Source organism: Myxocyprinus asiaticus, chromosome 33, assembly GCF_019703515.2.
Source record: "Myxocyprinus asiaticus isolate MX2 ecotype Aquarium Trade chromosome 33, UBuf_Myxa_2, whole genome shotgun sequence".
NCBI classification, from domain to species: Eukaryota; Metazoa; Chordata; class Actinopteri; order Cypriniformes; family Catostomidae; genus Myxocyprinus; species Myxocyprinus asiaticus.
The window spans coordinates 17859531-18003709 of record NC_059376.1 but is presented as its reverse complement, the minus strand read 5'-3'; the positions used below and the strand labels follow the sequence as shown (position 1 = coordinate 18003709).

The 144179-nt window shown below is 39.3% G+C and overlaps 2 protein-coding genes and 1 pseudogene across 9 annotated transcripts; 1 reads left to right on the top strand and 2 right to left on the bottom strand.

The window, feature by feature from the left end:
* Positions 1–89594: 89594 nt before the first annotated feature.
* LOC127424147 (coiled-coil domain-containing protein 92-like) lies at positions 89595–111700 on the top strand. Of its 5 annotated transcripts, XM_051669086.1 has the most exons (6): positions 89595–89739; positions 91014–91229; positions 96897–97039; positions 97409–97614; positions 101640–101681; positions 109991–111700. In XM_051669086.1, exons 4-6 carry the CDS (start codon positions 97479–97481, stop codon positions 110863–110865), a joined length of 1053 nt encoding a protein of 350 aa, XP_051525046.1. In that variant the 5' UTR covers positions 89595–89739; positions 91014–91229; positions 96897–97039; positions 97409–97478; the 3' UTR covers positions 110866–111700. The 5 variants fall into 5 exon arrangements, with proteins under 5 accessions (XP_051525046.1, XP_051525044.1, XP_051525048.1 ...); XM_051669084.1 differs by lacking the exon at positions 96897–97039 and having other exon boundaries at positions 109991–111699; XM_051669085.1 differs by lacking the exon at positions 96897–97039 and having other exon boundaries at positions 89621–89739; positions 91011–91229; positions 109991–111699.
* Positions 111701–113108: 1408 nt separating this feature from the next.
* LOC127424160 (uncharacterized) lies at positions 113109–116809 on the bottom strand (annotated as a pseudogene).
* Positions 116810–117137: 328 nt separating this feature from the next.
* LOC127424151 (ras association domain-containing protein 2-like) lies at positions 117138–140566 on the bottom strand. Of its 4 annotated transcripts, none has more exons than XM_051669095.1 (10): positions 140381–140566; positions 130870–130953; positions 128437–128512; positions 127501–127652; positions 122853–122950; positions 122614–122756; positions 122364–122517; positions 121679–121800; positions 121441–121538; positions 117138–118026 (listed from the first exon to the last, which is right to left on the bottom strand). In XM_051669095.1, the coding sequence occupies exons 2-10, from the start codon at positions 130920–130922 to the stop codon at positions 117957–117959; spliced, it is 966 nt and encodes a 321-aa protein (XP_051525055.1). In that variant the 5' UTR covers positions 130923–130953; positions 140381–140566; the 3' UTR covers positions 117138–117956. The 4 variants fall into 4 exon arrangements, with proteins under 4 accessions (XP_051525055.1, XP_051525056.1, XP_051525053.1 ...); XM_051669096.1 differs by lacking the exon at positions 140381–140566 and adding an exon at positions 138381–138432; XM_051669093.1 differs by lacking the exon at positions 140381–140566 and adding an exon at positions 134424–134561.
* Between the last annotated feature and the right edge of the window lie 3613 nt (positions 140567–144179).

Here is a 144179-nt window from a genome sequence, read left to right as displayed (position 1 = left end):
CAGAACACAACACAGCTGCACACAAACCAGAGAACCAAACTTACAAAACATGTATGAAGAGTTTAAAGTTGAAGGGGAGATGCATTTCTATGCCAAACCTTATTTGTTTGAACCGGAGTACTCAGAAATCAAACTGAGAGCGATTGAAGAGCGGAACATACACAAAGAAGCCACAGTCATAAAGGGGTACAGGAGCGTGTGGTTTACGAGAACATGTTTTTAGTTATACACTAGTCCTTACGAGGGTATTATGCTATAAAGGTGGTAAATAATTAATAATAAACAATGTTTTCTTGAAAATGTAAAAATGTCAAAAGGTTTCAGTGATGTTTAGGTTTAGAATCAGAATCAGAATCAGCTTTATTGCCAAGTATGCTTACACATACAAGGAAATGGTCTTGGTGACAGGAGCTTCCAGTGTACAAGAATAGACAGCAGCAAGACATAGATAATAATAAAAAATAAAAAATAATTATACACATATGTACAGACACACACATACATACACATGGGTAGTGCAAATCTAATACAATCTGTTATGTACAGTGCAAAGTGTTTTTTTGTTTTTTTTTTTCAGAGGAATGAAATGGCAGAAGAGGTTGGATGTGTTGGATAAATATAAAAAAGACTAAACTGTGTATTGCACATAGTTATTGCTCAATGGGGCAATTTAACTGTTCATGAGATGGATAGCCTAAGGGAAAAAACTGTTCCTGTGCCTGACGGTTCTGGTGCTCAGATCTCTGAAGTGTCGGCCAGAAGGCAACAGTTCAAAAAGGTAGTGGGCAGGGTGAGTGGGGTCCAAAGTGATTTTTCCAGCCTTTTTTCTCACTCTGGAAGTGTATAGTTCTTGAAGGGGGGGCAGGGGGCAACCAATAATCCTCTCAGCAGTCCGAACTGTACTTTGTAGTCTTCTGATGTCTGATTTTGTAGCTGAACCAAACCAGACCAGATTGTTATTGCAGAGGACAGACTCAGTGACTGCTGAGTAAAACTGTATCAGCAGCGCCTGTGGCAGGTTGAATTTCCTCAGCTGGCGAAGGAAGTACAATCTCTGCTAGGCCTTTTTCACAATTGAGTCAATGTGGGTCTCCCACTTCAGGTCCTGTGAGATGGTAGTGCCCAGGAACCTGAATGACTCCACTGCTCCCACAGTGCTGTTTAGAACGGTGAGGGGGTCAGTGTTGGGGTGTTCCTCCTAAAGTCCACAGTGATCTCCACCGTTTTGAGCGTGTTCAGCTCAAGGTTGTTTTGACTGCACCAGACAGCCAGCTGTTCAACCCCCCTTCTGTAAGCAGACTCATCGTCATCTCGGATGAGGCCGATGACAGTGGTGTCATCTGCAAACTTCAGGAGCTTGACAGAGGGGTCCTTGGTGATGCAGTCATTGGTGTAGAGGGAGAAGAGTAGTGGGGAGAGCACACACATCCCTGGGGGGCACCAGTGCTGATTGTACAGGTGCTAGAAGTGAGTTTCCCCTGTCTCACAAGCTGCTGCCTGTCCATCAGAAAGCTGGTAATCCACTGACAGATAGACATGAGAACAGAGAGTTGATGTAATTTATTCTGGAGTATAGCTGGGATGATGATTTTGAAAGCCGAACTGAAGTCCACAAAAAGGATCCTTGCATATGTCCCTGGTCGGTCCAGATGTTGCAGGATATGATGCAATCCTATGTTGACTGCATCATCCACAGACCTGTTTGCTCGATAAGTAAATTGAAGTGGATCTAGAAAGGGTCCAGTGATGTTCTTCAGGTGGGCCAACACCAGTCTCTCAAATGATTTCATGACCACAGACGTCAGGGCAACAGGTATGTAGTCATTAAGTCCTGTGTATTTTGGTTTCTTTGGGACAGGAATAATGATTGAGCGTTTGAAGCAGCATGGGACTTCACACTGCTCCAGTGATCTATTGAAGATCTGTGTGAAGATGGGGGCCAGCTGGTTAGCACAGGATCGAAGACACGCTGGTGAGACGCCATCTGGGCCTGAAGCTTTCCTCGTCTTTTGTTTCCGAAAGCCACGGCTCACATCATCTTCACAGATCTTAAGTGCAGGTTGAGTAGCAGGAGGGGGGAGGAGGGGGGTTGCAGGAGGTGTTGGTGTTTGTGAGAATTGAAGGTCAGAGTGGGTGTGGGGTGTGAGATTGGGCCTTTCAAATCTGCAGTAGAACACATTCAGGTTGTCAGCCAGTTGTTGGTTCCCTACAGGGTTGGAGGTAGGAGTCCTGTTTTTTGTGAGTTGTTTCATGCCACTCCACACTGATGCAGGGTCGTTAGCTGAAAACTTGTTTTTCAGCTTCTCAGAGTATCTTCTTTTAGCCACTCTGATTTCCTTGTTCAGTGTGTTCCTGGCCTGATTGTACAAGACTTTATCCCCACCCCTGTAAGCATCCTCTTTGGCCTGACGAAGCTGCCTGAGCTCTGTTGTAAACCACGGTTTGTCATTGTTAAACTTTAAATAAGTCCTAGTAGGAATGCACATATCCTCACAGAAACTGACATATGATGTAACAGTATCTGTGAGCTCATCCAGGTCTGTGGCTGCATCCTCAAAAACACTCCAATCCGTGCAATCGAAGCAGGCTTGTAGTTCACGCTCTGCTTCATTTGTTCAAACCTTTACAGTCCTTACTACTGGCTTGGCTGATTTTAATTTCTGCCTGTAGGTTGGAAGAAGATGAACCAGACAGTGATCAGAGAGTCCCAAAGCTGCTCTAGGGACAGAGTGATATGCATTGTTTATTGTTGTGTAACAATGATCCAGTATGTTCCTGTCTCTGGTGAGGCATGTGATGTGCTGTTTGTATTTGGGCAGTTCACGTGTGAGATTTGCTTTGTTAAAATCCTCAAGAATAATAATAACTGAGTCCGGGTATTGTTGTTCTGTGTCTGTGATTTGATCAGTCAGCTGTTGCAGCACTGTGTTCACACATGAGTTTGACGCGATATACACACTCACCAGAATAAACGAGGAAGACTCCCACGGCGAGTAGAAGGGCTTACAATTAATAAAGAGCGCTTCCAAATTAGGACAGCACATCCTCTTTAATGTTGTTACATCTGTACACCAACTTTCATTGATATAAAAGCATGTTCCACCGCCTCTCGTTTTCCCTGTCAGCTCCGCGATGCAATCCGCTCTGAACAGATGGAAGCCCGGCAGATGTAACACGCTGTCTGGAATGGCTTCACTCAGCCAGGTTTCTGTGAAGCACAAAGCAGCAGAGGTTGAAAAGTCCTTGTTTGTGCGGGTGAGGAGATGTAGTTCGTCTGTTTTGTTAGGAAGAGAGCGGAGATTCGCTAAGTGAATTGTCGGCAGCACTGTTCAAAATCCGTGCAGACGGAGTTTGACCAGTGCACCGGCTCGTCTCCCTCGCCTGCGTCTCTTGAACAGCAGAGCTGTGCCTCCAACTTTGTCCAAGATTGTCTGGTATATGCTGTCGAATGTTCAGCAGTTCGTCTCTGTTAAAACTGACTGGAAAAAGATTACTAAATGCAGGACAAACAAACAAAAACAACAAAAGAACTGAGGAGCTCCACACCGAGGTTACGGTTGAGGGATAGAATAGTAAATTTGTACAGGGTAAAAATGATTATGTCTATGGAGAGTCCTCGTAAACCACCAATACCAATATGTGTGTGAGTGTGTGTGTGTGTGTGTGTGTGTGTCTGTGTGTGTGAGAGAGAGAGAAAGAGATGCAGGGAGAGCGCTAAAGATGATAATGAGTGAGAGTGCAAGTGCATGCCTGTGAAAGAGTTACAAGGGAAGTGTGGGAGAGAACAATATATATGTGGGTGTGGAGAGAGAGTGTTTACAAATCCCAGAGCTCTTATCATTAGGCATGGGTGGGGGATACAGAAACGTTATCTCACCTTAACCTTGACTGTGCATGGGAGGGCATGCCCTGCTCCACAGACATACACAACCCACTGCTCCAAGACAGATATCCACACCCGGTCCCCAATCAGCCTGATGGGGCGCGAGGGATAAAGGCGGCCGGGGACGACAGTTCGAGAGAGAGAGAATTGCAGGCAGCTGTACTGTGTGGTTTTGGTTGTGTGTTTAAGTTGTTCATTAAGTTATTATTTAAGTTGTCAAGCCGGTTCTCGCCGCCTCCTTTCCACTGAACCCCCTTACACATACGTACCCCAATCTACACATGCCCAACATATACAGTAAATGCCTCAATCCATACATTTCCCAATCCAAACATACCCATCTTCATCCATTTACTGTGCTATATCACCCACCACATCCTTCCTTTACTCTTTTGTCTCTCTCAACCCGCCCACTGTTTTCATCTCTGATCTCTCTGCATTATATGAACTCTTTTCTTTGATAGGCCTCCCCAGATATCACAATAGAGAAGGATTACATTTAGTAGTATTTTGCAAAATACCGCTTTTCCCTCCCCAGCTCCATTTTGAGGTGTTATATTGTCTTTCTTTGCTACACCTATTATTTTAAGATGGAGCCACAGATGCTGGCACTTCAAATCATTGTATGCATCAACTGAGGTGAGATTTATGAGGTAGTGGTGTCTGTTTTTACAGCACAGTGACATTTGTTGTCCGACCTGTATCTGTGTTGTGATGTCGGCGGCTGCAGTGAATGCTAAGCTTGCTGCTATAGAGAGCAGCTGTCCCGTGGAGAGATTGAGCCAGTGTAGACATGTATAGTCTATGGGTGTGCTGAGAGAAAAATGAATGACAAAACCTCTTCACAGGTCAGCAGGGTCAAGAATAGCATGTATACACATGGCATTTGGATACCTGCCCATATGTGAAAGAGTTCATTTGAGGCCAGTAGGTATGAATTAGCTCTTAAACAGATTTATGCTTTGCATAAATGCAGCTGTTTGAATGCTAACTGAGGTTGAGGGAGGCCAGTATTTCAGCTTTAAAGAGAGAAAGTGAGAGAGAATGACACAGGTGGTTGGTTAAGTGCATGTTTGCATATGTATGCTAGTTAGCATGGAGTTAAATGAGTGTCAGGTGTATTTTTGCTTGAAAGTATTCTCATTCAAAGTGACTTACAGTTCTCCTTATTTGTAACTTGCTTTGAATTAAATGGGTAGTTCACCCCAAATGAAAAATCAGTCATTATTTACCCTTTTGTTGTTCCAAACTGGTATGACCTCTCCCTTCCATGGTGCCCAAAAGGAGATGTTAGGTAGAATGCTAGCCCCAGTGACCATATACTTTCATTGAATTAAATTTTTTTAAAAACATGCAATAAAAGTGAATGTTAACTAAGGCAAACATTCTACCTATACAATTCCTTTAGTGCACCTTGCAAGAGGAAAAGTCATATTGGTTTGGGACAATATGAGGGTGAGTTATCAATGACAGAATTTTATTTTGGGAGGGAATTTATCACTTTATTATATATTTAAGATTAATATAAGGGTGCTTAAATAAAGTATTTACTGCATTCATCAGGAAGCATCCCACGAGCAAAAGACAGCAATAATATTACACATTAAGGACTTCTCCAAATGTGTGTCTGTGTTCCACATATGAGAGTTCTTTACTTAGAAGCTCATTGAACATGCATCAATACACTGTGCATAACGTAAATATAGCTTTGTCGTTACCATTCAGTGCTAGAGCCCATGTTCAGCAGCACTGAAACCAGCAATAAAGGGTCTTGACACAAGTGCTCAAACTTTGCTCAGACAGTGTAACAGTTTGCCTATGACATATGTTTTAAGTGCATTTTTGAGTCTCTATTAGGGTCTGGTCAGTTACGATCAGAATATAGACTCTGATGTTACTTTAAATGCTGCTAAGAACATGTTATTATTTTCATAATCTTATTTTGAAAGGTTATCCAGCATTAATGCTTTCATTCAAACAGATCAGAAGAGTGCTTAAGTCAGGAGCTGCCCAGAGATTGAATGCTGAGGCTGTAGATGGGAATGGGATGGAGAGGATTAGTTTAGAGTCTTTCTCTCTAATTAGGCTTGTGTGATAAGAAACAGATGTCTATTGATGGGTTAATGGTGTTTTGTGTTCCCTCAAATGTCTGCGTTCCAGGACTGGAGAAGGAACATGAAAGCATTCCTGCTAGTTCCTCTGTGGATCTATGAGCTCTGACACACATATGCACACACAGGGATCCCTAGTTCATCTGTATTTAGCTGAACAGCTCTTATAGAGCAATATGATTACACAGGAAATCGACATGTTGCTTCCGAATGTTCGTGTACTGTGAAATCAACCCCGTTCTGCTGGATTACTGACAAACGCCGTACCCCATCAGATATTTTTGCTTCAAATTCAAATGTGATCACCTTTTCCTGTGATTATAAGGTATAATACAAGGCCTTTTTAAATACATTATAATGCACTAATAAGAGCTTTATAATCTAATATATATACAAGCTTCAGTGAAAGAGTTACCAATTATTAGAGCTGTTTTCAAATGGCACTATAAAGGTAGATGTATCACTGATACAAAACCACTTGTTTAAGGCCCAGGTATTACTTTGTTTATGCATGTTCTGGATGACCACGTTGCCTTTGTGAGTATATTTTTCTGACCGTGAACGGATAGGAACGCGTTCGACGCATGCGCACTACAACTGCTTTGTGACACTCTTTTAGTACAGTCAATGGCCAGCGCACAGCCGAGGACTGTGTCACACATATCATCTCCAGGCCACGAGCGGGGACCGAGTTTTACTTTCTTCCAACTTGTCTCCTCTACTTATAGTGTCCTGACACGCACCTGATACACACACTCATCCTTTCACATACTTTATTCAGTTTGAATAAAGTTTTTGAATTTTCCTTCTACAAAATAAACAGTTTGAGTTGGAAAGGCAAAAGCATTGTTTGAAGGCTGCAAAATTGAGGTAACCAGTGAGGAATGGATCATTCCGAGCCTTGAAACTTCCAGATGTCTCCTGTCTTTTGTGTGGGCTTGTTTACATGTCATAAGTATTTGGTGTCTCTCCAATCACAAGCTAATTAAATTGCACTTCCTTTTAATGTATCTCACAATGATCCAGTCAGTTGTGTAGAACAGAACAGTCTCTGCACACTGGCTGCTTATTTTCCCTTAGAGAAAAAGTTCATTGACTCCTTCAATCTGATTTTATTTTTTCTTTCAGTTGTTGCTCCACATGCCTGGAAAAGTTTAATTTTCTATCTTTTATTTACCTCTACTTTCTTTCATGTTTCTCCCATTTGCACTTCTTTGCTTTTTGTTTATTTGTTTGTTTCTTTGTAATGTAATGAGCTCTACATGAGCATTCCCGCAAACTAATTAATTTTTTGTTGATTTATAGGGTGAATGTGTGAAAAAGCCAGTTGAAATAATATTCTATCTTTTTTTTTTTTTTTATGTATTCTTGTCAGAGTTTTACATTTGAGTTTTACATTTGAGTGACATCATTGCCAGTTACCGTCTCTTGACTCTTGATCCTGCCATGCTCTCTCTCAGAATGTAATGAGACTTGTGCTGCGTCCAAATATCCATACTTCCTACAGGTAAAGTAGACAGTATGTCAAAAACAGTATGCCAATGGAGTAGTATGTCCGAACTCTCAGTATTCATGAAACAGTAAATGAGAAATACCCAAATTATACTATTTTCATTGAAATTCTAAAGTGTGGATTGACTGGACACTTTACTATCCCGTTATGCCTCGGGAGCTAAGAAGATGCCAAATTTCAAAACGTTGGATTTAAAAGAATGACGGTAAACCGTGAGCTGGGTGGCTCTTTTCACTGCAAGTTAGTGTATATACATATGTACTAAGAAAGCTGTTCCTTGTGCTTAAATGGTAGGTTGTTGTTATTACTTCATATATTCGGGTCGTGCAACAATACCCATGTTTCCAGATGAAATATGTCTGGAATCAGTTTATACTACTCACATGCATACCTAAAACATACTGTTTTATGTGTATTCCGAGTTTTGTGTTAATGAGCTGTGTTAATGTGTTGCTGTCCACGAACTGTTTTAAACAGTTTTTTCCAATTCATATGTTTTTAAAAAGGTAAAAATTGGTGGATTAAGTTTAAGAAAACATTGTGCTGGTAATTGAACACAAGTGTATTTAATTTTTTTACTCTAGAAATATGTGTTTGTAGCCTTGTGTATTTTAAATGCTTGATAAACTTGCAGTTACTGTGTTAATGGAGGCAGGAATTAGTTAGCATCTCTCTCATACATGCTGCAATGTATAAGCCACTTCCAGTTATTTTAGTGTTATAAAAAGCCTCAATTATGCTACTTTATATTGCATGTTAGCAATATACAGTATGTCATCATATTATAAGCAACACAGTGGTTTGGAGTGCATTTAGTTTTACCGTTTACTTCACTTTACGGCTGTAAAGTGCATCAGCTTCATCGCACATCAGTACTGTCGGAACAATGAAGGAATGAACGAGAGAGAGCAAAGCGCTGAAACAGACAGTCAAGCAGCTGGAATTTTTGCAGAAATAATAAACCGACTATTCTTTTCTTTCCCTGATAGCACACATACGTCACCCAGAAATCTATCTGATGTATGCGTTTATACCTGGAAGATGTTTATTTTACTTTTTATTGCTCATCTGCAATATGTCTGTAAGACATATGTCAATAAGTATGTCTTGGATGTCAGTAAGACATTCAGCAGATGTGTTTGATATGTTTATGCGTAAATCAGATCATTTTAAGATGTTTAGCAGATGTTAATTACATTGTGATGCTTTCCAGATAAAAAGATCTAAAACAGACATCTCGGAGATGTACGTGTGCTGTCTGGGTTCTTGTCAGAGAACATCCTCTTTCTTTGAATGTGTATAAAGCATTGACACTTGCATTCAGCATGACTTATGAAACACAGCCTTTGGAAATAAATTTAAGCATCGCCAAAAGTTTCGCAGATATATTTGAAGTGGGGTTTAGATACTGCACCGTCGCACTCTCTTCTATTTTGTAAAGTAAGAAGCAGGTTTTACTATTGACTCTATTGTCTCTTGCTTGAACACTTCAGAGCCTTGTAAGATTCTGCATAGTCAACAAAGGGCAACAAGTGAAAGAGCCAATGACTTTATTACTATAAATGTTGTCCTTAGAAAAGCATCATGTATAAAAAAAAATTCTGCTTACCATCTTGTGCTTTTTTGACCATTTATAACACCATACCTCTACAATCTGGTATTATTCTCTTTGTAGTTATTTATTTGGAAATTTGACCATTTGCTTACTTCTGCATTGCAAAATCAAGTAGAGACCACTGTACGATCCAGACTGATCTCACAGTGAAATCGTAAACAGTAGCTTGACATTTCTTTAGCAAAAATCGGTCTTTCAAAAATGCGAAATACTGCCCCCAGTGACCAAAGCGGTAAGTGTTGTTGGGCGGATCGGCATGTGCGAGCTCCATTTTCCAAGTGTATTTTCAGCGGTGAGGCACCAAAAGCGAGTTGTAAAACAAGTTGTTTTCAGCTGTACAGGCTGTAATACAGAGAAGAGGAATGCATATTTTATAAACTGTACCCCCCAACCCAAACCCCAAACCTAAACCTAACCATCAGTGGACTAAATATGTACTGTTAGAGGGAAAAATGCAACCTCCAAATCATGTTTATCACTGATTATACGAACATGATTACTTTCTGGTTTCAATGTAGGATCTGAACCCAGGTCTCCCACACTGCTGATGCAACATGCTTCTGGTTGCACCACAGGGATAGGTAAACACCCTGGATCTGGTGCAAACATGTCTGATAGGAGATGCCGCTTATCAGTGAGTTGGCACAATGTGGCCAATCCTAGGGTACTGGAACTCTCAGAATCAACATGCCGACTTCATGTGATAATGTTTGTATGATCACTTGGTTCTGGAAATATATTCAAATGTACTTTTCTGGGGCCTGGGTAGCTCAGCGAGTACTGACGCAGACTACCACCCCTGGAGTCGCGAGTTCGAATCCAGGGTGTGCTGAGTGACTCCAGCCAGGTCTCCTAAGCAACCAATTTGGCCCGGTTGCAAGGGAGGGTAGAGTCACATGGGGTAACCTCCTCGTGGTCGCAATTAGGGGTTCTTGCTCTCAACGGGGCATGTGGTAAGCTGTGCGTGGATTGCGGAAAGTAGCATGAGCCTCCCATGCTGTGAGTCTCCGCGGTATCATGCACAGCGAACCACGTGATAAGATGTGTGGAATGACAGTCTTAGAAGCGGAGGCAACTGAGATTTGTCCTCCACCACCCTGATTGAGGTGAGTAACCGCGCCACCACGAGGACCTGCTAAGTAGTGGGAATTGGGCATTCCAAATTGGGAAAAAAGGGGATAAAATAAAAAATAAAATAATTTTTTTTTTTTTACTTTTCCTCATTCTCCTTCAGTATAATAATATTACTGAACTGCAGGCATGGTTCACCAAAGAGAGTGGTGTTGGTGGTATATTTGTGGTGGTGAGATGAAGTCCGCTACATCTTTCTTTCTGGCCCCCACAATGTACATTAAGCTGGTACTTAATGCTAAGAAAACCAAATTTATAATCTTTTCTAGAGCCCATTCCCAGACCTCAGATATTGTTGGCATTTATACTTCAGGATGGGACTCAACTGAAAAAGTATCATCTTATAAGAACTTGGGTATCTGGGTGGATGATAGACTCTCTTTTAGAGTACATATTGAACACCTAATGAAGAAGCTGAAGGTTAGGCTGGGTTTTTATTATCGAAATAGGGCCTGCCTTAATTTAGCAGCTAGGAAAAAGCTTGTACAGGCTACATTATTAAGTGTTCTAGATTATGGAGATATTATTTACATGCATGCTGCTTCCTCTATACTTCGCCGTCTAGACTCTGTGTATCATTGTTCTCTTCGTTTTATAAGCAATTCATTGTCTAGTCCACATCATTGTGTTCTTTATAATTTGGTCACTTGGCCTTCATTAAGCTTAAAGAGACAGCATCACTGGTACTTTTTTTTATTTATAAAGCCATACTGGGAAAACAACCTCCTTATTTGTGTAATCTTTTGTCACCCATCAATAGCTGTTATGATTCTCGCTCCTCTAGATGGCTACACTACAGGGTACTCAGGATTTGCTCTGATCTTGGTAAAATAGCTTTTTCCTATTTTGCGCCTTGGTCATGGAATTCCCTCCAGAACACATTACATATAAATCACTTTGTTATTTTGAGTGAATTCAAATCTTTGATAAAACATTGTATGACTGAAAAGTGCAATTGCTATGCATAAGCTGGATTCTGTAATTGTAGTCCATTGTTTTCATTAATGTGTCTTATTTTTGTCTTATGTCGGTTTTTGTAGTGTTGATCTTATAACTTTTTTACCTTGTTTGGTGTGCTTTCTTGGCCAGGTCTCCCTCGAAAAAGAGAGTTAATCTCAAGGGACTTCTTGGTTAAATAAAGCTTAATAATAAAATGTAGGCAAAACCCAACCCACACACAAACACTTTAAAATCACCAGTACCCATTGTGTTCAGCTCTAATTCACTCATCTAAACTTTGTTGGAATAGAAACATAAAGATAAAATGGTATTTCCCATCATTCTTTTCACTATAGAGAGAATGATTAAGCTATTCAAGCCTCTCTGAATTTAGGGGTTAAAAGTTTATTTGACAACCTGTACACAATGGGAGGAAGTGCCGTTTGTTTTTGCACTTTCCCTTAGGCCAGAATCAAACTATAAAAATATACAGGGCCCTCTGAAGGCTCTCTCTCTCTTTCTTTTTGGTCTCTTTCTTTCCTCCTGTGTGTGTGTTACTGGCCTCCTGGGCCCCTTTTGGTTGCCCCCAATGCCTGCTGGCAAATTGACAGAGGTCAGAATAATAAACAGCACGCTGATGGACCTTGACCTGAGAAAGATCACACTTCTCTAGAGAGAGAGAGAAAGAGAGTATGAAGGACAAACAGAGTAGATATGGAACAGGTTAGCCTAGTGAGAACAAAATCAAAGGAGAATTGAAAAAGACGACACTAAACGAGAGAGGAAGAAAAGGGCCAAGGAGGCAAAAATCCATGTAACATTCCACCAGAAAAGCCTAAAGCTTGAAAAATGGAGAGAGTGAAAGGAAGAGAATGAAAGGGAGCTCAATTCCAAGCCCACATATAATTGGCCAGCAGAGAGAGAAAGGGGTGGAAAGAAAAGAGTGAGTGTGAGAGTGAATGAGAAAGGCAGGGGAATGTCATGCATGAGCTATCTGCCAAGCTTTAGGGGGAATGAATGGTTTAAGTGGCAAATGAGTCCAGCCTGACTGACTTATGTATTGTTGTATGCTTTCAGTCTCTACTACCGCAAGAAGGATTTGAGACAGTCCTGTTGACTTTCCACCATTTAAAGTTGCAGTGGAATACTATATCTTAAATATTATTTGCAAATACCAGAATACACAAAAATGCTATAAATATGGTGGAGCGGTTAATGCACATGGTTGAGCCATGGTGCTCATGCAGATGACATGAGTTCTTGCCACTCTGTATGGACTAGCTATTAAAAAGTGGCAAAAGCTGTTGTTTCACTACTTTCCTATATAATTAAGGCAATAAAAAACATCCATAATTGCACTTTTTAATATTTAGGTCAATGGTGTGACACATTTGTTTTGTTTTTTTGTCTGTATCTGTTAAAAATCTACCATGTTTTTTAAAAAATACATTAAAGATACAATTTATGTTAAACAATTACTTGAAAACATGTACATATGATGAACATGTTTATTTCCTGTGTTCAAAGACATTTTTATCTTTTTTTCTGGGGCTTAAACTTAAAAAATAACCGTGTGGAGGTAGTAAAAAAAAAAAAAAAAGAAAGTAAAATACAAGCACACAGGCTTGTTTCACTATATAAGTGAGGACATCTCATAGACTTCCACTGATTTCATAGCAGGCTAATTATATTTTCTATTCCCTAAACCTAACCCTCACAGAAACCTGCGCACATCAGTAGATTTAAAGCTAAAGAAGATTTGGTCGATTTATGTGCCTTTATTTTACTAGTGAGGACCACCTAAAATGTCCTCACTAGTGGGTTTTCAACAAGTTTCACTATATTATTGAGGACATCTTAAAAAATGTGGCATTCACAAATAAAGTGAAACCCATGCATGCAACCTGAACCACACAAAGAACCCCTGTAGACCCTCATGACTGTGTGTGATGTTTAAAAAAAATCTTAGATATTTGGACATTTTTATGAAAAGGCTCATCTTATAAAATTATATGTCAGTATTTTTAAAGCTCTTTTTTTTTATTGTGGTGAGCATGAATTGATTGTAATGGTGATTGAGAGATATACAGTTGAAGTCAGAAGTTTACATACACCTTAGCCAAATACATTTAAAGTAAGTTTTTCACAATTCCTGACATTTAATCGTAGAACAAATTCCCTGTCTTAGGTCAGTTAAGATCACTACTTTATTTTAAGAATGTGAAATGTCAGAATAATAGTAAAGAGAATGATTTATTTCAGCTTTTATTTCTTTCATCACATTCCCAGTGGGTCAGAAGTTTACATACAATTTGTTAGTATTTGGTAGCATTGCCTTTAAATTGTTTAACTTGTTTCAAATGTTTTGGGTAGCCTTCCACAAGCTTCTCACATTAAGTTGCTGGAATTTTGGCCCATTCCTCCAGACAGAACTGGTGTAACTGAGTCAGGTTTGTTGGCCTCCTTGCTCACACTCCCTTTTTCTGTTCTGCCCACAAATTTTCTCTCGGATTGAGGTCAGGGCTTTGTGATGGCCACTCCAATGCTTTGACTTTGTTGTCCTTAAGCCATTTTGCCACAATTATGGAGGTATTCTTGGGGTCATTGTCCATTTGGAAGACCCATTTGTGACCGAGCTTTAACTTCATGGCTGATGTCTTGAGATGTTGCTTCAAAATATCCACATCATTTTCCTTCCTCATGATGCCATCTATTTCATGAAGTGCACCAGTCCCTCCTGCGGCAAAACACCCCCACAACATGATGCTGTCACCCCCATGCTTCACGGTTGGGATGGTGTTCTTCGGCTTGCAAGCCTCACCCTTTTTCCTCCAAACATAACGATGGTCATTATGGCCAAAAAGTTCAATTTTTGTTTCATAAGACCAGAGGAAATTTCTCCAAAAAGTAAGACCTTTGTCCCCATGTGCACTTTCAAACTGTAGTCTGGCTTTTTAATGGCAGTTTTGGAGCAGTGGCTTCTTCCTTGCTGAGAAGCCTTTCAGGTTATGTTGATATAGGACTCATTTTACGGTGGATATAGATATTTGTCTACCTGTTTTCTCCAGCATCTTCACAAGGTCCTTTGCTGTTGTTCTGGGATTGATTTGCACTTTTTGCACCAAACTACGTTCATCTCAATGAGACAGAATGTGTCTCCTTCCTGAGCGGTATGATGGCTGCGTGGTCCCATGGTGTTTTGTGTTCAACACAATGGGTACTGGTGATTTAGACTTGTGGAGGTTCACAATTTTTTTTTCTGAGGTCTTGGCTGATTTCTTTTGATTTTCCCATGATGTCAAGCAAAGAGGCACTGAATTTGAAGGTAGGCCTTAAAATACATCCACAGGTACACCTCCAGTTCAGTACACCTCCTATCAGAAGCGAATTGGCTAAAGGCTTGACATAATTTTCTGGAATTTTCCAAGCTGTTTAAAGGTACAGTTAACTTAGTGTGTAATCTTCTGACACACAGGAATTGTGAGATAGTCAATTAAAAGTGAAACAATCTGTCTGTAAACAATTGTTGGAAAAATTACTCGTGTCATGTACAAAAAGTAGATGTCCTAAATGACTTGCCAAAACTATAGTTTGCTAATATTAAATCTGTGGATTGGTTAAAAAATGAGTTTTAATGACTTCAACCTAAGTGTATGTAAACTTCTGACTTCAACTGTACCTCAAAAGCCTGCTGTATCATATTTGATACATGCATTTAAATGTGATTTGTCTATAAAATAATGTAAGAAATTTTAACCAAGAACAATTTCAGTTGCTTCAATTCAGAAAATACTCATTTTGAAATATCAGTGACAAAATTGACCTTATTGTTATTACCAGATTTTCAATGTGGTCTCAAAATTTTGAATCCCACTGTTTACTATAAAAATATACTATTATAAATTACACATACTAAAAGGATCTTAGTTTTTGCTGTCAATAACTGCTGTATTTGGCCTGCTGTGTAATCTGCTTCCTTCTATTTTCTGCATTCAAATGTTTAATTTTGGCAAGAGACCTGAGGCCATTTCATCATTTGTGACTCGTTCTGGCTCAGGGCTCTGCAAAAGATCTGTGGTGTATACTTGTGTAAAAACAGATTTAGAGAGGAGTTCAAAATAATAGATTAATATGGCTTGCTCTACTGGTTGACACTTTTGGCTGGAGTGTGTGGCTTTATGGGAGTCCCTATTTATGGCTGGCTTAACACCCTTCAATCACATTTGACCAAGATCACTGGCATACTGAAAACACTGAGTTTAACTGGAGCTGCTATTATTGCCATAGAACAGTGGTTCCCTATCTGTCACACGCTCGACGTTGTGTCGATATAGTGACACTAGGGGTCACTCTTGGGAGCCCGAGACACCTCTGGACTTTGATAAAAGGCCAATGAAAATTGGCGAGTGGTATTTGCATACCACTCCCCCGGACATACGGGTATAAAAGGAGCTGGTATGCAACCACTCATTCAGATTTTCTCTTCGGAGCCAAACGGTCGATGCTCACTGAGCTGAATTCCCACGGCTGTTTATTCTCCTCTGCTGGATTAGACGGCGCATTTCAGCGGCTTCTCCCCCCCTGCACTGGTGCACTGCAGAGAACGCCTCTGGGCTCTTTGGCAGAAATAAAAGAGTATATTCTAAAAAAGAGTACAGGTGCATCTCAATAAATTAGAATGTCGTGGAAAAGTTCATTTATTTCAGTAATTCAACTCAAATTGTGAAACTCGTGTATTAAATAAATTCAATGCACACAGACTGAACTAGTTTAAGTCTTTGGTTCTTTTAACTGTGATGATTTTGGCTCACATTTAACAAAAACCCACCAATTCACTATCTCAAAAAATTAGAATATGGTGACATGCCAATCAGCTAATCAACTCAAAACACCTGCAAAGGTTTCCTGAGCCTTCAAAATGGTCTCTCAGTTTGGTTCACTAGGCTACACAATCATGGGGAAGACTGCTGATCTGACAGTTGTCCAGAAGACAATCATTGACACCCTTCACAAGGAGGGTAAGCCACAAACATTCATTGCCAAAGAAGCTGGCTGTTCACAGAGTGCTGTATCCAAGCATGTTAACAGAAAGTTGAATGGAAGGAAAAAGTGTGGAAGAAAAAGATGCACAACCAACCGAGAGAACCGCAGCCTTATGAGGATTGTCAAGCAAAATCGATTCAAGAATTTGGGTGAACTTCACAAGGAATGGACAGAGGCTGGGGTCAAGGCATCAAGAGCCACCACACACAGACGTGTCAAGGAATTTGGCTACAGTTGTCGTATTCCTCTTGTTAAGCCACTCCTGAACCACAGACAACGTCAGAGGCGTCTTACCTGGGCTGAGAAGAAGAACTGGACTGTTGCCCAGTGGTCCAAAGTCCTCTTTTCAGATGAGAGCAAGTTTTGTATTTCATTTGGAAACCAAGGTCCTAGAGTCTGGAGGAAGGGTGGAGAAGCTCATAGCCCAAGTTGCTTGAAGTCCAGTGTTAAGTTTCCACAGTCTGTGATGATTTGGGTTGCAATGTCATCTGCTGGTGTTGGTCCATTGTGTTTTTTGAAAACCAAAGTCACTGCACCCGTTTACCAAGACATTTTGGACCACTTCATGCTTCCTTCTGCTGACCAGCTTTTTAAAGATGCTGATTTCATTTTCCAGCAGGATTTGGCACCTGCCCACACTGCCAAAAGCACCAAAAGTTGGTTAAATGACCATGGTGTTGGTGTGCTTGACTGGCCAGCAAACTCACCAGACCTGAACCCCATAGAGAATCTATGGGGTATTGTCAAGAGGAAAATGAGAAACAAGAAACCAAAAAATGCAGATGAGCTGAAGGCCACTGTCAAAGAAACCTGGGCTTCCATACCACCTCAGCAGTGCCACAAACTGATCACCTCCATGCCACGCCGAATTGAGGCAGTAATTAAAGCAAAAGGAGCCCCTACCAAGTATTGAGTACATATACAGTAAATGAACATACTTTCCAGAAGGCCAACAATTCACTAAAAATATTTTTTTTATTGGTCTTATGATGTATTCTAATTTTTTGAGATAGTGAATTGGTGGGTTTTTGTTAAATGTGAGCCAAAATCATCACAATTAAAAGAACCAAAGACTTAAACTACTTCAGTCTGTGTGCATTGAATTTATTTAATACACGAGTTTCACAATTTGAGTTGAATTACTGAAATAAATGAACTTTTCCACAACATTCTAATTTATTGAGATGCACCTGTATATTTCTCTAAAAGAGCGTCACACATGGAACGTCTTTTTAAAGATGCCGTTCCGTTTGTGTGTTATTCCTGGTTGCGCTCATTATCTCTTGCCCTCTGATGGCCACGATCACTGTCTTTCGTGTCTGGGCGCTGCTCACACAGAGACAGCGTTCATGGATGGGTCATGTACTCATTGCGAGAACATGTCCATGGCAACGATGTGGTCACGGCTTGCCTTCTTAAGAAAGCAAGCCACCCCAGAGGCTCCCCGCCTCGGTCCTTCTACCCATGGGTATGAGGCCAGCGCGGCTAGCACTGGGGGCGATTTGAGGACCCCAATGGGACCACCTCCACTGGGTATCCCCCCACGGACCTCCCATTCCCCAGCACGCTCGTCTGCCCCAATCGGACGCGAAGGTGATGAGCTCTCGAGCGCAGCCGGCTCGATGATTGGTTCCTGGGCTCGCGGCGCTGCTCACAGCCACGCCTCGCCCCCGTTCCTTTCTTCCCGGAAGTGCATGAGGAGCTGACAAGGTCGTGGGTGGCACCTTTTACTGCCTGGTCCCGATCTTTCAGCTCCCCCACCCTCACTACCCTCGATGGTGGGGCGGCCAAGGGCTATTCGGCAATCCCCCCCGGTGGATAAGGTGCTCACAGTGCACCTATGCCTGCAGAGCGCCGCCACCTGGCGCGGGCACCCAAAGCTCCCGTCCAAGGCCTGTAGGTTTATGTTGTCCCTGACGGCCAAAGCCTATGGTGCCACTGGACAAGCCGCCTCTGCCCTGCACGCCATGGCTCTCCTGCAAGTCCACCAAGCCAAGGCGCTAAAGGAACTGCACGAGGGTAGTTCCGCCCCGAGATTGATGCAGGAGCTGCGCTCGGCGACCGACCTCGCTCTCCGGGTGACGAAGGTCACCGCGCGGTCTCTCGAGTGGGCGATGTCCACCTTGGTGGTCCAGGAGTGCCACCTTTGGCTCAACCTGGTCGAGATGGGAGAGGCCGACAAGGCACGGTTCCTTGGTGCCCCCATTTCCCAGGTTGGCCAGTCCGGCGACACCGTTGAGGACTTTGCCCAGCAGTTCTCAGCGGTGAAGCAGCAGACGGAGGTTATCCAGCTTATTATTTTCATTGGCCTTTAATCAAAGACCAGAGGTGTCACGGGCTCCCAAGAGTGACCCCTAGTGTCACTACATCGACACAACATCTCGTTCCCTCCATCAGGGAACGGAGGTTACGCAAATAACCAGGACGTTCTCAACTGATTTTGCTTCAGGATGCAGATTTTACATTGGACATCAAGTGGCGACCCACCATAGTAAAAAAACATAACCTGTATTTAATCTGTCCTGGGTATAAATGCATGCATCAAGTGCATTATTTTTGTTTTTGATGTCAACAACAAAAGATAAAAATTTTCTTCCCCCCTTTTTAAAAGTTGATGAGCAAATTTAGATGAATGGTATGAGCAGATTATATTTATTATCCAGTTTATTTCCAAATTTCAAACATCATTCAATTAGAACATATATTACACAGGAGGAAAACTTTGCAAATAATTTGTCCACAAGTCTTAGAGGTCCAGACTTTAAAGCCCTTTATGTAGGCCTACTTGCCCTTATATTTACTGTGCAATGACATATAAGCATAGGTAAGACAGGTAAGGTAGCTTGTCTGTCTAATACTACTACATACTACTAATAATAGTAATAATAATAATAATAATAATAACAAAAATAAATTATAGTGTTTATGAAAAATAGTATAGATTCTACCTAATAAATTATTTAATATAAAACTAAAAAATATTTGGTCAGAATATCACAGTTACTGTTACTACTGAAAAATCGTGAAACAGTTTAGTAAGGGTGATAATGTGTAATAATAATAATACAAACTTTATTTTGGCGCACAGCACAGTGTTGCTCTGTTCCACCTCACTGCTGTTTATAATGTCGGGGCTGCCTGTTTGAGAGGTTTGATTTCCTCCATAGTGATTTAAACTAGAAAATTCTCGCTAGAATTCAAATGGCCGTTGATGTGCGCATGAGCGCCAGAGATTCAGTAGAGCAGTGCAGATCATTGATGCGAGTTGTTCTGTTACACTCGCGGGAAAATCAAGCTTTAATCACACCACAAAAATACCGCATTGCAGATGAGAAGCCTTTAGCACGTATAAAGCACTGAACTAGAGATTATCATTAAATTGGCCTCAGCAGTCCTAAATTTCACTTGGGTGCCAGCAAATAATTTTCAGTGGGAGAACCATGGCATTGTTCTTTCCCTGCTGTCCGTGATCCACCTTCAATAAACCTGCGATGCACCAACTGAGAAACACTGCCATAGAGAACCGCTGAGAGAGTGCTGATAGCTAAACTGAACAGTGGCAACCAATCTCTAAGGCTATGTTCAGACTGCCACTAAAAATCCGATTTTTTGCATATCCAGATTGTATCCAGATGAGTTTTGATATTCTGGACAGCAAAAAACCACATGAAATCTGATTTTTCCAAATCTGATTCAAACTACATCGGGAGGTGGTTTCAAATGCGATTTAAATCTGATTTTTTCAGATGAGTCTCAGTCCGGACACTCTGGCTGCTCAAATCGGATTTCAGATGGTCTTTTGCATCACTCTTAACGCAACACACAACGATGACGTCAAAAGTCAGTGACTGCAGCACGGAACATCACAATATTTACCTGTCTCCTCCATCGCTGAGTTTTTCTTGTGCGACGGAGGAGTTCTGCACCGCAACTGGACAGGGCGCTTATTTGGAGAGCGAGATGATGCACCTCCATTTTTCCCGCATCTGTTTTGAAAGTATCGTCACGTGGGTACGCCTACATCATTACCAAAACAATCCATGCAGATAGGTTAGTTATGTCTGAACGCGCAAATCTGATTTGATCACTTGCAATTAATAGTGCGGACAGTCTGCCTGAAAAGATCTGATTTGAGAAAAAATACGATTTGCCTGCAGTCTGAACATAGCCTAACTGAGAGTGAGGGAACAGTGTAATTTAAGGGAGAAGTGAAAGAGTGAGTGTGTGTGTTAATGGGGTTGTGGCTCCAGCTGGTGTGTTTTATCTGAGTAATTAGCTGTAATCAGTCCTCTTAGCTCTATGGGTGTTCCACAACCCTACTTTCACACGCTCACAGTTAGTTTAAGCCCAAAGTATACTTTGGTTTTGACACGAAAGCTTAGTCTCTACATTCTGTTGAACTCTAGCCTTTCAAAGTATACTTCTTTGCCCTGTTGCATGAAGCTAGTTCAATAAACTCAGAGTTTCTGAGTAAGTTTCTGGTTGACAAAACCAGATAGAGCCAAACTGGTTTAGATCCCAAGATGCTCTCTAAGGGGAATGACTTTAATGCATCAGAGATGTCACTTTACTCACAGCTGATTGGTTCAGTATCAGTTTGTGATCTGTAATAAAACCAGAATCATGCTTGCCACTGAAATAAAACCTGCTCTCAGAGCAGGTTAGCTATGTAGTGTGAGTTGCAATGCGATGAACACCGACGTGCCTTCTTGAGACCGAAAAAACAAAGTTTGCTCAAACTAAACTCAAACCTACCTGGCTAGCCACGGAAACAGGCTTTGTGCAACAGGCCTCATATGACTGTGCGAACATACAACTTTATGAGATACTGGACTATTTCTTCAGGAGTTTAGACCCATAAAGATGTCTTTATAGTCCTTCAGGTATCTGAATATAAGGTTTCCACCTTCATCTCCTGTTGTTTACCGCCGATTACATCTTCTTCTAGCGCTTCTTCGTTACAACAAAGGCTCAATTGTGTGTTACCACTAGTGCTGTCGCAATACCAAAATTTCAGTAGTCGATACCGATACTAGTGAAATTTCACGGTTCTCGATACCAATTTTGGTACCACAGCATAAAATATGCTAAAATGACAATGTGCTACTGAACACACCTGTTTAGCCTATTCAATGTAAATAATAAATTAAAAGAAATGCATGTTTCCTTCAAGTGTTTCTCAATCAAGGATGCATTGCTTAAGTGTTTTTAAGTAGCGCCCTACTGAAATCTGTTTTATTCTTTACCAAATCCTGTTTTCCTTTTTGTTATTATTATTATTTTACAGAACTCCATGTTTTAGTTTAATTTCATCATCAAAATGGTGTCTAATCAATTCATTCTTAAAACTGTTATTCATTGCATTGCATTTTTTGCGTACGTTCCCGGATGTTAGTACTGTATGTCCAAATTCTATTCATACTGCCTCTCGCATACTTAAAGAGCGTACTGTTCCCTATCTGTCACTCACTCGATGTTGTGTCAATGTAGTGACACTAGGGGTCGCCCTTGGGAGCCCAAAACACCTCTGATCTCAAAGGCCAGTGGGAATTGGCGAGTGGAAATTGCATGCCACTCCCCTGGACATACGGGTATAAAAGGAGCTGGCTCGCAACCACTCATTCAGATTTTTCTTTGGAGCCAAGCGGTTGTGTTCAGAGAGCCTCTGCCGTTCCATTCATCTCTAAAAAACTGTTGGATTTATGGTGCATTACAGCGGCTTCTCCCCCTCGTGCACCGGTGGAGTGCAGAGAACGCCCCTGGGCGCTTCGACAGTCTAAAAGAGTATATATTCTTGCGATAAAAGAGTATATTTTCCCTACTAAAAGAGTGGCACTGACGGAGAGCGTCTTTTTAAAGATGCCTTTCCGCCTGTGTTTATTTCCTGGTTGCGGTCATTAGCTCTCCGCTTACGTGCTTGGGCGCTGCCCACGCGGAGAGAGCGTTTGTGGACGGGTCATGTTCTCACTGCAAGAGCATGACCATGGCAACATTGTGGTCGCGGCTTTCCGTCGTTAGAGGGAAAGCCACCCCAGCGGCTCCCTGCCTCGGTCCTTCTACCTACGGGTTTGAGGCCGCGTTGGTTAGCACTGTGAGCAATTTGGGGGGGAGATGTGCACTTGTTACCCCCCAGACTTGTTCACGAGGTCGTGGACCCTGGATGTCCTTCCTCCTTAGCCTGTGGCAGGTAAGTTCACGGAGAAACTCGATGCCGGCCTAGTACGTGTGCTATTAGGCCCTGTATTGGGGTAGGTGCTCCACATGCCCTGGTTGCCTGTTTGTAACCCCGTGTGATGTATTTTTCACGAGACGGTTTCCCTGTTGGTAAACCTGTATCTTCCTTGGGCAAAGTTTCCCTCTGCCACCGGTCGCCGTGTTTGTAGAGCTCCGTCCCCTCTCGGTAGGACCTACCACGGGGACTTCTCCACATGCGACACGGCTGACAAGACTCGGCAAGACCATGTGACATATTTCCACACAATTGCCTCCCCTTCGGGCAGGATGTGGTCTCTGCGGTGTCTTCCCCTTGGGAATGGACACCCCCCCGACATGGACATTTATGGCCCCAGCTGAACGATTTCCATTCTTTTTTTGGGGAGAAAAAAAGAAGAGAATAGAAGAGGCCATGGCTGGGGCGGCCTGTCCCCATTTTGGGCAGTCAACTTGTCCCCGAGGTGCGGGGGACCATATGACGCTCATAGGAACGTTGGGGGAGGTTACATGATGGCCAGGTGCGCTGGCTACGAGGCACGCAATGGTTTGCCCGTCTCACACCGCCAGTCCACATACAACAGTTCAGCTATTTGTGGCATTTCATATAGGGACCCCTAGTGTCACTACACTTTCAGAACCTCCGTTCCCTGATGGAGGGAATGAGACGTTTTGTCCCTCCTGCCACAACTCTGAACTACCCGCTGAAATGGCCAGGACCCTGTCTCAGCTCCTCAGCACAAAACCTGAATGAGTGGTTGCATACCAGCTCCTTTTATACCCGTATGTCCAGGGGAGTGGCATGCAAATTCCATTCGCCAATTCCCATTGGCTTTTTCTCAAAGATCAGAGGTGTTTGGGGCTCCCAAGGGCGACCCCTAGTGACACTACATCAACACAATGGATAGTTCCCCATCAGGGAACGGAGGTTACAAAAGTAACCAGGACGTTTTACTGGCCGAGAATTGCGTTTCTCATCAAAGACAGTACATACTGTGACAGTACGTGGTTTTGGATGCAGAGACATTTAAATCACATCTGAAATCTCATCTCTTTACACTGACCTTTGAGTCTGACAAATGAAATGTAGGACACAGTTTTGTAGTGTTTGTATTTTGTGTTTTAGATTTCTGGTGTTTGTGTATGTGGTCATTTTTAAATGTTATGTTTTAAATTGTATTACTGTGAAGCACTTTGGTCAACTCTGTTGTTTTAAATACTATATAAATAAAGTTGAGTTGAGATTTAAGCACAAATGCTGTGGTTCAATTATATAAATATATAGTTTACATGTGCTGCGTGGTTCAGAGTAGATTAGTGCTCTGCTCTGTCGTCTGATACAACATGTCGTGAATGATTCTCAATATGTATGAGCGGTCGGATATATACATTCATTCAGAGTACGCTGCTCCTCTACACTAAGATTGTAGCCTTTAGCAGTTTCATAAATCACACTAAGACATGTCACTATTTTAATTTTATCAGTTGTCCATTTCAGTGTAAGGAGTAACAGCACATGCTCACAATGAGTATTTTAATGCTGTCGTGTGTCAGTCATACTGCACACTGGTACCGGATTGAGTCGGTGCTCTGTACTACCGGTACTGCAGAAACACTGGTATTGTTACATCTTTTTTTATTTAGTATTGACTTGGTACTAAAGTAACGGTTCTTTTGACAACACTAGTTACCAACTTTTTCTATTGCACAGCTTCTTTTAACAAAACAACACTTAAATGATACACGTGACAGGTGGTGACAACCCAAAATACAAATAAAATAACTCTGCAAACTCTTTTGTAGTTAGTGATGACCATGTTCATACAGTATATCTGTAACCATAACAAAGATAAGAGCAAACAGAATATGGAGTTAATAAATTATAGTTTTTAGTTTGTTTAAAATGAGAATTTTAGTGTTGAAAGTTGCTGAATCAGCTCTGTTAAAAAGTGCCACCCCACCTCGCTTACATTCACAGCTATCACAGCTGATAAAGTCCTCCTCTGTAAGAGGCTGCTTGTTTGTGTGTTCCATTCCTACTAGACAATTATACTGAGTTGGTTCTCTCTCTCTCTCTCTCTCTCTCTCTCTCCATAAAGTGATTTGAGTGTGTGTTTGTGTGTGTGTCTGTTCGCTCATATGTTTGGCACATGTTGGCTCAGTTCTCCTTCTGTCTGAATGTAATGGATGGTATCCCTCACAGCGGTTACTGTGCCTCCCCTATTGACCTACACACACACACACACACACACACACACACACACACACACACACACACACACACACACACAGTTTCTGCGAAATCATCTACCCAATTCCACAGTTGCAAAAAAAGGAAATTATAGAGATACCATGGTATTCCATCTATTTGTGGTTAATGGGAAATGCAATGCCATATTTAATCTAAACAAACACTTTTCCCGCAACATTTACTAAGTGTTTCCCAGCAAATGACTCCACTTTAAATAAACCTGTTGCGCTGCTGGACACTTGGCTGTCTGTCTCGGGTTTCTCAGAAGCCTGGGTGATGTCAGGACAGGTAATGTACAGTATGTTTGTGTACTGTATGTCCATCTGCTCTAGCACATTATAAGCTATAAATCTGTGCTGACTTTCCACACAGAGCGGCGTTTTTACCATTTATTTTTCATTACTGAGGTTATATTTAGGTAGTATTTAAAAAAATATGATATAATGTTCCCAATATTTTTGCAACAAACTGCACTAGTCAAAGTGGAAAACATTGCGCATTAATTGATGATCTGTTTTAGCATGATCAGAATTAATAATCACAATCAAGCATTTTAGATAGCCATTTAATAATGTTTATTTATTTTTAAAAATAAATAATTTAAATCGTTAATGCTATTATTTCAAGTTAAAGTGTTACCGATACATACAATTTGCAAAATGGTATCTTAACTACATGCATTAATTCACAAGTTAAAAGCATATCGCTTTAAGAATGATATAGACTTAGTCATGTGATGTAGTGATACTATGAGAGTTAAACATGTTACATTTGCATGTTTATTTGCTGTGTGCTGCTTAACAGAGCGCTGGGATCAGGGTCAGAAATTAAGTGGGGCTCATTGCAAAATGCCACTGAAAGTGACAAAAATGCTCCCGAAATTCTAAATATAGGGGCAATAAAATGCCCCAGAATGTATTCCTTTATTTAGACCTAATTATACACATTATAAACAGTATAAGTTGATGTTGATTGAATTTTATGTGTAAGAGGTAATAAATTCTCAATCTAGTTATCCATATTTGTGTTAATCGATGATTACAGTTTAGTATTTGACTTAAAAGGATAACACCATAATTGTTGTTTGGTTAGGGGGAAAAAACAAAACAATAAAAGGTGCAGAATGCCCTGTAAAATATTGCCCCTTAATGAGAAAATGAATGTCTGACCCTGGCTGGGATACTGTCTGCATGTATCTTCTGTTTAATGTGAGAATTCTTGCATGTCCCCTCACTCCCCCAAACCTCTGTGAATCTTTGTGTGTGTGTGTGTGTGTGTGTGTGTGTGTATGTTTGTGAATGGGCCATGACTCACATGTCAGGGGCCCAGTGTCTGTCTGCTGCCAGCTGAAAATGTCTCAGAGCCCACCCCTGTGTGTATGAGACTGATGGGCTTTGCCGAGTATGATTTAAATAGACACAAGTCTATGGCCAAAACAGACAGCTGAACAATAACTGAATAGGAAAGGCACGGTGGCAAATGGCAGAGAGTGGTTTTGAATTTATAACATATAATAAATGCATATAATAAGATACTCACTGCAAATGTATGTTTTCATCATTATAACATCTTGGTCCAGCCATTTAACTTGCCAAAATAATTTGATTTTCTTAATCAGTAATTAAAGGGTTTGTTTACAAAAAAAAAAAAAAAAAGTTTAATTTACTCACCATCATAATGTTCCAAACCCGTCTGATTTTGAATGGGGAAAAAATGCAATAAAAGTAAATGGCAACTGAGGTTAGCAATCTGCCTAACTTCTCTTTTTTCCTATGGCAGAAAAAAGTAATCAGGGTTTGGAACAACATGAGGGTATTTGCATTACCACTGTCATTAAACAATCATTTTCATTTTCTCCATCAATTCCACCAAGAACAGTTATGTTTCTGTGATGAGTAAAACCATGTGAGGTTCTTACAGGTGAATCATGGGAAATAATCTGAACCATTTTATTTGTTACAGAGTTGCACTGTGAAGATTTTAGTAATCATCTTTGCACTTTATGTCTGTCTAAATATTCTTTTCAGTGACTGCCGGCACAAAAAAAAAAGAAAAAAAAGAAAAGAACATTAACATAAATTGTGTAAATTAAGTGCAGGTGCAGAATTCGCTCCAAAAATGCATCCTGCAAAGCACTGTTTCTGTTTTGACGTTCTGAGGTAAGTTTCATTTAATCTCACAACAGATTCCCCCACAGTGTGCATATGGGCTGCCTGTCCGTTTACTTCGGCTGGCACAATTACCTCTCAAATTCTGTTTTGATGGAAAACCGGTGCTCTCTCTCTCTCTCTCTCTCTCTCTCTCTCTAGCCTCAGTTACTACTTATTCACCCTCTTCCTTCTCTTCTTGCCCTCTTCCCCCCCTCACCACTTCCTCTGGTTTGATGTTGGCCGCCCAACATTCCAGTATTCAGACAGGATACCCCACATCCTGCTTAAAGAAAGAGAGAAGGGCGTGATAGTTCGTCTCTGCTCCTTGTGTTGAACTAGAAAAAAAAACTCATGGTGTCGTGGTGTTTTTTTGCATCATATCCATCAAAAGCACAATGCATGTAAATGTTTTGTTTGAATGAGATATATCCACCTGCAGAGCCATTCAGGGCAGCAGTCTCAAAGCGGAAGTTTGGGAGGAGCTATGACATGCTATTTTCACGTTAATATTTAGTTAAATTGCAATCTAAAATACATTTTTACTCAGATGTTTTATGCTTCATTTATGATCGACAATACTTTTATGTATATCTTTGAATATATTAAGTGTTTTATCCACCACATATTAATGTTTATATTATTTTGACAGGTAGGTTCTTAGGTTCTTCTCCTGTTTGGGATACTTTCAAAAGCAGTCTCCGGATGGGTATAATATGGCTGAAATGAGTGTAATGGAAGACCTGTAATTAGGTAAACGCTGTTAAGATTAAAATAGTGTGCTTACAATAAAACTGTAAAAATAAAAATACAAAGAATGGGGATTAAATAATGAGGGGGGATACAATACATTTTTAATAAACACAAAATTAATATGCAGTAATAACAAATGCTATAAGGCAGAGGTTATTTGCCCTAAGTGTAAATAGCAACCAAAAGCATCTTCTTTGCACTAAGTGCAAATTATGTTAGATGCTATTTCCACCTTGGTGCCAAAAAGTGGCAGGTACTATTTAAACCCCTAATTAAATGCTAACATACAGTATAGGGGCGTCACTACAGTATTTAGTGTTTATTTAGAGTCCCTACACCCTACACCAACCCCTACCCCTAAACCTAACCCTAACCTTCCCTTACAAAAATTATCCATGGTTTTACAGGGTTACCACACGTCCTGAAAAACCTGGAATTTTGCAGTGCAGTTTTCCAGTCATGGAAAAGTCATGGAAAATTTGATAAATACCTAAATGTCCTGGAAAATAATTATTTGTCCTGGAAAATATTTTAGTATAATAAAATGTTGACTGTGTTGTTAGCAAGGTTTTTGTTACATGTACAAATACATGGTAATGATCAGGACTTGGAATAGAAGACAAATACTCAAATTTGTATCATTTTGTCACTGCTGGCTGCTGCGCATTGTGAAACAGCATTAACGGTTAAGCGGAGAGGGTCCTCACTGCAGACTGTAGCGTGATGACATAGTGGATCTAATCCTCTGCGTAGTGGATATTGGTTATGTAGTGGATGTTTTGGTTTTTATCCATTACACTGAGTACCTTATTACTTAGTATTAAAGTATTACACTGAGACATTTGTTAAATATAGCTTAGCTTTTAAAAATGGTCATAACCATGGATTTCGTAAATTACTTTTCCTTGTTTTTCCTCTTCACCCACAGAAAACAAATATTTAAATTAAGCAATATACTCCTCACTATAATGTGCTCCTCATGTTAACATCTCTGCTGTACATGAATGCCATGGGGTGAAGTATTTGTATTTGTAAATTAACATGTAGTGGTCAAACATACTTGGAAGTATGCAAAAGTGAAATAAAAGTGAATCTGGAGTGCTTTAAAAATAACGCGCTCAGCACATGGAACCGAATGGAGCATATCTGTTACAATGAGCACGGGATGGAGTTGTGGAGCACAGAACCGCTCTGAATACACTGTAATAAATCTTATACACAATACAGACAGGACAGAGCTGCATGCATATATAGGAGCCCATATGTGACACGCAGTAATCAATTGCTAAATAAATAAATCAACTGAGAAATCGATAAATCAATTGAGAAATCAATAATATACATGTGGATAAATAGATAATCAACAATTTGATAATCAAAAAATAACCAATTGTAACGGGGTAAGATGGAAAGGAAGAGGCGAGAACCGGATGAAGCATCAAAGTAATATTTAATTAAACAAAAAGACACAAACATAAACACATACAGGGCAGCTGCCTGTAGCTCTCTCTCTCTCGAACTGCCATCGCCGGCAACCTTTATCCCTCTTGTCGGCTTGATTAGTCTGATTCGGGGCCGGGCGTGCGTCATCATGGCCTGGCTCGGACCCGCCCTCCTTCTTGCCACAACAATTAATAAAAACACAAATACATAAAAAAAAAAATTAAAAAAAATGTAATATTCAATTTAGCCATTTTTAATATAGAAATTATGATGAAATTGATTTTTTATTATTAATATGTGATTACAAAGTGATTGATAATTGTATTTTTAATATGCCTATCGCTTTGTTTCATGCCGTTCTCACATTATACATGTTTAAGCTGTCAAAGATGTCTGGCTTGTCTCAGCTTCTAAGAGAAGCAGAACATTTACAGCTCTATTACTACCTCATGTCGTGGGGCCGTGGGAGACGGGCAATGAGTGGGGTGCGCGAAAGGGCATAGATGAAGCCAGTGATGTAGTAGTGTCTGAAGAGGTGGGCATACTGTGAATTTATGAAGGACTCCCCCACCAAATATACAGTACATATGTTAAATGTGTAAGAAATATATTTTTTCCATAAAACAAATTGGGTGTTGTAATTATAGACCCACATGAACTTACAAAATGTATGTCTATCAGGGTAAGTTTCTTGCTGCATGATGTACAGTACACTACTAAGAACTATGGTATGGTAACTATGGTATGGTAAATACATGTTAAATATGTATTTAAATTAATAGGTTTCATTAATGTTCCTTTCATTAAGCTACTATGAAAATTGTTAATACTTTATAATTACTCTAATTAATAAACTAATACATACATACATAATAGTTATGTAACCATTATGGCTGGCAATCAATGACAGGCAGACGATGACGATGAAGTGTAGAACCCAAGTGCAGTTTATTACTTAAAGAGTGGTATATCCAGAAATATGAATCCAAACAAACAGACTTGACTTGACTTGAATAACATAACACTAAACATAAACATGAACATGGACTTGGCTTGGCTGTGAACTACGTAGCAAAAAGCAATCCAACACAAACAATCACTGGAACATTCAATACCTCACCCAGACACAATAGAAACATGAGACTTAAATACATGGAAATGGGAAACATAAACCTATGAACAAACAGAACTCTAAACAAGATAACAAGACAATGAGCATAAACCAATGACATGACAGAACCAATAACAAGACTATGAACCAATGGGAAACAGACACAAAGAACATGAGGGAAACAGGATGATCACATGACTTTACATGGAAACAGGGAATCACATGACATGGCAGGGAAACAGGAAATAATATGACATGGAACTACTTTTCAAAATAAAAGACATAAACACAAAACATGAACACATATAGACATGACATATCCCCCCCACTAGGGGCAGCTCCTGATGCCCCAAAACATAAACACCAAGTTCAATAGGGGGGAAGGTGGCCGTGGCAACTTGACGTGGCTACATGGCATGACATGGTAACATGGTAAGACAGGGTCACTGACTTGGCTGCGGTAGGAGTGGGTGCTGACTCGTTGGCCGTGGCAGGCGTGGGCGCTGGCTCATTGGCCATGGCAGGCATGGGCGCTGGCTCGTTGGCCATGGCAAGCGTGGGAGCTGGCTCGTTCAGCAGAGGTGGGACTGGACCATGGGGCAGAGGCGGGCCTGGACCGTGGAGCAGAGGCGGGGCTGGACTGTGGAGCATGTGAAAGTTGAACCACTTATCTGCAGGGCAAGGTCGATATATTGAGCCAGACTGAAGGTACTCCAACTGCAAGGCATCCAGGAGTGCACCGGCTCATTCAAGCCTGCACGAAAAAAGTGTTTGAGGGCGATATCATTAAATTACACCTCGTATGCTAGGATGCAGAAGTCCTCTACGTAGTCTTCTATGGAATGCTTTCCATGACGTAGACATATTAGTAGATCTGCTGGGTTCATTTTGGGGGTCAGGTATTCTGTAACGTTGGCTGGCAAACAATGACAGGCAGACGATGACGATGAAGTGTAGAACCCAAGTGCAGTTTATTACTTGAAGAGTGGTATATCCAGAAACATGAATCCAAACAAACAGACTTGACTTGACTTGAATAACATAACACTAAACATAAACATAAACATAAACATGAACATGAACATGAACATGAACATGAACATGAACATGGACTTGACTTGGCTTGGCTTGGCTTAACTATGAACTACAAAGAACATGAGGGAACAGGATGATCACATGACATGACATGGAAACAGGGAATCTTATGACATGGCAGGGAAACAGGATAAAACATGACTTGGAACTACTTTTCAAAATAAAAGACATAAAAACAAAACATGAACATGAACACATCTAGATGTAACAGGCTTTTCTGTGTGAAATTGTTTTCCTACTTAGAAATATAAATTAAAATGATCTAATATCACGAGAAAAAGGCACCACCAACAGCAGTAAAAGGCAAAAAGAAAAAAAGAAAGAAAAAGACATTTGATGTAATAATTACAGGATGCAGAAACAAAAACTAGCGCGGGTGCAATAACATGAAGTATTTTCACAAAGTTTAATTGCATAAGTTAAATTTAAATGTTTATATATATATTTACGTTTAGCAGGGAAATACATTTTCAGCGCAAATTATGGTTACTCCAGGGATGGTTGTGCATCAGCATTAGACGCTGTAAATTTCCCGCCCCTTACTGAAACAGAAAATATGATTGGTTAGCAAATATTCAATCACATCTGAAATGAACGTTCTGATTGGTGGATCAGCTTAGTCGGACTGTCTGTATTGCCAGTGCCATCAGTTGTGCTCCCGCAGCTCCTAGTGCGTTTAGAGAGAATCTCTGTACACTTAAAATAAACACAATTCACTCAACTGTGCTGCGGCATTGTGTTAGTAGATTGACAAAGTTCTGGGTCAAAAGCCTACTCGTTCTGGCGGCCATACTTATCATCACTTATTTTAGGTGGGCATATGTGAAATCCTAAGAAAGATAGGTGGGTGCGTATGCCCTAGACTACACTACTGGAGGAAGCGTGTTTGGTGTTAAGTGCTATCTACGCCCCAGAGCGTTTGCGGTGTTCGCAGCTCTGTTGCTCTGGCACGCTGCCTAAAGTGTAGAAACGGTGAGATGGAGCAACCATTGTCATGATGTCTTGCGGTCAGGATGGAACCAATCCGGGTCCAGACCTGGACTGCAGTCCACTAATTGGTGACCGCTGATACAGGATTCCGTGCTGCATGTTCAGTCGGTACAGATCTGATGGAGAAGGAGGGCCTAGATTCTATGATGCAGTTGGTCGGCTGCTTCTCTTAGAAACCGAGACGGCAGACTTCTTTGCCGACTTTAACATTAATAATGGGAGAACGGCATGAATTCTGTAACATCTGGGCAATGAGTGATGACAATTGATAAAAGGGCAATAGATAATAGAAAAGGCAATGAATTCTATGCACGGAACATAGCAAAACAAAACATTGATTGATTACAGCAGCGTCCAATCGTGTGCTTGGCAATCATGGTCCAACCGAGGCAGATCGCTTGATTGGCTACAGCTACAGCCAATCGCGTGCTTGGTGCATGCATAGTGAGAAACTTCTCATTCAAAATCAAATGGACGAGTGTATAACGAGTGATATATCATCCGACGGGGTGGGGGAGAGTGTTATATCGTCCCCTCCATGATGCTTTCTGCAGCGCTTGTCATGTGGAAGGGCAAAGCGCCGCTTGATGCTGGTGTTGAACGAAGCGTTGACGCCTCAACTCAACTCATGTGAAATACGCTTTACAATGACCAAAGGACATTATTGAAACTCAAAATTATTATTATTATTAGGCTATTATTGTTGTCTTTTTTGATAAATGAGTCATGCTCAGCAGTTCAAATGCTGTAGGACAGGGGTACTTAATAGGCGGACTCCGGTCCGGATCCAGACCGAAGGACAATTCAGTCCGGACCGAGATCTAAACATCTGTGCTAGTTATATGACACCTGGCTAAGTGATTGTGTAAGCATAACTGTATATGTGTGCGGAGTGGAGTGTGTCCAGCGACACGCACTTTTATTGCTGCTCTCCGCGTGTTGCCTCTCTCCCCCGCTATAGAGGCACCGCATAAAGCCTGATTCACTGTATGTATTTGCAGGTGTGGTTATTTTTAAAAACAGCAGTGGAGACACTGCTACAGATACTGGCATCTTTCGCTTAAACATACTGCAGAAAACAAAAATGAAGCAAAGTGAAACTATCTTCATCTGTCTGATGTGTGATTCAGATGGTTCATCAAGCCAGGTTTGTACTATAAAGTTTTTTTTTTTTGTCTAAATTTAGATTCATTAATCAGCATGTTAGCCTTTCATAATAAACAAACAGATTTTTGTTCTAATTTTGTGAAAATTATTCACAGATATCATAATGGCATGGGTGGCAAGGAAAGCCTATTTATATTTAAATAAACAAACAGTATTTTAATGCTTCACTGTTGTTATGTAAATTATTTGTTTGTTTGTAACTTAGTAGATTAAATGGTCCATTCAGACTTTTAAATATTTATACATTTTCTCTTAGGGGATACCCCTGAACCCCCATAATTGTATCCGTCAAAAGGCCTCCTATGTCCCATACATATATATTATGAATGTAAAAATATTTTAACACAAAAACTGGACTGCTGTCATTTATATTCAGAACAAACTGTTGATCTTTTAATATTAATATCCAAGTGCCCTCGACTGAAGTCTTGATGAAAATATTTTAACCTTTTGGTAGAAGATCCCTCAGACCCCACTACTTTGGCTGTCTCTGGGCCCCCAATGTCCTCATCCCTGTCCAGTTTTGAAGAGACTATTTTGACTGTTTAGAATGTTTTTGTTTTTTGTTTTACTTTACAAAGTACTTTTGCTGCCAACGTGGCAAGTTATAAAAATGATTCAAAAATATAATTATATAATTTCATAACCATATGACACTGTGTAAGCTACCTACTATTATCCGGACCTTTGCTGGGAAAGAAATGTAGAGGCCAGACCTCTTGGAACATTAATTGAGTACCCCTGCTGTAGGAAAATGCTACAGAAGATCTGCTTTGTTCTTATAACGCTTAAACATCAGATTTCAGCCGTGAACATCTCAAAATGATTCAGTGACTCACTCATAGCACATAATATGCTCATTTGTTGCCACCAAGTAGCATCTACAGAAGTGGTCACTAAACTAATCAATTAATGAAACTGAACAAATTTGTGAAACAGCAAGCCACAACAAAGTATCCTTTATTTTTCCAGCTAATTCTGCACAATTGTGCAGATAATTTGCTATACTTTAATCATTAAAATAGCTTAAGTTGATGCTTTTAGCTTATTCTTTAAAAAAATAACCCCGGAAAACATGTTGATCAGTGATTGTCTCACCTTTTTTGCCTCTCATGCGTTATAAACTTTAGACAACGATGACAGACAGACCACTGATTTTGTTTTTAAATGAATTCGCACTGGGTTGGTAGCATTGTGATTCGGCCTTAATACCTCGAGATATGTATTAATTTTCAATAATTCAACGATCGGAGTCAGCTTATACCACGGTAACCAAATGTAGTATATGGAAAACACAGAATCTAGTCATAAAAATGGCATTAGCAATAAAATGCAGAATGTCTTGAAATATGACATACTTGGATGAAAATGAATGTTTTGTAGGAAATTTGGTGGTACAAAATAAATGTACACGGGATGGGTTAAAGTGCCCGCCTACCTCCACCATTATATGTAGGAAACAGTATGTGTGAGCTAGGAATTAAATTAAACTGTCCTTATTCTACATCATTATTATGTAAAATGTATAATGGAATTAGTCGTGTTCGACAACCATTATAAGATAAATATATAAATTTTATAAGATAACTAGATTATTTGTCTGAATAAAATTCTCCACCATTAAAATCGTAATACAACGTCTCATTGTATCCACTCACAATTTCTATTGTAAGGAATTAGATTTAATAAGAGAATTATGATTAATTCACTTATTGGAGTGATATTATTCTCATGGTTTATCGACAATAATATCACACATATTTAGGTATAGCTTTGAAGCGAAATCTTTTAAAAACAGGGATGAGATTATTTATCAAAATATACCACAGTCAAATTATCTTTGAATACAGACAAACTTTATTGCTATTCTAAACATAAACTAATCTAACACATACAACATGAAACGGGTTAGTGAGTAGTGACAGAATGTGAAATAAATGATCAATACAGAGAAAATGAACTTTACGGAGTCTGTTGACAATACCTTAAGAACCATTTATCCTTCGAGTCTAAATCGATTTGCAATTGGATTACCCAAAGTATTCAACTAATACACCAGCACTTTGAGCAAAAGTCTGGAGATGTACTTGCGTGTCGTTGCGTTTCCTTGCGTTGCGTTGCGTTTCCTTGTGTTGCTTTGTTCTTTGGCGTTTGAAGAAAGTTCGTTCCGTCGATGTCTTGGACTCTGTTATGATCGCGGATAGTTATTTTCTGGATGGGTGGGCTTTGAAGCAGGGCCTTCGACAAGGAGGACTCGCGACTCCTGTTGAGTGTGTGAACTGTAGAGCAGAGAGTGAGAGGCTTCCTCGGGACTTTGGTCCCGAGGTTCCTTGGACTCTACATGGCACAGAGGATCTGGAAGAAGCAAGAGAGCCGAAGAGAGGTGACCAAGAGATTGTTGTAAGAGAGGATTCCAGGAGGCTGTTCCTAAGAGAAGAAGAGAGAGTTTTTCCGTGGTAGGGAAGTTTGAACTGAAATTGGCCGCACCCCAAAGGTGTCCTGAGCCAACCAGAAGTGACTTTTCAGAGTCACATGGTCAACTGGTCTGTCCTTTTCAAAGTTGATTTACAATCATTTGTGTGAAGGATCCTTTCAACTCCCGCTCAAAAATAGTGCATGTTTACTCATGAACGTTTATATCTTGAAAACAGGGCAAGAGACATGACATCCGTTGTCATCAACATTCTCTACATAAACAAGCAATCATTTACATACTAAATGTGACATGCTTTCGTGAATATTACACGTGTAAGTAACAAAACATGAAAATCCCTGGCTACAAATCATACTGGTTAATTCATTGGTTTTACAACATGGATAATACATTACATGTTATGAGAAACCTGATTGTCGGGGTATATTATCAGGTTAAGCCTTGAATAGTTACCATTCTTAGTAGAATGAGATGAATCATACAAGATTAAAGATTATAATCATCGATTTGTCAGTTATAAGTGATTACAAATCACTACACATATTTTAAAAGGTACATCAGGCTATAATCATTAATTTGTCAGTTATAAAAGTGATCACAGGTCATAAAGTCATTTTCAGGATAATCTGTCAAGGCTAGGTTTTGTATACATTGTGGGTCCATGTGGTCTCTGTTGAGCTAAGAGAGAATGTTTTTGGAATGTGCAGATGGGGAGAGGAGGTGTCCCGGGGGAGGAACAAATGTCACTGTGTTAGGTCTATGTTGATTTTGGGCCTTGGGACTGTCTTCACGAGTTTCCATTTCCTGATATGGCCGCAGATTTATGCATTAAGGTCACAAGGTGTTACTTGGCCATTTGGTCTTACAGAGGGTTTAAGTTTGTGGAACAAAGAAGGGTTTTCTTTATTGGTCAGCTCTGTCATTATAAATCCCAGTTTGAGATTAAGCAGGCACGGGAGAGACGGTCTCCTTCAGCAATTTAGACGCCATGGATTCGATTTTATGACTTTCTAATGGCTCTCTGATCTGTGAAATGTGGTGTTGTGTTCATTTGATGGCTTCGTTCATGGGTAATCCTACAGTTTGAATGTACAATTAATCAAATTAAAATTATGATATGTCCTAGTGTGATAATTAAACTAAAAATGTATCTGATTTAATTGAAAAAATAAATAACCTCCAAGTGATGCACACTTCTAAATGAATGTGTAGAGCTGGCTGCTTATACACTGAAAACACCTCATCATGATCATCACACATGTTCTTGTGTGTGTAAGATGACACAGAGAGCACTCTGAAGTGCACAGCACATACAGACTATGTATTTATTTCATTGAATCACAGCTTTACGGGGATTAATAATCACACTGGGCCATGGAGCAAACTGCTTATCTTGAGGTGAGAAACTACTGTCAAAAATAAACAGAAATGGCAAAATAAAAGCTCAATTTAAATGGACTCATGTGTTTTTGATTAAATATTACACTTGTTGGGTGCATAAAATGTTCTGGAAACGTCCTGGAAAATTGTGCCTTGAAAAGAGTGGGAACCCTGTTTTACTACTGTAACCATAGTATCAACATGGCATTTTGTATTAAAATCATAGTAACCACAAAAATAACCATGGTTTCTATATTAATATCATATTACTGTAGTAACACCATTGTTCCACCAAAAACATGGTAACTGCAATATTACTATAGTAAAACCATGGTTCATTTTACCAATCAAACCTTTCTCTCAACCTTTCTCTCTTTGGTCACCGTGACCAAATCATTGCAAGGAAATCAAACTTTATATTAGTTTTATGTATTATTATATAAGAAAATATGAAGAGTGGAGACAGGAAACAGGATGGGAAAAAGTGGAACAAAAGGTGGATTTGAACCTGGGTTGTTTGCACAAGAAAAGCACAACCACACCATATTTACACACTATGCCATTGCAGCAACACTTGAAGGTGCAGTTTGTTTTTAATTTGTGTGTTTCCACCAGGCATCAGAGTGCAAATAGCCGCACTGTGTGGCAGGTGCAATTTACACCTACTGCAAATAGTCACTCCGTTCAAAAATAAGCAGTTTTCCAAAACGTTTCTTCTTAGACTTGTAGTTTGTCTGGTAGTGAAAACATAACAGAGAGATGGCCAACAGTTCAATTCACATTTTATTAGACTAAACTAATTAAACTGTATATTAGTACTATGCTACAAATATAAATAAGTTCTTACAAACAACATGAGATGAGCATATAATTATGGGGAAATGTAGTATTTTAATTAGTCCATTCCATTTAAACAGACTATCTGTGCAAAAACCTTTGCATTGCTGTGACTAGGGTAATGTGAATGGTCATTCTGAATCATTCTTGGTCATTTTTAAAGAAATTCTCACAACTCATGAATATTGGGTATCGCTAACCACTTTATGTTACGATATGTGTCGTGATACATATGTTTCGATTCAGTATATTGCTGTACATCATGAAATGCGTGAGAGAGACCGAGTATGTCCGCAGGAGTGGATCATGTGGGTTCAGTTTTAATCTCTCTCACATCTCACAGAAGTCACTCTGACCGCTCTCAGGGTTTGCTCTTATTCAGTCAACCTGCTTCTTCATTATTGAAATAACACACATGTTGATATGAATATACAATTAAATCAATGGAAATATTTGATGCAGGGATCTAAAATATCTAAACAATACTGTGAGAAAAAGTATTGGGATAGTGTGATGAATAATTGTATTGGCACATTTCGCCATCTGATTGTCCCTCCTTCATTATTTTGTGCTACAATACGGGATGTCCCAGCTAATACGGGACAGTTGGTAACCCTAGAAAGACCTGAACCCCTTTGTGATGAATTAGATGCTGACTGATGCTCCAAAATCATGTGAAAGCCTTTTCAGAAAATAGGAAGATCCTATAGAAGCAAAGAGTGGGATTAGTTCCTAAGGGTTTGAAATGAAACGTTCAACAAACACATGGATGTTAGTGTTCATGTTTCCACAAACTTTCAAAGTATATTCATTGCTATGCAAAGCATGTGACAGTGAATTTGTGTGTGAAGTCCTGCACACACACAGCTGATTCTAATTCACCCAGTTTCTTTTAAACTGTAGCAAAGCCAAGCAGTGTGTACAAGTATGTGTGTAACCCTGGTTTAGGTCCAATTTATCTCTGCAGCATCGCTATGATAAACAGATGCACAGCAGGAATTCAGCCTTTCTTCCTCTTTGTATGCATCTGTACTATTCAAACTCTCACTTTATACTTTAATCTGCACCTTCTCGGTCTGATGGGCATCTCTCATGATAAAAATCTACCTTGGTCCTTTCATCTTGTGCCTTTATCTTTCACTTTCCCGATTTCTGTCTGAGACAGAGGTGTGTTTTTTTTCTTGTGTTTGGCAGAGGTGGTCATACTCTTATGGTACAAAGTGAAAGAAAAAAAGAGGAAAAGAATCTTTCTTACTGATACTGTATTTGCTTGCACAATGAGTAACTTTAAAGTAGAGGTCTGCATTCCTGCGGAACGGATTTCCGAGTTGAAGGCGGGACGGATGGTACTTACATAAGATGTGGACACGGGAGCGGGTGGTCAGAGAATAGCCTGAAACATCCGATGTGGATCTCTTTTTTATTTTATTAATTAATGAATGCAAAAAATAATAATAAAAATAAATAAATAAATAAATAAATAAAGATAATAGTTTTGGGGGTTTTTATAACGTAAAATAAATGTGCACACAGCTTGTGTATTAAATTACCCAATATTTAGAGTAGGCAGCCAAGTAGTCAACGGGGCTTTAATAGAATGGCAGAGCAAAGCGCACACTGTGTCATCAAAGCATGTGAAACTCGAACTAGAAAATGGTCAATTTAGTGTTAAGAAACCAACTTTGAGTCAGATTGGTGTCATTTGCACACATTATCTGATAATAGCAATAACAGAAAAAATTAAATGTTCTTTGTATACACTTGCTGTCTATTTGTATTGCTTTTGCTATATGTGGAAAACAAATGTGGTTTGTGAGAACGGGAGCGGGTGAACATGGAGTTAAATTCAGTGGGATGGACTAGTGGGAGCGGGATGCAAAAAACCGTCCCAGGCAGACTTCTACTTTAAAGAATTTTGATTGAGCGTTTTCATAACAGTCTCTTCACTTGCTTTTCATTTTATCGGTTTTGCCCAGATCCACTCATCTTTATAGACCCAAGCATTGACAGAGGGTGGTTCTCCAGGTCTCGGCTCCATAGAGTAGTACAGGCTTCACGATGGTGTTAAAAATCCTATCATGATGTGTCCAGAGGGTCCACTGGATGCCATTTCATTTTTGGATTGTGGACATCTTCATAATCCAGTCAATGGCTATCAAGAACAGAAGAGTGACAGCAAGCATCCTTGCCTCACTCCTGTCTGCACTTGGAAGGTATTGGTGGGTTGTTGGCCATGGACCACTCTGCAGGTCATCTCCTCATAAGTGTTCCTGTTGATTATGGTTATCTTTTCCGGCACCCCGTAGTTTCTCAGCAGCTTCCAGAGAGTCTGCCTGTCCACACCATCGAATGCCTTCTCATAGTCAATGAAGTTGGCATAGAGGGGTGAGATCCAATCCAGCAACTGCTCCAGGATGATGCGCAGCATTGCGATATGGTCAATACAATATCAATCTTTTCATAAACCAGCCTGCTGGTCTCTGAGCTAGGGGTCAACAGCGTCTTTAATCCTGGTCAGGAGGATTCTGTTGGAGACCTTACCTGGGATGGACAGAAGTCTTATCCCTCTGTAGTTGGAACAGGAGTTGAGATCTTCTTTCTTTGAGATCTCCTTTCTTCGGGAGCTTAATGAGGTAGTCCTCCTTCCCTCCTTCTGTCACTGTTGGCTGGCTAAATGCCCGATGGGTCCTGTGAGGCTGATATGTTCAACAACTCCTCCCATCTGTTCTTCTGTCCCTCCTTGTCAGGTTTTTTTTCTTTCCTTATCCTTCACTGGTCTCTCTGGCTTGCTGTAATTTCAGGAGAGCTTCTTAATGGTAGCTTTCAGGTCCCGGATGTTCCTGTGGTGTGCTGCTTCCTCTGCTTCTGCTGCCAGTATCTCCATGTAATTTCTCTTGTCTGTCCTGATGTTTCTCTTGATGCTCCTGTTTGCTTACGCATACTCCTCCTGGGCCTTGACTTTTCCAGCTTGAGTGCAGCTGTTGTTGACTGCCGCCTTCTTCCTCTTCCTCTCCTTTATCTTCTTTTAGTTCTCTGCTGAGATCCAGTCCTTATGGCTGTGCTTCTTGGGGCGTAGTACTTCCTGGCATGTTGAAGTTATAGCCTGATTCAATCCCTGCCACTCCTTGTTGATCGTCCCTTCCTCTAACTCTTGCAGGATCTGGAACTTGTTGAAAAGCATGACCTTGAACTCTTTCAGCTTGGTTGTCTCTTTCAGGAGTGTGCTGTTATATCGCTGGCACTGACAGGTTTCTCCATTCCAAGTCCTCCTCAGCTTAAGCTTCAACCGGTCAACCAGGAAATGATGATCCGAAGCAGCTTGACACGCACATCTTGAAGAGATCTCCTGAACTTCTTCCCAATACACACATGGTTGATTTGGTTCTCAGTCAACAGGGTTGGTGATACCCAAGTAGCTTTGTGTATCCTTCTGTGATGGAAGAAACTCCCGCTAATAACCAGGTTGCTTGTGGCACAGAGGTCGGCAAATCTTTACCCATTGTCGTTCACCTTCCCCAGGTCCTGCTGCCCCATGACCTCTTCGTAGCCCCTGTTGTCACTGCTGATCTTGGCATTGAAGTTACCCATAACATTGACAATGTTCCGTCCAGGGCTGCTCTGAATGATAGTCAGCAATCTGCTGTAGAAATCCACTTTGTTCTTCTCGTCGCTATCATTAGTTGGGGCATAGCACTGTATGATGTTCATATTGAGCCTCCTCTTCTTGGTTTGGAAACAGGCTGTAAGGATCCGTGGGCCATGTGCCTCTCCCATCTGATAAGCACTTTCTTGTCCTGGACAACATCAGTGCCACTTCATGCATATGTGTGTCTTCCTCATGACCCGAGAGCCTTAATAATAGTGACAGCCACTGGTTATAAAAATCATGATTTGTATGCATATTTTGTTTTAGGTAAATTTTGGACAATTAATTTTTAAGCTAACAAAGTTTCACCTCTTTTAATTAATTTAAAAGCACATATTACTTTCTTGTGAAGCACTCCCAGCATTAACCCTACTAATATAATATATTTTATTACCAATGTAATATATTTCTCTCTCTTTCTTTCTACATTTATGTGGAGTGTTGTGATACTGAGATACTTTTTTCAATTTGGAATTATGAAAGTTGGAGTATGTGTGGGAGCCTCTCTCCCTCTCTCTCTCTCTCTCTCTCTCTCTCTCAAATGCCAGTTTGGCTTTACCTTGTTGTTTGTTCAGGTGCTGTAGTAATGTGGTCCCACAGTACATGGTTTGTGTGTGTGTGTATTTGACAGAAGAAGAGAGAATTAATGCACACCGACCCACTTCTTTAGCTGGCATGACATTAATTTGGACCAGCACACACACACACACACACACACACACACACACACACACACATGTTGGTGCAGCTATAATTATGAGGACTCTCCATAGACATAATGATTTTTATACTGTACGAACTATAGATTCTATCCCCTAACCCTACCCCTAAACCTAACCCTCACACAAAACTTTTTTTACATTTTCAATAAAACATCGTATGACTAAATCAACGTGTCTAATTTGAGTTTCACCAATTAGATGTACTATGTAGTCCAACACTTTCAGTGTCCACACATTTCACTGTAAATAGTGGTAAACTGCAATTGTTACCCTGAGGTTCTATTTCTACTTAGACTAACCCATCAACATTACAGTACTTCTGTTTATGTAACCTAATGTAGACACTCTGATTTGTGGATTACACCATATTTAGTACTAATATTCTTTAACAGGCCTCTTAAATATGTTTTTTTTTTTTGTTCACTAGAAATTTTGATGCGGACCCAAGTCTGTTTGTTATCAGAGTTCAATTTGTTTTGCTGGTGTACCAAAGTCTGCTTGACAAGGTGGTCTGGAGTTCACACCTGCCACACTGCTGTGGGACGGCATTTAGATGTACATTTAAATATGAGGACACTCAATAAAACCTTAACTAATGTGACATTAAAATGTGTTATCAATGACTTTATGCCTCATTCTATGAGTAGAATTCATATATGGTCAGTAAAAGAGGTTGTTTTAACCAACACGCTATATGCGACCACAATATGCGCCAATTACACTCAGTTATTGTGATTTATTATGACACTTATACTATTGCAAAGATAAGTGTATAAAAGTGATAATGTTCAGAATAAAGACAAAAGAATGATCATTGGCATATCTTACTTTAGACAGATGTGTGAATGGCTTTTGCTGCAGATGGCACATGAGTGAATTGGCACTTGAGAGTATCTGAGTAGATTTGATTCCATTTGTAGACTAATAAAGAAAATTTAAAAAATGCATGACGTGGTCTTGGAAAATGCAAATGATCGTACAGATGTAGGTACATTTTCACCAGCTCTAAAAACTCTACATGCCGATGTGTTCATGTTGACTGTTTTTGACTGAACAATGTAAACAAAATTAGCTGTCGGCATCAAGGTAGGTGGAGCTCTAGGTCACACTTACCAATGACGTGGACCAATGGCAGTAAGAAGGTGTTCAGCAGCCGGTCAGAAGTTTTCCTAAAAGTTTGCCCCAGCGAAACACCTTCTTTTTGGCCAGATTTTGTTCTAATTGACGTTACACCCATTCACTCTTCGATTTTGTAGGAAGTATATTGAGGCATTTACGCCTCTTAACCTAGTGTACCCTGTAAAACACACAAAAAGGGTTGGACAAACAGTGGACAAGTGTATTTGTTTAAACCTCTGGAACCAAATGAGTTATATTTCTTTTCATGTGTTTGCTGAAAGGGAAATAAGTTGTGACTTTTTCCCATCCTCTGGACTGGTGGGTACTGCTGGGTTGAGGAAGTAGTGCTGAGCCTCTCTGTCTTAAAGGCTCAGAAGCAAGAAAATGTACAATCACTTCTGTCTGTTTCACTATTTGTACAGGATTTAGAAACATTAATACAGCCAGAGGTTGGCATTAGTGTAGCTTTTAAGCACTGTGTGTGTATGTACTATTCAATTTATGGGAGTGATGTGTTAAATCAGGCAGTTTTGTACCCTACTTAATTGCCCTTTTCCAAGTCTTGTATGGCACATCTTCAAAGAAAAGACATTATTGCTTCCTTTGCCACATTATGATGGAAATATTTGTCAAACAGTTATTTTAATCTGGTTGTCAGGCACTAGTTGCCAGTACAGTGGGGCAGCTTTCAGTCCAGCACATTGAGAGTTTTATAGCTGATACTTTCACAGGGTAAAATCTTCTGAACGGAGCAAGTGAATGATGAAGACAAAACATCAGGACAGAAAGAGAGAAATATATTTTTCATGATTTTTTGTCACTCTTGAAAATGTTATATTCAGCATCAGTTAGAAATAAACAGACAGAAAGAAATACACATAATACTTAGGAAATATGCAGGCCCATGACATACGAAAATAAAATATGCTTGCCACATGACAGCTTCAGCACAGCTGTGAAAAACAGACAGGACTTACTGTTAACCCTTTCCTTCACATTTCATAAAATCATATAAGATACCGGTAATATTTTTCTTACACCTTCAATATACAATTGTACAGATCTTAATTATTATTATTTTAATTTTTTTAAACTAAAAACACATTTCATCATTGTTAATGTTAATGAGGTTTCTTCATGAAAATGTTCAAAATAAAATATTTCTTTAAAAAAAACACATTTTTTATTTATTTCATTTGTTTTTTTCTCCCAGATATTATTTTTTAATGATCATAAAGTCTTTTTAAGGTTATACGCTGCAAAAAATGATTTCCAAACAAGTATTTTTGTCTTGTTTTCCTGTAGAATTATCTAAATATTCTTACAATACAATTTATTTACAAAATGGCATAAGATATTATGTCTTGTTTTAAGATAAATCTGACAAAATTAAGTGAATTTTAGACTTAAACAAGAAAAAAAAAAAAGTCTGCCAGTGGGTTAAGAAAAATCAACTTGTTTTCCCTTTGAATTACTGTAAGTTTATTTTTCTTACCCCATTGGAAATTTTTTTTTTTTTCTTGTTTTAAGCATTTATCTTACTAGATTCGGTTCGATTTCTCTCAAAACAAGACTTAAAATCTCAAGGAAGTTTGCTTGTCAAGTAAATAAATCACATTTTAAGAATGTTTAGATCATTTTACTGGAAAACAAGACAAAAATACTTGTCTTGAAAATCATTTTTTTCAGTGTATCATCTTACAATCATTGAAGTGTATCGGCTTCAAAAGTGGACACTCCACCGAGACTGCCCTGCTGTCTGTCACTGAGTCGCTGAGACAGGCGAAAGCTGAATCCAGATCATCCGTCCTGATTCTGCTGGACCTTTCTACAGCCTTTGACACAGTCAACCATCAGATCTTACTCTCCACCCTCTCTTCACTTGGCATCACAGGAACTGTGCTTGACTGGTTTAATTCCTATCTCTCAGGTAGGTCCTTCAAGGTAGCCTGGAGAGGTGAGGTATCCAAGTCACATCAGCTACTTACTGGGGTACCTCAGGGCTCAGTGCTTGGGCCACTTCTCTTCTCTATACACACAACATCACTGGGACCCATCATTCTGGCACATGGTTTCTCTTACCACTGCTACACTGATAACACACAGTTCTACTTGTCTTTCCAGCCCAATGACACCACAGTGACTGCTCGAATCTCTGCCTGCCTGGCAGACATCTCGGCCTGGATGAAGGAAAACCACCTGCAACTCAACCCAGCCAAGACCAAACTCCTTGTCTTTCCAGCCAACCCTGCTGTTGAACACAACATCACCGTGCAGCTGGGTGCAACTACAGTAACGCCTTCCAAAACGGTCAGAAATCTAGGGGTAACCATCGATAACAAACTAAATTTCACAGACCACATCTCAAAGACTGCAAGATCATGTAGATTTATACTCTACAATATCAGGAAGATAAGACCCTTCCTCTCTGAACATGCCACACAACTTCTTGTTCAGTTACTTGCCATAACTAGACTGGACTACTGTAACGCTATCATTGCAGGCCTCCCTGCATGTGCAATTAGACCCCTGCAAATGATCCAGAATGCAGCAGCATGCCTGGTCTTTAATCAACCAAAGAGAGCGCATGTTACACCACTCCTTGTCTCTCTCCACTGGCTGCCGGTTAATGCACTTATCAAATTCAAGGCTCTGATGCTGGCATACAGAACAGTCACTGGGTCTGCTCCAGCATACCTAAAATCATTTCTGCAGAGCTACATGCCCACTAGAAGCCTGCGGTCAGCTAAGGAACGTCACCTTGTTGTACCAACACAAAGAGGCACCAAAATACTTTCCCGGACTTTCGGCTTCATCATACCACTTTGGTGGAATGACCTTCCCAACTCCATCCGTGAAGCTGACTCACTTTCTGTCTTCAAAAAATGACTAAAAACACATTTTTTCCATAAGCATTTAACCTGTCACTAATATATATATATATATATATATATATATATATATATATATATATATATATATATATTTAAAAAGAAAAACATTCTAAAGTTGCACTTTAATCTGTTTTGAATACTATTCTGATGCTAGTGAAACTTTGTAATATGGCACGTTTTTGTACCACTGTCTGCTTAAGATGATTCGCTTATGTTTTCCTCTTTTGTAAGTCGCTTTGGATAAAAGCGTCTGCCAAATGAATAAATGATACGACCTGAATTAACCCTGCCATGTTACGAAAGGCCAAATTATCTGATATTTTTTAAGAAATGTATAGACCTTTTCACACAGTCACGAGGGTCTTTAGGGGTCCGCTCTGTAATATAATTTTTAGTTTCATTGTTTTCTTATCATATGATTACAACAAAATGGTTTTCTGCATGTTGGTTACATCAGTGGTTCACAACCTTTTTGACTCTGAGCCCCCCATTTTCCAAGACAACATTCAAAGCCCCATAATTTAAGTATCAAAAGATTAAAATACATAAGGGATATTTTACCCCAAAATGAAAATTCTCTCCTCATTTACTCACCTTGATGCCACCCCAGATGTGCATGACTTTCTTCTACAAAACACAAACAAACATTTTTAGAAAAATAACTCAGCTGTGTAGGTCCATACAATGCAAATGAATGGTGACGAAAACTTTGTCTGGTCTAAAATCTCTCAAAAATACTATAAATCTCCACTTTCCGGGGCTGGTCAATGGTGGAGCTATAAAGTTCTAAACGAATGTTCGGGAGGAGCCTGATCATTCACACATGTCAATCACATCACTAGCATAATTAAGGGGCCATCTGAGACAGCAAGCCAAATTAAGTTTACCATTAAAAGCCAAGGGCTGGACAGGTGGACGAACTAGTGAATTATAGTAAAATAATTATCTGTTTCTCACTCACACCTATCGTATCACTTCTGAAGACATGGATTAAACTACTGGTGTTGTATGGATTACTTTTATGCTGGCTATATGTGATTTTTGGAGATTTTGGATGGTTCAGAATGGTTCTGATCACCATTTACTTGCATTGGATGACCTAAAGAGCTGAGATATTCTTCAAAAAATATTTGTTTGTGTTCAACAGAAAAAAGAAACTCACACATTGGGGATGGCATGAAGGTAAATAAATGATGACTGAATTTTCATTTTTGGGTAAACAATCCCTTTATCACAATTAATTTGCATAATGCTAACTGCAGTTTATTTGTTGCAGGCCTGCATCATGATTTTAGCTCATTTCAACATTTTAATCTACTGAGGCTCCCAAGTGGGCCCCACCCCTTTGGTTGAGAACCACCAGGTTACATCATGCTTTGATTTGGGGGACAAAAGTTTTTCAAAAAGAAACTGCTATTTTTAAAAAGAAATAATAATAAAAGATTATTATTATATTTTAAAGAATTTAAGTATTTTAATAAGACTTTTCTTCTTCATCTTGAAGTCATGGTTATACCACCTCAAATTATTTTACTTTATGCCCCACAGAAAAAATAAAAAATATTTTTTATGTATTGCAATGTATTTTTTTTAAATAAATTTATAGCAAAGTTGCAGGAAACATCTTAAGTTATAAAAACTTCTCAGTTACATACCTAACCTTGGTTCCCTGAGATGAAGGGAATGAGACATGCGTGTCTACGTGACATGCGTGTTGCGCACCTGCTTTCATAGTGTACAGCTTTGCGCCTAAAAAGGCGGGCTCAAACACCATAGCCAATATTAGAATATTGCCATTATTGTAGAGAGGTTTCAACTAGGTCATGTGGAAGGACACTCCCATATGCGTTAGCACGCATGGTCAAGTATACTGAGTCATAAGGGAACATTTTATTGTCAGGATATTCTCACTAAAGGTTTTCTTAACTCAAAGGGGTTTATTGCAACTGGCCCATGGACACAAACAAGAGGATCACATCAGTTTACCATTATTAAATACCTGTGCCTCAGACAGATTCCTAAACCAGAGGAAATCAGCACAGTGAAGAATAGCTGATTTTCTGTCTGTGTGTGTTCTGGGTTGTGTCATATGTACTGTTAGGCTTAAACATGTTGACCATCACATGGTAATGTATGCAAACTGTGTAAATAGAGTACTTTCTCCAGCTGCATATATAAAAAAGGTGCTGCAGTATGGAAGTGAACACACCCCTTATATTTATTCATTCAATTCAGCAGAGTAACAGACAAAGGTTTGGTGGGTTCTCATATGTCATGTTGATATATGTTATTATGATTCTAATTGTGAACTCTTTTTAACAAGCTTTTTCATATTGTTTAACATGTCTGCCTTAATGCTACAATATTACATTGGCTCTTGTTTTTCACTCAAGTATCCCACATGAGGACACAGTGTAAGGCAGTCCGCAGACCATTAGCTGTGAATAAGAGTAAACAACCTGTGTGAAGTTGACTCTGTTCCCAAGTTTCGGTAGAATTAAGTTCAGCAGCTGTAACTTTTCCCATTCGCACTTCCCTTAGCGGCCAGTGTTTACAGTGAAAAACCTTGCTGACAACCTGTCTTTAGATGATTTTACTTGTTTGTAGTTTATACTATACAGATTATAGTAGTGTTTACAGATTATAGTTATGTGTTGGCCACCATTGTAGGGATGGAATAAAGCAGTTTTGTCTTTAAATTAATGGAATGTTGCACATCTGGAGTCAATGGGACTGTTAGAACATCAAACAGGAACTAGCATGTTTGGTTATAGAGCACTGATCAGTATTTCCCTTAAGTCGGACTCAAGCACAGAAACTAGCTTTTTTTAATATTTTAATTTATGTATTTGCCTTCGTATAGTGGCTTCAACATGTATTTTGCTAGTTAAGCAACATTTAAAATGTATGAATTTCATGGCATTAAATAACAAAACATCAAGCCAACTTATGCACAAATCATATTAGGCCTTTACTCAGAATTAAACAAACAGCTGCCCCATTCAGTATATCGCGGCGCCATTTTGTGGCCCGTTCTAAATAGCGCGGCGGCCCATTTCAGCTTATCGCGGCCCATTCGGCACCCTTTTTGCGGCCAGACCTTCAGGAAAAGTCCCGGTTCTCCCGATGGCCAGTTCGCCCCTGCTAGAGGCGCTACAAACAGATTTTCACACAAATCACGAGTACAACGGCTGATTATGACTTTATTAACACTTATTTTTTTGCACTTATTACTCACTTACTGCTTTGTTATAATATCTAAACAATTGAACTATAATGCATAATTTGATAAAAATGTAGCCAGTGGTTGTAAAGAAACAACAGAGGATACAAAAATATTTTATTTCTTGATGGCTTTTTTAAAAACAAAAGGAAAAAAAAAAAAAAAACAGCGGTTGATGGGGCTGTATATTAAAAAAAAAAAAAATATGGTAATGAAATAAGGTACAATGAAATACGGGTTTATACATTTAACACATGCTTTAATCATTCAACGCATGTTATGCATTTCTAACCAGGCTTTAAGGACATGTTCAACAGTTTAAAACAATAAAATTATCATTACACATGCTCACTTAATTGGAAAACACTCTGGGCTATAAATCATTAAATAAGATATGATTAATACTAATCATACCTGCACCCGTGCACAAACGTGGTCAAATTCCACACATGCAATCCAAAAATAACCCACAACAAACATTTAATTTTAACATATGACTCTTGTGAACAATGCAATTTAACAACATTTTGTGTGAATTTGATATTTACCCAAAGAATTACCAACCAATGAACAAAACCGGGAGCTCCCTTGCACAACCTTTGTATTCACATCTCTACACGAGAGAGTACCGGAAAGCAGGTGTTGCAAAACTATTAAAGGGGCCACGTCCAATTTATGACTAGAGTTAAATTACATGAAATTTCTCCACTTTGCTACAAACAGTATATTTTTATGCTTGCATTACAGACAAACCTACATTTACACACTTATTCCAAAGTGATTCGCTTCCGCGGTAGCTCACCTTATAGAGTGCTGGACTTTGGACTTTGATGTATGCGGTTTCCAAACCAGTCAAGCTTGCAAGCTGACACATGAGACAAAAGTGTCATAGAAGTGACACAAGATGACGTGGGGGCTTCAGATAATTTGCTTTTCATTTCTCATTGTTTGTTGGACACTATCGGTTAGGTTTAGGTGTTGGTTAAGGGTAAGGATGTCTGTTTTATGTCTACCTCTAATTTGATTTTAGATCACTATTGGTTAGGTTTAGGTTAAAGTTTTAGGTTAGGGAGGAACGTTTTACTCATAAAAACCTCCATCTAATAGTCACCTTTAAAAGAAGCAGAGGTCTCTGTGGAACAATAATGGGCATTTCTCAATCTGTGGGCATTTTCAAATTGGGATGGCCATTTTTCAACTATCCAATGAAAATATGTAGTAATCAGTGGCCGTTTCTGAACTATGTAATTAAAGTAGGAAATCTCAATGTGTAAAGCGATTGAAAAAAGACCATCCCAGTTTGAAAATGACTGGAAAACACCTATTTTTGTTCTGCAGAGACACAAGTCTCCTTTAAAACCTCGTCTGATTACGACACCATTTCACTCGCTTTTGGCGCCCCCACTGAACATTTCACCGGGAAACTGTGTCATAATGCACATAATTTTATTTTGCAAAAATGTAAATGAGATCACTCTGTAAGAAGGACTCAAAAGTATCATAAAAGTAGGCCATACGACTGGTGCACTATATTCCAAGTTTTCATAAAGCATACTATATGTTTAGGTGAGAAACAACATAAAATGTAAGTAATTTTTTCAGCAAAAATCTTGATGTCCTTTGCACATTCATGAGCACTATGAGAGAAGCTTGTTCACAGTGGTGAAAACTAAAATAAGAAACAAGCACAACACATGTTTTTGCGTGAATGCCACTTGTGAATAAGCTTCTCTCATGCACTCACAAATGTGCAATGGATGTCAAGATTTTCACTAAATAATTAATTACATTTCAGGTAAAAATGTATCTTTTTTTATATAAAAATTAAATATTAATTCAAAATGTATGTATAATATTGTAATATATTTTAAATTATATACAGTACTGTACTATATAGCTTCAGCCCTCACCTCTGCTCGATTTTAATTTGCTCGATATCAGATGATGTCACAGCTGTAAACACCTTACCTGGGGTGATAAAAATATCCATGTTCACTTTAATTTGACCATAGGTTCTCTGACTCAGCCAAAACAAGGCCAGAAAGCAAGTCTGACTCACCTGTCCAAACAGCTCTTCACACACACACACAAGACTACACAAACAGAGCTGTGTTGTTATAACTGTGTATCCGTGCCAGGCTGTGGAATTAATGTGAAAAAACAAACAGGTCATGAGGACCTCTCGGCCTCTGAGCTGCAGTACAATCGGCAGTCTCTTCCCATAAACAGCTGCTAGCCTGTACCTTACAACTGCAACTTAGAAAAGAAAAACAGCTGAATGAAAGGGTAGAAACTTAAAAGTAGAGCTGACAGGGGTTGGGGATAATTATACAGGGTGAATGCAGGTAAATTGGCCAACTTTTTGACATTGAAATGGAGAAAAAAATTGGTCCAATTTACCCGAATTCACCCTACATTACATAGAATATGCTTGACATGCTTGACAATGGGCTATTAAAAATAGTGAGCAGGAAGTGGGAATGGTCATCTATTCGGGCAAACAGACTTGTGAGAGATCGTTCTGCAACCACATATTGCTGTCTATGCCAGGCAGTCTTTCCCCAAACATGCATGTTTGTTTTTCTACCACAGTGAGGATTTCCATTGACTTCTACTGGTTTTATACTGAGCTATTGATACTTGCTGCCTAGTCTCAAGAGAAAACAGTGACTATGTAGTGACAGTATATACAGACAGACAGACAGACAGACAGACAGATAGATAGATAGATAGATAGATAGTACAGTGGGCTTGTTAAATTATTAATAATAAATTAAAAAAACGATTTACATTAAATCAGTATTCTTCTAATGAAATTCATATCTAAGTAAATAAGATACTGCAATTGGAAGGAATTTAACTCTGGAGCAATAAAACATCACAATTGGCAGTCCTTATCAAATGGTCCAATAACGTATGTGGCAGCAGGGGCGTGGTCAAGCGTCCGTCCGGAGAGAGAGAAAGTGGTAAGGGCGCTTGCACCTGAGCTAGATTATGTTTAACACCTGTTTCTAATTCCAGTGAGCATGGGGAGAGCGGCATATAAGCAGCCACGCCACCAGCAGAGAGAGAGAGAGAGTCTGGCACAAGGAAGGCCACGTTGCTCCTTAAGCTGCTACGTTTAACCTGTTATGTTTGTGAAGCTGATGTGTTTAAGTTACTATGTGCCTGTGAAGCTAATGAGTTTGTGAAGTTGTAAAGCATTAAAGTGGCCGATTCAAAGTCCTACCTGAGCCTGGAAAACCAGCTTCCCTGTGTTCTCCTTCCCTTCTGTTTGTGAGCTGTGTTACACTGGTGCCGAAACCTGGGATCTTGAAGTACACCCCATGGAGTCCTCCCAGTTGGCAGAGATCCTCAAATCCCTCGCTGGCTTACACCAGTCCCACCAACAATCCCTGCTTGTGCTCCGGCAAGATCAAAATTGGCGGTTCTTTGAGATCCTTCAGGCTCAAGCAGAGGACCGGCATGCGATCCGGAGCCTTCTCAGCCAAGAGAGAACCCCGGCCGCCTCCCCGGACAACGTCAGCACCATGCCCCCACCCACGCTTCTGAAGATGGGGGCCGAAGATGACCCGGAAGCTTTCCTCGACTTATTTGAGTGGACCGCTGAGATATGGAGCTGGCCGCGTGATCAGTGGACGGCCAGACTCCTCCCGTTGCTGTCCGGGGAGACCCAGCTCACAGCTCAACAACTGCCGGCGGCAAACCTCCTGGCTTATGAGGACCTGAAAAAGACCATCCTGCTGTGGGTTGGCCGCAGTCCGGAGCAGCATCGCCAGCTCTTCTGGTCGTTGAAGTTGGAGACGACTGCCCGCCCGTTTGCGTTGACGTCAAGGGAGTAATCGATCAAGTGGTACAGGAGCAGCTCATCCATCGGCTACCGCGAGGAATGGCGGAATGGGTCCAGTGCCATCGCCCGGCGTCGCTAGAGGAGGCTGTTCGATTGACGGAGGACCATATGGCGGTGTACCCAAGGGCGGAAGAGCCCTCCCACTCTCTCTCCCCTCCCCCTGTGTTTTCCCTGTTCCTGCCCCGTGGAGGGGAGGAGTCCCGCCACCAAAGCCAGTTCCCTGCACGCGGGGTGTCGCATCGCCCCCTCAGTTAGAAGTGTCCGCCGACGCAGGTGCAGGCGTGGCACCTGGGCCGGTCTGCTGGAGTTGTGGGGACCCTGTGATGGAGCTGGGAAAGGTGGTCAGGATCCCCGACACTCTGCAGGCTGCCCCCGATCGGGCCGGAGCATACCGGATACCGGTAAGAGTCAAGAGGGGTTACTCACCAAGCATTGGTGGACACGGGTTGTAATCAAACCACTATACACCAACGCTTGGTTCAACACGAGGCTTTGGGCACAGCTAAAATGGTGAGGGTGAAGTGTGTGCATGGGGATATTCACAACTACCCTGTGGTGACCCTCATGATTACATTTCGGGGAACAAAACATAGAGTGGAGGCCACGGTTAGTTACCCATCCGCTGATTTTGAGGGCCTAATTGGCCTGAATTTAGAAATGTAGTCAAGGGGATATGCACGGATGGGTCCTGCACTAAAGCGATGAGATGTGAAATGTGCTATACTCTGGCAGGGGAGGCGGAGCCAGGGCCGTCTTCATCTGCTCCACGTCAGGATGACATGGGGGGGGGAGAGGCTGCAGCCCCTCCCGTCCTCAGGGGATTTCCCTTTGGAGCAGTCACGAGACGACACCCTCAAGCACGCCTTTGACCAAGTGAGAGTGATCGATGGTCAACAACTCCAGCCAGGTGTCGCCCTTTCATATCCTTATTTTGCAATTATAAATGAGTGGTTGTATAGAGCGACGCAGGATGCTCAAACAAAGGAAGATACAACCCAGCTCTTAATACCATGGAGCCGTCGGGAAATGGTGTTCCAGGCGACTCATTATAATCCCATGGTGGGTCATCTAGGGGAAAGAAAAACACTGAACCGCCTAATAGCGTGTTTTTATTGGCCGGGCATTGGCGCCGATGTCCGCAGTTAGTGTGCGGCATGCCGTGAATGCCAGCTGGTGAATCCACCGGCCACCCCAAAAGCGCCATTGCGCCCTCTTCCGCTGATCGAGGTCCCCTCCGAGAGAATTGGAATGGACCTCGTTGGGCCATTAGAGCGGTCAGCATGTGGACATTGCTTTGTATTGGTCCTAGTGGACTATGCAATGCGATATCCGGAAGCAGTGCCTCTGTGCAACATCTCAGCACGCAGTGTTGCGGAGGCAATCTTCAAAATAATCTCCCAGGTGGGGATTCTGAAAGAAATCCTCACCGATCAGGTCACAACTTTTATGTCACGGACACTACGCTTTACGAATTATTGGGCATTAAATCAATCCGCACCAGCGTTTACCATCCGCAAACAGATGGCCTGTTGGAGCGATTTAATAAAACCCTTAAAAATATGATTCGTAATTCATGCACGAGGATGCTAGAAATTGGGACAAATGGTTTAATCCCCTGTTATTCGCAGTACGAGCGGTCCCACAAGCCTCCACTGGGTTTTCCCCATTCAAGCTGCTGTATGGGCAGTGCCCGCATGGCGTGCTTGATGTTATACGTGAAGCTTGGGAGGAAGGACCTTCAGACAGTAAGAATGAAATTCAATACTTCCTTGATCTTAGAGCAAAACTCCACACTTTGGGGCTAACTAACACAGGAGAATTTGCTCCAAGCTCAAGAACAACAGAGCCGACTGTATGACAGGGGAACTCGGCACCAGGAGATAAGGTACTCGTATTACATCCCACATCGAGCTCCAAATTACTCGCCAATTGGCATGGACCCTTTGAGGTCACACAATGAGTGGGGGATCTCGATTGTGAGGTAAAGCGAACCGATAGAGGGGGCGCACGTCAAATATATCACCTCAACCTCCTAAAATTGTGGAGGGAGGCAGTCCCTGTGATGTTGGCTACGGTAGTCCCGGAGAGGGCGGAACTCGGGCCGGAGGTGAATACAAAACACAATCATTTCACCCCGGTCACTTGCGGAGACCACCTCTCACCGTATCAACTCGCAGAGGTTGCCAAGTTGCAAAAGGAGTTTGCAAACGTGTTTTCCCATCTACCGGGTTGTATGAACCTCATCCAGCACCACATCAAGACCGAGCCGGGGGTGGTGGTACATAGCTGTCCCTACCGATTGCCTGAGCACAAAAAGAAAATTGTCCGGGAAGAGTTGGATGCAATGCTCGATATTGGCGTAATAGAGGAATGCCACAGCGATTGGTCCAGCCCGGTTGTTCTAGTTCCTAAGAGCGACGGGTCTGTACGGTTCTAAATTTGATGCATACCCAATGCCTCACATTGATGAGTTGCTTGATCGGTTGCTCTATTTTATTCGACACTGGATTTGGCAAAGGGTTATTGGCAGATCCCCTTGATACCAACTTCCCGTGAAAAAACAGCCTTCTCCACGCCATTTGGATTACACCAATTCGTGATGTTTCCATTCGGTTTGTTTGGAGCCCCGGCTATGTTTCAGCGTCTCATGGACTGAATCTTCAGACCGCATTCGGCTTACGCCACTGCCTACTTAGATGACATCATCATTTACAGCAATGATTGGCAGCGGCACATGCAGCATCTGAGGGTGGTTCTGAGATCGCTGAGACGAGTGGGACTCACAGCAAACCCCAAGAAGTGGTTGATTGGGCGGGTGGAGGTACGGTATCTGGGGTTTCACTTGGGCCACGGGCAGGTGCGTCCCCAAATTGACAAGACTGTGGCGATTACGACCTGCCCGAGGCCCAAGACCAAAAAGGGGGTGAGACAGTTCCTGGGGCTGGCTGGCTGTTATAGGAGATTTGTGCCTAATTATTCGGATGTCACCAGCCTGCTGACTGATCTCACTAAAAAGGGAGCTCCAGACCCGGTCCAGTGGACGGACCAGTGTCAACAGGTGTTCGTGCGGGTTAAAGCCGCACTTTGCGGGGGGGGGCGCTTTTACATTCACCCGATTTCTCTCTCCCTTTTTTCTTGCAGACGGACGCTTCAGACAGAGGGCTGGGGGCCGTGCTCTCACAGGTGGTGGAGGGGGAGGAGTGCCCGGTGCTGTACATTAGCCACAAGCTCTCGCTGAGGGAGACTAAGTACAGCACCGTAGAAAAGAAGTGTCTCGCCATCAAGTGGGCGGTCCTCACTCTCTGGTACTACCTGTTGGGGTGGGCCTTCACCCTCTGCTCGAATCACGCCCCACTCCAATGGCTCCACCTCATGAAGGATACCAACGCGCAGATCATCCGTTGATATCTGGCTCTTCAGCCATTTAAGTTCATGGTGGTCCACAGACCGGGAGCGCAGATGGCTGTCGTCGACTTCCTTTCCAGAAATGGGGGGGAAGTGTTAGACAGGCCGGATGTCACCCCGGCCTGAGTCGGGCGGTGGGGATACGTGGCAGCGGGGGCATGGTCAAGCATCCGTCCAGAGAGAGAGAAAGCGGTAAGGGCACTTGCACCTGAGCTAGATTATGTTTAACACCTGTTTCTAATTCCAGTGAGCATGGGGAGAGCGGCATATAAGCAGCCACGCCACCAGCAGAGAGAGAGAGAGAGTCCGGCACAAGGAAGGCCAAGGTGCTCCTGAAGTGGCCGATTAAAAGTCCTACCTGAGCCTGGAAAACCTGCTTCCTTGTGTTCTGCTTCCCTTCTGTTTGTGAGCTGTGTTACGACATAATATCACTTCAGCTCACATTAAAAATATTTTCTAGTCCTGAGATGCAGCATTTTATAAAATCTCACACTATGACCAATGCTAATAGCAAATCACAATAAGTTAGGACTAAATCTGCTTTTGATGGCAAATATTACAAAATATACCATTAGTCTCAAATTTACTTAATCCCATTTGCCAATGTTTCCAGCTTGAAAGATTGGTTTGGCCCAGGTCAGTGCTAATACATTAATAAAACTGTTTTGTTCTGCTTGCCAAATTATGACAAATACTGTATGGAACTGAACAGACAGTGTATATACAATGACTGACAGCAGACCCTTAAGGATAGAGAGAGAGAGAGAAAGAGAGAGAGACAACCTATCCACCACTGCAAGCACAGCATCACAGTAATGCCAGCATTAATACTGTCAAAATGTCTGTCTGCAGCTAGCCCCTCCCACCATATAAATGTCTTAACGTGAAGTGAAAGTATAAATAGGTCAGGGTAGTTTTGATTGAGTTTGCCTTCTGGCTTCAGGTTTTCTGTCAGGTATTGAGTTTAAGGCCAGTTGCCCTGTGGCACAAGCCTGTGAAATACCATCTTTTTCAGCTACAGTGCTGTGAAAATGTATTTGCCCCCTTCCTGATTTATTCTATTTTTGTGTATTTTTCATACTAAATTGTTTTAGATCTTCAAACCAGATATACTGTAACATTAAACAAAGGCAACCCGAGTAAACAAAAAACACAGTTTTATATATATATATATATATATATATATATATATATATATATATATATATATATATATATATACACTGTATATATTTTTTAATGAAGCAAAAAAGTTATCCAACACCTATATCACCCATGTGAAAAACAACTGCCCCCTTAATTTAATAGCTGATTGTGCCACCTTTAGCAGCAACAACTGCAACCAAACTCTTCCAATAACTGGAGATCAGTCTTTCACAATGCTGTGGTGGAATTTTGGCCCACTCTTCTTTGCAGAACTGCTTTAGTTCAGCCACACTGGAAGGTTTTCGAGCATGAACTGCCCGTTTAAGGTCCTGCCACAGCATTTCAATCGTGTTCAAGTCAGGACTTTGACTAGGCCACTCCAAAACTTTAATTTGGCTTCTTCTGATCCATTCAGAGGTGGACTTACTCCTATGCTTTGGATCCTATGCTTATGCTTGCTGCATAATCCAGTTGCACTTGAGCTTCAACTCACAGACCAATGACCGGACATTCTCCTTTAGGATTTTCTGGTAGAGAGCAGAATTCATGTTTCCCTCAATTATATCAAGTCATTCTGCCCTGAAGCAGCAAAGCATCCCCACACCATCACACTACCACCACCATGCTTGAATGTAGGTATGATGTTCTTTTTTGTGGAATTCTGTGTTTGATTTACGCCAGATGTAATGGGACCCCATCTTCTAAACAGTTCCACTTTTGACTCATCAGTCCACAGAACATTCTCCCAAAAGGTTTGAGGATCATCAAGGTGCGTTTTGGCAAAATTCAGATGAGCCTTAATGTTCTTCTGGGTTAGCAGTGGTTTTTGCCTCGACATTTTTGGCCAGTGTCTTTCCGATAGTGGAGTCATGAACAGTGACCTTTATTGATGTGAGAGAGGCCTGCAGTTCCTTGGATGTTGTCCTTGGCTTTTTTGTGACTTTCTGGATGAGTCATCGCTGTGCTCTTGGTGGAATTTTGGGAAGGTTCACTACTGTGCCAAGTTTTCTCCATTTGAAGATAATGGCTCTCACTGTGGTTCTTTGGAGTCCCAGAGCCTTTGAAATAGCTTTGTAACCCTTCTTAGGCTGATGTATTTAAATCATCTTTTTCCTCATCGTTTCTGGAATTTCTTTCTACCTTGGCATAGTGTGCTACTGGGTGAGACCTTTTAGCCAAATTCATGCGGCTGAAAATGTTCTATATAGGTGTTTATTTGATTGAACAGGGCTGGCAGTAATCAGGCCTGGGTGTGTCTAGTCCAGCTGAACCCCATTATGAATGCAGTTTCATAGATTCGGGGATTTAGTAACTAAGGGGGGTAAATACTTTTTGGTATTGGATATTGCTTCAATAAATAACATTATCATTAAAAAACCGTATTTTGGGTTTACTCAGATTGCATTTTTTATGTTAAAATAATTTAGTATGAGATATACACAGAATCAGGATGGGGCAAATACTTTTTCAAATAACTGGTATGCTTATTTTATTTTCTCATATGACTTATGAAAATCAAGGATTGGGGTAAAGCTCTGTGCACTGACTCACCCCTTCAGCTGTATTTTTTTTTTTCTTATTAAACTTTTTCAAACTGGAAAGTGGGAACAATTTATCCTCTATTTCACATAGCAAGGAAATAAAAAAATCTTATCACAATGCCTTGATTGTTTAGTTTGAATGCTGCCTCCACCAGAAGTCCACACATACACAAACAGTCAGGAAAAATGTACAGTTTATTTTCTGCTGGGTATATCACGCTTCATGGGTTTTGTCCCATCTGCTGAGAGCTTGTTTGAGGAAGGTTGTTCAGAGAGCTACAGTAGGATTTTAAAAAATGTGAGGAGCAAGGGTTTGTGGGGAGCTGTCAGTCAAAGAGGAAACGCTTAAACAAGTTCCTTTTCATGAAACCGTTTTTGCTCAACTTTCAGGTTTGTGGCCTCCATAAACAAAGAGGAAATGAGGCACACAACAGGACGGGCATGACGCTACATGGTTGAGGGCATGACGTCATCGGGAGTAGAAATAACTCTGAGATCCTTCCGGGCATTGCTTCCAGCAACTTTGCTTGCCGTGTGTAGACGCAGCTCATCGCTGCTCTCAGGTGTAACCTCGTGACACAAGGAAGTAACATCCGACTTGAAACTGTGGCCATACAATCTCCATCTCGCTGGACGAGTTGAGATTACTCTGTGTTCCACCGAACACTCTAACGGATCCGAAGGAGACCGCCGAGCAATCTGCATCTTCATCCATTTGCCTGCAGAAGTGAAGAGAAAAAGATTTCTCTGCCCTCTTCAATCAAGTCGATGTTGCTGATTTCTCCGCCAGCCGAGAATCAGCAGCCGTACCGCCCGCCGACAAAGCGAGGAAACGGCCTCCAGTCATCACCCGAGCCTTGAGGAATCGAGTCGGAGTTAAAGGACGGATGAACACACATTCTACTTGAGTCCTCATACGATTCAAGTAAGAGGTTTACGTCTGGGCAGAGATAGAATATTATAGTGTGTTATTCTTGTGTATCAAGGTTATTGCTTGTACAGTTTACAGAACGCAGTGTCCGCTCATTGCTGCTAATAATACTCAAGGTATTACTGTAATGTACTGTTATCACAAATGAGATCTGCTGTGTTGTAGTCCAACCACATTGGCTGTTGTGTATTTCCACCATCGCGGATGAGACCGGCACACTGAGTTTATCCATTAAAGATCCAAAGACGGCGGGACAGTTTACAAGCTGTCCACCGCGTCTCTGAGTGATAAACTAACATCTGCTTTCTCTCCCACGATCGCGAAACCGGCTTTGGTGCCACCACTTTATTCTCTCTCTCTCGTACTAACCACACACACACACGCGACCCCCCCCCCCACAAACATTCTCGCACACACTTTAGATACTTCGTGATAAAGCTCAGCTTTGTCCCTAAGTTATCGGACAAGCGGAGACACGCGGTAAATGGGCAGACACCATTAACCAGTTTCTCTCCGCCCACATTCGCGGCCATATTCTCTGGCCGGAAATCTCACTTGATGTACTCTCCACGAGAGTCACGTCCGCCATTTTGTGCACATCACACCTTACACACACACCCATTCACACATTCACACACACACACACACACACACACACACACACACACACACACACACACACACACCTACATTCCTCTCATGTGTTATAGGCTTATTTTGGTTATCATATCTAATCATGTCACTGTTTAGTTTGTAGTTGTAAGTTGTAAGTTTATTGACTGCATTGTATTGATTATTAATTGATATTACTGCATAAATAAACTTTGTTATATTTCAAAGAGAAGTGTTTTGTTTTGTTTTACATACACCTGTGTCAAATGCTGGCAGGGGGTGTCAGTGCTCGGATTCAAGCCTTCATTGTGTCGATTTTCTTAAGAGAACAATCTAATATTGAGACTGTTATACTGTCTGGTTATAGTCCCTGATTCCAGGGTGGTGCCCCGGCGATATTCATTCTTATTAATATTCTATTGATTTTGATAATTGATAATTATCTTTGATGATTGTTGAATTTGAAGGATCAATAAGCTAGTGTTAATTCTAATCAATGTTCCATTGATTTTAATAATTAATGATTATCTTTGATAATAATTAATATTCTATTGAATTTGATGGTTATCTTTGAGTGTTGATGTGAAGGATTAAAAGGATTGATTCAAATCAATGTTCTATTGATTTTAATAACTGATAATTACAATTTATTACAATTATTGCTAATAACCAAACTCGCTCCTGAACATAGCACACTACATTTACTGGTGTTCCGTATGAGGCTTTAATGAGTTGATTCTATTATTTAATTTAAATATTAATTAATAACTAAATAAATAATTATTAATTATTTCTGATAGTAACACTGATCTAAACAACCAGTAGAACCTACACTGGTCAGACGGGTGAGCGGTCGCTGCGGGCTGAGCAGATTGGTGTGTGTCTGCTGCAGCGGGCTGGAACGACTGGTGAGCGGGGGGACGGACAGACTGAGCGCTGGACGCTTGGGGCTGTGCAGACTGAGCGCCGGATGCTGGGGACTGGGCAGACTGAGTGCCAGACACTGGGAACTATAGGAGATCAGGCAGGGTGGCGGCAACTTGGGACTGGACAGACTGGACGGCAGCTGCTGGGAACAGTAGGAGATCAGGCAGGGCAGTGGCCATTTGAGACTGGACAGACAGGATGGCAGCTGCTGTGGACTGGACAGAGTGGGTGGTGACCGCTGGACAGGAGTCAGCAGACTGGGTGGCGGCCGCTGGACAGGGGTCATGCTGGAAGTGGGCAGTCACTGGGCACTGAACGGACTGAGCCACAGATTGGTGGCTGGTGTCTGACGGGTGCTGGCCACTGGACTGAGCAAAAGACTGGCCGACGGCTGCTGGGGACTGAACAAGATTGTCGACAGTCACAGGGGACTGGACAGACTTGTCTACAGCCACGGGGAACTGGACAGGCTCATTGACAGTCACAGGGAACAGGACAGGCTCATCAATGGCCTCGGGGAACTGGACAGATTCGATGACCATAGGGAACTGGACAGGCTTGTCGACGGCCGCCATGGTCGGGAGCATTGGCAGTGACTGGGGAACAGCCTCCGTGGCCGTGAGCGCTGGCAGCAACTGAGGAATGGCCTCTGTGGCTGAGGACGCTGGCAGCAACAGGAAAGCAGGGACCCTTCTCCTCCTCCTCTTCCGGACAATTAGAAGCACTGTTGCGAGCTCCTCTGCCTCCAGGCAGTCACCAACGGGCTCCTCCGCCTCCTGACAGTCACCAGCGGGCTGTGGCATGGTTTGCATGAGTTAGAAAGCAACATGTACTCAGGTCCACACTTGTTCAGGAAGTAAAATAACAAGCGCATGCGTTTTTGTCGATTTAAGCATGATGACATCACCATTTGCACAAAAAACACACACATGCACTATGAGTAGCAGGGGAATGTTGTGGGACACAGAAGAGGGGAGGCGATACGTGCCTGAGTAAGCATGCAATATAAGCAGGGCTGCAAATGCATTGCTCGCAATGCACAGGGTTGGGAGAGTTACTTTTGAAAGGTATTCCACTACAGATTTCAGAATACATGCTGTAAAATGTAATTTGTAATGTATTCCGTTAGATTACTCAAGGTCAGTAACGTATTCTAAATACTTTGGATTACTTCTTCAGCACTGGTAGATTTTTTCACTTGTTTTGACTGTAAAATCTCTGCTAGTACAGTAAGACAAAATAAACTACAAAATAAAAATACATTCTCTGAAAAACCTAAATATCTTATGCAGTGTTGTTTCTAAAACAAGATTAATCAAACTGATATTGTTTTAAGGATTTTTAGATATTTTTACAGGAAAACAATAAAAAAAAATATTATCAAGAATACGATTTTTGCTCTAATATCAAAGGTCTTACAAGAAAAAAAGAAATTATGATCTAACGTGAATTTTCTTGATAAAAAAATATGATCGTGCCTGGTAACGTGCATGTTAAATGGCTAAAAATAGCATTTAAGCTTAGCGTAAAGCTGACAATTTACACAAGGTTTATTTCTATTTCTTCTGCTCCAAACTTACTTCAGACTTACTTATCTGTCTGCTCGTATGAATGTAACACATCATAAGAAAGTGTTTCACTGCTGTTCAAATGTACTTTGGATAGCATCATTTATATTTATAAATGTTTTCCATCTGAAAGGACTAAATATTAAATTAAACAAATGACAATAAAATGCAAAGTAATCTCTTCTGTAATCAAAATCCTTTTTGAATGTAACTGTATTCTAATTACCAATGATTTAAATTGTAACTGTAGTGGAATACAGTTACATATTTTTTGTATTTTAAATACGTAATCCCGTTATATGTATTCTGTTACTCCCCAACCCTGGCAATGCACATCTGCTGAATAACGGCACGCAATGCACAGAAGCGCAATTGCCGTTCACTGTGGTGAGTATAGTGGCACAAAATTAAGAAACATTACACAAATACAGTATAGCCACATGTGTTGTGTTCTCCATCCTGTGCACATTTGTGATGGCGCAAGTTGTTGAAGGAAAACCACCGGGATTTGACAGAAACACGAGGGAGTGTGAAACCACACCAATGCAGCGGGGGCACCAGGAATAATCGCACTCGGATTTGGACCGCAGCAAATGTTCCCAATATTAAAACCACTTTATATTACAATACACTGATATCATTTAGCATTAACATTAATATTATTCAAAATAGCCATTATTACAATAATTAACTTTTCAAAAATTATAATTTTCTTATCATTTACTCACGTTTATGTCGTCTCAAACTCGTTTGACCTGGGGAACACAAACGAAGATATTTTGATGGAGATTTTAGCTGTTTTTGTTCATACAATGGAAGTCAATGGGATCAAACACTTACAAGCTCCAAAAAAGACAAAAGGCAGCATAAAGGCAATCCAGTGGTTTAATCCATGTCTTTTGAAGTGATCCAGTCGGTTTTGGCTGAGATCAGACAAAAATTTTAACTTCTTTTTCCACTGTATTTCTGGCCATTGCAGTATCTAGGCACGAACATGATTTCAAGCACGATTATACTTCCTAGTGCTTGATGCATGCAAGTGTAATCAAGTTTAAAAATAAGGATTGCCAAAGAGACTGCTGATATCAAGATTTATTGTGAAAAAGGAGTTAAATTTTGGTCTTAACTTTTGGATAACTTCAGAAGACATGGATTAAACCACTGGAGCTTTATGAATTACTTTAATCAAAGTCTATCTAGCAAGTCAGTCCACTGTCTGTCATCTTTGGAATGCTTCTGGGAGGCTATTTCCAGTCATGACAGTGCAGCTCCTATCTGCTTGAATGGGGGAACACAGAAATCTCAAAAAAACCGTTGGTCAAGATTACGATCAAAGAAAATATTTCAAATCAGCAATAAAATCTGACAATGCTGAAATCATAAATTGTGCTTCTTTACCTCAGATTATGCTAAAAAAAAAGAAAATCCCAGATTATATAGCTAAAGCTCATGCACATTCTCAAGGTGACTGACTCTTTTAACTCTAAGGCGGGACTTCCTTTCTACATCCGTTAACCGTTGGATGCTAAGAGCTTCTTGGTTGGGCGTTCCAATTTCTCCCATTCATTTTAATAGAAGTGGCCCGTCTCTGTTTAATAGTCTCTGATTTAATGCTGACTTCATGTCCTTTTTGGAGCTTGAAAATTTGGTCATCATTCACTTGTACTGGACGGACAAACAAACATCACATCTCCATTAAAATATATGTTTGTGTTGAGATGACATAAGTGTGAGTTAATGATAGGAGAATAATAATTTTTGGGTGAACTATTTCTTTAAGTGCCCTTGGTATATCCATACCCCTGGTTGAGACTCACTGTTGTACATGGTATTTAAGGTGATTCAACATGCCCACTAACAGAAGAGCAGTGACAGCATGTTAATTGGTTCTTTTCGTCAATCTCACTCCAGTCCTCATTGTCTGCCTTACACCACAAATAATTCCATTGGATGACTGGACTCGATCCCTCTGTACATTATTTGGTCTGGGCACACAGTGGATGTGGAAAATAGCTCTGAGGTGCAATCTGCTTGGCTTTGCATTGCTGCTGTTTTCCTTGGACGCCAGTGTTAAAAGATGAGAAGCCCGAAGTGGGGCAGCAGAAGACCCAGAAGCCTTTGAGGATCAGACAGGGATATAGCCCATGTGTGGAACGTAAAAACGACTCCTTCAATGTTTACATATGGCACATGTCTCTCCCAGCATGCACCTCTCCCTCCCACAGATGGCTCTGATCCAGACAGGAAGACAAAAAGAAAGGAAAAATACAGAGGAGAGACACAGGACATTCCAGAAGACAGCAACTGGAGTTCCTTTAATACAGAGACAGCAAGTGGAACATTGTGTGAGACTATCAGTTATGGCCAGTTGTGGACACAATTGGCAAGGTCTTACAGTACTAAGGGCTTTCCCAGATTATATAGCCAAGGCATTGTCTAATCATCTTGACTGGAGATGGAAAAATGGAACTGATATTGCTCAGATCAACAAATCAAGAGAAATGAATGGATCTCCAGCTGCTGTAAATAAACGCTTATTGCTCCCATATATTGCATGTCGTTCCAACAATTTTTGGAATGTTCTAATAATCAAGGGGAAAATGTAGGACTAATCAGACCAAACCACGGCACACCAAATGACGGCACAGTATTTTGTGCTTAGCATTTCAGCATAATTCTTTTCCAGGTCTTGTTAGGGTATGCATACAATACATTTCACCACCTACATACTCAAACACACTTACCTAGAGCCGTCAAATGCCATTTTAAAACCAAATACACCAACTGATACATGAACTATAATCAATAATAACACATGTAGTTTTACCGGTCTCCAAATAAGTTGCTGGAGTCTGTGTTATTCTGAATGTCTCTCAGTTGCTTTGACGGAATCTAAGTGTGTAGGTTTTGTCGTGTATGTTTTATTTCAACAAAGTCAATGACAGTTGAGACAGCTGTATAAAGAAATGACTGTGTGCTGGAATTAGTCTCTATATAGCAATGAGGTGAGTGTTTTCCGCTGACAGAATAGAGCGTAATGATGAATGTGTGGACCACACAACACTACTTTAATGAAAAATTGTTCTAAATAGCATGATAAATTTGTAAAGAACAGGAGCCACTCTTAAAAGAAGAGTTCCTTAACGGTTCTTTAATGATATTATTAGTGTAATAGCTCAATTTAAAACCTACCTAAGGAACCTTTTTATGCTAAAATGGTTATGTATTTTTATTTTTTTTTTATTTTTATTTTTTTACTCCTGTGAGGTTCTTTACACCTATATTTGGCTCCTGCTCTTAATAGAATCTAAAAAGCAGGGTTCCTTTTAACACCAAAAAGGTATAATTTTATGGTAGATATCACTTTTTTAGATGTTAGACATCACTTTATAATAAGTAGTACTTGAGAAAAAAAGATCCCACTTAAAAAAAATGTATATATATATATCATTTAAATATCTATTGTTTTTATTTTATTTACATATTTTTTTGACATGGTGCCATAGCACTACCATGGTATATGAATATAGTTAGTACTGAGTACCATACTATGTACTGAAGTTCCATTATATTATATTACTACAGTATATGAGATATATCAACAATGTATCTTCCACTGCCACAGTACTTTTCACTTTTATTGATATCATCAATATCAAATAACTATTAACCTTCATTTCTGGAGTTTAAATAGTTTTTATGCATGTCTGGATATGTAAATAATGATAGATTAAATGATGCGTTGCTTTATGTATTTGTTTTGCTTGTCTGCATTTCTCTATATTTCTACTTTTTATTTTCTGTGTGCTTTTTAGTTTCAGCGGTCGCCATCTGCATAAACGGCAAAGCTCCAAACCACAGAGGGAGGAACAAATTCCTCTGACCCTGATTAGCTCTTCAAACTCCTGACCCCCTATCAGTCTGATCTCTGATCAGATATCCAGAGCTCCTGGAGCTACAAATAAACAGTGGAAGGCTGTCTGGCTGGTTCAGTAGGCCCGGGTAACTGAGCCCTGGTGAGCCATTTAGCCCTCTCTACACATTCGCTCTGCTCACTGTAGAGTTTAATGGTGTGTTTTTTTGAGAGCCTTCATCATTCAGAAAGAGTTTTGGGGGGAGAGGCTGCAAGCCATGCAGAGGGAATTTGGTCTAATTCCAGTGCTTTCATTTAAGGCACTGCATGAGAAGGGCTTGTATATATAAAATGTCTCTGTAAGAGGGCTGAACTTGGATAATCTTTCCTGTATATAGGATCCTTTTTCTACTCATAAAAAAAAAAAAAAAAAGAAAAACTGATCCCAAATCAGCTAAAAATAATCTTTATTTATATGGGTAATCAATGCATAGCAAAACTCCATGTACTTTTAATATGAAATGTATATGACTGAATGAGGGTAAGTGTATAAAATAAGTCCTGTAACTGGTCTTAAGTTCACTATTTTCGATCAACTTTTTGCCTTCACTAGTTCATTTTAAATTGCCCTGCAGTGTGACAAAAGCAAATTCTACTATTTCTCAATTAATATGAGGTCATGAAAGCTACATGCATACTAACTGTAAAATAATTAACAAAATGCTGTTTAAAGATACACTATGTAACATTTTTTTTTTTTAAATAACAAAAATATTATTAATGAGAGAGTGCAACAAAAATCCATCTTCCAAACCATGTCTTTACCCAAATACACTTTGATAAACCTATTATAATGATGTAAATTTTAGAGCTGTCGGGACAGATGTCATGGGAAATTGCATACTGTCACAGTCTGTCTCCCTCATTCTTCTTCAAGGACTCTTATTTTGAAGTTTTCTCATGACCAGATGGCAGCGACTGGAGTCTGATCATTCGCCACTGACCACAGGATATTGATGAGACACCTGATGTTATCAGAAGAGCTGCCACCCTGAATAAACCCCACCTGATCTATATGTATAAGAGATTAACTTTACTTAATCGGTTAGCCAAGATTTTTGACAATATTTTTACATCTAGCTGGATCAGGGAAATTGGATGGTAACTCTGACACTCGCTTGGATCTTTGTCCTTTTTAAGAATCAGACTGATCCGGGCTTGTGTTATGGTTGTCGGAAGCTTTCCATTTTTTAATGATTCCGTCTAAACTTCTAATAAAGTGGAGCCAATTCTGTAGCATAAGATCTAAAAATTCAGCAGCAAATCCATTTGGCCCGGGAGCTTTGCCTGTAGGCAAGGCATTAATTACCTTGCCAAGCTCCTCCAAGGCTGTCTTAGAATCAAGAGAATTTTTCTGCTCAGTCATCAGTTTAGGGAGTACACAAAATGTATAATATCTTCATCAGTAGACGAAGACGTGGAACTATAGAGATCAAGATAGAATTCTTTAAAAGCATTATTAATATCAATGGCCGAGGTAAAACTTCCATCACCAGCAGATTTCACTGAGAGAGTGGTAGAAAAAGACTCTCTCTGCTTTATATATCTATACAAAAGCTTCCCTGCTTTGTCCCCCGACTCTATATTCAGTCTTGCCATGAATAACCAAAACTCCACCTTCCGTGACAAAATAGTATTATATATATATATTTCAATCAGGTCAATTCTCTGAGGCCATCAGACGACATTCTGCGCTTCAGCTCTGCCTCGGCACTTTTAATATTCCCTTCCAAATTAACGAGTTCTTGTGCTTTGGATTTTTTCATGAATGAGGCATACTGTATGAGCCGACCCCTAAGAACCGCCTTAAGTGCCTCCCAAGCCACACCCACATAGGATACTGAGGACCAGTTGGTCTCCATATAAACACTGATTTCAGCCTTTAACATTTGTTGGAAATCAGGATTTTGTAAAAGGGATACATTAAAGCGCCAACTATATGATTTAATTTTCTCCATATGTGGCAACACCTCTAAACTCACCAGTGCATGATCTGAGACTAGGATGTTTCCAATTGAACAATCAACAACAGATAAAATGAGGGACTTATATATTTAAAAAAAAATCTATTCTAGATTAAATCTTATGCACTGATGAAAATAATTTATAGTCCCTACCAGATGGGTTTAAAAGTCTCCAAATATCTGTAAGACCAAGATTTTTACACATCATGTGAAGCATCAGTGTTGCTCTAGGGGGCTTGCACACTTTTGCTTCACTACGATCAAGGACTGAATCCATCAATAGATTAAAGTCTCCTCCCAATATTATATCATGAGGCGTGCCAGCGGCTTGCAACATCCCTTCAATATCTATAAAAAAGCCCTGATCATCAGCGTTAGGTGCATAAATATTAGCCAAAATCATCCTTTGCCCCTGAATTTCTACTAAAACAATAATGACTCTTCCTAATTTATCTTTAATCTGTTTGAGACATTTGAATTGTAGATGTTTACTTATCAATGTAATGACTCCCCTGCTCTTACTTGAGCCAGCACTAAAGAAAATATGTCCACCCCATATCTTCCCAAATTTTCAGCTTCCTGCGGGGAAAGATGCGTTTCTTGAAGAAACACTATATCATATTTCTTACGTTTAAGAATAGAAATAACTTTCCTTCTTTTTATGGGGTCATTTTGACATATTAGAAAATATAGACTGTGTGTCAAAATAAAATGATAAAGACCACATTCCAACATTAGTGCAACAGTCAAACCCCGAACTTCCCCCCGAACCAAACAAACAGAAAAAAGAAAAATGTGCGCATTAACCCCGCGCACGACAGCGCCAACCGGCATCCATCCCTCTAAACTCAAACAGTTCATGTACGCCTACAAGAGCCCCCGCGACAACTTTGCTGTCGAATTGCTCAAGTCCGGTGTTTCTATACAAATTTTGTGAGACAGAATTACATAACAGAAAATAATCTATAAAACAAACTCCAGCCAATAGGCAGAATAAACACAAAGAACATGTAGATTCATTCACAAAACTGTGCCAAAGGTGACACAAAAACCAGCACACAAAAAAATTAAAAATCCATTAAATTTCCTTAAACAGTCAAAAGAATGTTCAGTGAGCCGGCTGTTCATGAGTGCAGTAGATTACCTAATCCTTCCAATGTCCTGCAAAAAATACTCCACAAAACAAACTCCAGCCTATAGGAGGCATAAACACGAGGAACATGCAGATTCATCCACAACTGTCCCGAAGGAGTGTTATTCAACAATACAGACTCCAGCCACTAGCTGGAACAAGCACAAAAAGAAACAAAAAAGGCACCTAGCTTCCTCGGACGGTCAAGTGAATGTTCAGTGAGTCAAGCTCACTTGGCTGCAGTGTGAGAAACACACTTCCCCAGTCCATTGATTTTATGAAAGACATCGCTTGTTGTGAGCATGTAAATATTTTGCGGCCATTCTTAGTATCTATTCTCAATTTGGCCGGGAATGTCAGTGCAAAAGCGACCTTGCGTTGATGTAAGAGTTTCTTGCATTCCTTGAAATGATCACGTTTCTCTCTTGTCGAATTCGCAAAATCTGGTAACAAGAAAATGTTGTGGTTCTTCCAAGAAAGCCTTCCTTTACTCCTCGCCTCGCGTAACATGAGATCTTTATCGGATGATCTCAGAAATTTGGCCAGAATTGCTCGGGGCAGGTCTCCCTCAGCCAATCTCTGAGCCGGAACTCTGTGAGCTCGCTCGATTTCCAACTTATGGCCTGTTATGTTGAGCAGACTCGGAAAGAGCTCGTCTAGGAATTTTACCATATCTAGGCCTTCTTTGTTCTCAAGATTTCCAACAATACGGAAGTTGTTTCGCCGATTACGATTCTCAAGATCTTCCAGCTTTTCCCAAATGCATTCCAAATCTACTTTGGTCGCTAGCAGATTAGCAGCTAATTCCCTCTCCGATGACTCCAGATAATCGATCCGTTTCTCGACGTCCCCGTTTCTTGTAACCAACTCAGTGAATTTCGTCTCCATCGCAGTGATCGATCGACGTATTACAGCAAGATCCTCCAAGTCTGCCACGACCTTCTTCAGCATTACAGACATGTTGGACAGTTGGCATTGAATCTCTCCCGCCGCACCATCCAAGCTGAGTCCCTGGTCTGCACCCCTGTCTGGGGTATCAGCTTGAGCACATAAATGTCTTTTAATATCTCCAAAGCCCAAGGAGTTTGCAGATGTGTTTTCCCCTCTACCGGGTCGTATGAACCTCATCCAGCACCACATCGAGACCAAGCCGGGGGTGGTGGTACGTAGCCGCCCCTATCGATTACCTGAGCACAAAAAGAAAATTGTCCAGGAAGAATTGGATGCAGTGCTCGATATGGGGGTAATAGAGGAATCCCACAGCGATTGGTCCAGCCTGGTTGTTCTAGTTCCTAAGAGCGACGGGTCTGTACGGTTCTGTGTGGATTATAGAAAAGTCAACGTGGTGTCTAAATTTGACGCATACCCAATGCCTCGCATTGATGAGTTGCTCGATCGGTTGGGCACTGTTCAATTTTATTCGACACTGGATTTGACAAAGGGTTATTGGCAGATCCCCTTGACACCAATTTCCCATGAAAAAACAGCCTTCTCCCCACCGTTTGGATTACAGCAATTTGTGACACTTCCATTCAGTTTGTTTGGAGCCCCGGCTATGTTTCAGTGTCTCATGGACCGAATCCTCAGACCACATCCGGCTTACGCCGCTGCCTATTTAGATGACATCATCATTTACAGTAATGATTGGCAGCGGCACATGCAGCATCTGAGTGTGGTTCTGAGATCGCTGAGACAAGCGAGACTCACGGCAAACCCCAAGAAGTGCGCAATTGGGCGGGTGGAGGTAAGGTATCTGGGGTTCCACTTAGGCCACGGGCAGGTGCATCCCCAAATTGACAAGACTGCAGCAATTGCGACCTGCCCGAGGCCCAAGACCAGAAAGGGGGTGAGACAGTTCCTGGGGCTGGCTGGCTATTGTAGGAGATTCGTGCCTAATTATTCGGATGTCACCAGCCCGCTGACTGATCTCACTAAAAAGAGAGATCCAGACCCAGTCCAGTGGATGGAGCAGTGTCAACAGGTGTTCACGCAGGTTAAAGCTGCACTTTGGGGAGGGCCGCTTTTACACTCACCCAATTTCTCTCTCCCTTTTGTCTTACAGACGGACGCTTCAGACAGGGGGCTGGGGGCCATACTCTCGCAGGTTGTAGAGGGGGAGGGGCACCTGGTGCTGTACATTAGCCACAAGCTCTTGCTGAGGAAGACTAAATACAGCACCGTAGAAAAGGAATGTCTTGCCATCAAGTGGGCGGTCCTCACTCTCCGGTACTACCTGCTGGGGCAGGCCTTCACCCTCTGCTCGGATAACGTCCCACTCCAATGGCTCCACCACATGAAAGATTCCAACGTGCGGATCACCCGTTGGTATCTGGCTCTAAGTTCGTATCAGCCGTTTAAGTTCAAGGTGGTCCACAAACCGGGAGCGCAGATGGCTGTCGCCGACTTCGTTTCCAGTAAAGGGGGGGGGGGGAGTGGTAGACAGGCTGGATGTCTCCCCGGTCTGAGTTGGGCGGTGGGGATACGTGGCAGCAGGGGGCATGGTCGTGCGCCCGTCCGGAGAGAGAGAAAGCAGTAAGGGCACTTACACCTGAGCTAAATTATGTCTAATACCTGTCTCTAATTCCAGTGAGCTTGGGGAGATCGGCATATATACAACCACGCCACCGCCAGAAGAGAGAGAGAGAGTCTGGCACGAGATTCTCACAGTGAAGCTATTGAGTTCGTGATGCTACAGAGTTGTGATAAAGATTTGTGATGATTAAGAGGCTGTGACTAGGAGCCTGTGACGCTAAAGAGTTTGTGAAGCTGAAGAAGTTACTGTGCCAGTTGTGACTGTGTTATCCCTAAGTTTGTAATTAAAAGCTCACCTGAGACCTGAACCTTCCTGTCCCAGTGACCTCATTCCCTCACAACTTCATAGAACAGTTATGTAGCAGGATGTATCGAATCTCACCAGTTTAAGACACAAAAAGAATTAAAAACTAGCAAAGTGCGCAGAGCTCACCTTTCACACATCTGACCCCCGCATGGCACCACGCGATTCACCGACTGCAGGGCATGTTAAAGGAGCACTCAGTAATTTTTCCCCCATTTAAAAAGATTTACTCCTAAAGAAATGTATTGTAATTTTGAAACATATGTATAAAATCATGAGCACTCACATGAGATGTGGACTCTAGTCATATCAGTAACCTTATAAAAGCTGTTTTATTCTACATGGGGCAGGGGCACCCTCATGGGGGCTGCCATTTTAGAATCACATGACCAGCAGAATACTACTCACTTAATCTCAGTAACCGTTTTGTTATTGGACACTTTGATCCCGTTTCCACCTGGTATTAAGATGCATCTCGGGTGATCCGCTCACATGTTGTCAGGTGAGACACATCGCTGTTTAAATCTGGTCGTTTAAATGCGTCTCCTGTGACCACTTGTTTTAGGATTTCGAGGGGAGGGACTCTGTTTTATGAGGACATACATCAGTCAATGTGTCAGTGTGTTCCTGAATGATAATAAACAAGTCAGAAGAAAGTGTGAAAAAAGGCATGCTATTTCTCCCTAATGCAGCTGAAAATCTAAGCACAAAATGAACATTTCGAGCAGAATTGTCTGTTATTTTAACAGATTAGTTGAATTAACTTGAGCTACAGATGTTCCTGCTTCTCATAAGTGTCCCTGTATGTTGATATCCAACACACTGAAGATGATCTGTGAAGTTCTTATGCTTGTGTATATTTCTGCTTTTTATATTTTTCGGATTGGACAGTTATTTGCTTTTAAACTGCTCGCAACCAGCAAAGTTTAAATTCTTGTTTTAGCACAGCAGTTGATTAACAGGGAGGGGTGGTGCTTCGCTGCTGACAGGACGCATACAGGACGTATTAGCATTTAAACATCAAATGTGATGTGTTCAGATTCGTTTTTTACCACATATGAATGTGTTTTTTGTGATCCAATCTCAAAACGTTTTAGACCCCGTTTAGACCTGTATTTAGTGCTGACTACATGTGATCCGTTCACCAAAAACACATCTTAATACCATGTGGAAACTGGGTCTTTCACACTTGGATTAAATTAATCATGGCTGTTAGTGAATAGTGAATTTCTACAATGGCATCTGTAACTAAAACGATTGATTTTAAATGATGCTGCATCTACACCACTAGGTGTCACTGTAAGTCCAAGATGACACAAATAAAAAGTTACTGAGCGCACCTTTAACTACCCATTTACAAATTTTTAAAGAATCCATACCCTAACGTAGAAGCATAGTTTAACTCTGACCATGGATGCTAACCAAGGACAGTCTTTTTTAGGAGGATTTGATGCTCCCACATCTCCTCTGACATGAGTTTAACAGAACAGGCAGATGAGCAAAAGAATGTCAACGTTTGCAAAATCCCCTCTGCTATGATTCCAAATTTGACTTGTATGTCTCCCCTTTCACTGTCTCTTTTTTCTCTTTTCTCTCTTTAAAACAGAATCAGCCAATGGATTGTCTGTTTAGACTAGATTAGAGTGACATAGTACTTCGACTAGCTGAAGCTGAGCTGTAATTGGTTGTTGCGCGGCTAGCAGGACGCACCTGGGGTGGGCTGTATACAAATGATATGAAATACACCATCCACATAAAGTTGTTTGAATAAACCTTAAGATCATAACTCAAATGGGGTGGGCTTTCATATTTCCCACAGCAAATTCTTAACAAGAAAATGAACACAGAGGTTAGAAAATATGCCGAATCCAGTTTCTGTTAAGCTACAGTACATAATCTAAGCGAATTGGTATAACCAGTTAAGGCAATGTTACAAACTAAAGCTAAATGATTGGACCTCCACATTTCATGAATGCTGGTGTGTTAGCAAGCCTCATCTTGAAAAACACTGCTGTTTTAATGTTTCTGGAATGTTTAGATGTATACCACAGAGGAAAAGACTACGTCTTTTTTGCTAAATCTGTGTATTGGTGTAAAACTAAGCAGAAAAGAATGTCATATTTACAACATATTTAGCAAATGTGTATTGGAGTAAAATTGAGCTGAAAATATTGTGTGGATGTATAGCACATAAGAAAAGACAACATATGTAGCTAATTTTTGTAAATTTAAGCCTCCTCTGATGACAAGATGACATTGCCGATATTTCTGAGCTAGTGCCAGGATCTAGCAGACAAATGTGGGCTGGTCACAGGAGTTGACATGATTTAGTATCCCAACAGTGCTGTAAGATTTTCTTAACTTTGCCTATTACTCATGTTGAAAGATCCATTGTAAGTTTTGAGTTATGAGTCATTTGCAATATCACATGTACTTTTTAAGGAGCCACAAACTGCAAAGAGGTTGCGGTGGGTACCCCATTACACCATAGTGTTTAAAGTGTCAGCACTTGAAGAAACGGACCACTTCACCTGCATGGCCTATAAAGTCCCGGACTAAGTCAAATGGAACTACTTTTAACCTGTCAAGCCCCACTTATTAGCTCTGGATAGTGTGCGTGGATGTGTTTGTGTGAGTGTGTTGACACTCAAAGACACTTACAGAATCAAAAGGTTTCACAAGGGTTCTGCTTTGCTAAATATACTGGACGCCCATCACATAACCTAATCTAATATTTTTCATCTAGTACATGGGTTGCAACCCAAAGCTGGGTCACAGGTCTGTTCTGATAGAGTCGCATACAAGGAAAAACAATGTTATTGCAACAAATTCATAAACTTCATAATCATGCATAGTTAGGATAGCAAAATTATAAACTTTTAAAAGAAAGGTGAAAAGGCTTCCCAAGTTTTGTATTGTTGATGTCGAAGGCTGTATATCCAAGCAAACTTTACGGTGAGCAAATTAATCACTTGGTAATGTGGCTAATGAAAATGAAAATGAATATTCTCTCATCATTTATTCACCCTCATGCCATCCCAGATGTGTGACTTTCTTTCTTCTGCTAAACACAAACAATGATTTTAGAAGAATATCTCAGCCCTACTGGTCCTTACAATGCAAGTGAATGGTGGGTAGAACTCTGAATATTCAAAATCACATGAAGGCAGCATAAAAGTAGCTAATCAATACAACTCCAGTGGTTAAATCTATATCTTCTGAAGGTATATGCTAGGTGTGGGTGAGAAACAGATCAATATTTAAGTCCTTTTTTACTATAAATTACCAACTTTGACCAGCCCGACCAGTAGGTGCGATATCATGAAGAATGTGAATCGGCAAAAAAATGAAAGAATGTGGAAATTAAAGTGGAGATTTATAGTAAAAAAGGACTTAAATATTGATCTGTTTCTCACCCACACCTATCATATCACTTCTGAAAATATGGAATAAAACACTGGAGTCGTATGGATTACTTTATGATGCCTTTATCTGCTTTTTGGAGTGTCAAAATTTTGGCACCCATTCACTGGCATTGTATGGACCTGCAGAGCTGAAATAGTTTTCTAAAAATCATGATTTGTGTTCTGCAGTAGAAAGAAAGTCATACACATCTGGGATGGCATGAGGGTGAGTAAGTGATGAGAGAATTTTCATTTTTGGGTGAATTATCCCTTTAACCAATATATAGCCTAATATGGCAAACAATATTTGGCCAAGTGTTTGTTCCATGTGTTAGGCTGGTAAATCACGCTGTTATTTATGCATTTACATTGTCAGTTTTCCTACTTAGCTTATTTCATATTAAAGGGAAATTTCACCCAAAACTGAAAATTCTGTCATCATTTACTCACCCTTATCCCATCCCAGTTGTGTATGACTTTCTGTCTAGTGTTGAACACAAATGAAGGTTTTTAGAAGGATATCTCAGCTCTGTAGGTCCATACAATGCAAGTGAAAGGTGGCTAGATATTTGAATCTCTAAAAATCACATAAAGGCAGCATAAAAGTAATCTATACGACTCCAGTGGTTAATTCCATGTCTTCAGAAGGTATATGATAAGTGTGGAAGAAACAGATCAATATTTAAGTCCTTTTTTACTATAAATCTCCACTTTCACTTCTTTCGTTTTTTTGGCGATTCACATTCTTCATACATATCGCCACCTACTACACCTACCACCGGGCTGGTCAAAGTTGGTGATTTATAGTAAAAAAGGACTTAAATATTGATTGGTTTCTCACCCACACCCATTAAATCACTTCAGAAGAACCACTGGAGTTGTATTGATTAGCTAATTTTATGCTGCCTTCATGTGATTTTTGATATTCAAAGTTCTAGCCACCATTCACTTGCACTGTAAGGACCAGTAGGGCTGAGATATTCTTCTAAAATCATTGTTTTTGTTTAGCAGAAGAAAGAAAGTCACACATCTGGGATGGCATGAGGGTAAGTTCATATTGTTTACTTTTGTACGATAAACAAATCTTGTTTTATGTTGAGCTGCCACTTGATCCAATGTAAATATCTGGGTTTTGTAGCAAAAAGCCACTGCCCTAATCAATATAATATTCATCATCAGTTCCAAAGATGTGAACTATTTGCTATGTTAAATTTCCTTTGTGGCTCCATCATTCTGTCAATCAATAATGTACAATAACAGAAAAGTACCACCTGAGAAAGATGATTTTGTATGTTTGCCATCTCATACATTATCTAATGCCTCATTACAGTGGTGACATGCAGTCCACCTATGAAACTGCCCAGTTTTCACACATTTTTCCTGAGCTCAATCTATCCAGTGTTTATGTGCTATCTCTCTATCTTTCTTTCTTCCTCCCTGTGTGTTCCAGCTGCACAGCCCTCAGAGGAACTGAGCAAATACTTTCCATACCTCACCACACAACAGAGAGAGAGAGAGAGAGAGAGAGAGAGAGAGAGAGAGAGAGAGAAAGAGAGAGAGAGAGAGAGAGAGAGAGAGAGAGTCTCATTTTGCTTTAACATCTGGTCTGAACATGATGAGGGGTATTAATGAAATAGACGGATGTCCCTTTGGAGAGTGCTGATGGGGAAAAGGTTTAGCTCAATGTTGGGATTAACCCTTTTAGTTAAATTCTGCGATCTGTGTTTATTTGACTGACTTTTGCCACTGATTGTGTTTTATGAGTAAAACACATGAACCCATACATTCAGAGACAAGCAAAACTATAGATCTGGCACCATAATGTGATATGCACACTTTAATGTAAGGTGCTGCTTTGTAGAAAGTGTCTGATAAGAGCGGAAATATGGGGTGAATACAGATACTGTAAATTGGGCCACTTTTGACATTGTGATGCATGTCAAAAAGTGGCCCAACTTACCTGAATTCACACTAAATGTAATTATGCATTTGTGGACTTCAAGTGAGTACCGCATCACATAGAGTTTGCAAACTACACTGAAAAAAAATATTAACCTTAAAAATGTGCTGCATGTGGTAACATCTGAATGAACTGGTTTTATTCAAATTGATAATATAATTTAACATCACTGAATCAACCTGAATACATTGGTTAAACCAACAAAACAAATTTTAAGGGTTACTACCCAGCATGGACAGAACGTTCTTCTAACGTTAGTTTATGGTTCCCATTTGGCTGTTTTTTGGGAACCAATCCCTAACAGCTGGAATGATTTTGTGTGTCAAACTAATAAGAATATATACAGCATGTTAGCTAATGGTTATTTTTAGGTTTTATTTTATATCCTAAAACTGATGTTCGCTGGACTTTCTGGAAACCAAAAATTGTTAGCTGGTTTAATGTAACATGCAAGTTAGCTCTGTTTACAGTGCATGGTGCACATGGATATTGTGTTTACCTATTGCCATCATTCCAAAAACAAATGCTCCATTTTTGCTCTCTGAGAGTAATTTCGCTCTTGGCAAGCGAACAATATTAAACAGTCAGTTATTGGTACACTTGACTGAGCAGGTCAGTTTCAACGTCTACTTCAAGCTCTACAGAAAAGAGTGCAGCCAGATTCAAAAACTCCATTGTAGAGCATGGTTTGCTGAAATCAGTCATTTTATTCAGAGGCTGTGAATACATTGGCAGCCTTGCTCGCTTTGAACTAATCAAATAAATGACACTTTCAATTCAATCTTAGAGTGATTATGACTTCCCTTTTATAAATGAAAGGGGGAAAAACTCTTGGAAAATTAAATTAGCTTTACGTTTTGGGGGTGATCAGCCTTGCCAACTCCAATATAATAACTGTATGACTATTACTACCTGCAAATGGTTGATGTTGGCAGCATGTCAGAATGAGGGCTATAAAAAGTTGCTACATCTATAGGATTGGGTTTCTGAGCTTTTTTACCAACATTGGATCCAGACCTAAACACCATCCAATCCAGATCAGCCAGACAGGGACCCGTTCACAACTATTCTGTACAATATGCACTTATTTGCTGCGTCTGAATATGCATAATTCCCTACTATGTGTGAAGTATGCCAAATGGAGCAGGGTGCAGTATGTCAATGAACTAGATGTCTGAAGCATCAGTATTCATAAAACAGTAGGCGAGAAAAACCCAGATGACCTACTACATCCAGTGAGATTCTATTCAATAATGCCACGGAAGTTGCAGAGATGTCACATTCAAAATGCTGAAATAAAAAATTAAAAAAATTAATTGGCATTTATAGCAAATATACATAATATATTTCACAATAAAAAATGTAAACATTATAGTCAAACAACCCCTATTACTTCCCCCTCCCCTTGTCATATGGCCTTGCTAATAACAGTAATGAAATCAGCAAACATCTTTGGAATAACAGAAAGACAGAAGATAATACTAAAACAATACATATAAAACAAATTTCCATGCTAACATGGAAGCCCGCATCATTCCATACTTGGTCCAGCTTTACAAAGTTGTGTATACGTAAAAGGCTGAATTGGCTTATGTGAAAAGTGTGCCTATGACAGCTAGGTAGTTTTGAGGTAGGAGACACTCCCATAAAGATCAGAAAATCAATTAAACAGAACAAATAAAACAACATTAATAAATAAATAGTCAAATAGATAACTAAAAATAATGGGGAAAAAAGAAAGAATGCATATATGCATACCTACACATACATATACATACACGCATTCAGTTTCCTCATTCCGCCCGGCCGGGAGGTGTAAATCCTTAAAATACACTAAGAAAGGCAACCATGTTTCAAAGAACGTACTTTTTGAACCTCTAATAGAAAATAAACATTTTTCGAGCTGAATGTAAGACATTAATTCATTGATCCATCCAGTATGTGTAGGGGGTTCAGCACTTTTCCAATGCAGCAGAATTAAACGTCTTGCCAAAAGCGAAGTAAAAGCAACAACTGTATACATGTCTTTTCTAAACATAATACTCTCAGGGCTAGTGCCAAAGATAGCTATCAAAGAGTTAGTTTCAATATGGACAACATATATATCATTGTAGGATTTAAAGATTCCCCTCCACAATTCTTCCAGCCTAGGGCATGACCAAAACATGTGAGCTGTCGTGGCAGGTGAGTGTGTACACCTATTACATGCAGGGCTAATGTCTGGATAAATCCTAGCTAATTTTGAGTTGGTAAAGTGAAATCTGTGGAGTATCTTAAATTGGAAAAGGCCATGTCTAGCACAAGGTGATGAGGTGTGCACCTGATCTAAAATACTATCCCATTCCTTGTCTGTAAAATCCATGTTGCCAAGAAGCCCTGATATAATCCTCTATTGTTCAGGTTCAAATCCAGCAGTGCCTCAATGGATGCGGGCAGGGGTATTTCTGGGAAGGAATTAAATATTTTCTTAGTAAAGCTCCTTATTTGCAAGTATCTGAAGAAGTAAGACTTGGGCAGATCAAAATGACGTGCAAGGTCCTCAAAAGAACAAAAACTGTTGTTAAAAAACAGATCTTTTAAGGACCTAATTCCTTTCTCATACCATATCCGAAATGCAGTATCTACATAGGATGGAGGAAATAGACAGCTGGAGAGAATGGGACCTGAAATCGTTTCCTAAACTGAGACCAAATTCTTAAGGTGTGTGCAACCACTGGGTTTGGAGAACTAATGTAATTGTTTCCTATCAGAGGAAGTGATGCACAAACTAGAGATCTAAGAAAAAATCTGCTGCATGACTGTTCTTCCTGTACCTATACTGGAGTAGTTTTTGGATCTTGGGTGGACAGCCAGTACATTATTTTTTGCATATTGCTTGCCCAGTAGTAGAACAAAAAGTTAGGTAACGCCATCCCTCCCTGGCGCTTTGGTCTCTGTAAAAACGCCTTCCTAATACAAGGGAATTTTTTCCCATAAAAAGGAACCTATTAACTTGTCCAACTTAGCAAAGAAACTCATCCTTATAAATATAGGTTTATTTGAAAACAAATATAAAAAGCATGGCAAGACCGTCATTTTAACTAGATTAATACGATCTGCTAGAGACAAATGTAGTATGGACCATTTCATAAAATCTATTTTACAACATTTTAAGAGTGGGCAGAAGTTAGCTCCAAACAAACCATTAAATGAGTGTGTGACCGAAATGCCCAAGTATTTGAAACCTTCATGTGCCAGTTTAAATGGGATAGAAGGAAAAGCAGTATCTAGAGGTGTGATGACCGGGAAATACCCACTCTTATGCATGTTAAGATTATAGCCTGAAAATTTACCAAAATTCTCTAAGACTGACAGAATATGGGGTACTGACATGATGGGACTGGAAACATATAACAGAACATCATCTGCATATAACTAAATGTTGTGTTCAACATCGTGCCAAATAATACCTTTAAAGTTAGAGGACTGACGGAGTGACATGGCCAACGGTTCAAAAGAGACAGGGGCAAAAGAGTACACCCCTGTCTATTGCCTCTCTGTAAGGAGATGTATCCTGAAAATACATTATTTGTGCATACATATGCTACTGGAGAAGTATATGGCAACCTGATCCAAGAGATGAAGTCATTCAGAAAGCCATATTTTCTAAAGGTGAAGAAAAGTTATTCCCACTCTACTCGGTCAAACACCTTTTCGGCATCAAGAGAAACAGTGATTTCATGGGCATCTGCATGGGAGTGGGTGCACATCACAATAAATAGTCATTGCAAGTTATTAAAGAAGTTGCATCCACAAATAAATCCAGTTTGATCGATGGAAAGGATTTGGGGTAGAATAGGCTCTATACGTAATGCAAGTGCCTTGGCTAGTATTTTAAAATCAACATTTAAAAGTGAAATAGGCCTGTACGATTCATAGAGAGTAGGGTCATTATTTTCTTTGGGCAAAAGAGAAATTGATGCCTGTGTAAGAGTCTTTAATGAAAGATTCATTATATACTGCTACAAGAAGCGGGCCCAATGAACTTCTTATAGAATTCTATAGGGAAGCCATCTGGCCCAGGAGCTTTACCGCTCTGCATTGCCATAATAACTTCCATAACTTCAGATTGTTTAATGGGGTTACCAAGTTCAGACCGAAGATCAGTATTCACAGTGGGTAAATCCAATTTTGAAAAACGTCATTGGGATACTCTGAAGCATATAGAGATTAAAAAAATTGGGCAAAACTATTATTAGTATCCTAGAGATTGTGCACCATGAAGACAGAGGAGGCTCTTATCTGATAAATCATTTTTGAGGTTCTAGATTGACAAGCCTGAAAGGCCAGAAGTTTGTTGGATTTCTCTCCAAATTCATAGAATGTTTTCAAGTGAGGTTGATAGTAGATTATAGTCAGTTTGGAGGTTTCTTTATATAAACTAGGACTAGGAGATGTGGCATATTGTTCATCTAACCTACTTATTGTGTCAGAGAGTTTCCCTAGCTTTCTGATTTCCTGCTTTTTAACATAAGAAGAAAAAGAGATTATTTTACCATGCAAATATGCTTTAAGAGCTTCACATAGTACAGACCTTGTAATGTCAGGTGTGTCATTTGTCTCCAAGAAAAACTCTAACTCCTTAGATAAAAAGGTACTGAATGTGTCATCTGCTAAAAGAAGAGGATTCCATCTCCATGGTTTAAAAGATGAATGCTGATTAGGGAAACTGAGCTCAAACAAAGAAGGGGCATGATCTGATATGACAATGCTGTGATATACACTTGTTGTAATAAGAGGCATCAGACTTTTATCCACCAAAAAATAGTCTATGCGACTATACGATTGATGTACCGGTGAAAAAAAGGAGAATACTTTGGAGGTAGGAAAAATAAATCTCCATGGATCCAGCAGTCCGTGCTGTTCACAAAAACTCTGTATAACTAAAGCAGACTTGGAGAGTTGAATAGCTTTAGTTCAGAATCTATCTAAGGATGTGTGTAGAGTGCAATTAAAGTCTACCCCTATAACCAATGCATGGTCATCAGCAGATGGGATAGCTTCAAAGACTTTACTGAAAAAACTGCAATAATCAAAGTTAGGGGCATATATATTAACAAGAATTACTTGTTTTCCAAACAGGCAGCGTACCACAATCACATATCGGCTTGTGGTGTCACTAATGACACTGCTACTGCTGAATGGTATATCCTTTCTTATAAGAATAGCAGTACCTCTACTCTTTGCGTTAATACTTGAGTGTAATGGATGACTGGATGACACTGGATGACACTGGATGACACATTATGCCGTGTAGATACCCACCCCTCACCTGTTTCAAACTGCAAATATCTGCTGATTTACAGAGTACCATCATTCACCAGTTCACATCTCTGCTCCACTGAAACTGAACTGAGAGGACGGTGCTGGCTGATAACGCACTAAATAAGAACTTAGCCCAGGGTATGCAAAAACTTAATTATACTGGGACAAGACATCAGAAACAGTCCCCAAAATATATAGTCTTAACTCAGAACTCAGAACATCTCTTCAATATTATTGACTGATCTTAACCTTCAAAACTTGTAAAGCATCACTGACAAGAGTTTGTGTCAGATTAGAGCAAAGGCAAGGCTATGAGGGCACAACAGTCAGTCAACAGTAATTTAGTCCACCACTACCGAGGAGGGTATTATTCCACGAGCAAACTCAGTGGCCTGTTAAGGGGAATCAAAGAAATGTCTCATCTCATTGTGGCTGATCCGCAGGCTAGCGGGGAAGAGCAGACCAAACTCGATTCCAGATTCTCTGAGTTGGGCTTTGATCGGGTTGAAAGCCGCTCTCCGTTTGGCGACCTCAGCACTGATGTCTGGGTAGACATGGATCCGAGTTCCTTTGTACAACAGCTGTCCCTTTTCCTGTGCAAGTCGTAGAATCAGCTCCCTTGTCTGGTAGTGATGCATTCGTACAATGAAGGGCTTCGGACTGCTGGTGCTTTGTTGAAACTCTCCTTCCCGAAGACTTCGAGCAGTAGTGTTTCAATAAATGTAGTTGGATGTATACCCTCAGAGTGTTCAGGGATGCCGATCACTCTGATGTTGTTTCTCCTGAAGCGATTTTCAAGATCTTCAAGTTTTGCCCTCATCTTTTCATTATCTTTCGACAATACTGAGCACATGTATTCCAGGGCAGTGTCTCGGTTGTCCACATCAGTAAGATATTCTCATACATCCTTAAGCTTTTTCTCCCGCTCCTGCTCCTGCTCCTGCTCCTGTAGTGATTTTTCACAGCTGAAATAGATGACTTCAGCTCGGAGAGAATCTCTGCTCTGAGCGCAACCACCTCAGATCTAATACCACTGAGGAGTTCTCTGATATCATCCCCGTGGTCCGTAGCGATGGCGTCCGCTCCCTGCACAGCGCTACCATCATCATCTGTCTTTTTAGTGTTGGCTCTCGGCATAGTGTACTGTTATAGGTCTTGTTAAAAAAAAATAAATAAATAAATAAAAATCTGTTATTATGCCAAAATACCAGGTGCATCACAAAATAACTGCAAAACAATCAGTTAAAACAAAAGTAATGCTCGGAGCAGAAACTTTCCGACTTCTCACACCACCATATTACTGGAGTCACCAAGAACATATTTTTAAATGGCCGACAAGTACGTTCTTTATCAAATTCAGTACATACTCTGACAGTACGCAAATTTGGATGCAGCCACTGATTTTCTTTTTACATTTTCTTCTTCCTACCTGCTCCTTGTGAATTTCTGGCCTGGCCCACAAAGTTAAACACTGGTGGGCTTGTAGTTTTTACAGGTATGGTGTGCACAGAGCACTGTTTCACAAAGTAGCCTGTTTCCTTGCTGTGGCAGTTGTAACGTGTTATTTCTCATTTCAGAATCTACTGAGTAAGAGAGCAATAAATCACACATTTATGAGACTTCCTGGCTGTTGGAGGAGACTTCCTGCCTGTTGCTGGCTTTGATCAGGAAATGTGTGTGTGCTTGCTTGTTTGTGAATAGACACAATAAACAACCAAACAGTTAATGACCACTTCAAAAATGTCACTCTTAAAAGGATAGTCCACCCAAAAGATACAATTCTGTCATAATTTAGTCACCCTCATGTTGCTCCAAACACATCTGATTTTCTTTCTTCCATGGAACACAAAAGGAGATTTTTGGCAGAATGTTCAGTGATCCATCAATCTATGGATTATTCTTTGTGCACAAACAGTGAAAGTAACTTATAAACTTTCTAAAATGCTTTAACCAGAGTCTCTTCCACTGGCTTAGCAAGAGTTGCCTGAACAGTGCATTTTTTGCATTGTTTGAATAGCTAATGATAGTCGGACTGAGACATTTTTGGAAAAAAGTGCCGAAAGGTCTGGAAATCACTTCAGGGAGTTTTAAAAACTAAATGCATTTACAAGCGCACGTCTCCAAAAAATGCCATACTGCTTGACAGTGATGTGTGTGTTAGAGATTGCTGGTATTTCTAAATGTGACCCACATCATACACAGTTGCCCTAGTTTGATTCAGTGTGTTATGAAACACTAGACTCGTTTCCTCTGGGATGGCCATTTACTGTGGTCTGCCTGTTTTATTTGGGGAGTCCTCCTTCCCCTCTCTGAACTTTTATAGCTACCTGTTATGAAACATAAATAACTCAATAGACGCAAAGTAAAACAAACTCTGAATAAGGTGTGTTTCAATGGAGGAGTATGCTTTCACCACTGATGGGAAAAGACATGCATTGGGAGAGGGTTGTGCCCTCAACCACACATTAGTCATTTTCTTTCTCTCACTTTCTCACTCCTCTCTGTTTTTCTAATTCTAGGCTTTGTGCCAGACACCCTAAAAATAGAAATTAAGGAAAAATTAATCCAGGTCAGGAGACTAAGTGAAAGTTTGGTAAAGATTAAAGTCAGCTTCCAAACAATAACATCTCAGGACTAAGACAATAATTTCATTTATTCAGCCGACCTAATGCCTTTTATTTGAGACTGTCCTCAAGTCTCAACCTTTCCTTTTTTGAATGGTTATTAAAAGGATTTCTTGTTTGGTTCATATCACTTTACAGCTGGGCCGCTGTGGAGTTCATCGTGCCAAATGTCATTTTGGGAAGAGTGGTTGTGTGTGGTGGAGAGAGTGAAAGAGAAGGAGAGAGAAGTACAGAAGGAGTTCTGTTCTCTGCCTTGGGCATTCATTAAAGGGTTTTGAGGGTTTAGACTCATTTTGTAAAGATAAACTGTAAAGTGGGATCAGAACATGATGGTGATTTGTTTCTACAAGGGCATTTGCATGGCTACAACTGGTAGGTGCAGACATCGGTTGTAACAAGTGACACCTTATATGGACTGAAGTTCTACAGCCGCTGTCAAAATTCAGTTAAATATTATGAGTGTGCTAAATTAAATTAAAACCATACAATCCGAAGACTAAACAAAGCCTGCTTTGTAAAGCAGTTAGGCCAAATGAATGATGACAAACACAAAGTTTTTTATTTGTCCACATTAACTCACCCTCATGCCATCCCAGATGTGTATGAATTTCTTTTTTTCTGCAGAACACAAATGAAGATTTGTAGAAGTACATACAGTATCAGCTCTTTATGTGCTTTTTGGAGCTTCAAAGTTTTGGCCAACATTCACTTGCATTGTATGGACCTACAGATCTGAAATATTCTTCTGAAAATCTTCATTTGTGTTTTGCAGAAGAAAGTCATACACATCTGGGATGGCAGAGTTTATGATGAGAGAATTTTCACTTTTGGTTGAACTATTTTCATTTTAGTATATTAGAACATTTATTTTCAATAAATATTACAAAATGTAGTAAACTTTTTGCTTAAAACAAGAACATTTTTGACAATGGGGTAAGAAAAATAAACTTGTTTTCCCTTTTGAAATAAGTTTATTTTTCTTACACCATTGGCAAATCTTTGTTGTTGTTGTTTTAAGCATAAACCCCAATAAATTTTTAAATGCATGCATTTTTTCATTGCCACTCAGGTCAAACTGTGCCATGCCTGTTTGCATGCATGTGTCTGAAAAGGCAAGTAAATGAACATGAAGAAGTGAATATTTTCTGGTCAGTTTCATCCAGAGGAGTGTATTCGGTTTCATAGCGGGCTGAGTCAAAAAGATCCAGTGAAATGATAAAACACTGCTCTCTTGTGGACATTCTTTGTACAGGGAATTCTGCTCAAACTTTTGGTAACATTCATAAAGTAATTAATCATGTGCAGTTAAGTCAGACTCTTATGCCATCAGTTTTATGAATTGATGTTCGTTTTAATGGTTAGAACAGTATCAAATACTGTATAGTCCCCCACTATTATCCCTAGGAAAAAGCATATCTTTGCTACCCCACAGGCCACATAACTGCTTGTAAATTTATATATAAAAATGTATAAATATATAAACTGGATTTACTGAAAGAGGAGAATTCTGACTACGAAAGACTTGTCTGTTTTGTGTCCCCACAAAATGCATAGGCTTAAGTCAAACAAATAGGTTTTGTTGTTGTGGAATGTTCATTTTGGTGGAGTTCCAATCTGCACTTGAAGACTGTTATAATTTGGCTAATCGTGGAGATTACATCTTGACTAGCAGACACTCCTCATGTTCTCATGATCAGACACCAGCCAAAACAAGCCGCATATTGTGCATAATAAAAATATCTAACATTAACTCGGCATCTTAAATAGTAATGAATGTTCTCAAGGAATGCAGTCACTTTAAACTGGGCATACTATTAAAGTAAAGGTTAATTTTACAAACATTTGTTATTACTGAGTACTTAATACTTGCCTAAAAATTGCAAGGTTTAGGCAGTTATTACAGTATAAGACAAGTAGCCTATTATATGAGGGTCAAAATCAGTATTTAGACAAGGACTGGCAGGATATATTTATAACAACACTTGATTCATTTTATTTATACACACAAAAAATTATTTTAGCCATTTTTTAAGATTTACACATTTCATTTTCATAACAAAATTCCATCAAATTAAATTGCACAAATTTTAATAAATTTTATGAACTTTTTTTTTTTTTTTTAAGACTACTCAATTCAGTTGAATGGAATTTTGATATGAACTTAAAATGATCAGTACATGAACTACTGATCTATTAAGCATTAAAAGTTAAGCTCAATCGACAGCAACCAGATTACCAGTTATGTGCTTTAGCCCACTAAGCCATCACCACTTCATATTGCATATTATGCCACAAATGCTGTTGATTGAGCTTAACTTTTAATGCTTAATAGATCAGTAGTTCATGTACTTAACTTGTATTGAAACCAGAATATTCCTTTAGAAAAAATTTGTTAACGATAGTAATGAAAGTTTTACCCAGCTTTTGGAACGGCATACTGTTTTGTTATATTCAATAACCAATACAATTATTAATGAAAACACTTCTGGGGAAGATCTGTGTACTATTTTCACTTGTGAAATTGTAAGCATGAAACTGTAAAGCAGGAGTCTCGCGGCAGGCGTGCGCTAAACGTCATCCTGTTACTATGGTGATGACACTTAGGTGCAAATATATTTCGGTTGACACGTTAAAAATCCCCCATAATATTTAAATCGCCAGCTTTCGTTCCATATATCACCGAAACGGAGAATAACAGGTAAACAACCCGACACCGTCTGTTACTGGCGCGCGCATCACCTGCGCCACAGGACCTCAGAAGCGCGTGTGTTTTCCTCAGTCTCCCGGCATGCATCGCTTTATGTAGTGCGGTATCTCCGGGAGATGAGAGAGAGAGAGCGGGCAGACACAGCCCTCTCTCTCTGCCCCAGCGAGGAGAACCGCAAAGCTTTCTATTCTTAAGCCTCCAGACAGCACAAACAACCCCATTTCTTCCTATTTGACTCTATCTCTGCGTGTACATCAGGTAGGTGTCGGCCTGGCCGCTTTGGGTTTCGCTCCCGGTTTATTGCGGGCAGAGGGGCTGGACGCATCCTCAGCTGCACCTGCTCTAATTCTGGCCGTTGAACAGCCAGAAAAGGGCTAATGCAATTTATTTAGATGTTGTTGAATTTGTTAACAATAATGTCACGTCATATTAAGCATTCAAATAAGCAGTTGCATCTGTAGTTACTAAAGTACAAATGTTACAATTGTTGTTTGCTGCTTGTTGCGTTTTTTCGGAGGAACGAAGCATTAATCCACTCAAATTATCTGTGGCCGATTATTGTGTCTGCAGTTGTTACTGTAATTAACGATGATGGTGAACATGGATGTCATAAAGTGCCATATAGATGTCAAAAGACTTACAGATCGTGTTGGAGATACCGCTGTGAAGCAACGCTTCATTGGAGATCATTTATGGTTATTTATCTAGAACTGTAAAAATATAAAATAAATAAATAAATAATAATTATATATATATATATATATATATATATATATATATATATATATATATATATATATATGTACTTTGCTGTTGGCATTATTTTGGGCACGTGCTTTCGTTTTTGCAATGTTTCTCAGTAAAGATTATGTTTGAACAATAGACGCGGTCTTGTGTTTTATAACCTTATTGATTTATTTTATTTCAATAATTTACATTTTAAAGTGGTTTTATGTCGATGGTTGGTGGTGCACTGTCCGCAATGCAGGTGCTGTTTATGATCCTGCTCATCCTCACGTGCATGTGTTGATGTGCACTGGCCAATCAGATGTTGCCACGAAAGTCCCACCTTTTTTTAATCAATGCTTTTTTAATTCTGTTTTCTTCATGTATGTCCAAGGTTTTATAATAAGTGGTTTACTCCATAATAGTAGAAATATTGAAGCATCTAATTATAACTTTTATTTATTGAGTGGCATGGAGTTGGCATTAACCTGCAGTTGTTGTCACTGTCATCATACTAGCTTACATCATACAGTATGTAGTGGGTGTGACACTAGGGTTGGTCCTCTCTGGATGTTGGTTGTATGTGTGTGATCAAGACCAGGATATGACCAGTGATTTAGAGTCTGCTCTAATGCTGCAGCTCAATGATTATTAACGCGAGAGAGGGAGAGAGAATTTGGAGGGCAAGAAAGAGAGCAGGGAGCAAGGAGAGAGTGAGAGGGAGATACAAGAAATATAGTAGGGAAAATGAACAACAGAGTTGAGCACTAATGTCAAGGGAATTCTTTGTCTGTTATATGGAGCAGGGCGGGGGAGGCCTCACCCTCTGACTGTAGGGACCAACATCAGTCAGATCAGAGCAAATGTCAGCATCAGCACTGTTAGATGTCTACCAGCTCACAATTGGAGGAGTGAGGGAGTGAGACCTCACATGTGCTGTGGAATATCAACTCTGAAGGATGGTAAATACTTCCAGGACCTGTGATTTAACGGCAGAGCGCTCTCAGTCAAGATAATTTACGGTAAGCAGATGGATACAGGATACAGATGGTGATGTGGGTGCACTCTGTTATTGACCCCCACTTTAATATCAACATAATGTAGCCTCGTTGATTTATTATTAAATGTGCTATAATTTAGGTATTACTGTTAAGGTTAGCTTTTGAAATCTCATGTGAAGTTGGTTATGCATTAGATTTGGTTATGTAGGTTGCCTAATTTGCCAAAGGCTTGAATAATGGTTATATTTACGAAGATATTACATAAATGTGCCATTTTAGCTTTAAAATGTGTGTATTTAAAAGTGTTAGCATACTTTTTGGAGACAATAGTATTTAAAAATTCAAACGAATTACATTTGAAATACATGTTAATTACCACAAAAATTAAGTTTGACTCATTTTCTTTAAAAAAAGCTGTGTGTGTGCCCTTACTGCCTGGTAGTATTAAGATACACCTAGTAATATGTGTGTCTTTTGATCAATTGTGTTCGGATTTCGAGGAGAGAGAGTCTCTGATTTAATGACTGCATCAGTCATTACGTTAGTATGTTACTGCATGATTAGTGTGTTACTTTATTATAATTAAGTGCAAAAAAGTATAATAACAAAATGAAAGCGCGAAAAATCAGCGCATCGTTTCTACCAATTACTTGCATTTAAAGTAATCTAAGCGCAAACATTAGGTTTAGTGCAGAATTGCCAGTTAGTTCAGTATTAGAGCTTCAGATATGTGTGTGCTTCTCATCTGTGAAAATGTATTGTGATATCAGGCACACCGAAAAAGTTCAGTGAAATTGTGTTTGTATGTGCATTTTCAGATATTCTGATCGAACGTTTATATCCTTCAAAAGCTGCATGTAACCGGCAAAGTTTAAAAATCTTGTTTTAGCGCAGTTGATTGACAGAACTTTCATCCAAGAACTCCTTGGTTTCACAAGACTTGCACTTAGGTAGTCAAAAAATGTATAAATTAAGCCTATCCACTGTCATATACAGTGGCATGCAAAAGTTTGGGCACCCCTGATCAAAATTTCTGTTGCTGTGAATAGCTAAGCGAGCAAAAGATGGCCTGATTTCCAAAAGGCTTAAAGTTAAAGATGACACATTTCTTTAATATTTTAAGCAGTTTTACTTTTTTATATTCATCTTTTACAGTTTCAAAATAACAAAAAAGGAAAAGGGCCCGAAGCAAAAGTTTGGGCACCCTGCGTGGTCAGTACTTAGTAACACCCCCTGGCAAGTATCACAGCTTGTAAAAGCTATTTGTAGCCAGCGAAGTGTCTTTCAATTTTTGTTTGGGGGATTTTCGCCCATTTTTTCTTGCAAAAGGCTTCTAGTTCTGTGAGATTCTTGGGCTGTCTTGCATGCACTGCTCTTTTGAGGTCTATCCACAGATTTTCGATGATGTTTAGGTCAGGGGATTGTGAGGGACATGGCAAAACCTTCAGCTTGCGCCTCTTGAGGTAGTCCATTGTGGATTTTGAGGTGTGTTTAGGATCATTATCCTGTTGTAAAAGCAATCCTCTTTTCATCTTCAGCTGTTTTACAGATGGTGTGATGCTTGCTTCCAGAATTTGCTGGTATTTAATTTAATCCATTCTTTCCTCTACCAGTGAAATGTTCCCCTGTGCCACTGGCATCAACACAAGCCCAAAGCATCGATCCACCCCCGTGCTTAACAGTTGGAGAGGTGTTCTTTTCATGAAATTCTGCACCCTTTTTTCTCCAAACATACCTTTGCTCATTGCAGCCAAAAAGTTATATTTTTATTTCATCAGTCCGCAGGACTTGTTTCCAAAATGCATCGGACTTGTTTAGATGTTCATTTGCAAACTTCTGATGCTGAAATTTGTGGTGAGGATGCAGGAAAGGTTTTCTTCTCATGACTCTTCCATGAAGGTCATATTTGTGCAGGTGTTGCTGCACAGTAGAACAGTGCGCCACTACTCCAGAGTCTGCTAAATCTTCCTTAAGGTCTTTTGCAGTCAGACAGGGGTTTTGATTTGCCTTTCTAGCAATCCTACAAGGAGATCTCTCTGAAAGTATTCTTGGTCTTCCAGACCTCAACTTGAACTCCACCATTCCTGTTAACTTCCATTTCTTAATTACATTACGAACTGAGGAAACGGCTACCTGAAACACTTTGCTATCTCCTTATAGCCTTCTCCTGCTTTGTGGGCATCAATTATATTTTAATTTTCAGAGTGCTAGGCAGCTGCTTAGAGGAGCCCATGGCTGCTGATTGTTGGGACAAGATTTGAGGAGTCAGAGTATGTATAAAGCTTTGAAATTTGCATCACCTGGCCTTTCCAAACGATGACTGTGAACAAGCCATAGCCCTAACAAGCTAATTAAGGTCTGAGACCTTGATAAAAGTTATCTGAGAGCTCAAATCTCTTGGGGTGCCCAAACGTTTGCATGGTGCTCCTTTCCTTTTTTTCACTCTAAAATTTTATAAAATAAAAATAATACACGAATATTGCTTAAAATGTTGAAAAGAATGTTTCATCTTTAACTTTATGCCTTTTGGAGATCAGTTCATCTTCTACTCACTTAACTATTCACAGCAACAGAAATTTTGACCAGGGGTGCCCAAACTTTTGCATGCCACTGTATATGCCATTATAATAATAAACGTATAAAATTAAAAAAAATAGACCATGACGGAAATTTTTCAACTCAGTCCGTCAGAGTGACGGAGAAAGATTTTCTCTAGCGCAGCCTCTGATCAGGGTGTATTTTATCAGCCTCTAGGGGTTTATTTTGCGATAACAACTGGCTGAGTGTACATTATCCCGCTAATTACACAGCTACTGACCAAATAAATAAATTAATGATGCAATAAAATACAATAAAATATTTCTTTGTGTTGAAATAAATAATTAAATTGCTGAACAACTGAAATTCACATCCAGAGTTCTGTTGGTGTTTATTTTGTAATTATTGACTGTCTGACTTCTCATTATTCAGCCTATTACAAGACTTCTTGCCAAATAAATAAATAAATGCACACGAAACATTGATTTGAGTTGAAATTATTTGATTAGTTTACTTGTAGAGATCGCACAGTGAGTCGAGAATCAGGAGAGACTGCTCACAGAACCCGGATGAGCGGTCTGATACATGGATGTGCAGTTGTTACTGAGCAATGTCAGACCACTAGATGGCACCATTGAACAATCAGAATAGAGGATTCTAGAGAGCCGTGTAATGAGTTATTTTATCATACTAAAATCATGTTAACACACATATTCGATACATCTTGTGGCTATACTTTTGAAACAGTGAGCATTTTAAAGTTTACGAATTGGCCCCCATTCACTTCCATTATAAGTGCCTCACCGTATCCCAGATTTTTACTTTTTTTTTTTTTTTAAGAAAAGAAGGGACGAGTCGAAATTAATTTTGGTAGTAATCAACATTATGCCACAAATGCTATCGATTGAGCTTAACTTGTATTAAACCTGGAATATTCCTGTCATCACAGCTCAAGGTCCTGTGGAAACTCATGAATTGAAAGGGACCATTCTTAAATTCAGAATTTTGCCCATCCCTGGCTTGTGTCAGTCAGTGCTTTTTTTTTTGCATCCATGAATCTTCACAAACTTCATGTTTACATTCTCATGCAAGGCAACATATTGCCTAAGCCTAACCGTACGTTTCCACTAGAGTGAAAAACTCTACACGCAGTATGCAAAGCCAATGTGTTTTGCCTCTCATTGTTTTCAGTGTACGAGCAATAATATAATCTTATACAGTATATGCACGGTTACAGTTGGAAAGATGCCAGCTTAGATTTTGAATGCCAACAGTGTACAAATAGTGTTGATTTATTACACTTTTGCTTACCCAGCCAAAGTATTACCACAATGCATGTGTGCAATCATCATTTGAAGTCTGTTTGAAGTCAGAAATTTACATGATGATGTGATTAAAGCACTGAATCCAGCAGAAACTCCAGCATTAAAGGCATATTTTAAGCGCTTATGACATACATCACTGCTTTCAGCTCACAGTGATAGGCTGCAGCCTGGCGTTTTTCATTCCATATAAAGCCAAGGAATTTGAACTTTTATGACACCCTCGACCACCCTCAACACTTTCTCTGCACTGCTGTCAATCCCACAATCCACCTCGAGAGCGTGTCGCACGACTTCCATAGGAATTAATTGAAAACACTTGCTCATCTTCGCTCACCATACGGCAGTGGAAACAGGTGGAGAAATCGACACAAAGAGAAAAAGAGAGAGGACACATGAGGAGAGAAGGGAGCAAGTGAATTAATAAAAGAAAGGGGCAGAGTCTACTGGCTGTCTTCTTTCTGCCGCACCCAACAAGAGCGTAGTCTGACATTACTCTTTCATGCTCATATGCTTTTCATGAGTTCCACTGATTCTATCACTGTCCCTACCCTCTTTTTATTTAGACTGTCCCTCTTCAAAACATATGAATGTTTCTTTTGTATGATTTTCATCCAGATACCTACAGTGTTTTGTTTTATTTAAATTTAGAAAGATTACAGGCTGTTGTTGTTGAGTTTTTAGCTTTTCATTGTTGCTTGTTCTCTCCTTTTTTTACTATATCAAAATTAATGCACCATAAGCACTGCGCACCCTCAACTCACCCTTGAGGCTTTCCCTTAACTCTATCTTTCTCTCCTCTTCCTTGATGGAAGTGCATCCAAAGGAGTCTGGCTGACTGGCTTAAGACAGTGGATGCAGCAAGATTCTCTGTTAATAATTCAAACTGCACTGGAAATTATGAGCACTCTTGATAAATCAAAGCCTTTCTTAAGAAGTCACAGGGACACATTATTATATTTGTATATTCTGGTTTGAAGCAGAAACATTTTCAACAAAATGTTGGATTAATGAATTAGAGTTTAATGTAGAAGTACAAATTGTAATATAATATAGTAGGTTTAGAGTTTTTATTTATTTTAAAGGAGTCATATGATGTAAAAAAAATGTAATTTTTAAAACTCAAAATTTCTTCCCCAAGATAATTTATTAGAACTAGACATGGGTTGTTTTGTAAACCTGTCACAATGCAATGCAAAGAGGCTGTTATTAAAGGATGCAACAGTGCCAACTATGTTGGATGTTGTATCTTAATTAACTGGTTTGATTCAATATCATTGAATCAACCTGAAATCATTAGGTTACACCAACAAATTTTTTTTGAGGCTTAGATCAAGTAGAAATAGCTCCTTAAAGTAACTATTGCAGGTTTCCACTTTTTACAGTTTTTCATATCATATGCTACAAAAACGTTTACATAAAAGTCTTAAAGGTACAGCACCAAAATGGCCTACTTAAGAGACAGGGTCCACAATGCTCATGAAAACCTAAAAGAGCATCAGGACTGGGGATGATACCTCACCAGTGCATCGTCTGAAACTAACTCACTCTGTAGTATTGACCACTTTAAATCAATACCTCCACATATATTCAGACTCTCTCTCTCTCTCTCTCTCTCTCTCTCTCTCTCTCTCTCTCTCTCTCTCTCTCTCTCTCTCTGCCTCATCTGAAAGGCATTACGTAATGTCAAGCTATTATGGTGTCATTAGCAAAAAATAGCCCTTTGTCCTCAGACAGAGGGACGATGATTCAGGGAAGCAATTGTGACATTCCGGAGTAAACATAATTTAATTACTGGAATGTATTTGTGTTTGTGAGTGTGTATTAGAATGGAGTGTGACACTCTGCTGAACCCACTATGACTGGCACTCCATTGCATCAGCCACTGGATGTATTTGTCCCTGAGCAAACCTGTCATCTGAGTTTAACTCTATCCAGCAGTGCCTTCACTTTATGTGCTGTTTAAAAAAGGTGTTTATGTGTACTGTCACACATATGTCACTTTAAGAAAAACAAATGTGTGCATTCAGTCTGCTTTCTGAAGAGCAGTTTACATTATCGTTTGCTCAAAATGACTTACGCAATATGACGGCATATCATTTGTTGAGTAACTTAGAAGTTACGTGAAAATTCTGTTGTCATTTACAGTATATTACGTCTGCCTCAGCTCATTAAGGCAGAGGAACAAATATCTTAATGTTGATGTCTCAAATGTTGATAGAGCTTTTAATACATTTTTACTAATGTGATTAAATGGCAAGTTTATAAAGCTGTCTCAGTGAATATTCGTGGTTCATAGGCAGTATATGTATTAAATATGTTCTGTACTTGTGTTCACAGGTTTACTCGGCTAGTGTGTGTGTGAGTGAGTTTATTTTCATACATGTGAATGTGACTTTGTATCATCATCATGGCCTCGGTGAGTGCGACCTTGGAGAATCAACTCCACAGCGCGCAGAAGAACCTGCTGTTCTTACAGCAAGACCATGCCAACACATTGAAGGGCCTTCACGCTGAGATCCGCCGCCTGCAACAGCACTGCACAGGTACACATACACACATGCCAGCACACTGAGTGACTATCATGTAACGACTGCCACTTGCAGCAGAACAGCATAGGTATACACTCACCGGCCACTTTATTACCTACATCTACTTATTAATGCGATTATCTAATCAGCCAATTGTGTGGCAGCAGTGTAATGTATAAAATCAGGCAGATATGGGTCAGGAGCTTCAGTTAATGTTCACATCAACCATCAGAATGGGGAAAAAATGTGATCTCAATGATTTCGACGGTGTCATGATTGTTGGTGCCAGACGGGCCCGTTTCAGTATTTCTGTAACTGCTGATCTCCTGGGATATTCACGCGCAACAGTCCCTAGAGTGTTTAGAGAATGGTGCGAAAAACAAAAAACATCCTATGAGCGGCAGTTCTGGTGACGAAAACGCCTTGTTGATGACAGAGGTCAACGGAGAATGTCCAGACTGGTTTGAACACATCAAACCTTTAGGCGGATGGGCTACAAAAGCAGAAGACTACATTGGGTTCCACTTCTGTCAGCCAGGAACATAAAACTGAGGCTGCAGTGGGCCTACCATTTGTGTACCTCAGCAGAAATCCAGATTTGTCAGACCAGGCGATGTTTTTCCAATCGTCTACAGTCCAGTTTTGGTCCACTGCTGCCACACGATTGGCTGATTAGATAATCGCATGAAGTAGATGTACAGGTGTTCCTAATAAAGTGTCCGATGAGTGTATATACACAGACACCTGTTTGTTTTTCTGTCATGGTGGGGAACTTTCATTGACTTCTACTGTATTTTTTACTGAGTTAATTATATTTTCTATCTCCTAACCCTGCACCTAAACCTCACCAATACCCTCACACAAACCTTTCAGGATTTTTACATTTTATGGCATTATTTAGTATGTTTATTAAGCTGTTTTCTCATGAGGATTCTTGGCTGATACTCACGATGTAGGTGATTTCAGGTTTTATTATCTTTGTGAGGACATTTAGTCCCCAGGATGTGCGCACCTGGGCCACACACATTATGCTTTCTAAACTGTAAATGCACCACTAAAATCAATATAGTCAGTCATTTGTTTTATGGCCCCAATTACCATGATAATGGCTTGCTTATGTAAAGCCGCTCTGAGCAAAGAAGATGATCTAATTACTATATTATTAGTTCATGTTAGTTTTTTGTTATTTTATTTTGGGGGTTTTGCTACTTTTATTAGGAGGGCAGTGGGAAATTAGCTGGAAATTATAGGGAGAAGATGATCAGGATATGATTCCAGCTGGATTTGAACTCGGATCACCCGCACACAGGCGCCACCGTGCAACGTGCCGGAGCACCAGCATTATCTGCCAGGTCATGTCTCTGTCTTTATCAGGTTTTGGTTAAATGATGTTGACATCTTTAGGTCACTTCTGTGCTGTAATTTTCAACTTCTAAATCAAAACCAAACAAATATCTGGCAACTTCTCAAAGAACTGACACAAACTTTGCACATACAGTTAAAGGTAGTCCAGTCACCAGGTCACTTCTCCACGCTTATAGTGTAAAACAGTTCCACAGGGATTATATTGGGCTTGTGAAAATACCGTTAATCTCATTCTAGACGGCTCGATCCTCATCTAACGCTTCCTCTTTCTCAGTCTCCATGGCCATTTTTCCCTAACGCGTTCACTCTTTGTCTTTTTCTCTCTTAAAAACAACATTAAATCAAAGTGACCATGTTTACATTCCTAATAAATGTCCCTGTTCTTATTTTGCATGATTCATCAGTGTGCGTTATTGTAAAGAATTTTTTTTCAAGCGTTTATCAAAATGTAATAACTTTCTTCGCCCTTAAACCAACTATTCTTTTTCGCTGACATAATCAAGCCGGCGTGGCTGGGGAAAATAATCACTTGAGTACTTGATTCTGATTGGTCGATTACAGCACTCTGCATGAAAATATTTTTGTATGATGACCGTTCAATTATTTGAACCGTTTCAATTGTATTGACCTGTTTCATGTGACATCAATCTATGACTGCACTACCATGCTTATGACCAAAATTCCATTTACCTTCAATGTGCTGCACTGTGGGATGTGACAAAAGTCGGTGAAATTTTTGTTTTTGTTTATAAAGCTTGAGAAAGTGATACTGCTATTTTATTTACCAGAGCCAAAATTTTATTTTTCTTTCAATAAAGTTGTATCTTTTAAATGACACAGCTTCGTTTCGCCCAAGTAAAGCAGCGATGAAGGAGGTGAGCAGGGATAAAACACTTGTTGGTTTTTGCTCATTTATTCAAACATGCCAGTTATGTGTACACATGTTAAATATATTTATAACATAATCGATTCGGATACAGTTTAACTGGAAATTCACATAGGACGCTGTTAAATTCAAAACACCCAGACTGTAAAAAGATGTCATAATTGTAACACAGTGTAATAAATAAAAAGCCCTCTAATGTCAATATACAGTCCTATTTATGGGGGCCTGGGTAGCTCAGTGAGTATTGACACTGACTACCACCCCTAGAGTCACGAGTTCGAATCCAGGGTGTGCTGAGTGACTCCAGTCAGGTCTCCTAAGCAACCAAACTGGCCCGGTTGCTAGGGAGGGTAGAGTCACATGGGGTAACCTCCTCATGGTTGCGATGAGTGGTTCTTGCTCTCAAGGGGGCACGTGGTAAGTTGTGCGTGGATTGCGGAGAGTAGCATTAGCCTCCATATGCTGTGAGTCTCCGAAGTGTCATGCACAGCAAGCCACGTGATAAGATGTGTGGATTGACTGTCTTAGAAGCGGAGGCAACTGAGACTTGTCCTCTGCCACCCGGATTGAGGTGAGTAACCGCGCCACCACGTGGACCTAGTAAGTAGTGGGAATTGGGCATTCCAAATTGGGGAGAAAAAGGGGATAAAAAATAAATAAATAAAAATTCCAGTCCTGTTTAATGTGTATACACTACTGTTAGTCAATAAAAAACACATCATAAGATTGTGAAGCGCAGACTTTATTCACACCATCAGACTACAATGAAAACATATTAGTCATATACTGTATAATGATTTGCCTCAGTTGCTTTCTGTGTATTCTTCAGGAATTAAAAGGAGCTCTTACATTCATACTGTACAGACGGGATCATCACAGATGTTTTTGACCAAACTAGACCAGAAAACAACTCAAAAACATTTGTAACTTCTGAACGAGAGATGTTCACGATGTCACAGGGCTTGTGTATTCACCGGTCATACATCAGACTTGCTGGCATACATCGATGATTCTTGGACAAAAGATATTTAAATGTCCGTGAAAGTCACATTTGGCAATATTTATGCTGACTTCAGACCTGTATACACCTTTCCTGGGACTTGGCATGGATCTTGGCATGGCATGTTTTTTCCATTCACCGACATTGTTTATTCCCGCTGATGATCACAAATATGACGGCTGTGAGGAAAAATGTATGTCACTGAAACAGGTCAATACATTAATCCTACATTTTGTAGCTGTGCTTGTTTCATGTCTTTGGAATCACTGCATTCTCTTTCTTCTGATATGCATAAGTTAAAATAATTTCGGCTGAAATCAGTATTTCATGTCCATTCATTTATTTTTAAGCAGCTGTGTAGTAAGTGGTATAATGTGCAGTCAGCTGGTCATTATGGAAAAAAAAAAATCTTTAGGATGATACAAGTCTTGAGTCCTTACATATTGTATTACAAATCAAGTTCCGTCCTACTTTATTCCCCACTGAGTATTTTGTTACTCTTGGAAATACATCAGATTTTGGAATTTAAATGCATTGTGAATGCCGTTTCATGTTGTCTTTTTGGTTCCACATGTTTTTTTTGTTTTTGTTTTTTTGGCTCTCACTCTCTTGCTCTCTGCCTATTTCAGGGGATGTCTTTTGTCATGTGACCTTCAGTGTTGTCATTAAAGGTAGTGTAATGTTCTGCGCTATCAGTCTAACATTTGATCTCTCTCTCTCCCTCCCTCACACTCTTTCTGTCCTTTTGTGACTCTATCCACTCCCTCCCTCCTCTCTTTCCTTTCACAGACCTGACATATGAGCTGACAATGAGGAGCTCTGATCCAGGCGGTAAGATTTCCTCACGCACACATTATGCGTGTATTTCTGTGTTCACATTTACATGTTGTCAAAACAAAGCAGTTGCGCAACGGGGTTCAACTAATTGTGTGTCAGGTTCAAAGAAATCTCTGACAGCTTGACAGACATGATGGACAAGTGTACCAGCAGTAGAAAACACAGATGACAGACAAATGGAAACATGAAGAAATGCTATTAATATTTCTGATCCTCTGATTGCACTAAGCAGCATTCTGAATGTGCTGCTATTTAGTGTAACAGTACTGGGATGCTTCAGTATTTGTATCACTCTACTTGTCTGTGTTCCAGCCTGATCTCATGAAAAGTATGTGCTACATTATTGTAAAATGAAATTACGTGGTTTATTACACATATCGCAACAATTCCGGGGTGAAATGTCCACTGTGTGATGCTGAAAGCAAGTTCTCCAAAAACAGACGAGGTTCTCGATGCTCTATCAAGATATATATATATATATATATATATATATATATAACTACCTCCCTACCCTAAACCTTAACCCTTAACCTTAACCCTAAGCTTTATTTTTCACTTTTGGCTCACCTTTTGACTTTCATGCTCTTCTGGCCTTGTGCACCAGTCCTTCACATTGCAAGTGTAATGCTCTATCAGTTGCGCTACCATGCTTGATCATGCTGAAATAGGAAATGTAGTTGGTTTTGTAATGTAAACGTTAATGCATCATATGACCTTTAAAGTCATGTGCTATAGTAAAAGTGCTATGATGTCATAAGATAATGAGCAAAAAGTAAGTGTTTATGAGCAGATAACAGTAACAGAGAACAGATATGCACAACAAGCAATCATTTTGCAAAGAATTTGGTATAGTAACGTGCTTTTATGAGACCAGGTTGCTCTGTTTGCTGCATTCCAGACAAGCTGCCAGTCCCTGCATTACAATGGTTGATTCTGCTTTGGCAGTCATTCATTTTCATTAGCAGAGCCTAAATAGATATAATTACTCTGTAATACTTAAAGGGATAGTTCACCCAAAAATGAAAATTCCCTTATCATTTACTCACCCTCATGCCATCCCAGATCCCAGACCTTCTTAGCAGTACACAAAGATTTTTAGAAAGGTATCTCAGCTCTGTTGGTCCTTACAATGCAAGTGAATGGTGGTCAGACCTTTGTAGCTCCAAAAATAACATAAAGGAAACATAAAAGTAGTCCATATGACTCGAGAGTTTAAATCCGTGTCTTCAGAAGGAATATAATTGGTGTGGGTGAGAAACAGAACAAAATTTAAGTCCTTTTTTACTCTAAATCTCCAATTTAACTTTCACTTTCAGATGTAAAAGTGAAACTAAACAGGCACCACATGTGGCTTTCAGATGTAAAAGTGAAAATAGAGATTTAGAGTAAAAAAGGACTTAAATTTGTATCTGTTTCTCACCAACACCTATTATATCGCTTCTGAAGATTTGGATTTAACCACTGGAGTCATATGGATTACTTCTGTTTTCGTTGTGTGATTTTTGGGGCTACAAAGGTCTGATCCCCATTCACTTGCACTGTATGGACCAACAGAGCTGAGATATTCTCCTAAAAATCTTCATTTGTGTTCTGATGAAGAAAGAAAGTCATACACATCTGGCATGGCATGAAGGTGAGTAAATGATGAGAGAATTTTCACTTTTGGGTGAACAGTCCCTTTAATGTTAACTTCTTGTTATAAGAACTGTTGTATAAAAGCAACATCAGAAAGATAAAGAACTTCATCACTCGCAATCATGCTTTTGTACTGCACTGTTGTTATTACCTGTGCCCTTGTGTCTACTTCTGAATCACAGGTGTGGTGATACTCAGTACCACAGCACTCATTTGATATTGCCTAAATAGTCACTTGTTCGGTTTTGTCTGTCAGCCTTTTTAATGATCTGCTGCTGGCTTGCTGTCTCTCTTTGCTACATTTGTTTCCGCAAAGAAAGAGAGAGAGAACAGTGTCCCTTAATGCGCATATACCACCACGCTATGTCTTGTAACCTGGAAACCAGATACCCACCCAGCAAATAGGCTCACATAGACCCCCGCTGTGCACAACGACTGGCATTTCCCTTCCCCTCTCTTTCTTTTCCACCCATCCACCCTCCCATGTGTTTAATATATGTTGGGCTTTCAATCTCAGCCCAAATACACACAATGTACTAATAAGACATTTACGCCTCTGAATGCTCAAGGAAGTTCCCACTGACATGCAGTATCCAGGCAAATCACATAACTGGTCTCTGCAGTATTCAACACAGTTTTATGACTTCCAATGTTCTTTATTTTTCTGGAGCTGTTGTAAATATAGATGTATAAAGGAAAATGTAATGGTAAGATGGTCTTTATCCTGTTTGTTTTGTGATATTGACCAGCTCATTGTATGTTATTACATGGCTACTTGCCAAATAAATAATTGAAATGAAATATTGATTTGAGTTTAAATAGTTTTTTTATGTTAGAAAAAAGAAAGAAATAAGAAAGTTTCACCATGGGGTAACAGGAGAGAAATGAAACTAGCAGAGCTAAAATGTAAGAAATCGGTTGTCTGGGACAATTATTGAGTTTAGCGATCATTATACAAAAATGGCAAAATGCTATGATTGACCAATCAGAATCAAGTATTCCAGAGAGTTGTTTAATATAGTGCAGTATAATTATTTTGTTTCAGATTTAGGTTTCAGGTTCAGTGTCTGTATGTTTTTATACAGGCTGTTGTTGTTTGTGTTGTTGTTGTACATGGCTGATGTGAGCCAGATTACAGTCAAGCACAGGAAATGAGATTATGAATAGCTTCACTAATACAGCACTAATGCAAAAGGCTAATGCATCATCTACAACCTGCTGACTGCACCACAGTCTCAGCTAGATCCACACACTCATTTTCTTTACAAAAACCATGAGATGTGAGAGACACAGCACTATCACCCATCTCCCATTTTTTTCACATTGAATCCCATTTGAAAATGACATGAGAGGATTATATAAATAGATATCCCCTCACTTCAGGGTTCAAAGATCGCTCTTAAAGGGATATTTCAGCCAAAAATTAAAATTCTGTCATTATTTACTCACCCATATGTTGTTACAAACCCATATGACTTTCTTCAAAAAGAAATGTTAATCTCAGTCACCACCGACTTTCATTGCATATTTTTTATTCCATATACTGAAAGCGAATGGTGACTGAGGCTGTCAGTCCATATTGTTCCACAGAAGAAAGAATGTCATACAGGTTTGAGACAACATGAGCATGAGTAAATGAGGACAGAATTTTCATTTTTGGGTGAACTGTTCCTTTAAAACCAGCTCTTCAAAAGCTACTAGAGTGGAGGCCTCCAAACAGATGGTTTCTTCTCATTAGATCACATGCCCATTAAAACACAGATCATTACACTGTCAAACCCTGATTAGAGCGACATCTGTTGTCTCTCTACCATGGCACATGCAACATAAGTGCTGAGAAGAATCACATATTATAGTTTCAAATTAAAACGCTCTCTCATATAATGAAGCTGTCAGTTTGACCTCAGCTGGATGTGCTGGAGTGATATTCATGTATGCATTATGGCTGTCCGATCAGGATTGTGTGTGAATTTGATGGTGACCTCATTAGCTGGTGTGGCCATTGCAAAGTGGTAATGAGCCGGTCAGAGAAAGTGTGAGAGATAGTGTGCACGATTCACTCACATAAATAAGCTTATTCTGCATGTCTGGTCTAACTAAAGAGACCACATGGTACTAAGATCTTCATTAATACAGGTGTTGTGTGCAGGATGCTTTTGTAATATATATATATATATATATATATATATATATATATATATATATATACACACAGTACTGTGCAAAAGTCTTATAAGATAAGCACATAAGATGTTTCACAAAAGCATTTGTCTTAAGAAGGTTATTTATATCTTCAGCTTTAGTGTGTCAATAGGAAATATAAATGTTAGACTCCCAAACATTACTTTTGCAAATAGAAAAGATTAGAATATAAGAACAGGGAGCCCTGCAACAGATGGCATGGCCCCCACAAAGCCCCCACTGAACATCGTGTCAGTCTGAGATTACATAAAGAGACAGAAGCAATTGAGACAGCCTAAATAGATAGAAGAACTGTGGTGAATTCTCCAAGAAGCTTGGAACATCCTATCTGCCAACAACCAAGAAAAACCGTGTCCAGGTGTACGTAGGAGAATTGGTGCTGTTTTAAAGGCAAAGTCACACCAAATATTGATTTAGCTTTTTTATGTTTACTGGACTTTGTATGACATTAAGTGATAAATGAAAACTATTTATGTCATTAATTTTTGAAGAAATCCTCATTATGCAACATTTTTCACAAGTGCCTAAAACTATTGCACAGTACTGTATATATATATACAGGGTTGGGGAGTAACGGAATACATGTAACGGGCTTACGTATTTAAAATACTAAATATAAGTAACTGTATTCCACTACAGTTACAATTTAAATAATTGGTATTTAGAATTCAGTAACATTCAAAAAGTATTTTGATTACTGAAGAGATTACTTTTATTTTATTGTCATTTGTTTCATTTAATATTTAGTCCTTTCAGATGGAAAACATTTATACATATAAATGATGCGATCCAAAGTGCATTTGAACAGCAGTGAAACACTTTCTTATGATGTGTTACATTCATATGAGCAGACAGAGAAGTACGTTTGAAGTAAGTTTGGAGAAGAAGAAATAAAAATAAACCTTGTGTAAATTGTCAGCTTTATGCTAAGCTAAAATGCTATTTCTAGCCATTTTACATGCACATGTTACCAGGCACGATCATATTTTTTATCAAGAAAATTCACGTTAGATCATAATTTCTTTTTTCCTAGAAAGACCTTTGATATTAGGGCAAAAATCTTATTCTTGATAATATTTTTTTTTGTTTTCCTGTAAAAATATCTAAAAATCCTTAAAACAAGATCAATTAGATTGATCTTGTTTTAGAAACAACAATGCATTAGATATTTAGGTTTTTCAGAGAATGTATTTTTAACGTGTATTTTGTCTTACTGTACTGGCAGAGTTTTTATAGTCAAAACAAGTGAAAAAATCCACCAGTGCTGAAGAAGTAATCCAAAGTATTTAGAATAGATTACTGACCTTGAGTAATCAACAGAATACATTACAAATTACATTTTACAGCATGTATTCTGTAATCTGTAGTGGAATACATTTCAAAAGTAACCCTCACAACCCTGTATATATATATATATATATATATATTTTGGATATATTCAGAATTTGGCTTTTTCTTTGCAATTCTTCCCATAAGGCCTGTACCCCTGAGTCTTCTCTTTACTGTTGTACATGAAACTGGTGTTGAGCGGGTAGAATTCAATGAAGCTGTCAGCTGAGGACATGTGAGGCATCTATTTCTCAAACTAGAGACTCTGATGTACTTACTCCTCTTGTTTAGTTGTACATCTGGCCTTCCACATCTCTTTCTGTCCTTGTTAGAGCCAGTTGTCCTTTGTCTTTAAAGACTGTAGTGTACACCTTTGTATGAAATCTTCATTTTATTTGGCAGATTCAAGCATTGTATAGCCTTTATTCCTCAAAACAATGATTGACTGACGAGTTTCTAGATAAAGCTGTTTCTTTTTTTTTTGCCATGTTTGACCTAATATTGACCTTAAGACATGCCAGTCTATTGCATACTGTGGCAACTCAAAAACAAACAAAGACAATGTTAAGCTTCATTTAATGAACCAAATAGCTTTCAGCGGTGTTTGATATAATGGCAAGTGATTTTCTAGAACCAAATTAGCAATTTAGCATGATTACTCAAGGATAAGGTGTTGGAGTGATGACTGCTGGTAATGGGGCTTGTCTAGATTTGATCAAAAAATCTTTTGAATCTGTTTTTTACATCAGTAATGTCCTGACTATACTTTGTGAACAGTTGAATGCCACTTTGGTGAATTAATGTACCAATTTCCTTCTGAAACAGCAAAATCTGTACATTATTCCAAACTTTTAGCTGCCAGTGTGTATGTATATATATATATATAATCTGCCAAATGCACAAAGTATTTATTTACATTTATGGTGTTCGTTCACAGTGTTAAGAATGGATGTGGGCTGTTTGAGTCTGTGTATGTGAGAGATTTGTTAAATGTAAGCATATTTTTGTTACATTTGCTGATTGTGATTTTCAAAAGTTTCCTCTGCACTTTTATTTTATTTTATTTTACAACTTGACCATATTTGTCCTTTTTATTTTACTTATTTTGCACTGCTTTGGCAAAAAAAAAATAAAAAAAATAAAAAGTATAATAATTGTAATGCCATTCAATCACACAAAATTGAAACTCAGAGAGAGAGTAAGTCATCCTCCCTTGCCTGCTATTGTTTAGACTGTTTCATTTAGAAGGTCAGTGCTATTCCCTCAACCTTCATATCCATTAGCACTGTAACGAGAGATAGGTTCTCTCTCTCTTTCTCTCTCTCTCTCTTTCTCTCTCTCTTTCTGCCATTCACTCTTCCACGCCTTGAGTCTGCGTACTTGTTTCTAGGTGCCCCATCTCAGCCCCACCCTGCTTGGCTATCATGCTCATGTCTTTTACATATATACAGCTGATAAGTTATCCTTATACAGTACGTTCAAGTTTTAATATTTGTGTTTTTATTCTATTTAATTGCAGCAAAGATGCTTTAAATGTATCCGTGCAATTACAATTTGTATATATACCGAGCTAAATTATGGAAAAATCAATAATATCTATGCTGAGCTAAGCTAAATGAGCTGCTTCCATAATAGTACAAATGTGTTTTGTTTTGTTTTTTTCTCAAAGCTTAACATCAGATCTTCAGGGTGGACTGAGAGAATTGCTGTATTGGAAAACTGTTTGATGTTTCACGCACCATTGGCAATTTCTTAATGATAACTGGATTAATAATACCTGATTCAAAGTTCACTGCTGCCCTCTATAGGCTATAGGCTCTGATTGTCTTTTCCAGTTGGCAGAAATGTATTTTTCTGTACATTGTACATCTTTATATGTACATGTATTATTATTCTATACTTTTGTATTTACAGATGCTGTAAGTGATTTCAGTCGTTTGACAAACTTCACTAAACTTAGCTACTAAATTAGATCGTTCTCATTCCTTTAAATATGGTTAACACCCTCTCTCCAAAACCCCAATTTTCAAAAGACATGTCATCAAACATGCAAAATCATTCACAGGCACAGAGTATTTTGGATTGTCTGAAAAAAGGCAAGCCAATCATCTGACACTTTTTGCTGTCTACAAAGCCTGTAGGATATTGTGATTTCTCAGGACAACTACTTTAGGGATATCTGTCAAGTAATAGGGGTATTTTATATGTGGTATTCCAAAAAGAACTCACTTACAGCACCCTGTGGCTGTGTCAAAGTCTAAAAAATATTGCCCTAGCAGGCAGTATTTAAAGGTAGGAAAACTGCAAGGCACATCCGTTTTCAGTGTTTGAATGTCTACAAAAATGTCTTCATCTGGTCGAATTTCGAAGGCAGCATGTGTTCTTGATATCTGGTTCAGCAGTTTGCAGTTGGTGGAAAGAATAAAAATAATGTCTAATGAAGTGATTAAACAACTTGAATTTGATTTTCGATTCGACTCCATTTCTGCAAAGTAATAAGCATTTTAGTTACTAAATATTTGCTTGGTTATGTTTCAAGCTGACTTGAATGTGTTAGAGCAGTGGTTCTCAACCATGGGGCTTGGCAGGCCTGGCTCCAGCTCTAAGATCTAAGATGGGACATAGGTCTCTATGGATGTGCTGTACAGTTAACAATAACCGGGGAGGGGTGTTGAACAAAACAAAACTTGGTATTATTATTATTATTCAATAATTTTTTTTGACATGGTATCATGGTAATACTGTGGTATTCTTTAAAGCATCTTAGAGTCCATAGTAAATACCATGGTACATAAATAATTCAGTAGCATGGTATGTACAAAGGGGTATTCAATTAAAGTTCCAAGAGGTCCATTCTTTACATTTACTGCCCAGCAAAGGTTCAGACAGTAATAATTTAAAACGTTTTTTTTTTTTTTTTTTTCTCTGACAATAGGGGGCCTTGGAGTCAAAAAGGTTGAGAACCACTGCTCTAAAACATTAAAGCCTATCTGAAACCAGTTTCCTTAGAAGGAACTTTCATAAGCAATTGCTGCCTGTTCAGTCATTGATTAAATGAGCAACAAGGCCTTTCGAACACAGCCAATATGCGTGTACATCCTTCCTGTGTAAATGTGTGTGTAATGTCTTTCTCTCAGATGATGGCGAGGCTCGCTGCAGAGAGCTGCACCAGCGCTGTGAGGAGCTGGAGGCTCAGCTGAAGGCTAAAGAGCAGGAAAACATGGAGCTCCTGCGGGATCTAGAGCAGAAGAACGCCATGATCTCCGTGCTGGAGAACACCATCCGTGAGCGAGAGAAGAAGTACCTGGATGAGCTAAAGCTAAAGAGCCATAAGTTGGCAGTGCTGTCTGGAGAACTAGAGCAGAGAGCCAGCACCATCGCTTACCTCACCTCCCAGCTCCACGCTACCAAAAAACGGCTTCTCGCTGGGGGCGCAACTGGTATAAGCCCCTCCGTCAGCCCAATTGCCTCTTTCAAACCAACTCCACCTTCCACTCCAGTGCCTACTGGAAATGAAAAGGACATCCGCCAACCTGAGACCCCTCGCAGGCGTATGCGCAAAAGTCTTTCGCAGCCGCTGCATTCTGAATACACGGAGCTGTATCGGTTGGGCGCCATGGATGGGCGCAGGGTGGTGCTGAGAGATCCCGTAGATGCCATGCCAGATCCCACACCCTTCCTGCAAGCCAGAGAGCCAGCTGGCCCTGCAGAGTCTCAGCCAGTGCTGCGGGAACGCCCTTCTGTAATCCCGCCTATTGCCTCGACCACACCCCCTGCGCCATCAAGTCCCGCCCATATCCCTGTGCCCCCAAGCCCCAGGAATAGTCCAGCACGGGAGGGGTCTAATTCCCATGCTAATGCACATATAGGAGTGGCACATAGGATCCATCGCTCGCCCTCAGCGGGTAGAGGTGCTGCCCGGCCAAAGGCAGAGGTGGAAACCCTCGCCGTGGACCAAGTCAGTGGGGAGCAGGTAGTTCGCAAACGCTCAAGCGCAGACAGAACTGTCTAAAACTGAGAAATGCACACATGTACAGACCCTAAAACACAGATAGAAGTATAAACATAGCCGTATTAAGACCAATGCAGTATGTGCAGAACTCGATATGACTGTTAAAACACATACACACACACATGCTCAAAACAGTAGAACTATTTAAATAAAGTATGAAACACATAGACATATCATTTAATTTGCTACAGATTTCACACTAGCAAACACAACTGCACAGCACGACCCTGGAAGACACTGTATAACACACTGGCAAATGAACAAGTGACTTTTAGGCAAAGACTGTCTAAGAATGAGAGACAGTTAATGTGTTTCTAAAAGAAAGTTGGAGAGACTTTGGAGGGCAGCAAGAGCTACTGTATGTCCTGCTGCTTTTAATGCAACATGGAACAAGAACAAAAAAAGGGGGAAAAAAAGACTTTTGCTCATGGTCATTTTAACTTTTCTTGTTTTACCTCAGTCGAGAAGAACTGTGAGCATGCCAAATGTTTATTTTTCTTTACCATCTGATTTTCAGTGTCTTCTTTTTGCCATTTATGTCCCACTCGGTTTGTTGTCAAGGTGCATCACACACACATACAGTATATTGCCAAATCTTGTCATTGCCTGCTGATTTAATGTGCTCTGATGCATATTCATATCTACTCATATTTATTCATGAGCACTGCAGTAGTACTGGAATCTCTATTCTCCTTCAGCTCTCCTTTCCTTCTCAATGACATATCTACTGGCTAATGTGAAGAATCCTGCTGCTCCATATTAAACACCTGCAGAAATGAAAGGACTTATGTCTTAAATAGGTGACTTTAATTCCTAATCGCACTGTTGCACTTGCTTATATTAAAGGAATAGTTTGCTCAAAAAGGAAAACTCTCTCATCATTTTCTCACCCTCATGCCATCCCAGATGTGTTTGACTTTCTTTCATCTGCTGAACTCAAATGTAGATTTTTAGATGAATTTCTCACATTGTATGGACCTACAGAGCTGAAATATTCTTCTAAAAATCATAATTTGTGTTCTGCAGAAGAAAGAAAGTCATACACATCTGGGATGGCATGAGGGTGAGTAAATGAGAGAATTTTCATTTTTGGTTAAACTATCCCTTTAATAACATTTGAAACATATATAACATTAATTTAAAGATGTGGTGTTATTCTTTATTTAAGGTTAAAGAAAAGAAAAATAAGCTATTCTATACACAGATACAAGGTTAAATAAGTTTGGTTTAAAGGAATAGTTCACCCAAAAATAATAATTCTCTCATTATTTACTTACCCTTATATGCCTTCTCAAACTCATGTGACTTTCTTTCTTCTGTGGAACACAAATAAACACATATTTTGATGGAAATATGATGTGAATATTTCCACACAATGAACGTCAACAGGGTCCAACATTTCTAAGCTAAAAAAAAAAAAGTATCCATATGACTCAAGTTATTTAATCCATGTATTCTGAAGCGATATGATCGGTTTGGGGTTGTATCGCTTCAACAGAACTGAATGTAACTCCTTTTTCACTATAAATATTCCATCTGCAGTTTAGGCATGATCATGATTTAAAGCTTGATTACACTTACATGTGCATGACGCATGTGCAGAAGTGTGTGCATTTCTGATGAGTTTGAGATGGCATAAGGGTGAGTAAATGATTTGAGAATTAGCATTTTTGAGTGAACTATTCCTTTAACAAGCAATATTCTGTTTTACTATACGCAGTTTAATTCAGTTTATCAACACCATGTGCTTCAGATTCTAATATGTTTCTCAACTATTCGACTCAACCTGTGCATCAAGACTGCTTTGTCATGTGTTGTTTGCCTTACGATGACTAGATTGCAACAGCTAGATCTGTTTCATTTTCCCCATTCCACTTTCCTTTAGTTTACAGACAGGGGAGCTGGCAGATGATTCAGCACTCCATTTGTACATGTTTGACATCAGTGAAGTGGTGTAATCACATCTTTATACATTACCCTGTGACTGATTAGTCTGATTAGGCCAATGATATCCTACATATGTTATCATATCTATACATACTGTATATTTAAACCTTCAGAGAGCCTGGAATTTGGACTTTAATTGAACTTTAATTTAAAGCAAACCACGTTTTTTTTTTCTCTCTCTCTCTCTCTTATTAATATTTTAGAATTTACTGCCAGTTAGACTTTGTCTGTCTTATACACTGCTGTTGCGTACACAGACGATAGAGAATATCAAGGACATTGAATGGAAAATTACGAAATCAAGTAATTTAGGAAGCATTTAATTATTTTGGTAGTACAAAAATAAACATACATTCTGATAAACACTAGGGAGGTTACAGAAGCAAAAGCAGCGAGATCTTATTGGTTTAAGAGAATCAGGTGTTTGTTAAAGAGCTCGGGTAAAGTGAGGTCGAGAGCATCTGAGCTCTAACAAGATTTGTCCTCAACTCGACGCACTTTGTCAAGCTTATTATAGTTTAATGTGATTTTACCATAAGCCTTGTTTTATTTCGAATGTCCACTTACGTAGATGGCAGGAACAAAAAGACAAGATTAAAACATTAGGTGGAGACAGCCTAAAGGAAAGAAACCCATTGAAGCAAAAAGACATGGAAATAAAATTCCAACTTTAGATACTAAACTATCAACTCATATATTTTATGAGACCACACCTATGGATCATATATTTTAAATTATAAAAAATTTCCTTATATCAGATTCTTCAATAAAAACAAAAAACATCAGTAGGATGTTAAAAAAGATACATGCTTCTAAATCTGACATTTGCTCATCATAACTCTCGCTAAAGAGAAAATAGGCTCAGCACAGTTGTTCAAAATGTCAGAATGCCAATCAAACAAATGTAAATGTAACCCTGTTTTTGTGCTGTCAGTTTATCAGAAAGCTTATAGGGAATAGATCATATACTGAGGAAATGAAAACCCTATGAAATTAGTGGTAATCGTGCTGTTTTATTATATTTAGCTCGTAATTCAATACTGCATCAGTCAGACATATTTATTCAGGTCCACTTTCTATTTACAGAAGAGAGAGATGATCAAAAGTGCCCAAGTAAAAGTAACATCACAGGTTCAAAGCCCTGTGCCAAGTGCCAAAGTGCCCCTATGACAGATATTTCCCAAGTAAGAATGACATCACAGGTCCCAAAACTGTTACACAGCTGTAAATGGGTCCAGCACTGGCTGCTCCCATGTAATAATCCATATTGGTCTCATTCTGGAACTCCCCTGCAGCAAGATTTCCTGAATACCCACCACTGTGTCCTGCTCCATACCTGGGGTAGCCTTGCCCATACCCATGTCCATATCCTTCGTATCCTCCATACCCATACCCGTATCCAGGTCGGGCCATAGAGCTCAAGCCTTGGCCGATCAGCATGCCTCCCAGAGCTCCAGCTGCAGCGGCCCCAGCTACTCTCCCAGCACTAGATCCGGAGGAACCTCCCGTATGGACGGGTGGAGCACGATAAGACTGGCCCCCCCTCCGCCCCAGCCTCCATGACTGGAGCCACCCCATCCTCCACCCCTGTTGCCACCACCACGACCAAAGGCCCCACCCCGACGTGACTGTGCCGCTGGAAACAGCATTGTCAGGAGCAACAGGCAGGTTATTGAGAAGATTTTAAATTGTGAGAACATACTGGGAGATTCTGTGAAAACACAAGGGGTCAGAGGTCAAATCCATGCATATAGTCTGGTGAAAATGTACTAGATAAGATAATCTCATGGGGACAGAATGTGTACATTAGGATTTTAAAGCAAAGCTTGAGATAGCCAAGAAACTAGTTAAAAGTCTGTCTGATCTGTCACAAGAGAAAAAAAAAAATACTAGATTGCAGTATTTGATTTGATGAAATACTGCCTAAGAATGCCCAATGAGAACTATCCCTTCATCATGATTTCTTAATTAATTACTGAATATCAGTATGCTGCTACTTTATCTAGAATTAGGCATTGAAATGAGCAATACATTATCTTTTCACAAACTAAGCCACCAGTCTGTGCACTGATCAGACAGCTTTAGAAGCATAATCTGTCTTAGTTCAGTCTCATTCTAGCCCGTCCTGTTAAAAACACTGTGTTGTGCTTTATGTCTACTGTATATACTTTCCTGCATTAATATTATATACAAGCAGTCACTCTATATTAAAGGAATTTTCGAGGTTCAGTACAAGTTGCGTTTTATTAACATCATTTGTGGCATAATGTTGACTTCCACAAAAAATTATTTTATTGTCCCATCTTTGTAAAAAAAAAAAAAGAAAGAAAAAAAAAAGAGCAAGAATTGCTGTTGCAGTAAGGCAATTACAATAACAGTGAAAGGTGCCAGTCCATAAATGCTGAAATTCATATTGTTTCTAAAGTATAGCAACAAGACGTGAACATTATACACGTTATCATGATTTTAGTGTGATAAAATTACTTATATGTATGAAATTATATACAATGCCAGGATTACAGGTTTTCATTGTCATGACAACAAAGTTGTAATATTGTATATAACTTTACACAGGTAAGGTTAGTAAGCAAATTTAATTTACATTTATTTTTTATTTATATATATATATATATATATATATATATTGTACATTTATTTTATTTACATTTTTTATGGGCCAGCCCCATTCACCTCCATTGTAAGTGCCGTACCGTAAGCACTTTTTAATAATAAATGTGAGGCGAGCCAACATTTATTTATTTATTTTTTTTTTTTTTGTGGTAACCACCATTATGCCACAAATGATGTCAATTGATTTGAACTTGTATTGAACCTGAAATCTTCCTTTAACAATATTGTCAAAGTAAGAGAATAGAAATAAGCAAGAAAAAGACCATTTGCATTTTATATTAGAATATGTTGCTGTTAAAAGTTTATATGTAATTTATAATGTTGGGATTTACATTTTTGAAGGAAAAACCAGCAACACTTTATTTTAAAGTGTCCATAATACATATATAACATAAAAGTAATTACTATAGTAATAACCCCACCATTATAGAATTACAAAGCAGCTACACAAAACAGCTACACAGTAAATACAAATAGTATATTTATTTATTCAACTTATTGTACTTTTATCAATACACAGTAACATTAACACTGTAAAACAAAGAGTGACCAGAAAACAAATTGAGTAATTATTATGTTTATCAAATAAATGCTTATTAAATGTGATTAAAGTACATTTCAGCAAATTGGGAAAAACAAGAAGGAACACACCAAAAGAAGGATGGATTAACTTACACTCAGTGTCTGTAGGATAAGTATCTTCAAAGTTTCAGATTGTCCAAATTTTGTCTTCCTGTCTAGCCTGCTGTGCTTGAATGGAGGACAGTATAAGCCAAAGCACGCACATGAACATGTATACAGAGGCATTAACTGGCTGCTCCTGAGCTCTCTCATTCGCTGATTGGATGAGTGAAATAAACCTTCGTTGTGCCCTCCAATAAGGTTAGATTGGATCAGAGCATCGATCTAATCCATCAACAGGATTATGACAGTCTATGTATTTACATCACATCTGTGTTTAGGGGTCAGACTGTGGGGTCGAACATGATGTCATTGTGGGACTTACAGTGTCTCTCCGTGATCTCGGAGATGGTGGTTAGGTAATCAATGTGAGGATTTATAGTCAGTCTCATGTGAAAAACTGATTGAAGTAGTTTTGAGATTTATGCAATGATTTTTGTTGTCATGTGCACAGATAAACTATATAAACACTACGTCCCTAGTGTGCATATGACCAACTGTGCAGAGAAATAGGTAAATACAAATAATGATGCTACAAACTTAAAGTGTCATGAAGCCTCTACATTTCAGCAGAAGTCCATTCTTGAGTTTTAGCACATACTTCACTTGTAGCTCTCTTTAGATGTAGTGCATACTAGGTTTTTGATGCATAGTACATTTACAGTGTATATTAATTTTGTTGTCCATTTTCCTTTCACAGCACATACCAGAGATGTACTGTAGTGCATACTAGATCTACTGTAGTGCATACTAACACAACATTCTAAGATACCAAAACTGATACAAATTCATACCCATAACAGACAACATGTTTGGTCAAAATTTAAGGAATGTTTTTTCATTTTATGATGATAACATTTTATTTAAATATAATTATCATCACATTCTCAGTTTTACAATCAGTATCATTAAAATGTACAGTAGACTACAGGCATGCCAGTTATCAAACTTCAGAAGTGTTTTAACATATGAAATATGACAACACAGACACTAGTCATAGGTGTAAATAATAGTTGTCAAAATGTAAAAAAAAAAAAAATATGAACCCCCATTATCAGCAACTAGAAGCGTCCTATTCATGTACCCAAACATACATACTAATCACACTACATCACACACACACAAACATCCAAACAACATTCTACAATCTCTTTGTTGATCATTCTATTCTCAATCACCCTTTAAATTCACAGTCTTTTACTTCCATCATTTACATCTATTTTTAAAACAGACACTTCAAAAAGATTTTATAATCACTCTCTAAATGAGACTCTGGTCACATTTATACATTGCTTTCCTGTTTAGGCAGCTGTTGTGGTCAGACCGCTGAATCCTCTGAATACATCCAACATATAATATGATCAATCTAGTATGACTCAATAGAGATTTTCTAAAAAATTAAATAATAAAAAAAAGGCCTTTAACAAACCAAATATACGTCAATAGTCAGCACTTGTCACAGTTACTTTGTGCTTGTCGTTAAAATCTCCATTTACAGTCATTACCGCATATAGAAATTCCCTGGCTTTTTGGACTGTGCTTTTATTTTACTGTACCTGTATGTGATTTGCTATAGCACAAAATCATGCAAAGAATATAGAGAACAAATATACAAAGAATTGTTATATAACAGGCTGTACCATCCATTTTCATTGGTCAGCAAAATGCCATAATCTGAGCAAATATCAATGCATATTAGTGGCTTAGACTGCTTACTATTTAGGATGTAACGTGCTAATGAAACTGTCTAGAAGCCCTTTCATTAACACTAAGAGGGTACACATGCTCTGAGATACAGAGAATGAGTGCTGAAAGATGTGGGGATGTGAAGTTCACATACAGGTGGAACCTTCTGGTAAACACTGCAGCTGTTTCTCAATAATACATCGCAGGTATTTGTATCTATTGAGAGAGAGAGAGAGAGAGAGAGAGAGAGAGAGATTTAATGCTGATGATAAATTATGAGTGAAATCGAAGCGTGTTTCATAAAGATTTGAAAAACTGATGAACCTTCTGTTTCGAATCCAGATTGATTTAACAGATAATTCGGCAACAGTTAGCGGAAAGTTCTGCAGCTATACTCTGGCTTTGTTTGATGAAATTCGAAGCACTGCTCCCAGTGGCTGAAGCTGGAAGTGTTTTTGTGCATATGTAAGCTCCAGTTTCCAGGAGAAATGTCCACAGATGGGCACCGAAAGTGAGTTGTACAGCAAGTTTTTAGTTGTAAATTATGTAATACAGTGAAGAGGAAAACAATGCATATTTGATTAATTCTACACCCAACCCGAATCCCAAACCTAACCATCAGTGGAGTCAAATTTTTATCTTAAACAAAAAATGGAAACTCAAATAAGTGTCACATAATTGGCTGATCTCTAGTCAGAGTTTTATAATGAACTGAGGTTCACAAAATTAGACTGATTCAAACAAGTTTTGTGATTTAGGATTTTCTTTTCGGTCACCCGAAATGTCCTACGAAATATAATACTGCAATAAGAGGTGACGGTATCAAATTTGCACTTCATGATAATTGCTCAAACTTTTATCATGGTATACAGTATTTCACGGTATTGAATTATATTACAAAAAATGGGTTGAAAGATAAACAAACTTTATTGTTTTTCTATTAATAACACATTTATTTTTCAATACTAAACTGGACTTTTAAATTAACAGATAACAAAGACTTTGAAAAGAACCCATGAACGTTTAAACACCATAGATACACAGTCAAATATAACGTTAAGTTGATGTCTTAATATTTAAATGTTCATTATGCCATGGGGCCACTGATCATTACAGATCAGGACAGACCTTGACTTGTTGAGGCTAATATTCTTTTTTTTTTTGTTGCATTTTTTTTTCCAAATTCCAAATTTCTCCCAATTTGGAATGCCCAATTCCCAATGCGCTCTAAGTCCTCGTGGTGGTGTAGTGACTCACCTCAATCCAGGTGGCAGAGGACGTATCTCAGCTGCCTCCGCGTCTGAGACCGTCAATCTGCGCATCTTATCACGTGGCTTGTTGAGCGTGTTACTGCGGAGATATAGCGCCTGTGGAGGCTTCACGCCATCCAACACAGCATCCAAGCACAACTCACCATGCGCCTCACCGAGAGTGAACCACATTATAGCGATCACAAGGGGTTACCCTGTGTCTACCCTCCCTAGCAAACGGGCCAATTTGGTTGCTTAGGAGACCTGGCTGGAGTCACTCAGCACACCCTGGGATTCGAACTAGTGAACTCCAGGGGTGGTAGCCAACGTCTTTACCACTGAGGCTAATGTTAAAGTAAAGCTAGACTAATTTTATCGAGCCAGCTACTGGGCTACAATAGTATGCATGTTTTTCAGGATAGCAAGCCAGTTGCTAATATATAGCTAGGCGCTTGCTACAGAATTAATAACCGCAAGTTCACTCGCACTGCATGGCTGACTGAATGCACGGGAGAGTGTGCATGTGTCATTCATGCCGCATACACGCAGTTTTGTGAATCTTGATTAATTGATGGAAAAAACTACTGTGCAAACAGAAAAATCTAAACAATTTGGCTAAAAGGTTATCTAGAATTATAACCTTATCGTGCATGTTAATTACCGTGATATACCGTATTACCAAATACAGCCATATGCCTAGATTCAATAGATGAATGAATTTAGATTCTGGAGCAAAAAGTTCTCCAATTTCAAATCACCTCTAGTCAGGCATCTGACCCCAAGCATGACAGCCTAGAGCTCAAAGTTCTAGACATTACAATTCTAGGTAAGTTTGCAGTTCAAATGCTGAAATAGTGGTCCATGACCTACAATAATTATACTTTTTTTTAAACAAATGCTGTTTTTTATTTATTTCATAGATAATACTGGATATAGAATCATAATGGAGTGACTATTTGCACTAGGTGTTAATAACACCTGCCACACAGCGCGGCTATTTGCACTCCAATTGTCTGATGAAAACAGAGAAATTGCAGAAAAACTGCGTCCCTAGTGTCACTGCAGTGGTGTGGGGTATAAAGATGGTGTGGATGTGCTTTTCTTGTACGGATGACCCTGTTTCAATTTCCCCTTTTGCCCCAGTTTTCCCCATCCTGTTTCCTGTCTCCACTCTTAATATTTCCTTCAATAGTACTTATAATAATAAATAAAAGTTGATTGCCTAGCAGTGATTTGGTCACGGTGAAGGTCAGGGAGTTGAAAGAAAGGTTTGATCTGGGTAAATTAACCATTGTTTTACAATAGTAATATTGTAGTAATCATGTGTTTTGGCGAAATTCATAGTTTTAATGCAATTACCCATGGTGTTACTACAGTAATCTGGTGTTAATATAGTAACCATGTTTAATTTTGTGGTTACTATGATTTTACTACAAGATACCATGGTGATACTATGGCTACTGTAGTAAAACCATGGTTAATTTTTGTAAGGGAAGGTTAGGGTTAGGTTTAGGGGTAGAGGTTGGTGTAGGGTGTCTATGGGACTCTGAATAAACACAATAAATAAACTGCAGTGATGCCCCTATATTGTATGTTAGTATTTAATGGTGCTGTAAGTGATTTTGTCATGGAAAAGTATATAAAAATTGCTCCTACTTAAAGATATTAATGAAATAAGTGTCCTGAGATATCTCACCAGTCTCTGTGACAGCTGTAGACTTTGTAAACAGCAAACAAAAATGTGACGCTTTTTACCTGTCAGTCATTTTTCTCGTTCTCATGGCGTTGTATTTGAAATGGATTGAGGCTATGATTCATAATGTTTGTCAGTTGAGGGTGCTATTGTGCCACTGTTGAATTTGAAAGCCACAGGAACAAACAATGCTGCTCTTTTGCTCAGTTTTGGTCACAAAATTATCTCTGGAGGGTGGGGTTTTGGAATGAGGGGGCGTGGCTTATTCAACGGCTCAGTCCCATGAAAGCTTCAGAATACTAAAATCACTTACAGCACCTTTAATTAGGGGTGTAAATAGTATCTGCCACTATTTGCATTTAGTCCAAATAGCTTCTGCCAAATCATTAATAGATTTTTCATAAAAATTAAATATTGTATTAGAAGTGTATGAAGACAAAATTAATACTTTTTTAAATATATGCAAGTAATTAATGATACACAGTACTTTGCATTGTAACTGATTTTGTCTCAATTCTTTGCATTAGATTTACATTTATTTGACCAGCAGATGTCCTCAGCATGTAGTGAAGTGAGCACTATGAAAAAGTGAATCATTTTGCAAACCAATTGGACCAACTGATTCAAAGCTTTAGAAAGCCTTGTTTCACTCATCACCATTCTACTTATATAAAGCGTAGAACATACCTGCTTCTCAACTTCTGGACCTCCCTGTCCTCTTCTTCCTTCAGTTTGGTAATAAAGCTCTGCAGGACAGGCATCTCAAATTTGATGTATTGCGCCACCTAGTGCAGTAGAGAGCAACTGCAGTCAGCTATGTGAACTGCATACCTGTATGTTTGATTGCCACCAACCTGTTCAATCTTGAAATGAAATCTTGGATTTTTAAACATCCCCCCTCCCCCCCACCACCATACACACTTACTTCATAGGGGATCTCCTCTCCCAGGTCTTGCTCCATGAGAAATATCTTGCAGACCTGCTCGCATGGTCCCTGAAGTATTCTCACCACTAGCGGGTAGTCTGTACGCTTCAACTGAACAAGCTCTGAAACACACAAATAAAATATTTATCATATTTGCAACCCAGAGCACATGCAAGTACATGTGAAACTACATTTTTTACATTTTCTATTGAAAATGTTAGTGGCGTTTGCACGTGCAAAACTCACTGCTACAAAACAAGGGTGTTGTGGGTGGTTGCATGGGAGTTGTTATGTGGTTGCTAATGTGTTCTGAGTGTATTTATTGTGTTGATATGTGGTTGGTAGGGTGTCCTGGGTGGTTGCTTACTGGCCCAAGTACAAAGAACCCACCCCCAAGTCTCTCCTTTAATGTGAGTCTATGGGATTTTTCCCGTTTCATCATCCACCAGACAAAAATCATAAGTGAGATGTCTTCTCCTCAATAAGTTGCAGGATTTGAGGTATCATTCATGTCCATAGCATTAACGGTGTTGCAGACCGTGGGCAATGGTAATCATGATGCTTGTCTTAGCAGTCACTAGAATTTTTGTTGTTATGTTGTTCTTTGTCCACTAGATGGCGATTCAGTGTTGCACAGTCAATTCATTTATTCAGACAGGAAGATACAAAGGAAAAAGCAGCTGACCTCCGCTGGTATGAACGAGGTAGAGGGCGAAGTCATCTGGGCTGTTCTCAATCTTAAACTTGTTCAGTAAGACTCGCAGCACCTGTGGCGTGGTCATACAGCTGTTTATCCTGACATTCGTTACAGATCCATACGCAGGTGTGAACACAGCTGTCTGAACAAGAGAGACAGAGAGAGGAAAAGATCAGATGACTGAGATGGAACTTTTCTTTAAACAATTACACTCACAAATGGGTATCTACTCTGTTACCTTATGGTTGTAGAAGTGACCATTGATGGAAAATCTGTGCCTTCTGATTCGTCGTTGGTCACTAGGAGACCGCCTCGTGCACCGTCTCAGTACACCAGCATCACTTTTGGTTCTAAGAAGCTGAGAGGAGACGTCACACCCCTCTGCCAAAAAGACAAAACAGAAGATGAGCAGGGAAGATGAAATCATAAAGACGAGTCAGGGACACACATAATGTTTAGTTCAAATACAAGTTATACCTTCTTCTTCGTCATGGTCTTGTGTTGTGCCGTTGTTTGATTGGTCCTCAGGGAGCGTGACCTCCACCTGAGGTGGAGACTGTGTCTGACCCTCCTGGCTGGAGAATGAGTAAAGAGGAACATAAAACCGATGCCACAACATAAAAAATCACAATCTACACTGCAAAACAATAGAGGAAGTTCAGAATCCATGTGTTTATTAGAGGTTTGGCTGTAAACAAGTTTATTTTGAAGGCTGCATTGCATAGCTGCTGCTCCAGTTAGCAGAAAGTGGAAGGGGGTGTATACTTTTGATGTTTTGCAAAACTAAGATTATTAAAGGAACTGTAAACATCTGTATGGTCTGCACATTGTGGAAGAAGAAGTGTCTATATGAATCGGCAGGACTGGCAGACATGATTCGATGTGTTTTGTAAAATACCATTTGTAACTTAATGACTTTCCGTTAAGCTGGGAAACTTAACTAACCTTTGATTACACAACTTGCATTAATCTTGTCTACAATAACAGAATTTTACTGTATGGCTGGCTTAAAAGGACTAGTTCACTTCAAAATGAAATTTTTTAAAGTAATCCATCTGACTCCAGTGGTTTAATCCATGTCTTCAGAAGAGATATGATAGGTGTGGGTAAGAAACAGATCAATATTTAAGTCCTATTTACTATAAATCTCAATTTTTACTTCCACATTCAACTTTCAACTTTGGCAACTTGCATTATTTCTGCATATTGCCATTTACTTGTTGGGGCTGGTCAAAGGTGGAGATTTATAGTCAAAAAGGACTTAAATATTGATCTGTTTCTCACCCACACTTATCATATCCCTTCAGAAGATGTGGATTTAACAACTGGAGTTGTATGGATTACTTTTATGCTGCCTTTATGTGCTTTTGGACCTTCTGAGTTCTGTTGTCATTCACTTGCAAAAGTCATATACATCTGGGATGGCATGAGGGTGAGTTAATGATGAGAGAATTTTCATTTTTGAGGAACCAGTCCTTTAACTGTTCACGTGAATAGAAAAGCTTCTAGAAATGATCACTTCACAAGTCCTACATAATTGAGGGTTAAACTGAAATTTTAGAGATAGGGGAACCCTAAAATCAGCCAATGCCCTAAGCCAGGTAAGCTTTAATCAATATTTAACTCCTTCCCCATCCCCCAAAAATCATAATAACCTTTTATAATTTAATAATAAAACATTATTTCTTACAAATTATATTATCAGCATAAAAGGCTGAACTGACATGAACTGAATTTTGTATATGGAAATACAAATACATTTAAACCTCAAATTGTTATGCAGATAATATAATCTGTAATAAGAATATATGTGTTCAAGTATATAAGAGTGCAAAATAGAAGCATTTTCACCAGTGAAGTGCACTTTATATTTACTAGAATACAAACAAACATTTCCAAAAGTAAAAAGCTAAACACACAAAATATATGTAAAAACTAGGGCAAACACAAATAATAGTGAAAACTTTACAGTGCATCCGGAAAGTATTCACAGCGCTTCACTTTTTCCACATTTTGTTATGTTACAGCCTTATTCCAAAATGGATTAAATTCATTATTTTCCTCAAAATTCTACAAACAATACCCCATAATGACAACGTGAAATAAGTTTGTTTGAAATCTTTGCAAATTTATTAAAAATAAAAAACGAAAAAATCACATGTACATAAGTATTCACAGCCTTTGCCATGACACTCAAAATTGAGCTCAGGTGCATCCTGTTTCCACTGATCATCCTTGAGATGTTTCTACAACTTGATTGGAGTCCACCTGTGGTAAATTTAGTTGATTGGACATGATTTGGGAAGGCACACACCTGTCTATATAAGGTCCCACAGTTAACAGTGCATGTCAGAGCACAAACCAAGCCATGAAGTCCAAGGAGTTGTCTGTAGACCTCCGAGACAGGATTGTATCGAGGCACAGATCTGGGGAAGGGTACAGAAAAATTTCTGCAGCATTGAAGGTCCCAGTGAGCACAGTGGCCTCCATCATCCGTAAATGGAAGAAGTTTGGAACCATCAGGACTCTTCCTAGAGCTGGCCACCTGGCCAAACTGAGCAATCGGGGGAGAAGGGCCTTAGTCAGGGAGGTGACCAAGAACCCGATGGTCACTCTGACAGAGCTCCAGCGTTTCTCTGTGGAGAGAGGAGAACCTTCCAGAAGAACAACCATCTCTGCAGCACTCCATCAATCAGGCCTGTATGGTAGAGCGGCCAGACGGAAGCCACTCCTCAGTAAAAGGCACATGACAGCCTGCCTGGAGTTTGCCAAAAGGCACCTGAAGGACTCTCAGACCATGAGAAACAAAGATTGAACTCTTTGGCCTGAACGGCAAGCGTCATGCCTGGAGGAAACCAGGCACCGCTCATCACCTGACCAATACCATCCCTACAGTGAAGCATGGTGGTGGCAGCATCATGCTGTGGGGATGTTTTTCAGCGGCAGGAACTGGGAGACTAGTCAGGATCGAGGGAAAGATGAATGCAGCAATGTACAGAGACATCCTTGATGAAAACCTGCTCCAGAGCACTCTGGACCTCAGACTGGGGCGAAGGTGCATCTTCCAACAGGACAACGACCCTAAGCACACAGCCAAGATAACAAAGGAGTGGCTCTGGGACAACTCTGTGAATGTCCTTGAGTGGCCCAGCTAGAGCCCAGACTTGAACCCGATTGAACATCTCTGGAGAGATCTGAAGATGGCTGTGCACCGACGCTCCCCATCCAACCTGATGGAGCTTGAGAGGTCCTGCAAAGAAGAATGGGAGAAACTGCCCAAAAATAGGTGTGCCAAGCTTGTAGCATCATACTCAAAAAGACTTGAGGCTGTAATTGGTCCCAAAGGTGCTTCAACAAAGTATTGAGCAAAGGCTGTGAATACTTATGTACATGTGATTTTTTTTATTTTTTTTTATAAATTTGCATAGATTTCAAATAAACTTCTTTCACATTGTCATTATGGGGTATTGTTTTTAGAATTGAGGAAAATAATGAATTTAATCCATTTTGGAATAAGGCTGTAACATAACAAAATGTGGAAAAAGTGAAGCGCTGTGAATACTTTCCGGATGCAATGTAAGATGCCTCTACCAGCGTCCAAAACTGACTAGAGCAAATAAAGCTTAAAGTTTAACGTAATGAAAGTTTGTATTGAGTAATTACACTCGCAAAATGGAGCCAATTGCAGACGAATTGTGTGAAAGGTATCAAACCAAAACCGGACCAGAGCATAAAAGAAATGGAATGGATTGACAAACAAGCTGACCTATGATATTATTTATTTATTTATTTTTTAATCAAAGGTGCCAGAACGCCGTTCTGGACCATTCAGGCCCAATTTAACCCCTGTACATAATGCGACACTGCATTCTCAGTGTTGCCTCAAGGGGCACTATAGCAGTTTTGTCAAATGAGAGAAGCTCATTCACAGTGGTTCGTATATTCACACGAAAAGTTTTTATCACTAAACATGCAAGTTCTCATGTGAATTCGCAAGCCACTGTGAACAAGCTTCTACTGTAGCATTCATGAGCGCGTAACAGACGTCGAGATTGTCACTGAAAAATGACAAATGTCGGGTTGTTTCCTACCAAAATCAATTGCCTATCCCTTCAAAAGACTTGGAATATGACGTATAAGTTGCATGGACTACAGTTATAATACTTTTGGGTCCTTTTTTTAGCTTTAAAGTGAGTAAGAATGACAGCAATATTCATTAAAACCACACAAGGGTGAGTAAATTATGACTAAATTTTCATTTTAGGGTACACTATTCCTTTAATCTTCTTTAATTTTTTGAAATGAACAACAAGTCAAGGGGATCAAATAAATTTTTTTTGGCCAGGACTATGTTTTTAAACCATTGTAGTTATATCATGACATGCCAATAAAAAAATCCTGGACTTAAAAGCAAGTGATTTTGGGAATAGCCTGTTAAGATAACATGATCGAGACCTTTCTGGCCCAAATCAGTGCCTGGAGTGCTCTGTTTCTAAACTCTTTCATTCTCTTTACCAAACCCGGGAGGTGCTGCAAACAACATTTCTGTTGGACTGTTCAGATATGAATAGCTGCCATTCTTTGAAACAAGGCAAAAATAGACAAGAATGTTGATCAAAACCATGAAAAATGAGAAATAAGTGCATTATTTATATCACAGAAGTCTAAAACATTTCAACTGGTGGAATGCGGAAAGCATGGTCATCACAAGGCTAGAGTTGCTATGGCAACAAACACAGGAACACAAAGGAGGATCTCAGTGTCTGAGCTGCTATGGTATCAAGGTTACTTCAGTTTACAGCATTTATAAAGAACTCGGCTTATGAATCATGAAGATGATGTTTAGTATATAGTATGGTTGATAAATTACAGAACAAGTATTGATTAATCACCATTACATTATGTTTAGTGAAGTGATCATAATGTAATTACTTCAAATACAGTACTGTGACTTATTTCTTGCTGAATGAAATCTTAAGTTTGCATGCAAAGCTGTAGTTTCTCCATACAACATGAGGATAAATACAGTACTATGCTCTATGAAGCAAGTTAATGACCTGATTTAAATATGTATGTGTGTTAATGTTTGTGTGTGAGTGCATGTGTGTTTGGTCCATTGTCCGACCTCTGGTTGTCTAGGTTGCAGCCCGAGTGCCAGGAGGTAGAGGAGGGAGGTGGTCTGATTCGCTCATGGTCATCCTGCATCTGAAGTCTGATTGGTCGACGCAAACCCCATGAGATATTGAGAAGTCCTTCTATGATCAACTCCCCCTCTTCCTGCAGGGAGAATACATATGCAAGTGATATTGTGCAGTCAATCGGTCATTATCATGAAAACCTAAAATAAAGGTGTATTGTATCATCTTGAAGGGGTTTATTTTGCTATAATGACCGGCTGACTGTACATTATCCCAATAACTACCCAGCTACTTAAAAAAAAAAAGTAAATAAATGGACATGAAATGTTGATTTGAGTAGAAATAATTGTATTATGTCAGAAGAAAGAGAGAACGGATTGCTATGAGACATAATGTGGGAGATATATAATATACAGTTTAGGCCATTATACTATTTATTTGTTAACAAAATGCCGCAACTGACCAATCAGAAGCAAGTATTCCAGGAAGCTGTGTATTAAACACACATAACTTCTAATGAATGGGCAGCGAGATAGTAACCCAGACAAATCAAGTGGTAATACATACCTGATTTCTGATTTCTCAGACAGAAAGATTCTAAGAAACCTAGAGACACACTAGTCTCCATTTTTCTTTATATAATAAATAAATGAGAGTAATAAATGAGAAATGCAGCAAATCTAAAGTTGACAGTCCTTTGGCACATATACTACCAAAGCACCTGAGCAAACTGCAGACACAAAAGCAGGCCCGTCTGATCACCCCCACACTAGCACGCACATCCCCTCCAGTCACAGACATTTATTACTCCCCAGAGAATAGTGAATAATTGAGAAGGCACAGAAGGGGTCAAATACTACCCCACCTTTCACTGAAAGGGTGTATTTAGAAGGAGAGTGGAAAATGGAGTGTCTCTTTCTTACCTCTCTGTGTCGTAGCTGCAGGGTCTTTCCTTCATAGTAGAGATTGTAGGTCTTTAAATGAGAGAGAACGCTGCTCCTGTAAAGGGCAAACTTTTTATTTTGAACACTCAACAGTTTATTCTCTATTTAAAAAGTAAAACTAAAATGTAAAACATTTTGTGTGAGACAAAGTGTCTTAAAATTCTAAGTGATCATCTGTCCTCAAAGAAGTATTTCTGGCAAAAGTAATATTTATTTAAATATGCTTAAAGGGATAGTTCACCCAAAATTTTAAGCTCCAAAAAGTACATAAAGGCAGCATAAAAGTAATCCATATGACTCTGGTGTTTTAATTAATATCTTCAGAAGTGATATGATAAGTGTGGGTGAGAAACAGATAAAAAATTAAGTCCTTTTTTACAATAAATCTCCACCTTTGACCAGCCCCGACCAATAGGTAACTATATGCACGACTAATGTTAATCACCGAAAAATAAAAGAATGTGAAAGTGAAAGTGGGAGATTTATAGTAAAAAAATGACTTAATTATTGATCTGTTTCTCACCCACACCTATCATATCACTTCTGAAGACATGGATTTAACCACTGGAGTCATATGGTTACTTTTATGATGCTTTTATGTGATTTTGAAGCTTCAGAATTCTGGAAACCCATTCATTTCCATTGTATGGACCTGCAGAGCTGAAATATTCTTCTAAAAATCTTTGTTTGTGTTCTGCAGAAGAAAGAAAATCATACACAGCTGGGATGAAATGATGGTGAGTAAATTATGAGAGAATTTTCATTTTCCTTTGACTTATATGAATTGGTTAAATTAATGCCAAGGCAAATGTAGTTGCTTTGCCACTTACAAAACTGTATATGCTTAAAACTTAAGTTTTTAAGGTTTATACTCTTCATTAATTTGAATTAAATACTTTTATTTTTAATTAATAATCTTTCATTTATTCTGAATGTATATTATTTAAAGACTACACAATTAATTGTGATGAAAATTTTTCATACAAATGTATAAATCTTAAAAATGAATTTTTTAAAAGGTTTCTTTAAGTTAACTAAGTTGGCAAATGGATAAAGAAAACCAACTGCCCAACAGTTTTTAAAGTGTCTGATTTCTGTGCCACTAGCATCACCAAACAGAACTGCAAAAATAAATCACCGGTATTTTCTTAAATAAACAAACAAACAAAAGACTGTTTTTAAACACGCGTCTCAGACACTCCCCCATCTGCCACTGGATGACAAAATATGAAAGCCCCACCCTAAACGCACACTATTGGTTGAGCCAATGTTTTTATGTCGGGGGCCTGTCAAAATGCTCAAAACAAACAGAAATGCTTTAAAAGGATAGTTCACTCAAAAATGAAAATTCTCTCATCATTTACTCACCCTCATGCCATCCCAGATGTGTATGACTTTCTTTCTTCTGCAGAACACAAACAAAGATTTTTAGTATATCTCAGCTCTGCAGGTCCATTCAATACAAGCGAGTGGTGACCAGACCTTTGTAGCTCCAAAAATCACATAAAGGAAACAGAAGTAATCCATAAGACTCCAGTGTTTAAATCCATATCTTCAGAAGTAATATAATAGGTATGGGTAAGAAACAGATCAAAATTTAAGTCCTTTTTTCCTTTTAAATCTCCACTTTTAACCTTCACTTTTACATCTGAATGTCACATGCGGTGCCACTTTCACATCTGAAACTGAAAGATAAAGTGGAGATTTAACATAAATATTGTTACCTTTTTTACCCACACCTATTATATCACTTAAAAAGATATGGATTTAAACACTGGAGTCATATGGACTACTTTTATGTTTCCTTTATGTGATTTTTGGAGCTACAAATGTCTGATCACTATTCACTTGCATGAGGGTGAGAAATGAGAATTTTTATTTTTGGGTGAACTATCCCTTTAAAAGTGTTACAGAGCCAAAGTGTTCTCATTTTTCAGGCGATTCAACCTACGAATGGTTTACTTCTAGTTTACTCTGCATATTAAGGTGAGATAGGACAAAGCATTTGAATATCCCAAAAATGATACATTTCCCCTTTAAAAGTTTTTAAATTTGAATTAATATTAAAATGAATGAATTACTTTTGATTTATTTATTGGATTGTTATATGTAATTGTATATTTGTACAAACAATTTAAACATAAATTCAATTAATCATTTTAAATTTCTATTTTTAAAATGATTTATGGTCAGTTTTATTTTCAAAGTAATAAACTGATAAAATGTTTTAAGTTGCACTCCTAGTCCTCCATACCTCATGTCCTGTTCACTTTCAGATATGAACTAAAGGAGGTCATGTACAACACAATAGTACATATATTATTACAGAATGTAAGTGGTTACAGTACAATAAAAAGTAAAACATTTTGTTCAGTTGTCTATGGAGTGATTTTAAAAGCTCACTATACTCACTTGCTGATGAATTTGTTCTCTCCAAATCGCACTCCATCATTCCTGTCATCCATTTTATCCCAGCCACGACTGCATGGAAGGACTCTAGAGAGAGAGAGGAAAAGGGAGAAGAAAACAGACAGAGAGAGATGTTGAATATTCTGTTTCTGTTCCTTTATTTAACATCAAAGAATTAACTCTTCGATATCTAGGTCAGAGCAAGAGGAGAGTAAGAAAACAAAGTAACAAACCCTTAAAAAAACTAAGAATTTATGCATCTCACATCCCTCAGTCAGACTAGCTCATGTATTTTTTTATATATATCGATAAGAGACACATGCCCTGTTCTAATATCACGCAAACCCACCAACGTGCAGCCAATGTCTACAAGTCATACAGTTGTTAAAAAGTAAACTATTCATGAGAATGTGACAAGAATAGACAAAACACAGTAAACTAGGATAAAGAACAAGCCACACAAGATTTCATCTGAGAGACTGCCAGGGCCAAAACTGTAAATAGCCGGTTTAATAATATGATGAAAAGATTTTTTACAAGGACAGTTAACCAATAAATGATTTTTTTTTTTTATCATTTACTTAACCTCAAGTTGTTAAAAACCCAAATAAATTACTTATATCTTCCATGGAACAGGCAAGGAGAAATTTTGAAGAATGTTTACTCTCTCTCATGCTCAGACTCTCAAGATAAAAATAGAAATAAAAATAAATAAAAGTACTTCATTTAATCTGCATGCTCTATTCCAAGTCTTCTGAAGCTGTGCAATCCCTTTGTTTAAGGAAGAGACCGAAATTCATGTTGTTATTCACTGAAAATCCTGCCATCTAAAAATGTTTTAAATCTCATTGTGTTTGGAACAACATGAGGATGAGTAAACGATGACAGAATTTTCATTTTAGGAAATTATACAGTTTAATAGGCCCTATTTTAAGAGTGCTATGCCTTAAATGCAGTGCTATGCTTTAAGTCATAAGTGCAAAGTCAATGGGCATGGCCATGAAGTTTTATTATTTTTGTGCAAGCAGGCGAAGTGGGCTGGCGAAATTGTGCACGCAAAGCATTAAAGACCTAGTTCACCCAAAAATGAAAATTCTCTCATCATTTACTTACCCTCATGCCATCCAAGACTGATCTGCTGAACACAAACGAAGATTTTTAGAAGAAAATAATTTCTCAGCTCTGTAGGTCTATACAATGCAGGTAAATGGGTGCCAAAATTTTGAGGCTCCAAAATCCACATAAAGGCAAGATAAAAGTACTCCGGATGACTCTGGTGGTTAAATCCATATCTTCAGAAGAGATATGATAGGTGTGGTTGAGAAACAGATCAATATTTAAGTCTTTTTTTACTATAAATTATCTTCCCTGCTCAGTCACTCTCCACTTCAGTTTCACTTTTCCATTGTTCTTCTTCTGTTTTTGGTGATTAACATTCTTTGTGCATATCGCTCCCTACTGGGCAGAAAGGAGAATTTGTGATAAATAAAAAAAAAATGACTCAAAAATATATCTGTTTCTCACCCACACCTATCGTATTGTGTCTGAACATATGGATTTAACCACCAGAGCCATCTGGAGTACTTTTGCGCTGCCTTTATGTGGATTTTAGAGCTTCAAAATTTGGCACCTATTCACTTGTATTGTATGGACCTACAGAGATTAAATATATCCTAAAAATCTTAATTTCTATTCTGCAGAAGAAAGAAAGTCATACACATCTGGGATGCCAAGAGGGTGAGTAAATCATGAGAGAATTTTCATTTTTGGATGAACTATCCCTTTAATGGGCTGGGCCAAGTGTATTTTCATTCTGAGGTTTTTCTCTGGTTTTAGCACCTTCTGCGTTCTATTTATGTTTCATTTTCTGTCAAGCAACATTGATATAAATGAAGACAGCCCATTCATAAGAATTTGGTAGTGTAAATGGACTGATTGCAATGCATCCCCTGCTCTGTGACAAAATTGTTCCTGACCGTATGTATATATGTTGGATTTACTCTATCGGCCTCTCTGGAACTGTTGACTCTCGTCCTGCTTGCCCGTGTTTCACCTGATTGAAAAATTCTGTGCTTCTCTCCCACAATATCTGTACAGCATCCTTTAGCTTTGGAAACGCGCTATACAAAATAAACCTATTATTAATCATATTGACACACAAATCATGGCTAGTTTTAAAAGTGATTAATAGCTCTTTAATATCATCTGCTGGTGGAATTCCCAAACCGCAAATGCAAGAAAATTAGTTTAGACTTTGCACCGAGATAATATGTGCTGCTCAAACGTCTTAGCACAATGAGCTATTTCTCAGCAAAATAGCAAATTGCGCTTTGCCACTTCATTAACATACAATACAAGTTCCTATTAAATCCACTTCCTATTAGTCTAAATAGACTTTAATGGGCATGTGGTGCCTTCTCAGGGCCATTACTAGGCATAGGCGAACTAGGCGGTCGCCTAGGGTGCCATCTGCTGGGGGGGGGGGCGCCAAAGAGGAGGCCACTGGCACGCTCCCCAAACACCCCCTCACCCCCCAGAACAGGGGTGCCAATAGGGATCTCGCCTAGGGTGCCAGAAATGTCTGAAATGGCCCTGTTCCTTCTGTATGGAGAACTAAAAAGTATGTATAGCAAAACATGCAAATTCAGTCTGAACCTTTCTTCAGATCATGAATTGTTTACATACAAAACAATTAAGGGAAATTGTTCATTAAAAAAGTGTCGTCAGAAAATTATAAACAGCTTTTACATCTCTAAAAACTGTGCAAAACCAGACTAAACACACTAAACAGTAGCTGACAAATATATTCCTCTTTGGAGATTACCCTGGCACATTACCAACTGTTCTACTCAAGGCTTCCTTCCTAGCCAGCTGAAAGGGCTTTACAGAAGCTTCCGGAGATGAAGACAGGTGCAGGACAACAGGGATGCTGTTACTCTGCTGTTACAACAACTGAACATAAGTGACAATGCTTCTAACCCTCCGCAGTCTAGCTCGAGTCAAACCAGACCTTTAACAAGCTTCACAAATATTCCTGTTTTTTTTTTTTTTTTCAAACAGATGCATTTCCACAGTTGCCATTTAGCTAATACTAATGTAAATGTTGAGGGAACTGAAAGTGTTAGTGAGACATTGCAGTGACTAGATCAGCCCAGCCTGTCATTTCACAACACGTAAGAGTGATAAAGTGCAAACTGTACTCTTTATTCAGACAAACTCTGAAACATCTGGAAAAGCATTGGTTTTTGGAACTATGCCCATTTTACCATAACAAAATGACAAATACTGAAAAACACTGAAATGTTAATTATTTACTTTCTGTATTGTCAATTTTTGGTACTGTATATGCTTTAGACATTTTGAAAATGTTTATGCCAGTAAAGCTGTGTTTACCTTCCTGCATTTATTCCTCTTCATCTGAATCAACCACATTTGATGGTATGACGCTTATTTTAATATCCAGACAACAATCAACAGACAGAACAAGTAATCATTTGCACTAATATCTCTATATATTCTGTGGTTTCTCAAACTAAAAGAAACTGAATGGATATTACCTTACTTTGGAAACAGGTCTTTTGCAGTTGACCGTCTGGTGGTCTATAAAGCCTTGGCAAGCGGTGAACTCGTGTTACACATAGATTTAAAGTGCTTCGCTCTCCTACTCTCTTCCTCTTTCTGATTTGCACAACGGAAACTGACATGAGGCTTTCAAGTCTTTGACTTCCCTAATGTCACACTGGTGTTTTGCTGTCTGCCTCCCTCCCTGTATCTCTCTCTCTCCCCCCCTCTGTCTGTCTCTCAAGTTCACAGATATCATTATGCATAGACATAATACACACACATCCACTCTCATTAAATATCAACAAAAGAATCACTTTAGTAGAACTACTTAGCATAAATATAGATAAAAGCACATCAAACCCAACGGCTATTCTACCTGTTCCTATACACACGTTGACTTAGAATATCTAAATGGGGACATGCTATATAGACTAATTATTTAAGTTAAATATTTACTATAGAATAACCCTAACCCTAAAAATGCTAAATGTTTTACTTCAGGGGCCTAAAAGAAAACTTTTTCCATTTTTAAAACTTTAAAAAACAGTATTTGATTTTGTATGTATCGACTTTCCAATTGAGGATGTCTTTGAACGTCCCCAAACTATAACAAAGTACTGTACATACACACACAAACAGACTGCAGTTGCTGTCCAAGTGAACCCCAAAGGGAACAGGTAATGGCCCTATTCAGTCCATGACAAAACTCCAACATGATTATCCTTCATCAAGATCATTATCCCACAAGCAAACAATGGGGTCTCTATTTTGTACAGGCATGTTTTCTTATCAACACCAACATCTTGACCTATTGTGCTTATTTAAGTATTTGTAAAAAGTGTTAGTGTGTGTCTGTGACAGGGAACGGGCCCCTTCTCAACACTCGCTGCGCTCAATAATGAGATGATGAAATATTCAATACCAATCGACCCAGAGCAGCTTATACTTACATTAATATTTAATATCCTAAATATAGTCCTGTTAGGCCTACAGATTATCAATATAAGAGTTATTAGTCTTTGATAAACATCCAAAGTCATTGCCAATAGATAATGGGCATAAGATGTCAGGTGTTGATTAAAAGAGGGCAAGCACATTAGTGTACATACTGTACATCAGAAAAAGTTGTGAAGTAGAAAACAACACTATGCAAGGCCAATAAGTCGATTCAAGACACCCTGAATAGAAAGAACAGGAGAACCATCAGAAAAACAGTGATAAAACACTTTAAGCAGAAGATATAGTTGCATGTACCATCATGTCCCAACAAAGAGTGAATGCTGGCATTGACTGAAACTAAAATTTCACAATCCTATATTAACTTATTTTATCTTCTTTACTTTTACTGATACTACATTACTTTTAATTTCTCCTTCATTGTAAAAAAAAAACCAAACTGTTAAATTTACAGTAAAATACCGGCAGCTGATGATGACATGGTTTCAGGCTTTACAGGATGTAATTTTGATGCCTTTATAATTTACGGTTCACTAGCGTTTATATTATTATATGATATAAATCTGATGTACTATACTTCTGGAACTATAAAAGTCTGCTTTTCACTCTAAAATGTATTGTTAATCACCATATTAACTGCAAAAGGCCACATGATGACTTAAAACTCATCAAGAATGGCCCTTCCAGGAGCAATACTTAATATACTTAGAGACAGTGCACAGTGTTGCCCACCCAAACACAAAACACCATCAGGCTATCACACGTGACACTAAAACAATGCAATAAACATTAACTAAACTACATAAAATATAACACAGAATGCCCCAATGTACATAACTGATATTATAAATAAGAAGAAAAAAATTATTCCCCCAAAATATAATTAAATGTGATAGGTCACGCAGGAACTTCTGGGAATGCCCGATTATTGTTTTTCACAGTAATTTTAACAATAGTTTACAGTAAAAAGTAAATGTATTCTCTTGTTAAACATAACATACATTTTTACCGTTAATAACACAATATTTTACAGTACAATTACATGTATTGTATTGTTAAAAATGTCATCATTTTTTACCGTACATGTTAAGGTAGCTACACATTAACCAGTTAACTGTTTTCTGTTATTGTTGTTACTGTAGCATTTTTACATTCTTTTACTGTTAAAATCACAGACACTTTTTACAGTGTTTAATCAACTGTGGTCGGGAAAATTTACCCCTTCTATTATTATAGGCTTATCATCCTTTTTGACCAATGACTTTTCCATGGAATTTCCAGTCATTTGAGATTATTGGATACAGGTTTTTTTTTTATTTATTTATTTTGATTTTGATTCAGATTGATTAATTAATGAATCTGTTATTGAATCTGAAACATTTTGACCAATTCATTGGCAAGATCTGACTCAAAAGAATGATTCGCTCACAAATCCGACATCACTATGGCTTGCATTTAAGTTTAATTGCATTTAACTCTAATCAAGAGCAGTATCTAATTTAGGAAGTATTTTAGAATGGAAAAAAACAAAAACAAAAACAAAAAACCTAGAATATGTATTTCCACCATAAATATTTATATAAGATTTTATGAAGTTCCAAGATTTTTCAGGCCTGGAAAAGTTTTCCGTGACTGTGGGAACTCTGTTATTACTATAATACAATAAAATAAAAAAAAAATGCCTTTCTGTCCTCATTGCGACATAACCTCCCTTTACTCTGTGCAATGCAAAGCCAATCAATCATATTTTTTTTTACTGGAACAGCAGTCAAACTATTTGAGCACCACGTCTTGTGAGCTATGCACTCTACCATTTAATATGTCAGCAGAGTCTATGAAAAATGAATGGAAAAGAACATTTTTACACACAGTTTTTTGGACACTTGCAACTATTCCTCCTTTCCTCCCTAAAAATCAATTCTGCATAATAATAACAACGAATATGCTTAATTACGAATAATGAAATGTCTGGGCGCATATGTTAAATTTGAGGGTGGAGGGGCCTGGGTAGCTCAGCAAGTAAAGACACTGACTACCACCCCTGGAGTCGCAAGTTCGAATCCAGGGCGTGCTGCGTGACTCCAGCCAGGTCTCCTATGCAACCAAATTGGCCCGGTTGCTAGGGAGGGTAGAGTCACGTTGGGTTAACCTCCTCATGGTTGCCATAATATGTGGTTCTCGCTCTCGGTGGGGCGCGTGGTGAGTTGGGCGTGGATGCCGCAGAGAACAGCATGAAGCCTCCACACACGCTATGTCTCCACAGTAACACGCTCAACAAGCCGCGTGATAAGATGTGCGGACTGACTGTCTCAGACATGGAGGCAACTGAGATCCGTCCTCTGCCACCCGGATTGAGGCGAGTCACTACGCCACCACAAGGACTTAGAGCGCATTGGGAATTGGGCATTCCAAATTGGGGAGAAAACGAGAGAAAAAAATAAATTAAAAAAATATATAAAGATTTTAGGGAGTTCACTAGAACAGGCTGTGGAAGTGGTACAGTCAGGATGGAAGCTGTGGTCTATGCATAAACCACTCTAACCAAACTATGCCCTTCTTCCATTCTTTTACAGTATCTGTTAGCGAACATCTCTTTGTTCATGTTTTTCCATTCTATTGTTTGCAATGACTTTAATCCAATAACCGCCACTGTTCCATCCCTTTCTTCCTTCCCGCTGACATGATAGTTCCCCCCTTGTTGTCCAAATCTAAAGTGACCACTAACTAAACTCTGTCTCTAAGATCCTGGCCAAGATCTCCCAATGCTATTTCCTGGCCTTCCTCCATAACACACACAAACACTCGTACAAGGAAAGTAATGCAGCAACAAACTATTCCCTCACCTCCCCCAACCAGCATCTCCTCACAAACACTATAGCTCGGCCATTGTTTAAATTGCCAAGGCAACCTGGAAAACACTTACGGACCAACAAGCTTTGTCCAACAATGTCAAAAGTCACACATCTGCTCCCTCTTCCCTTCTTCTTCCTTACCTTCTTTCAGGTGTTTACTAGCATGCTCTATCACAGTTGTCGTGGTGTTTACTGATGGCTGCTGCTGTGTGTATCTGTGACTCTGTGGAGTTATGAAATATGAGACAGAAGACCGAACACAACTACTTCACAATCTGCAGAATGGAAAATGTGATGTCATATTTGACCGAGATCCGAATACCATGCATTAAAGTTAGACTGCATCTGTGGCATCATTAAAGTCAGTCCGGTAATGAGTAACTTATTTGTACCAACACATGAATCCAAGCAAACTTTAATAGAACTGAAATGCCTTTGTTGTTCACTTAACAAAAATAAAGAGATGCAGTTGTTTAGTTTGCAAAAACGAAGAGAGGGAATCCTGGAATGTTGATCACCCTCGTGTCACTCTAAACTTTCTGTTGTTGCCTTCTGTGGAACACAAAAGGAGATGTGGAATGTCTAGGCTGCTCTTTTCCATGCAACAAAATTAAATGTGCAAATGAGATTTAAAGGGATAGATCACCCAAAAATGAAAATTCTCTCATCATTTACACAACCTCATGCCAGTACAGATGTATGACTTTCTTTCTTCTGTTGAACAAATATGAAGATTTTTAGAAGAATATATCAGCTCTGCAGGTCTGTACAATACAAGTGAATGTTGAACAGAACTTTGAAGCTTCAAAAAGCACATAAAAGCAGCATAAAAGTAATCCATATGACCCCAGTGCTTAAATTCATGTCCTCAGAAGCGATATTATAAGTGTGGGAGAGAAACAAATCAACATTTAAGTATTTTTTTTACTATAAATCTCTACTTTCACATTCTTTTTTGTTTTTGGCGATTCACATTCTTAATGCATATCACCACAAACGGGACAGGGAGGAGAATTTATAGTAAAAAATAATAATTTAAAAAAAGACTTAAATAGTGATCTGTTTCTCACCCACATCTATCATATTGCTAGATTTAACTGCTATTTTAGATATAGATTAAACCACTGGAGTCTAATGGATTACTTTTATGCTGTCTTTATATGATTTTTTGAGCTTCAAAATTATGCTCACCATTCACTTGCATTGCACCTATAGAGCTGAACTATTCTTCTAAAAATCTCTGCTTATTTTCAGCAGAAGAAAGAAAGTCATACACATCTGGGATGGCATGAGGGCGAGTAAATGATGAGAGAATTTTCAGTTTTGGGTTAACTATTCCTTTAAACCTTTTGGCAGATGGCTACATTTCTAGCAAATACTTTTTAGGTCTGTTCCTCACACAAAGCTATTGTATAGCTTCAGAAGACTTGGAATATAGTGCACAACAGCTACAAAATAATAATAATAATAATAATAATAATAATTTTATGATACTTTTGTCATTTTTTAAGCTTGACAGCTCCTGGTGAAAAATTTTTAGGCTTTGATTTCATAGAAATAGCAGTATGAACAGTTCCTTTTGTGTTCCACAGAAGAAAGGAACATCGTACGAGTTTGGAATGTCATGAGGGTGAGTAAAGGTTGTCAGAATTTTTAGGGTGAACTATCATTTTGAAGATGTTTTGGCTATGAGGCAAGAATCGTTATGTAATCTCACTAGACATGGTAACAGGCAACTATAGACGAGTGAGTCAGTTCAGTGCATAATTATTTCCCATTGGTAACACAGAACTCAGGCGACTCACTTCTTCCCAAGGGCTTTTTTTTATTGTTATTAGTTTGTATTATTATTATTATTATTATTATTATTATAAATGTTAAACACATATTATTTGCTTGACATGAATGCACAGATGGTAGCGTAATCTGACGCCAGAATATTAAATTACATTTCCAGTAAGACATTCTCAAAGAATTTCAATAGCCAATAATTGCACGTTACACATTACCATACAAAGTTGTAAACAAATGACAGTATAATACAGCGAATGGGAAAAATGAACATATCTGCATCTCTAGTAAGTATTGAGTAACTCGTAGCATTTTGAGAACAGTGCACACAAACAATCCACCCCTCTCACCACGTGCGCTGATCTCTGCTCCCCAGATGCACGATGTCACGATACGCGTTTCTCAGATCAGATTTTGGAGTGTTTTTAATCCTATCTTTGCATATACATGTCCAGCCACTACTAGACAAATTTACGATCCGCTATCTAATGCTCCGATCCAGGGCTCGAATACTCCAACTCGGACCGGTTTGAGCTTCTCTGTGCACACATCGGGAACAATCGGAGCTTTAGAGGGGCGTCTGAGGAGGAATACCCCATCTGTTGTTACAGACCTCAGATAGCGGTTCAGCCAGTAAGCGCGCTCTATTGACGCCCCTTTGTTCGCACTGCTCCTTTAGTAATGGATAACACATATGCGTTTAGTACAGTAGGGAATAACAAAACAATAGCCCGATACAGTAAGAAAAATAGCCTCAGAAGCAGATGCTTACATAGTTGTTTCAAACTTTAAAGGGGTCATGAGGAATCAAATTTAACTTGATCTTTTGACATATAAGAGGTCATTGTTTTATAAATACATACTGTAAGTTTCAGAACTGAAAACTTCCTCCTTAATAGAAAAACATCATTTATTTAAACCAGACTCTAGACACCACTGTTTGGAATTTGTGGAATTTGTGACCTCACAAGGACCAAATATATATATATGACCAAAGTCTTTCTAGCAAGTCAGTCCACTGTCGGTCATCTTTGGGATGCTCTCGGGAGCCTATTTCCATTCATGCCAGTGCAGCTCCTATCTGCTTGAATGGGGAAAGACAAAAATCTCAAAAACGGTTGGTCAAGGTTACGATCAAAGAAAATATTTCAAATTAGCAATAAAATCTGACAATACTGGAATAAAAAATGTTGCTTCTTTACCTCATATTACACTAAAAAAACGTAATTTTCCCGGATTGTATCGCTAATGCGCATGCACTTTCTAGAGTTGATTGACAGGCGATGTCTGTATCTAAAAAGTGATTGTCTCTTTTAACTGTAAGGCGAGGCTTCCGTTCTACATCCGTTGGCCGTTGGGCACTAGAGCTCCTTGGTTGAGCGTTCCAATTTCTCCCATTCATTTTAATAGAAGTGGCCCACCTCTGCTAAATAATGTTTGACATGACTCCCTTTAGCAAGACATCAACACCTAAACTGTGCCCCAAATGACATCCTATACACTATGCACTTTTAAAATATACTATGCACTTAACCGTGTAGTTTGTGAATTTTCAAAGTGTAGTTTCGTCCCAAATGGAACACTTAACGGTTTTTACTACATGGAAGCATTTGCCGTTTAACTGCTAATGGAAGTGACGTTTCAGATGCTTTAGCTAACATCACTTCAACACTTGTATCTTAAACAACATACATATTCATACAGCTTGGGTGATGGTAAAGCATTCACCTCACATTTGTAAGGTGCTGTATCCACTGAAGCTTCGCCAGCTGCAACATTCTTCATTATTTACAATTGTTTTGTCAGAACAGCAGTGCAACCAGGTAACTTGTCCCTTCGTACGGCAAGCAACGTGCACTGAGTGCATGAAGTGTCCAACATTCCACACTCTGTTTTGACAGTTGAAAAAGTGCATCATCCGGGTAATTAAAATACACTTCTTTTTGCTGCATTTTCAGTGTAAACGTACTACTTGCACTACTTACACTACAAAATGGTATAGGATAGTGCAGAAGTGTGCAGTTTGGGACGCACCTCTATTTTTCATCATTGCACCATCGGCCCCGCCCACTGGTGTTCACAGTCAGTCATACAGGTGAAGAGGAGAGAAGGCCTGTCATGGGAGATTCATTTACAGCAAAGTGGACTTACACAGGACACCTTCATATGCGTATCTGGATTTAAATGCTTTTCTACACTAGATGAACGGCTTTGACCATTATCATGCATCTTGCACTGCTTTTAAAAGATGCGATATCAAGTTCGAACTCTGTATAGGAGACCATTGTGTTTCATTCAGCTGTGCTGTTTCCTGTTGTTTTGAAGGCGTCCTGGACCGTATTTGCACCCATCTGTGCTATATTTTCAGCTCATATCAGCATGGATTGTTTGCGAACCAGTCACAATATGATTCAAGCTTTGCAAAGGAACTTTTATGAAAGATGCGGCAGTTAAACACTACAAGACCCTTGAGTAAACAGTTTCATTCACAAATGTTTCAAATGTCATGACTGTTTGATAGCTGCTTGAGTGAACATTTTGAAACATTCCACCTGGTTACACTTTTGGTGTTCCCGGTCAAAAATGACCGGCCTATAAAAAATGCTTATAAATCTCTCATTATGCTATATTATCATAAACTATTGGATTATATTCTTTCAATTAGCACAGGTTTTGTATTTCTTTTTGGAACTTATTGATCATAGGCCTCACTGACCTGAGCTTACGCACCTCTGTTTTTGAGTGAAAAAAATAATTATTTGTGGATAATTTTGGCAATATTAAATCAAATATGAAAACATTATGTACTGTTTATCATGCTAGTGTGCTTTAATGTTTAACCAGGAAGTTTGTATTGAAATGCTTTTATTTTGTACAAAATGGCACAAAGTCTCACTTGAGGTGTTCCCGGTCAAAAATGACCGGCCATTGAAAATGAATGGGGGAGATCAAAAATAAGAGAAAAATTGAGTGTTCAGGAGCATGTTCATGTTTACTTTCAGTATCTGCATGTGTGCTTGCAAACATTAAGGCCTCGGACCTAAAGGCCTCAGACACATACACACATGTGCACTAACACACACACACATGCGCACGCACACACAAACACACACATGCTCACGTACACTCACAAACTTATTATTAGAGTATTACATGCTTTTTTTCACAGAGATGAACTTTATCCTACCCTGAACTGCATCCAGCATCCATTCATCCATCCAACATTACCACACAAACACACACACATGCGCACTTACATGCACTCTTTGAGTATTAAGAGTATGTTCGTGTTCACATACTGTATGTGCATGTGTGCGTGCAAACATAAAGGCCTCGGATCTGTGCACGTACAAATACACACACATGCACACCTGCACACACACACATGAACACACACAAACTCTTTGAGAATTACATGCTTTCTTACATGTTGGTGTTCACATATGTGCATGTGTGCTTGCAAACGTCATGGTTACTTGCGTAACCTCCATTCCCTGATGGAGGGAACGAGACGTTGTTTCGATGTAGTGACACTAGGGGTCACTCTTGGGAGCCCAAGAAACCTCTGGTCTTTGATAAAAGGCCAATGAAAATTGGCAAGTGGTATTTGCATGCCACTCCCCCGGACATATGGGTATAAAAGGAGCTGGTATGCAACCACTCATTCAGGTTTTATGCTGAGTGATGAAACTGAGTTATTTTATCCATTTGAGCGGGTAGTTCAGCATTGTGGCAGGAGGGACACAATGTCTCATTCACTCCATCAGGGAACAGAGGTTACGCAAGTAACCATGACGTTCCCTATCTGTCACTCACTCGACGTTGTGTCGATGTAGTGACACTAGGGGTCCCTATAAAAAACTGTGTGGCTGAACTGTGTTATGTGAACTGGCGGTATGTGACAGGCAGACAACTGTGTGCCTCGTAGCCAGCCCACCAGGCCGACACGTAACCTCCCCCAACATAGTTATGAGTGTCGAACGGCCCTTTGGGGACAAGTCGACTACCCAAAAGATAGAGACAGGCTAACCCAGTCGTGGCTTCTTTTCCCCTTTTTTCCACTCCCTAAAAAACAAGGGGGATTATCCGACTGGGATGCCAGGTCTAGTCAGGGGGTGTCCCTCCCAAGGGGAGGACACCGCAGAGACC

Excerpts from the sequence above, each read along its gene's own strand:
- LOC127424147 (XM_051669088.1), top strand. The coding sequence starts at position 97,479 with ATGGCCTCGGTGAGTGCGACCTTGGAGAATCAACTCCACAGCGCGCAG. Across the intron at positions 97,615-101,639 it reads CCTGCAACAGCACTGCACAG|ACCTGACATATGAGCTGACA; the intron begins GTACACATACAC and ends TTCCTTTCACAG. Across the intron at positions 101,682-109,990 it reads GAGGAGCTCTGATCCAGGCG|ATGATGGCGAGGCTCGCTGC; the intron begins GTAAGATTTCCT and ends TCTTTCTCTCAG.
- LOC127424151 (XM_051669095.1), bottom strand. The coding sequence starts at position 130,922 with ATGGATGACAGGAATGATGGAGTGCGATTTGGAGAGAACAAATTCATC. Across the intron at positions 127,653-128,436 it reads TGCAGCTACGACACAGAGAG|GAAGAGGGGGAGTTGATCAT; the intron begins GTAAGAAAGAGA and ends TTCTCCCTGCAG. Across the intron at positions 118,027-121,440 it reads GTCCAGAAGTTGAGAAGCAG|ATACAAATACCTGCGATGTA; the intron begins GTATGTTCTACG and ends CTCTCTCAATAG.